The sequence below is a fragment of the Salvelinus alpinus genome, chromosome 14, assembly GCF_045679555.1.
Source record: "Salvelinus alpinus chromosome 14, SLU_Salpinus.1, whole genome shotgun sequence".
NCBI lineage: Eukaryota > Metazoa > Chordata > Actinopteri > Salmoniformes > Salmonidae > Salvelinus > Salvelinus alpinus.
The window spans coordinates 10,387,020-10,531,198 of record NC_092099.1 but is presented as its reverse complement, the minus strand read 5'-3'; the positions used below and the strand labels follow the sequence as shown (position 1 = coordinate 10,531,198).

Sequence of the window (144,179 nt, the reverse complement as noted above, 5' to 3'; positions counted from 1 at the left end):
TCACCTCTGCCATGACCAGAGGGTCCCAGAGTGATTTTACAAATTCTCTTCCAGGGACTCCAGTCCCCAATGAGTGGCCTGATGAAAGCTATTGTCCTATCATTAGGAGTTCGGTCATTGATATGAGTGACTCCTCAACTCATTCACAAGGGTCAACAAATTACACAAGGCAAACCATCTCTGCCATAGTTGACACTGTTATGGAGGTCATTCCAAGAGAAGATACGGAACACATAGCCACTGCAGATGATGTCACTTCTTTTACAAGAAGACTTGCGAGACTCAGCCCCAGGGACGGTCTTCAGAACTTCTCACATGAGCTCACTGACAAAGTTTATGAGCTCATAAAAAGTCACAACACCCCCCAGGCTCTTTTTGTGCCAGCTGGCAAGAGCGTGTCTGACTCTATTCTTTTGAAGCTGAAGACAGGATTGAATGCTTCTGAAGAATCCAGGGAGTTTCCATCTGACCTTGTGTACTCCTTTGCTGAGGAGTCAATAAAACGTCTGCTACAGCAGATTGTCTTCTGGCTTCCTCCACCATCACAAAGATCTGATTTCTGCCAAACTATCGTCTCTGATGGTTCTCTGCAGGACACAAGCCGGCTTATCCCGAGCTCTTCTGCCATCTCCATTAGTTCCTCACCGGTTTACTGTGACACAAAGAGCCTTTTCACCAATATAATGGTCAATCAGGTCATGGATACCTGTTCTGTGGCCTCCAATTCATCAGAAGAATTATCAGAGTTGATGAACATAATCAATGGGTTGTCCCCAACTGATGCTGGAACACTTGACTCTGACAGACCGGCTCTCATGACCCCTAGCCGTCAGTCTAGTTTCAAATCATTGCCTAGACCCTCTCTGTCTGGCAGCAGCACACACAACGGTGGAACTGTGGATATTCAAGTTTTAGGAGAGGTGGAATCCAAGATGGACAACAAAGATATGGAGATGTCTAGTGTCTCTGTGCATCCATCAACTCCATCAGCTATGGACTCTGATACACATGCATCATTTGACTCCACTAGCAATGACTACACCTCTTTGGTACTTTTACTGATTGTTAGATTGCTGTCAATGATCACCCCTATCACATTACGGGAATCCTCTGACATTGGTGAAACATCAAGAGTTCTCACAAAGAGGATTCTGTCTGAGTTCTGTGGCACCTCAGGCCTTGAACCAACTCAAGCCTACCCCCAGAATCTGAAAATCAAAAAGATTTTCAAGGCTGTCTACAAGGGGCTTCTTCAAGAATTCGGGTCAGAGAAGATGCTCCAGGTTGCAATGAAGTCAACGGATTATGCATTTGACGATGCCCTGGTCAAATCATTAACTAGGGAACTACAAGCTAAATGCAATGAGGCTAGCTCTTCACCTCCCTCCATGACCCAGTTGTCATCACACAATGCACTTGGCAGTGACGAGGTAGGTAATTCTGGGCTTCCAACAACTGGTAGAAAGGACAAGAAGAGAGGAAGATTCAGCGCTCTTTGTGGACTCAACCCAAAGGTACATATGTCATCAAAATACAAATTATAAAGATAATTTTTATTCATTACGTACAGTATGATGGTAAACACTGATACCTTTTGTGTGCAATTTCTCCTACTGTACAAATGACTGTTTGTTACCCAGTGTACAAAGAAGGTCAACAAGAAGAACCACTGCACTCCAACACTTTCCCAGAACCAGACCCCTGCCGTCAGTGAAACAGGTAAGTCAATACACTCAAATGTGTACTGAACAAAAATATAAACGCAACATGCAACAATTTCAAAGATTTTATTGAGTTACAGTTCATAGAAGGAAATCAGTCAATTGAAATACGTTCATTAGGCCCTTATCTATGGATTTCACATGACTGGGAACACAGATATGCATCTGTTCATCACAGATACCTTAAAAAAAGCTAGGGGCGTGGATCAGAAAACCAGTCAGTATCTGGTGTGATCACCATTTGCCTCATGCAGCGTGACACTTCTGCTTCGCATATAGTTGATCAGGCTGTTGATTGTGGCCTATGGAATGTTGTCCCACTCCTCTTCAATAGCTGTGTGAAGTTGTTGAATATTGGTGGGAACTGGAACACGCTGTTGTACACGTCAATCCAGAGCATCACAAACATGCTAAATGGGTGACATGTCTGGTGAGTATGCAGGCCTTGCGACATGGGGCCATGCATTATCATGCTGAAACATGAGGTGATGGCGGCGGACGAATGGCACGACAGTGGGCCTAAGGATCTCGTGACGGTATCTCTGTGCATTCAAATTGCCATTGATAAAATGCAATTGTGTTCGTTGTCCATAGCGTATGCCTGCCCACACTATAACCCTACAGCACGACGCCATATACGTGGTCTGTGGTTGTGAGGCCGGTTGGACATACTGCCAAATTCTCTAAAACGACATTGAAGGTGGCTTATGGTAAAGAAATAAACATTCAATTCTCTGGCCACAGTTCTGGTGGACATTCCTGCAGTCAGCATGCCAATTGCACGCTCCCTCAAAACTAGACAACCAGCATTTTTCCTTGCTCCTATTTTTCCCAGCCTCTGTCTCTGAGACATCTGTGGCATTGTGTTGTGTGACAAAACTGCACATTTTAGCGTGGCCTTTTATTGTCTCCAGCACGAGTTGCACCTTTGTAATGATCATGCTTTTAACCCACAAGAGTCTAAGCCCTGTGTAGACCGAGGGGTTTGTATCGGCCTTACTGCTATTAGCCCATACAAACGCATTGAATAACAGATTCACTACATGGAACTGAAATGTCTGTCCTAAATCTGAGAGATATAAGAAAGTTGACGAATATATATATATATTTATATGTATATCTATTTTTTGCATGTTTTTAACCCCTTCTTTTTGGCACTAAACAGTCTAAGCCCTGGGGGGGCCTATGTAACACTTCTGTGTTAAATAGGCGGATTGGGACTGCTAGGCTACCTGCCGCCCTACATTTCTAAATTATGTAGAATATTACAATTTAAATAATAATAATGCAATACTAATTCTTCACACTAACTAGGGTCAGTTAAAGAAAATGTTATGTTTACATTATGTTTTTCAGCAATTGTCAATGATCAAGAATCCTGCCGAACAGAGAGTGTATGCTCCACCAAGAAGAAACCAAGGAAGCGTTCGCTCATTTCCAGGATGTTTTCAGCTATAGGCAAAGCCTTGTCCAGTCCCTTTACTTCCTGCTATAAAAGGAAGACCACATAATCTATATTTCATAATAAATATTTGAAATAAACATAATTGCATTAATTCTTCATGTTGAGTGTTTTTCATTATATATTATTGGATAATATAAAGTGTAGTAGTAGTAGTAGTAGAAGTTGTATAGTTGACTATATTACTTTTACTTTTAAGATACATAAAAAAAATAAGAATAGTGTGCACTTCTAGGTACAGTTGAAGTCTGATGTTTACATACACCTTAGCCAAATACATTTAAACTCAGTTTTTAACAATTCCTGACATTTAATACTAGTAAAAATTCCCTGTCTTAGGTAGGTTAGGATCACCACTTTATTTTAAGAATGTGAAATGTTAGAATAATAGTAGAGAGAATGATTTATTTCAGCTTTTATTTCTTTCATCACGTTCCCAGTGGGTTTACATACACTCAATTAGTATTTGGTAGCATTGCCTTTAAATTGGTTAACCTCTAATTCCTCCCAAACCCGGATCCGGGAGCACCCCCCACAGTAAAAAAGCTGACTAGCATAGCCTAGCATAGCGTCACAAGTAAATACTAGCATCTAAATATCATTAAATCACAAGTCCAAGACACCAGATGAAAGATACAGATCTTGTGAATCCAGCCATCATTTCTGATTTTTAAAATGTTCTACAGGGAAGACACAATATGTAAATCTATTAGCTAACCACGTTAGCAAAAGACACCACTTTTTTTACTCCACCAGTTTTTTACTCCATCAGTAGCTATCACTAATTCGACTAAATAAAGATATATATAGCCACTAACCAAGAAACAACTTCATAAGATGACAGTCTGATAACATATTTATGGTATAGCATATGTTTTTTTAGAAAAATGTGCATATTTCAGGTATAAATCACAGTTCTACATTGCAGCTGCAATCTGAAATAGCGTTGGAAGCAGCCGGAATAATTACAGAGACCGACGTCAATTACCAAAATACTCATCCTATAACATTTCTGAAAAATACACAGCATACAGCAAATGAAAGACCAACATCTTGTGAATCCAGCCAATATTTCAGATTTTTCAAGTGTTTTACAGCGAAAACACAATATAGCATTATATTAGCTTACCACCATAGCCAGAAACACAAGCAATTTACCAGCAGCACAGGTTAGCGATCGTAACAATACAGCAAAATATATATAATTTTTTACTAACCTTGATATACTTCATCAGATGACAGTCCTGTAACATCATATTACACAATGCATATAGGTTTTGTTCGAAAATGTGCATATTTAGCAGTACAAATCGTTGTTATTCAATGTGATCAGTGGCAACAGGTCATGCATTCTGGCCGGCGCCATCTTGGAAAGGCACCTAAGTTTACGATTATTTATCGATTAGATTGACTAAAAACATACAGGTTGGACAGCTAATGAAAGATGCATTAGTTATTAATGCAACCGCTGAGTTAGATTTTTAAAATTAACGTTACTAGACATACAGTGTGCGTTACAGCCAGACTAGTGCCGCAATAATGGCCGACAAATGCGTTTACATTTTTCCACATAAATACGGAATAAAATCATAAATAGCTCTTACTTTTGGACGAGCTTCCATCAGAATCTTGGGCAAGGTGTCCTTTGTCCAAAAGAATCGTTGCTTTGTTGTAAAACGTCCTCTTCAACTTCGGAACTAGCAGCTAACAATAGCTACGTGGCACACACATGTCCAAATCCTCAAAGCGCAATACTACGAAAATTCCGAAAATAGCAATATACTCGCATAAACTGATATAAATCGGTTTAAAATAACTTCGTTATGATGTTTCTAACACCTATATCGAATTAAATCACAGACGGATATATCTTAGGCCGATAACAGGAGCTTTTGAGCATGCCATTCTGATGTCCTTGCGTCTTGACGAGCGTCCAAAAGAACAGACCTGTCACTCCATGGCCTTTTATAAAGTTTGAGAAACACGTAGAGACTCCATTCCACTTCTCATTGGTTACTGACATCCAGGGGAAGGCGGGTGCAGTTCATTTCGACCCATAGGGCACATACAGAGCTTTAAACTGATCTGAGAACAGAGCCTAGTTTTCAGACCTTCGCATGTCCTGTCATGATTTTCGCTGTAGAAAGAGTTCTGGTTCACCCACAGACATAATTCAAACGGTTTTAGAAACTAGAGATTGTTTTCTATCCAATAGTAATAATAATATGCATATTGTACGAGCAAGAATTGAGTACGAGGCAGTTTAATTTGGGAACGCAAAATGTCGAAGTTGAAACAGCACCCCCTGTATTCTCAAGAGGTTTTAACTTGGGTCAAAAGTTTCGGGTGGCCTTCCTCAAGCTTCCCACAATAAGTTGACTGAATTTTGGCCCATTCCTCCTGACAGAGCTGGTGTAAATGAGTCAGGTTTGTAGGCCTCCTTGCTCGCACACGCTTTTCAGTTCTGCCCACAAATTTTCTATAGGATTGAGATCAGGGCTTTGTGATGGCCAATCCAATACCTTGACTTTGTTGTCTTTAAGTCATTTTGCCACAACTTTGGAAGTATGCTTGGGGTTATTGTCCATTTGGAATACCCAATTGCAACCAAGCTTTAACTTCCTGACTGATGTCTTGAGATGTTTCTTCAATATATCCACATAATTTCCCCCCCTCATGATGCCATCTATTTTGTGAAGTGCACGTGAAAAACGAGTTTTAATGACTCCAACTTATGTTAAGCGGAGCGACACAGGGGAACCCAGGAGCAGACTCAGATGAGGAAACAGAGATGAATGAAACAAAATATTTATTGTCACACGGAGATATGGAGTGCAGATCCGGGGAAGCTCGGATGAGTTGCAAAAAAAACAGATGTGGAGACAGGTTGGAGTTGGCTGAGTAGAACAGGGTAAACAGGTCCTGAGGGGAATCCAAGGTAGTGGTGGTGAGTAAAATCCAGAGCAAGGTAGTTGGGTGGTGAGATGTGGAACAGGAGACAGGAGCCAGAGACAGAGCAGTAACTGCAATGAGAGGATAAATGGTGTCAGGCAGGGAAACAGGCACAGCAGAGTAACAGGATCTTGAATAATCATAAATGGCTAGACTATATATAGAATACATATATGGCAGCTCTGCTTCTAGCTCCTAAGCAACTTTGCAGTATTTGTAGTGTGTTATTCCTTACATTACTAGGTCATCATTTTTTGTGTGTTATTACATACAGCCGGAAATAACTTTTGGATGTCAGAGTGGCGGTAACTCAACAGCATTACGACCAGGAATTTTATTTATTCCCGAGGCTGCTCCAAAACACAGCTGGCGGGGAAGAGGTATTCGGAGTGGACTTCTAGTCCGAGTCAGGAGGCGTGCACACCATCCACCGCTTCCAAGTATATTATTTGCAAATGTTCAGTGTCTGGATAATAAAGTAGACGAGCTCAGGGCGAGGATCTCCTTCTAGAGAGACATCAGGGATTGTAACATACTCTGTTTCACGGAAACATGGCTCTCTCGGGATATACTGTCCCCGTCCATACAGCCAGCTGGGTTCTCACTACCAGGGTTGGGTAGGTTACTTTCTAAATGTAATCCGTTAGTTACTAGTTACCTGTCCAAATTTCCAATCTCAGCAAGTCTCCCCAGTGAAAAATGTCCATATCCACCACTCCATCTCTCATGTACAGACCTTTCAAGTAGCTGCACTTAACACTTCACTGATACTGATTGTGTAAGCTACAAACCCAAATTGTCTAAGGAAATGTAGCTAACAGTAATAACATTGCAGACATATTCAGAAATCTGGGCTGATGGAATCATTGTTATGCATATCTACTGGCCATAATTTCTGCTTGAGGTCCTGCCCCTCCCCCACTGCAAAGTGCACAAAAGTATCAAACTATCTGTCACGTTCCTGACCTGTTTTCTGTTAGTTTTGTATGTGTTAGTTGGTCAGGACGTGAGTTTGGGTGGGCAGTCTATGTTTTCTGTTTCTATGTTGGTGAATGGGTACCTAATATGGTTCTCAATTAGAGGCAGGTGGTTTTCATCTCCTCTGATTGAGAATCATATTAAGGTAGGTAGTTTCACAGTGTTTGTTTGTGGGTGGTTGTCTCCTGTGTCTGTGTCTATGTTGCACCATACGGGACTGTTTTCGGTTTGTTTGTTCGTTTCGTTTTATGTAGTCATTTTTCCTGTTCGTGCGTTCTTCGAGTTACATGTAAGTTCTGACGTTCAGGTTTGTCTACATCGTTTTGTTATTTGTTAGTTTATTCAAGTATAGTTTGTTTTCGTCTTGTGTAAATAAATATCATGTCATATCACAACGCTGCGCCTTGGTCGAATCACTACTCCTCCTCTTCGTATGAAGAGGAGGAGGAACACCGTTACACTATCAAATGTTTCATAGGTCAACACAGTCCCCCCCGTCCTTTGTATATTATTTATATATACTTGTGTTCCCACATGTACTTCCTGTATTGATTTGTTGTTAATAAAAAAAAACATATATAATAATAATAAAAGATACAGTTCCCCCCTCCCCCATGTTGCAGCATAAATCTCTGCCCAAGGTTGCCATGTACACTATTTTGTGGTTTATTTATGTACTTTGAAAACTTTGCCGCAGGTGAAAGGTTTTGGTCGCTAGGTGGAAGTTGTTATACTACTTCTATATTGCAACGCTACCAACATGGCATTTTAAAAAATTCATTCATTTCCATGTATTCTGCTAAAATTGTGCTAGTGAAGGTGGGTTTTGAGCAGACTCCTAGAAATTTGAAATTGACCTAGCAAGCCTGTCCCTGCCTGAGCGTGATCACCACTGAAGTAGCTGTGCAGCACGTTTTTAAGGAAGAGGAGGATCGTTGCAGATGTTTGCATTCATGCAAGAAGGTAAGCTATTAACTAAACTGTTAACCAATATTTTTGCTAAAATTGTATTTGATGTATTGACAAGCAATGCATGTTCCCGTTGTCTTTATTTTTAATGAATTAATGTCAGTCATGTATGTCTTTCGGTGGAATCCAACATTTTACATTTTACATTTTAGTCATTTAGCAGACGCTCTTATCCAGAGCGACTTACAGTAGAGTGCATACATTTTATTACATTTTTTACATACTGAGACAAGGATATCCCTACCGGCCAAGAGCAGACGCTCTTATCCAGAGCGACTTACAGTAGAGTGCATACATTTTATAACATTATTTTTTTTTTTTTTTTTTTTTTTACATACTGAGACAAGGATATCCCTACCGGCCAAACCCTCCCTACCGGCCAAACCCTCCCTAACCCGGACGACGCTATGCCAATTGTGCGTCGCCCCACGGATCTCCCGGTTGCGGCTGGCTGCGACAGAGCCTGGGCGCGAACCCAGCCCAGCCTGGGCGCGAACCCAGAGACTCTGGTGGCGCAGCTAGCACTGCGATGCAGTGCCCTAGACCACTGCGCCACCCGGGAGATGTACATGCATTGACGATGTCAGTAAGCCGCATTGTGTCAGATATACTGCGTCATGACAGATTGAAATTGGTAGGTTTATCCAAACAATTCATCAATGTGCAATTGTTACTTTGCATGTTTCTACCTTATAGTTATTTGCGGCTTGCTAACGGTTAGTGTGCTAGCTAACGGTTAGCATGCTACCCATGCTAGTTTAAAAAAAAATTATGCTAGCTATGGTGGCAAGCTAGCTAATAAGTTTAGCATAATTGGTAAACGTGTCTTTGATTCAGAATACATGATTGTGGTTAACACAATGTTACATGCATTGGAAAATAATATTGCTATAGTGTAACAAGCTAACGTAAACTCACCCCATTCCGTACAAATGTGCGCAACCGCAACATTCAAACGAGGCTACAAAGAAAACTAATGGGAATGTAGCGACTGTGTTGACTTCAAAATCGGGAGTGTGAACTAGCTTTCTATTCAAGCGTTGATCGACATGGTAATGGCTCTATAGTATTGGAGAAAAGTAGAAAAAACGTAATGTCGTAACGTACAGCACGCATAAAGCAACTATTTCTGTCTTACAATCTCTCTCCACCAGGTGTAGCACTTCTCTCATCGTTTAAAAACAAGAAATGGACAGTGACGGGGGTAAGGGGGGATACCTAGTCATTTTTTTGCGTCATCATTGCATGAGATCATCATTCTCAAAGCCGCTGTTTACTTCTAAGATCACTTTAGCACCGCCCTAAAAACCAGATTCAAATTCGACACAAACCTTCAAATAGGTATGTAATGACACATTATATAAACTCTTTATAGTGTTTCATTTACATTTTAGAGGCGATAAGGTGATAAGTTGGACAGATCGAGTGAAAAAAGCAATTTTCCCACAACTTCTCACTATCACGCATTAGTTTCGCTTCCCAACACGCCATTTTTAAATGGCGGGTTGCTTGAATTATGCAGAAACGGGCAGCGTTTAGGTCATGTAATTGATTCTGTTGGAAAGGGGAGAAATTGTGCTTTACAATGGTATTGACATTACAGTTGATCTGGAAGTATGAGGTTTTTTTGGGGCGGTAAAATAAGGGCAATTGTACGGACCAAGGCGATGTACGAATTTACGTGAGTTTACGTTAGCAAGAAAAGCCAGTTCCTTTTCATCTGTTTTGTCAAGTCATAAGCCTGCATGTGTGTTAAAATATTTAAATCCCCATTAAGTTGCGGCCGTTTTTTTTATAGCCCTTTCTTACCCAAATACCGTTTTTTACATTGAAATAATTCAGATGAAAATAAGAAATATGTTAAACTAATTAAGAAATAAGTGACCAGATTTTTTTATTGAAAACCATGGACATTAGTTTTGGGTGGGGGGAAGGGCGTGGTGCGGTTCCTAGTTCTTTTTTTTTTGCACATAAAAGAGTGAAACACCACAACAGGAATAAGGGTTGTGGAAAGTGTGAAATTTGGTAGGACTGTGACAATTTACTGTCTTGAAAAGATATATACAAATACAAATGTGACAATTTACTGTCTTGAAAAAAGATATACGTATACAAATACAAATACCTAGGTGTCTGGTTAGACTGTAAAGTCTCCTTCCAGACTCACATCAAACATTTCCAATCCAAAGTTAAATCTAGAATTGGCTTCCTATTTCGCAACAAAGCATCCTTCACTCATGCTGCCAAACATACCCTCGTAAAACTGACCATCCTACCGATCCTCGACTTCGGCGATGTCATTTACAAAATAGCCTCCAAAACCCTACTTAATAAATTGGATGCAGTCTATCACAGTGCCATCCATTTTGTCACCAAAGCCCCATATACTACCCACCACTGCGACCTGTACGCTCTCGTTGGCTGGCCCTCGCTTCATACTCATCGCCAAACCCACTGGCTCCAGGTCATCTACAAGACCCTGCTAGGTAAAGTCCCCCCTTATCTCAGCTCGCTGGTCACCATAGCAGCACCCACCTGTAGCACGCGCTCCAGCAGGTATATCTCTCTGGTCACCTATAAGGGATTTGCGTCAATTCAAATCTGGTATCAGGACAAAATGTGATTCAGAGTCACAGAATATACTTTAAGTATTTTTATTAAACTCAAGCGATAAATGGTAAATGCAATTTTCGTATATACGGGTTCAATGTATCATCACGCAGGATAAGACAGAGAACTGGCAGGATGTAAGCAAACAGCTGTTCTTATACTGTGACAGACTAGTTCCAACCCGTCTGTTGGCCTATCACAGTAGAGGCTGAGCGTGGTTTAAACTCTGGTCAGCCTATCGCCGGCGCTCAGGCTAGTCCTAGCCTCTTTGCGCTCTTTGGTGTCCCGGGGCTGTTGCTGTGTAGATTACGCTCCCTCACCCCAGAGACTGAGGTCAGACAGCTCTGCAACATTGTCTGCGCTATTTGCACTTGTATACAAAAGCACACTGTTCTCGCTCAAGGCTAACCACAGCTTCCTAGCACACTTATCTGGGGCTAACTGTTACTTCCAGCACACACACACAGACACCCAGGCCAACAGTTGCTAATATTCAATCACATGTGATATAGCATTGGGTTATAGTGCAATAAACACAAATCCTAACACACCCCCAAAACCAATTCCTCCTTTGGCCGCCTCTCCTTCCAGTTCTCTGCTGCCAATGACTGGAACGAACTTCAAAAATCTCTGAAACTGGAAACACTTATCTCCCTCACTAGCTTTAAGCACCAGCTGTCAGAGCAGCTCACAGATTACTGCATCTGTACATAGCCCATCTATAATTTAGCCCAAACAACTACCTCTTCCCCTACTGTATTTATTTATTTGGCCCCTTTGCACCCCATTATTTCTATTTCTATTTTGCACATTCTTCCACTGCAAATCTACCATTCCAGTGTTTTACTTGCTATATTGTACTTACTTCGCCACAATGGCCTTTTTTTGCCTTTACCTCCCTTATCTCACCTCATTTGCTCACATTGTATATAGACTTATTTTTCTACTGTATTATTGACTGTATATTTGTTTTACTCCATGTGTAACTCTGTTTTGTTGTATGTGTTAAACTGTTTTGCTTTATCTTGGCCAGGTTGCAAAACAGCCAATGACCAAGGGAAAGCTGGGACAAGAGAGAGGCTCACACGTTAGCATGTTTCCTGCTGCCTTCAGTCAGTGCATTTTCTTTCTGTAGTGTCAACGTATGGTACTGTGCTGGTCCAGATCAATCCTGTCTTCATCAGTTAGTGTATTTCCAACCATGCCAGCACAGAACGGTTCAGTTTGGATTGTACACAAGTCAAGACATTAGATCTGGAACTAGTGTGTCAGGATAGATGATAACACAGAAGGATTACCACGCTTTACATTGTTTTACCTGGAGGGAGGGAACTAGTGTGTCAGGATAGATGATAACACAGAAGGATTACCACGCTTTACATTGTTTTACCTGGGGGAGGGAACTTAATTTAATAAGTATTGCTTTTATTAGAAGGTTTACATTGCAAACAATTTAATGGGCTTAGATTCCATACAGATTGAGTCTGCCTTGATGTCAGCATTGCACATTCTTCTCTCACATCCTTATCTATGTAGTTATTTAGTTGGAATTGTTAGTTTAATCTCAACACACTCTCTGCAGATACAGCTGCAACCTTGTAGAGTTAATACAGAGATGTTCAAGTACTGTATTGTACTCAACCTTTATTTCATGTAGTCATTCATAATGTCATCTCTTTCCAAAGGGGCCAAAGGAACAAAAAGGTATTGGTCGACAATAGAGGTGGATGCAGTTGAAGATTCCTTGATGAATTTTATCCGAATGGGAAAATTGCCTGGAAAACAAGACTGTGGGAAATGCATTACTGCTTCTGGCCAAGCGCTAGTAAACAGGGACTGGAGAGCAGTAAAGTTCTATGTACACAACAGAATAGTTGCAGATCAGAGAAAATAAGTGTATGAGATGCTTCTGGCTATCTTGGTGTACCTCTGACAATTTAATGGGATTTACTTGACTTAAGCTCATAGGCAGTTGATCAATGTCCTCCATCTCACTCTGTTCGGGGGACGTTTTTCCAGGTGGGTTGTTCACTTTTGGAGTAACTAAGGTCTCAAGAATACAAAGCCTGCTGACTTTTGTGGGGTTTTTATAAGGTTTTTTGACATGCTTAACTAACTATAAGCTAGTAGGGCTTCTTATGCATTAAAGTTTGAATTACTGACTCATGTGAACCTGCATTTTCCATTAGTCTCTACTCTTACCAGTGCTCTGTCTAACCATGAGGCCACAGCCTGAAATTGCAACAAATGTATCTGAGCATAAGATATGAACAGCAGTCTGAAATGTGTGTGTGTTAAAAAGGACGCTGTGGGCGCTGTACTGTGTGACCGAGACTGTGCTAATCTTAGAGAGACACAGGAGGGGGGTGAATCAGGGGACTGCTGACTGTGGTGTACAATAGACAATAACAGATAAACTATACACACGAAGAACATCTGAGGTTCTGAGTTATGCACTATAACCCAATACTATAACAAACGTGATTAGCAACTGTATTACATGTGATTGAATACTATAACAAACGTGATTAGCAACTGTATTAAATGTGATTGGATATTGACAAACTGTTGGCCTGGGAGCCTGGGTGTCTGTGTGTGTGTGCTGGAAGTAACAGTTAGCCCCAGATAAGAGTGCTGGGAAGCTGTGGTTAGCCTTGAGCGAGAACAGTGGCCATTGTATACAGGTGCGAATAGCTTAGACAATGTTGCAGAGCTGTCTGACCTCAGTCTTTGGGGTGAAGGAGCGTAATCTACACAGCAACAGTGTCGGGACATCACATGCGCTAAGGGGCCAGGACTGGCTTAAGGCGCCAACATCAACGATAGGCTGGGTGAGTCTAAACCACGCCCAGTCTCTACTCTGACAGGCCGGCTCGGAAGCGGGAACTATCTCCGTCATGAGTATATATTATAATATCTTTGTCAGTAACAAGTGTCTTCTCTGTTTTCATCCTGCGTGATGTTACAGTGAACCCGTATATACGGAAATTGCATTTGCCCTTAATTACTTAGTTAATAAAAAGTACATAGCATACAATTAGTGACTCATTGTCATACTTGTCCTTATACCAGATTGAATTGACGCAACCCTAACAATTGGTGACCCCGACGTGATCTGGCAGGACTTCGCTGGACATTGACGCGCCAGCCAATTGGCCATTGCTGTCATCGGATGGTGTTTTCTCACAAAAAGACCGGTCTATTAAAAAGGTAAGCAGAATACCTATTGTTATAACTAAAATTCTGCACATTGGCGTTATCCAAATTCATTTTGTGAGATCACCTGTCTGATGTAGGTTACCAAATTTTAATAGAATAGAGTACAATTATTAAAATAAAGATTATTGTGAATATAGTTGATGGGAAATGCAATTTCAAGTTGATCAACGTAATTTAAAAATACCGGTGTGTAAATAAATGATATTGTATGTGTATGACGTGAAATTAAAAGCCTGATTGTGTGTGTGTATGAATGTACGCTAGGGACATTTAAAAATTCTGAAAGAATTTAGGGAAGTGAGTGAGGACAATGGCAACATAACCACCGTGAAGGGCGGGATATTGGACATAAGACAAGTTGTAAGGCCTGGGTGTCGGAGTGTGGAGTCAACACGCAGGAAACAGCAGGTGCCAAATACAAAATGTTCTTTAATGAACACGGACCATCTAGTCCACCCTATTAACACACTGGGTGTACTATCTAACCAACCCCAGACATGGGGAAAAGGAACACAGTCCAGAAAACACGTAGCACAGAATCAACACCACTACTTACAAGCAAACACTCCTGCACAAAGAAACGTGCGGGCCGGCTGACTAATAAGCCCAACTAATTAACCCTAATACACCACAGGTGCACCCAATAACCACATAGGGAGGGGGAGAAAAAGATCAGTGGCAGCTAATAGGCCGGTGACGACGACCGCCGAACGCCACCCGCACGGGAAGGAGAGCCTGCCTCGGTCGAAGTCGTGACACAAGTTCTAATATTGAACGGCAATATACCGGTCACATGGATTTTTATGTATTTACATGGTATGTTGGATATAAGACAAATTGTTGATTAATAAGTCTAGGTGGACCCTCGACTAAAGTGGACGGCAACATAGTCCAGGGAAAGGCAGAAGTATTGGAAATAAGACAAGTCTAGGTGGTCCCTCGACGGCAATACACTGAGTAAGACAAGTTCCCTGTAACAAGTGAACGGCAAGATATTGGATATAAGACAAGTTGGGTTTATATGCGCATATTACCGAACGGCAATATTTTGGAAATAAGACAAGTTTACTGATTGAATAAGACGTGTTGGATATAAGACAAGTCACACTGTATGTCTGTTGCTATATGATTGTGGATGTATTAAGTCAGGCTTGTATGTGAAAGGGAGTAAGGACATATAAATAACGTAACCAGATATACTTAAGTAAGGCCATAATTGCGTAACACATTCACATATTATTAATCATAGTCTCATTAGGAAATTACATATAAATATAACAGCGAAAAGTAAATAACTAACTACTATGGCTCTAATTGATAAGGTGGTGAGTACAGAAAATGGACAGAAGAGGGCAGTATTGCCGCGCTCAACGGGCTCCCAATTCTGAGTAGAGAGAATACAGATAATCCTCGCTGGGGGAAAGCTTGGACCTTTGAATTGTAATATTTTCTGGGAATTGTTTCGGTGCTGGAGTTTGCGAATACAGACAATTATAATAGTAAGCTTCTTGGTGGGGAAACTCAATTATTGAGTGTAAAGTATTTTGGGGAGACAATTTGGAGAAAGACTGAATGAGTTACATGAAACATAGAGGAAATTTAAAACGAATGATTTGAGGGTATTATCATAATTATTAGGTTTTGTTTTAGTAGTAAACGTTTGTGTTAATGGGATTTCCATGTTCCCAGAGACAAGATATCTTAAAGGGGTACACTCGCATATATGGAATATTTTGAGTTTTATTTTCTGAGTTTTAATTAGACAAGGGAATTTTTAAATTTTTTATTTTTAAAGATAAGGGGTTCTTTAATAGGTCTAGATATGGTATGGAACACGAATGTAAGGGGGTGGTGTAACCTTTGACCAGTTTTCATTGCATTCCCAGGTGGTCTGATCACCCACAGGGGGGGGCATGAAGATAATAAATTTGTGGTCATCTGGGATACTAGTTTTGAGGTAAATTAATTATAATGGAGTTTATAGCTCTTGACCATAATTGTAGAATGAAAGGGACGCTCCTACATGATAATGTCAGAACATAAGGATATTTTACTAATCTTACCTAAGTCATTATTTAGAGTAGGTAAGGTTGTTACCTGGCCTGAGCCAGGTATCAACAGGGGGATGGGTACATTGTGGTCTAGGATAGGATGGGGCCTATTGGATAATAAACTAATTAAAAAAAACTAACAAATAGGCATAGAAGTTAAATATATAATCAGATAGAACAAATGAGAAACTGTTTGTTAACCAAACCTGTATGTCCAAGATTTTATGCATTACAGGTGAATTAAAGGAGGGTAGGATTCACTCGACCTGGGGGCATATCGCACTTGGAGGGTGAGACACACTGACACTGCCGAATGATCACAGAGTTAAGGAGAAGAACTGCTGCTAATAAAGCTCGGGGGTCAACTCCTTAATGAAGAATCCCTGACCCCGCCCTCTCATCACTGTGTACGTTCATAGAAGTGAAAGTGTTGCTTGATCTCTGGCTGATGATGTGTTCTCTGGGAGAGGGTGGGACTTTACAGGACTGCTTGTAGTACTGAGCTATCTAATTGGGATACGATGGGGATGGTTGCCATCACAGTACTGCCAGGGCCACCACCAGTTCCAACGGGCCAGGTTCAGCCGGCCTCCTCCACCACTTCAAGACCAAGTCCCACGCCATCGCCTGAGCTCTCCAATCCGGTACAGGTAATAAATGTAAAAGACATCTCAGATAGTGACCAATTGGGGACTGAAACTGGTTATGAGGGAAGGGAGAATATGTGGTTGGCCTATATGAAATACACAGCCAAAACACTTAATAGAAAGGACTGTGTCGTATGTGGACATGCCAGACCTATTCTGGCTACTCACCCATTTGCCCTAAGTAATGGGGAAGGTTAGATGTGCATATTGGAAAGTTTCTATTATAATAAGCCAAATTCAACCCTGTGTAAAACTCTGAGTCTTGTGTTCCCAGAAGTCCCTCCCCAGAAGGCACCATGGGGGGTTAAGGCGTATGGGGGAAATTACAGCTGTAACACTGGTACAGGTAGGGGTATAGACTATGGGAGGCTCCCTACTACTGACTGCATCACTAATGTCACTATTAATGCCACCTTGCCCGTTGAAGGGCTGAACCAAACTAGAGGTGTTGCTGATGTATGGTGGATGTGTGGACCTGCCAGGCGGTTGACCCCCATTTAGAAAGGAGACTGGCAGGGCACATGTGCTTTGGCCAGTCTGATAACACCATTGACTATTATTGAGGTTACAGCTAACCAACTCCTGGGAGCTGCACATGACACAGAGGCTCGGGACCAACCCAGGAGACGGCAGAAACGTGACGCTCCTTGGTCCGAGGGTACAGATAACATCCACACCAACCTGTTGGGGTCCCAATAGGGGTCCCCCACGAATTCCAGACACTAAACAGGAATGATGGCCTGTGGCATTTATTGCCCATTATTGGCCCAGCTATTGTTGATGCTAAGCAAACTGCCTGGATCAATTATATCTACTATAATCAACAACGATTTGTTAACTACACCCACACAGCACTTAAGGGGATGGCTGAACAATTGGATGCCACCTCTCGAACCGCTAGACAAAATAGGCTAGCACTAGACATGATTCTGGCCAACCAGGGAGGTGTATGTAAAATGTTTGGAGAACAATGTTACACGTTATCCCTAACAATACCAGTCCGGATGGGAGCATTTCAAAAGCTCTGAGCGGGTTGGAAAAGTTATCTGTGGAGATGAAGGGTCTTGCAGGTGTGGAGGAGAGTGGACTGTTCTCCTGGCTGGGTGGTTGGTTTGGTGAGTACACTGCATTGATGGTTACTGGATGCTGTGCTGCATGTATTATCCCGTGTTTGAGGAAATCTTTTACAGATGTTGCGCACGCTGCAGTCATGATGCCCCTGCTAGCGGGGGGGATGCTGAGACTGCCTTGACAGAGGATGATCCATGGTTTGCTATAAAAGAATATAAATAAAAATTTGCTTATTTTTAGTTTTAATTCATTATTTTTTGCTTCACAATATATCTTTGTAGTCTTTTACCCTGTATGTTGTCCTACCTTATGTCAAGGTTTAAATTTCCTGGGTGGGAGGTAGCCAACCTAGTACCTGTTAGGGGTAGCAGGGTGGACTAGATGGTTTGTATTTTCTATACAATAAAGGTGTGTTTCTTTTAATCTTTGTATTCTAAGATCAAAAGGAGGAGTCGAAATGCAACTTAGCCTATATCATTTGTTGATTTTTCTTTGTTGATTAAAAAATCTAATTAATTAATTAATTAATAATAAACTTTTTATTATTTTCATGAAATGCTATTAACATATTACTATAATGAGTGACACCCTTGTGGGTGTCAAAAGGGGGAATCAAAATTTCTATGTAAAGAGATCTATGAATAAAACTGTTCTCCCTAAGAAGGTTTTAAGTTCCTGGGTGGTAACGAGCCCACCTAGTATATGGAAAAAGGGATGAAATGTTTATTGTATGTGACACCTTTTAGGTGTCAAACGGGGGATTGTGGGGTTTTTATAAGGTTTTTTGACATGCTTAACTAACTATAAGCTAGTAGGGCTTCTTATGCATTAAAGTTTGAATTACTGACTCATGTGAACCTGCATTTTCCATTAGTCTCTACTCTTACCAGTGCTCTGTCTAACCATGAGGCCACAGCCTGAAATTGCAACAAATGTATCTGAGCATAAGATATGAACAGCAGTCTGAAATGTGTGTGTGTTAAAAAGGACGCTGTGGGCGCTGTACTGTGTGACCGAGACTGTGCTAATCTTAGAGAGACACAGGAGGGGGGTGAATCAGGGGACTGCTGACTGTGGTGTACAATAGACAATAACAGATAAACTATACACACGAAGAACATCTGTGAGGTTCTGAGTTATGCACTATAACCCAATACTATAACAAACGTGATTAGCAACTGTATTACATGTGATTGAATACTATAACAAACGTGATTAGCAACTGTATTAAATGTGATTGGATATTGACAAACTGTTGGCCTGGGAGCCTGGGTGTCTGTGTGTGTGTGCTGGAAGTAACAGTTAGCCCCAGATAAGAGTGCTGGGAAGCTGTGGTTAGCCTTGAGCGAGAACAGTGGCCATTGTATACAGGTGCGAATAGCTTAGACAATGTTGCAGAGCTGTCTGACCTCAGTCTTTGGGGTGAAGGAGCGTAATCTACACAGCAACAGTGTCGGGACATCACATGCGCTAAGGGGCCAGGACTGGCTTAAGGCGCCAACATCAACGATAGGCTGGGTGAGTCTAAACCACGCCCAGTCTCTACTCTGACAGGCCGGCTCGGAAGCGGGAACTATCTCCGTCATGAGTATATATTATAATATCTTTGTCAGTAACAAGTGTCTTCTCTGTTTTCATCCTGCGTGATGTTACAGTGAACCCGTATATACGGAAATTGCATTTGCCATTTATTACTTAGTTAATAAAAAGTACATAGCATACAATTAGTGACTCATTGTCATACTTGTCCTTATACCAGATTGAATTGACGCAACCCTAACACTTTGAATGATACAGAAAAATAAAAAATATTTTTCTAAACTATTAATCTGTTACTTGGATATAATGACTCCATTACTGAAATGGTTGTTCCAGTTTAAATACTTTATAGAAGAACTACACTACAGCCGTTGAGTTGCCAACCGTGTTGCATCATTGTGGCATCTACATTTACATTGTGGCATCTACATACGAGAATTTAAACTTGTTAATTATTTTACGCTTCCATTAGGTACAACGTAGGAAGTTGGATAGCTTTTATAGATTTTATAGGAGGCATTCTCTCGATGGCTGAGTGGCTGCTGCCAACATACAGACTCTAGCAACTTTATCTCTAATCTCTAGCGACTCTAATCTCTAGCGACTTTAATAATTAATACTTCGATGTAATAAATGTATCACTAGTCACTTAAACAATGCCACTTTATATAATGTTTACATACCCTACATTACTCATCTCATATGTATATACTGTACTCTATACCATCTACTGCATCTTGCCAATGCCGTTCGGGCCATCGCTCATCCATATATTTATATGCACATATTCGTATTCATTCCTTTACACTTGTGTCTATAAGGTAGTTGTTGTGAAATTGTTACATTACTTGTTAGATATCACTGCACGGTCGGAACTAGAAGCACAAGCATTTCGCTGCACTCGCAGTAACATCTGCTAACCATGTGTATGTGACCAATACAATTTGATTTGATTTGATTTGCAATGTGCGGTCTCAAGTAGTTGGTAAAATTACAATTGAACTTTTTTCAAGAAGTCAGCAACTTTAGGTGATTTCCTCATAATAGATTTTTTTCCTAACTCATGAGTGTAATTTCTGTGCTTCTATGATGTCTGGAAAGCATGGTCCTCAAAAGGTATGTATTTGTGAGGAGTCCTAAATTGGTTAAAAATACAAGACTGTGTGTGTGTGTGTGTGTGTTAATATTTGGTGTATTTGAGTGTTCCATGCACGTGTGTGTACAGTATTGATCTGAGCTGTGATGCAGGCTGAGGGGACATTGACCCTGGCTGTGAAAGACAGACCACACAAACCTTTAGTTTTCATGACATAGCCAGTAGAATTCCACTGGATCTGTTCAATAGGCAGTTACAGTATGTTTATGTCAGATTGCATATCATGGTTATAAAGGTCATATGTATATTAATTGTGCAATATATAGTACATGAGGTCACAAGTCAGTATACCATTGAGATAGTGTTATCACACATTGTTACCAATTCTTTCAATTCAATTAATTCATTTTATTAGTGAATTTCGCTCTGCTACTCTTACAGTCAAAGGGTAAACCAGTTCTCTTATTTATAGCTTAAGAATGCATCATATTTATTTCCATATGTACTGCATAGACTGTGCCGTAGACTGTATTGTTTGCCTGACACGCTGTGTGTGCACGTGCATGTTTGTGTGTGTGTTGGGGGGGATTCGGGATTGTTGTCTTGCAGTAAGCTACACTTAACAGCAGCTCAGAACGACTAGGGAATCTAATTATTTCACAAATGTTCCATTTTGTCTCCTAAAACGTCATCAGGCCACATCAATTGGCCACATTTGCATATGTATGTCAGCCAAGGCCTTTGGTGTCCTGCTGCTCTACTTTTGGGGCTGTTGTTTTTCTTTCAATGTTTTCACTCAAACATGCTTGAAACTGAACTGTTGAATGGGTATCAGCAGTAGTAGCCCTGTGTTACCTATGACTTTTTAATAAATGTGCCTTTCCTCTCGTGGGTCCATATCAGTCAATGTGTGGGTCCCATACCAGGGTTGGGGTCAATTTGAATTGAAGTAAATTCAGGAAGTGATTAGAATTTACATTCAAAAAGCTTTTCTGTTTCATTTTGTTGACACGTAATTGAACATAGATGCCTTTTTCAATTATTGAATTGGAATGTGTTCATTTATTTGGAATTCCTGAATTGACTGTCCCATGTATTTTTATTTTGTTATTAGCTTCTTTTAGCATCAGCTGTTACTTCAAATATCTATTGTATGTTGTTTTGTCATGTCTATATGCTTGGACTTCAGTTGAAGTCTATAACTACTATTTCGCTGAGGATGTTTTTAAGTGTAGGCCTATGAGATGTTGTCAGTTAATGTGCAGTGCAAAGCATTCACAAGCCTCTGTCACTATGGAGGGAAGCTAGCTGTGGCTAGCCTAGCAGCTAACATTAACCTGCTTGCTAGGCTTGGGCGGTATATCGTATACCGGGGTATTTGTAAATAGTCACGGGATGGTTTTTCAATACCGTTGAAACTATTTATTTGAAGTGTTTTAATTCATTTTAATATTTGTAGGTACTTTTTAAGTAAATACTTACAGTTAGCTTGTGCAATACGTTAGGAGATAAAGCAGATTGCGTTCTTCATTTCACCTGTCACGTTATTTTTCATTATGAAGCTTACCGGTAGTCCCCAGTCACATGGTGTTTGTTTACAAACACACAACGACAAGTGACAGGAGCCTTGTGAGTCACTCACTGTTGTGCAGCACGCGCCAGGTGAACTAGTTACAGTATGGAATTCACAACTAAATGTTTGCCAGCTAGATCTCTTATAACTATTAAGTTAACTGTCAAAATGTGCTAAATGCTCTGCAGTTGGGCATTTGGTTTGCTAATTTAGTAGCTAGTTTCTAGCTAAGTGGGTATTACATTCTTGCAAAATAAAGCTTCTCTTGGTAACAGCAGATAATCCCTTCCTGGATCTAGAGCCTTGCTGTCGAATATTTGTTTTGTGCATGCAGAAAACAGAGTAGAATTTCTGAGTTACTTGTATAACTTTGTGAGCTGGGATATCTATCCTGCAAATAGTTTGTCAGAGACTGGATAAAATGTTCGCAATGCACTTGTTAGCATTTCGCTTGCATTCGCTATGGAATTTTAAATGTACTTGTTAACATTGCTAACTTTTGGATTACAGAGAATCAGTAGGGTTGGAAAACAGCACCCCCTGTGTTCAGTGCCTGTATTACCGAATATCCTGGGGTGTCACGAGGTCGGTATGACAATCTGGAGACTGCCCAAGCCTACTTGATTGCTAATGCTAATTGACCTAATCATCAGTCCTGCTCAATCGATCCTATTTCTTTGTACTGGAATTTGATCTTTTTGTCTTCTCTGCTGCTACTCGTGTTTTACAGAAACACGTTTGAGTGGGTTTTCTACAGTCTGGCCCATGTTGACACAATATGGAGAATGCATAGGCTGCAAACCAGCACGACTATCACGCATCAAGTATAGACGAGTTTCACTCACTATTGCAGTTTGGAGTTAGGTTGATGTTAGAGGCTACTGGAGGAAGTTATGGGGCTTACTTGAACTCTTTAACCCTCCCGTTGTCCTCCTATTATGCCTAGCACACAGTGTCCCCCCGGGTCACCCTGTCCCGTCTTGGCTAAAGGCCCAGTGGGCACAAGTGTGACAGTATGCGTGTGAACAGCCTTTGCAGATGTATTTCTTACACCTGCAGCACGCGGTGTGTGTCTTGGCGTCCTTCTTGGGTGGGCAGAGCTGACACCTCTTCCTCTTCCTCGCCCCCAGCGGGGCGGCTGGGGCGTCGGCGGCGGCCAGGCCAGTGGCTTGCTCCCAGGCTTGCGGACGAGCCTCGGCGGTGGCACCCTGTAGGACTTTGACAAGTGCGGACGCGGCTTGGATGCGGGGGAGACGCTGCCTTCTTTGGATCAAGGGCTTCACGAGTGCCTTTCCGAGCTGCTCCAGGAACACCCTCCTCTTGTTCCGCTTCCCATGCATCCAGTCGGGCTTGATCTCTCGCCATATGACAAAGGCGTTGTAGGAGGACATGTCGAGGATGTTGTGGAAGATGACCAGGGGCCAGCGGGCGGTCATCCGTCTGCAGCTGTAGGTCCCGACCACCTTGTCTAGGTTGTCCACGCCGCCCTTGTTGCAGTTGTAGTCTAGGATGAGGGCCGGCTTCCGGTTGCGGCGATCGCTAACGTTGGGCTCCGCGTGCAGCGTGCTCAGAAGTAGCACGTTCTTATTTCTCTTTGCCAGGTAGGACACTAGAGTGGCGGTGGGCGTGACTGCGAACCTGGAGGACGAGACCTGTCTGCCCTTTGACTGGAGCAGCGCGGGAGGGAGCTCGGGCTTGTTCTTTCGCACCGTGCCGACCATGGTGAGGTTCCTCTCGAGGAGCCGCTGCCCGAGTTCGTAGGAGGTGAAGAAATTGTCACACGTGACGTTGTGACCGCCCGGCAGTCCCTCGGTCAGATCGAGGACGACGCGCGCGCCCTGGTTCTTCTCGGGGCCTCCGCCGGCCGCCTTGCCGGTGTACACTTGCATCTTCCAAGCGTAGCTGGACTTGGCGTCGCAGGCCACCAATGACTTGATGCCGTATTTGGCCGGCTTGCTGGGAATGTACTGTCGGAAAGGACAGCGTCCTTTCGGTGGGGAGAGGGGAGGGAGAGGAGATTAGCAGCGTCATCGTTACTGGCTCACCATCGGGGCACACTGCGTTTATGTTACACGCAGCCGCCGCCGCTACTGCCGATTGCTACTACTGCCGATTGCTACTACTGCCCATGCTACTACTGCTACTGCTCTCTATGCTACACGTACATACACAGATACATAGACGGTACCTCGGGACCAGTTGTTCGTCCACCGTCACGTCGGGCCCCGGGTTGTAGAGGGCCGGCAGCCACTCCTCCCACAGGTCCCACACCTCTCTTATGGCCGCCAGTCTGTCGGTGGCGAGTCTCGCGGGTCTCAACTGGCGGTCGTCGAATCGCAGCAGCCTCGAGTACTTGTGAAACACCTTGAGCGGCATGGTGGCGCGGAACACGGTCTTGTTTAAATGCGTTCAAAACGCGCACAGAGCAGTCTCTCAACCTCTGTTAGCGCCACTGCAACCTCTTTGTTAAGTGGGGATTTGTCCCTGGAGTGAAATGTTGCCACAGACATCTTTGACACCTCTCCCTCTCTTTTCCTGTTGAAGATAATCATCTGAGCCAGTATCACTTTTGCTGAATTGCTCCATTTTCTTGAGGTTTTCTCATCGCACAGTTGGTTGTAGTATTGTTTCTGCTTTTCATCTAAGTACATGTGTATATTTTTAACGTCATCTGCTAATGGAATAAGCTGCGGTGCGTTCAATTTCTTATGTTCAAGTGTACGACATGCAGCAGAAGAGATCATTTCATTCCAGCGAAGACGGTAGATGCCTTGGAAGTCTCGGACAAGCTTCAACCTTTCTTCATTCTGGGTAATAAGAGCTTCACCCTCCATGACGTCTGCAATTTTCTGGATGCTTTTCCCAAGCTTTGTCACCAGGGTTGCTTTTTCGAATTTGTTTTTGCTTTTCATCATCATAGCCAGTCACTTCTTTGACAGCTTTTATGATGTGTTGGAAGTGTTTTGGGTTGATATAATCCTTCATCTTTTTCAGTGGTGTCACCTTTCTACCTTTAATCACAAGTCTCCCTAGTTCTCGCAAAGTTTGACGAATGTGCTGGTGTTGTGAGGGGTTCTCCCCTTTCTTGTTGTACATTTTTTCACCCAATGCCAAGATGTATCTGTCTTGTTTTACTGCATGGGCTACATCATCTTGAGCCATGTTACTCACAAGTTTCCATACCTTTTCGCTCACTCCTTTAGCAACCGGTTGAGCATTAGCACAGAGTGCCTGTATTCTGGTTTTTCCAGGCATCTCCTTTCGAACGTGTTGTGCTAGTGTGCACCTTGCCACATGCTTCCACATAGATTTGCGTTTAAAGAGCCCATGGCAGGCAAAACAATGCTGATAGTCCTGGTGATTGGTCTTGTCATCACTTATTGTTTGTTTACATCGTACCAAAACCCCCTTTCCTTCTTTAAGTGCCTGAATGTTGTGTGCCCTTGCGAAGGAGATTCAGCTGAAGTCTCCTAGCTTTTGATCTGTTTGCAAACCGAAGTGCAGTAGCTACTTCTATTTCATCCCCATGTTTACGTTATAAATGACGGGCAATTTTGGATTGCGGTTGCTCGCAAAACAGACAGAAGTGCTTTTTTTGGTGGTACTTTTTGGATCCATCTACTTCTGAGACATTCATTACAAGCAATGATTCACTGCTAGTGTTTGACATTGGGGAACTAGTACATCTCTTATAAGTATTTGCATATTGCTTCTTTCTCTTGAGTTCTGATTCTCCATTTGAGCTGTTTTCTTCTGAGGAATTTCTGCATCTCTTGTTAGTCTTCTTTCTCTTGACTCCTGCTATTTTATCTGAACTGTCTCCCTCTGAGACTAAATCAACGTGTTTACTGCTGTCCACCCTTGTCTTTGGTTCTGAAAAATCATCGAAATTGTCTTCCTCTGACGATTCTGATGGCACTGGGACATAATCATCTTCACTGTTGTCAATGCTGGTTATTGAGTCATCAGTCTTGTATCCAAGCATAGCTTTGGTCAACTGTATTGAAGAAAAAAATTATATTGGATAACTAGACAGATGACAAAGTATTTGGACACCGGCACATTTTGATTAGTTACGACTCTGTGCTCCTCTACTTGATTTTGTTATAATACTATGAATATGGGATGAAAGTGCAGACTTGCCCATCTTTCATTTACAAAGCTGATTCACAAGGACTTACAGTATGTGCTGGTGTTGAATGACACTTTAACTTACGTATATGCTGTCTGTTCTGATCAACGGTGGTGCATCATCCATCACATGGACTATCGACCCAGAAGTACTGTCAGCCTCAGAGGTACTGGCAGCCTCGGTGTCAGACATCTAAGGATACAATAAAATGATATTAGTCATGTGCAAATTAGGCAATAGGATATGATAACGATTCAACCATCCACAGTATCCTCATTCTAAACAACTGACAAACCTGAGCTTCGGGATTTATCATTTCCTTTTCAAATCTGGCCTCAAAAGTTGAATGATGCTTCTATAGAGTTTCCATGCGCCTTCTTAGCCTCTGCAGTGCCTTTGTAAAGGAAGACAAAAATAAATGTTTGAGACTTAATAGAATGACAAGATTGCTCGGCACACAACAGGGGATGGGCTGGGGGACACCAATGACTGTTATCATTGACTAATAGAGGTCCAACAAACATCTATTACAATATCAGTTTTTTTAAAACTACTTTCAAGGTTTAAAAAAAGCAAGTATAAGCATAACATAAGCACATTATGTAAGTTTCTGGATGCAACTAAAGCTGAATCTGCTTTTATGGATGGACTAAAAGAGAATCAGTATGAGTGGTTTGGCTAAAGCAAGGTGTCACACCCTGGCCTTAGTTATCTTTGTTTTCTTTATTATTTTAGTTAGGTCAGGGTGTGACATGGGGGATGTATGTGTTTTGTATTGTCTAGGGTTTTCTGTATGTTTATGGGGCAGTGTTCAGTCTAGGTGTTTGTATGTCTATGGTTGCCTGGATTGGTTCTCAATTAGAGACAGCTGTCTATCGTTGTCTCTGATTGGGAGCCATATTTAGGCAGCCATAGTCATTAGGTAGGTTGTGGGTGATTGTCTATGTCTTTACGTTAGTTGCTTGTGTCTGCACTTTTGTTTTATAGCTTCACGGTCGTTTGTTGTTTTTGTATAGTTTGTCAGTGTTCGTTTCGTCTTCGTCTTCGGGTAAATAAAGAAGATGTACTGTTATCACGCTGCGCCTTGGTCCTCCTCTCTTCATTGTTACGACGATCGTGACACTAGGCAAGCATACTCTAAATACTAGGCGAAGCAGAAAATACTAGGCTACGCCTTAAAACATACCGCATTGGTTACTTTGTAGGTTCCTGGACTCTTATCTTCCATTTTGTTTTCGATCTTAAAAAAAGTGTGTAAGAAATAGGGATTTGGTTAAAGAATCTGCCAATATATATATATTTTTATTTAACCTTTATTTAACCAGGTAGGCAAGTTGAGAACAAGTTCTCATTTACAATTGCGACCTGGCCAAGATAAAGCAAAGCAGTTCAACACATATAACAACACAGAGTTACACATGGAGTAAAACAAACATACAGTCAATAATACAGTAGAAAAATAAGTCTATATACAATGTGAGCAAATGAGGTGAGATAAGGGAGGTAAAGGCAAAAAAAGGCCATTGTGGCGAAGTAAATACAATATAGCAAGTAAAACACTGGAATGGTAGATTTGCAGTGGAAGAACGTGCAAAGTAGAAATAGAAATAATGGGGTGCAAAGGGGCCAAATAAATAAATACAGTAGGGGAAGAGGTAGTTGTTTGGGCTAAATTATAGATGGGTTATGTACAGATGCAGTAATCTGTGAGCTGCTCTGACAGCTGGTGCTTAAAGCTAGTGAGGGAGATAAGTGTTTCCAGTTTCAGAGATTTTTGAAGTTCGTTCCAGTCATTGGCAGCAGAGAACTGGAAGGAGAGGCGGCCAAAGGAGGAATTGGTTTTGGGGGTGACCAGAGAGATATACCTGCTGGAGCGCGTGCTACAGGTGGGTGCTGCTATGGTGACCAGTGAGCTGAGATAAGGGGGGACTTTACCTAGCAGGGTCTTGTAGATGACCTGGAGCCAGTGGGTTTGGCGACGAGTATGAAGCGAGGGCCAGCCAACGAGAGCGTACAGGTCGCAGTGGTGGGTAGTATATGGGGCTTTGGTGACAAAACGGATGACACTGTGATAGACTGCATCCAATTTATTGAGTAGGGTATTTGAGGCTATTTTGTAAATGACATCGCCGAAGTCGAGGATCGGTAGGATGGTCAGTTTTAGGAGGGTATGTTTGGCAGCACGACCGAAGGATTCTTTGTTGCGAAATAGGAAGCCAATTCTAGATTTAATTTTGGATTGGAGATGTTTGTATAATTCATCTGAATTATTTCAATGTAAAAAACGGTATTTGGGTAAGAAAGGGCTATAAGAAAATGGGCGCAACTTAAATACATTAAGGGTGTCACGTTCCTGACCTTATTTCCTTTGTTCAGTCTTTGTTTAGTTGGTCAGGACGTGAGCTGGGTGGGCATTCTATGTTATGTGTTTCTATGTTGGGTTTATTGTTTGGCCTAATATGGTTCTTAATCAGAGGCAGGTGTTTGTCATTGTCTCTGATTGGGAACCATATTAAGGTTGCCTGTTTTCACTGTTTGTTTGTGGGTGATTGTTGCCGTGTCTGTGTTTGTTCGCCACACGGTACTGTTTTCATTCGTTTGTTCACGTCGTTTATTGTTTTGTATTTTGTCAAGTGTTTTTCGTCTTCGTTTAAATAATTAAAGTATGTATTCAAACCACGCTGCGCTTTGGTCCGATCCTTGCTCCTCCTCAGACGAGGAGGATTACGACGAGCGTTACAGAATCACCCACCAAAACCGGACCAAGCAGCGTGGTAAAAGGCAGCAGCAGCGACCGCAGGGCTATTCAACCTGGGAGGAAATAGAGCACTGGTCGATCGATCCAGAGAGAGTGCCGGAGCCCGCCTGGGATTCAATGGAACAGTGCGAGGAGGGATACAGGAGAATGGAGGAACGGAGACGTTATCAAGGTACGCGGCTAGCACGGAAGCCTGAGAAGCAGCCCCAAAAATTTCTTGGGGGGGGGGGTGGCTAAAGGGGAGTGTGGCGAAGTCAGGTAGGAGACCTGCGCCAACTCCTCGAGCTTACCGTGGAGAGCGAGAGTACGGGCAGACCCCGTGTTATGCGGAAAAGCGCACGGTGTCTCCTGTACGTGTGCTTAGCCCGGTGCGGTACATTCCAGCTCCACGTATCGGCCGGGCTAGAGTGGGCATCAAGCCAGGTGCCATGAAGCCGGCTCAACGTATCTGGTCTCCAGTACGTCTCCTCGGGCCGGTGTACATGGCACCAGCCTTACGCATGGTGTCCCCGGTTCGCCAGCACAGCCCAGTGCGGGCTATTCCACCTCGCCACACTGGCCTGGCTACGGGGAGCATTAAACCAGGTAAGGTGGGGCAGGCTCAGTGCTTAAGAGCTCCTGTACGCCTTCACGGTCCGGTATATCCGGCGCCACCTCCTCGCCCCAGCCCAGTACCACCAGTGCCAACACCACGCACCAGGCTTCCTGCGCGTCTCCAGAGCCCTGTTCCTCCTCCACGCACTCGCCCCGTGGTGCGTGTCTCCAGCCCGGTACCACCAGTTCCGGCACCACGCACCAGGCCTACTGTGTGCCTCAGCCGGCCAGAGTCTGCCGTCTGCCCAGCGCCGTCTGCCCTATCCGTCTGCCCAGCTCCGACTGAGCTACCCGTCTGCCCAGCGCCGCCTGCGCTGCCCGTCTGCCCAGCGCCATCTGAGCTGCCCGTCAGGCAGCCAGGACCTGCCAGAGCCGTCAGTCAGCCAGGACCTGCCAGAGCCGTCATTCAGCCAGGACCTGCCAGAGCCGTCAGTCAGCCAGGACCTGCCAGAGTCTTCAGTCAGCCAGGAGCTGCCTGTCACGCCGGCGATGCCGGTATTGCCCCTCAGTTCGGAGCTGCCCCTCCGTCCGGAGCTGCCCCTCTGTCCAGAGGCGCCCATCAGTACAGTGGGGTTATGTTGGTGGGTCGTCAATAGGAGGAGGCCACGGAAACGGGGATTAACTATGGTGGGGTGGGGGCCACGTCCAGCGCCAGAGCCGCCACCGTGGACAGATGCCCACCCAGACCCTCCCCTATAGGTTCAGGTTTTGCGGCCGGAGTCCACACCTTGGGGGGGGTACTGTCACGTTACTGAACTTATTTCCTTTGTTTAGTCTTTGTTTAGTTGGTCAGGATGTGAGCTGGGTGGGTATATTCTATGTTTTGTGTCTCATTGGTTTAGGTGTGTCTGATTGGCCTGATATGGTTCTCAATCAGAGGCAGGTGTTTTACGTTGTCTCTGATTGGGAACCATATTTAGGTAGGCTGTGTTCACTGTTTGTTTGTGGGTGATTCTCCCTGTTCATTGCGTTCTTTGTTTTCACTAGGTTCACATGTTCAGGTCTGTAGCGTCGTTGGTTTCATTTCTGTTTATTGTTTTGTTCGTGTTTAATAAGTGTTCCAATAAATATGGAAACGTACCACGCTGCGATTTGGTCCTCCTTACAAAGGGGATTTAAATATTTTAACACACATGCAGGCTTATGACTTGACAAAACAGATGAAAAGGAACTGGCTTTTCTTGCTAACGTAAACTCACGTAAACTCGTACATCGCCTTGGTCCGTACAATTGCCCTTATTTAAAAAAAAAAAAACGTAATAGTTCCAGATCAACTGTAATGTCAATACCATTGTAAAGCACAATTTCTCCCCTTTCCAACAGAATCAATTACATGACCTAAACGCTGCCCGTTTCTGCATAATTCAAGCAGGCAATGAGCCCCGTCGGGTCTTTTTAAAAATGGCGGGTGGGGAAGCGAAACTAATGCGTGATAGTGAGAAGGAGAGATGTTGTGTGGGAAAATTGCTTTTTTTCACTCGATCTGTCCAACCTATCACCTTATCGCCTCTAAAATTTAAATAAAACACTATAAAGAGTTTATATAATGTGTCATTACATGCCTATTTGAAGGTTTGTGTCGAATTTGAATCAGGTTTTTAGGGCGGTGCTAAAGTGATCTTAGACGTAAACAGCGGCTTTGAGAATGATGATCGTATGCAATGATGACGCAAAAAATGACTAGGTAGCCCCCCTTTACCCCCGTCACTGTCCATTTCTTGTTTTTAAACGATGAGAGAAGTGCTACACCTGGTGAAGAGAGATTGTAAGACAGAAATAGTTGCTTTATGCGTGCTGTACGTTACGACATGACACGTCACGATGTAACGGAGGGTCCGTTTTTTTCTACTTTTCTCCAATACTATAGAGCCATTACCATGTCGATCAAGGCTTGAATAGAAACCTAGTTCACACTCCCGATTTTGAAGTCAACACAGTCGCTACAGTCCCATTAGTTTTCTTTGTAGCCTCGTTTGAATGTTGCGGTTGCGCACATTTGTACGGAATGGGGTGAGTTTACGTTAGCTTGTTACTATAGCAATATTATTTTCAAATGCATGTAACATTGTGTTAACCACAATCATGTATTCTGAATCAAAGACACGTTTACCAATTATGCTAAACTTATTAGCTAGCTTGCCACCATAGCTAGCATATTTTTTTTTTATTTTTTTTAAACTAGCATGCTAACCGTTAGCTAGCACACTAACCGTTAGCAAGCCGCAAATAACTATTAAGGTAGAAACATGCAAAGTAACAATTGCACATTAATGAATTGTTTGGATAAACCTACCAATTTCAATCTGTCATGACGCAGTATATCTGACACAATGCGGCTTTCAGACATCGTCAATGCATGTTGGATTCCACCGAAAGACATACATGACTGACATTAATTCATTAAAAATAAAGACAACGGGAACATGCATTGCTTGTCAATACACCAAATACAATTTTAGCAAAAATATTGGTTAACAGTTTAGTTAATAGCTTACCTTCTTGCATGAATGCAAACATCTGCAACGATCCTCCTCTTCCTTAAAAACGTGCTGCACGGCAACTTCAGTGGTGATCACGCTCAGGCAGGGACAGGCTTGCTAGGTCAATTTCAAATTTCTAGGAGTCTGCTCAAAACCAGCCTTCAAAACCCACCTTCACTAGCACAATTTTAGCAGAATACATGGAAATGAATGAATTTTTTTAAATGCCATGTTGGTAACGTTGCAAAATAGAAGTAGTATAACAACTCCCACCTAGCGACCAAAACCTTTCACCTGCGGCAAAGTTTTCAAAGTACATAAATAAACCACAAAATAGTGTACATGGCAACCTTGGGCAGAGATTTATGCTGAAACATGGGGGAGGGGGGAACTGTATCTTTTATTATTTTATTTATATTTTTTATTAACAACAAATCAATACAGGAAGTACATGTGGGAACACACGTATATATAAATAATATACAAAGGACGGGGGGGGACTGTGTTGACCTATGAAACGTTTGATAGTTTGGTACTTTTGTGCACTTTGCAGTGGGGGAGGGGCAGGACCTCAAGCAGAAATTATGGCCAGTAGATATGCATAACAATGATTCCATCAGCGTAGATTTCTGAATATGTCTGCAATGTTATTACTGTTAGCTACATTTCCTTAGACAATTTGGGTTTGTAGCTTACACAATCAGTATCAGTGAGGTGTTAAGTGCAGCTACTTGAAAGGTCTGTACATGAGAGATGGAGTGGTGGATATGGACATTTTTCACTGGGGAGACTTGCTGACACAAAAGTAGCTTATGGCAGGTTAAGATTGGAAATTTGGGCAGGTAACTAGTAACTAACGGAATACATTTAGAAAGTAACCTTCCCAACCCTGGTAGTGAGAACCCAGCTGGCTGTATGGACGGGGACAGTATATCCCGAGAGAGCCATGTTTCCGTGAAACAGAGTATGTTACAATCCCTGATGTCTCTCTAGAAGGAGATCCTCGCCCTGAGCTCGTCTACTTTATTATCCAGACACTGAACATTTGCAAATAATATACTTGGAAGCGGTGGATGGTGTGCACGCCTCCTGACTCGGACTAGAAGTCCACTCCGAATACCTCTTCCCCGCCAGCTGTGTTTTGGAGCAGCCTCGGGAATAAATAAAATTCCTGGTCGTAATGCTGTTGAGTTACCGCCACTCTGACATCCAAAAGTTATTTCCGGCTGTATGTAATAACACACAAAAAATTATGACCTAATAATGTAAGGAATAACACACTGCAAATACTGCAAAGTTGCTTAGGAGCTAGAAGCAGAGCTGCCATATATGTATTCTATATATAGTCTAGCCATTTATGGTTATTCAAGATCCTGTTACTCTGCTGTGCCTGTTTCCCTGCCTGACACCATTTATCCTCTCATTGCAGTTACCGCTCTGTCTCTGGCTCCTGTCTCCTGTTCCACATCTCACCACCCAACTACCTTGCTCTGGATTTTACTCACCACCACTACCTTGGATTCCCCTCAGGACCTGTTTACCCTGTTCTACTCAGCCAACTCCAACCTGTCTCCACATCTGTTTTTTTGCAACTCATCCGAGCTTCCCCGGATCTGCACTCCATATCTCCGTGTGACAATAAATATTTTGTTTCATTCATCTCTGTTTCCTCATCTGAGTCTGCTCCTGGGTTCCCCTGTGTCGCTCCGCTTAACATAAGTTGGAGTCATTAAAACTAGTTGTTCACGTGCACTTCACAAAATAGATGGCATCATGAGGGGGGGAAATTATGTGGATATATTGAAGAAACATCTCAAGACATCAGTCAGGAAGTTAAAGCTTGGTTGCAATTGGGTATTCCAAATGGACAATAACCCCAAGCATACTTCCAAAGTTGTGGCAAAATGACTTAAAGACAACAAAGTCAAGGTATTGGATTGGCCATCACAAAGCCCTGATCTCAATCCTATAGAAAATTTGTGGGCAGAACTGAAAAGCGTGTGCGAGCAAGGAGGCCTACAAACCTGACTCATTTACACCAGCTCTGTCAGGAGGAATGGGCCAAAATTCAGTCAACTTATTGTGGGAAGCTTGAGGAAGGCCACCCGAAACTTTTGACCCAAGTTAAAACCTCTTGAGAATACAGGGGGTGCTGTTTCAACTTCGACATTTTGCGTTCCCAAATTAAACTGCCTCGTACTCAATTCTTGCTCGTACAATATGCATATTATTATTACTATTGGATAGAAAACAATCTCTAGTTTCTAAAACCGTTTGAATTATGTCTGTGGGTGAACCAGAACTCTTTCTACAGCGAAAATCATGACAGGACATGCGAAGGTCTGAAAACTAGGCTCTGTTCTCAGATCAGTTTAAAGCTCTGTATGTGCCCTATGGGTCGAAATGAACTGCACCCGCCTTCCCCTGGATGTCAGTAACCAATGAGAAGTGGAATGGAGTCTCTACGTGTTTCTCAAACTTTATAAAAGGCCATGGAGTGACAGGTCCGTTCTTTTGGACGCTCGTCAAGACGCAAGAGAGGACATCAGAATGGCATGCTCAAAAGCTCTCGTTATCGGCCTAAGATATATCCGTCTGTGATTTAATTCGATATAGGTGTTAGAAACATCATAACGAAGTTATTTTAAACCGATTTATATCAGTTTATGCGAGTATATTGCTATTTTCGGAATTTTCGTAGTATTGCGCTTTGAGGATTTGGACATGTGTGTGCCACGTAGCTATTGTTAGCTGCTAGTTCCGAAGTTGAAGAGGACGTTTTACAACAAAGCAACGATTCTTTTGGACAAAGGACACCTTGCCCAAGATTCTGATGCAAGCTCGTCCAAAAGTAAGAGCTATTTATGATTTTATTCCGTATTTATGTGGAAAAATGTAAACGCATTTGTCGGCCATTATTGCGGCACTAGTCTGGCTGTAACGCACACTGTATGTCTAGTAACGTTAATTTTAAAAGTCTAACTCAGCGGTTGCATTAATAACTAATGCATCTTTCATTAGCTGTCCAACCTGTATTTTTTTTGTCAATCTAATCGATAAATAATCGTAAACTTAGGTGCCTTTCCAAGATGGCGCCGGCCAGAATGCATGACCTGTTGCCACTGATCACATTGAATAACAACGATTTGTACTGCTAAATATGCACATTTTCGAACAAAACCTATATGCATTGTGTAATATGATGTTACAGGACTGTCATCTGATGAAGTATATCAAGGTTAGTAAAAAATTATATATCTTTTGCTGTATTGTTACGATCGCTAACCTGTGCTGCTGGTAAATTGCTTGTGTTTCTGGCTATGGTGGTAAGCTAATATAATGCTATATTGTGTTTTCGCTGTAAAACACTTGAAAAATCTGAAATATTGGCTGGATTCACAAGATGTTGGTCTTTCATTTGCTGTATGCTGTGTATTTTTCAGAAATGTTTTAGGATGAGTATTTTGGTAATTGACGTCGGTCTCTGTAATTATTCCGGCTGCTTCCAACGCTATTTCAGATTGCAGCTGCAATGTAGAACTGTGATTTATACCTGAAATATGCACATTTTTCTAAAAAAACATATGCTATACCATAAATATGTTATCAGACTGTCATATTATGAAGTTGTTTCTTGGTTAGTGGCTATATATATCTTTATTTAGTCGAATTAGTGATAGCTACTGATGGAGTAAAAAACTGGTGGAGTAAAAAAAGTGGTGTCTTTTGCTAACGTGGTTAGCTAATAGATTTACATATTGTGTCTTCCCTGTAGAACATTTTAAAAATCAGAAATGATGGCTGGATTCACAAGATCTGTATCTTTCATCTGGTGTCTTGGACTTGTGATTTAATGATATTTAGATGCTAGTATTTACTTGTGACGCTATGCTAGGCTATGCTAGTCAGCTTTTTTACTGTGGGGGGTGCTCCCGGATCCGGGTTTGGGAGGAATTAGAGGTTAACCAATTTAAAGGCAATGCTACCAAATACTAATTGAGTGTATGTAAACCCACTGGGAACGTGATGAAAGAAATAAAAGCTGAAATAAATCATTCTCTCTACTATTATTCTAACATTTCACATTCTTAAAATAAAGTGGTGATCCTAACCTACCTAAGACAGGGAATTTTTACTAGTATTAAATGTCAGGAATTGTTAAAAACTGAGTTTAAATGTATTTGGCTAAGGTGTATGTAAACATCAGACTTCAACTGTACCTAGAAGTGCACACTATTCTTATTTTTTTTATGTATCTTAAAAGTAAAAGTAATATAGTCAACTATACAACTTCTACTACTACTACTACTACACTTTATATTATCCAATAATATATAATGAAAAACACTCAACATGAAGAATTAATGCAATTATGTTTATTTCAAATATTTATTATGAAATATAGATTATGTGGTCTTCCTTTTATAGCAGGAAGTAAAGGGACTGGACAAGGCTTTGCCTATAGCTGAAAACATCCTGGAAATGAGCGAACGCTTCCTTGGTTTCTTCTTGGTGGAGCATACACTCTCTGTTCGGCAGGATTCTTGATCATTGACAATTGCTGAAAAACATAATGTAAACATAACATTTTCTTTAACTGACCCTAGTTAGTGTGAAGAATTAGTATTGCATTATTATTATTTAAATTGTAATATTCTACATAATTTAGAAATGTAGGGCGGCAGGTAGCCTAGCAGTCCCAATCCGCCTATTTAACACAGAAGTGTTACATAGGCCCCCCCAGGGCTTAGACTGTTTAGTGCCAAAAAGAAGGGGTTAAAAACATGCAAAAAATAGATATACATATAAATATATATACATATTCGTCAACTTTCTTATATCTCTCAGATTTAGGACAGACATTTCAGTTCCATGTAGTGAATCTGTTATTCAATGCGTTTGTATGGGCTAATAGCAGTAAGGCCGATACAAACCCCTCGGTCTACACAGGGCTTAGACTCTTGTGGGTTAAAAGCATGATCATTACAAAGGTGCAACTCGTGCTGGAGACAATAAAAGGCCACGCTAAAATGTGCAGTTTTGTCACACAACACAATGCCACAGATGTCTCAGAGACAGAGGCTGGGAAAAATAGGAGCAAGGAAAAATGCTGGTTGTCTAGTTTTGAGGGAGCGTGCAATTGGCATGCTGACTGCAGGAATGTCCACCAGAGCTGTGGCCAGAGAATTGAATGTTTATTTCTTTACCATAAGCCGCCTTCAATGTTGTTTTAGAGAATTTGGCAGTATGTCCAACCGGCCTCACAACCACAGACCACGTATATGGCGTCGTGCTGTAGGGTTATAGTGTGGGCAGGCATACGCTATGGACAACGAACACAATTGCATTTTATCAATGGCAATTTGAATGCACAGAGATACCGTCACGAGATCCTTAGGCCCACTGTCGTGCCATTCGTCCGCCGCCATCACCTCATGTTTCAGCATGATAATGCATGGCCCCATGTCGCAAGGCCTGCATACTCACCAGACATGTCACCCATTTAGCATGTTTGTGATGCTCTGGATTGACGTGTACAACAGCGTGTTCCAGTTCCCACCAATATTCAACAACTTCACACAGCTATTGAAGAGGAGTGGGACAACATTCCATAGGCCACAATCAACAGCCTGATCAACTATATGCGAAGCAGAAGTGTCACGCTGCATGAGGCAAATGGTGATCACACCAGATACTGACTGGTTTTCTGATCCACGCCCCTACCTTTTTTTAAGGTATCTGTGATGAACAGATGCATATCTGTGTTCCCAGTCATGTGAAATCCATAGATAAGGGCCTAATGAACGTATTTCAATTGACTGATTTCCTTATATGAACTGTAACTCAATAAAATCTTTGAAATTGTTGCATGTTGCATTTATATTTTTGTTCAGTACACATTTGAGTGTATTGACTTACCTGTTTCACTGACGGCAGGGGTCTGGTTCTGGGAAAGTGTTGGAGTGCAGTGGTTCTTCTTGTTGACCTTCTTTGTACACTGGGTAACAAACAGTCATTTGTACAGTAGGAGAAATTGCACACAAAAGGTATCAGTGTTTACCATCATACTGTACGTAATGAATAAAAATTATCTTTATAATTTGTATTTTGATGACATATGTACCTTTGGGTTGAGTCCACAGAGAGCGCTGAATCTTCCTCTCTTCTTGTCCTTTCTACCAGTTGTTGGAAGCCCAGAATTACCTACCTCGTCACTGCCAAGTGCATTGTGTGATGACAACTGGGTCATGGAGGGAGGTGAAGAGCTAGCCTCATTGCATTTAGCTTGTAGTTCCCTAGTTAATGATTTGACCAGGGCATCGTCAAATGCATAATCCGTTGACTTCATTGCAACCTGGAGCATCTTGTCTGACCCGAATTCTTGAAGAAGCCCCTTGTAGACAGCCTTGAAAATCTTTTTGATTTTCAGATTCTGGGGGTAGGCTTGAGTTGGTTCAAGGCCTGAGGTGCCACAGAACTCAGACAGAATCCTCTTTGTGAGAACTCTTGATGTTTCACCAATGTCAGAGGATTCCCGTAATGTGATAGGGGTGATCATTGACAGCAATCTAACAATCAGTAAAAGTACCAAAGAGGTGTAGTCATTGCTAGTGGAGTCAAATGATGCATGTGTATCAGAGTCCATAGCTGATGGAGTTGATGGATGCACAGAGACACTAGACATCTCCATATCTTTGTTGTCCATCTTGGATTCCACCTCTCCTAAAACTTGAATATCCACAGTTCCACCGTTGTGTGTGCTGCTGCCAGACAGAGAGGGTCTAGGCAATGATTTGAAACTAGACTGACGGCTAGGGGTCATGAGAGCCGGTCTGTCAGAGTCAAGTGTTCCAGCATCAGTTGGGGACAACCCATTGATTATGTTCATCAACTCTGATAATTCTTCTGATGAATTGGAGGCCACAGAACAGGTATCCATGACCTGATTGACCATTATATTGGTGAAAAGGCTCTTTGTGTCACAGTAGACCGGTGAGGAACTAATGGAGATGGCAGAAGAGCTCGGGATAAGCCGGCTTGTGTCCTGCAGAGAACCATCAGAGACGATAGTTTGGCAGAAATCAGATCTTTGTGATGGTGGAGGAAGCCAGAAGACAATCTGCTGTAGCAGACGTTTTATTGACTCCTCAGCAAAGGAGTACACAAGGTCAGATGGAAACTCCCTGGATTCTTCAGAAGCATTCAATCCTGTCTTCAGCTTCAAAAGAATAGAGTCAGACACGCTCTTGCCAGCTGGCACAAAAAGAGCCTGGGGGGTGTTGTGACTTTTTATGAGCTCATAAACTTTGTCAGTGAGCTCATGTGAGAAGTTCTGAAGACCGTCCCTGGGGCTGAGTCTCGCAAGTCTTCTTGTAAAAGAAGTGACATCATCTGCAGTGGCTATGTGTTCCGTATCTTCTCTTGGAATGACCTCCATAACAGTGTCAACTATGGCAGAGATGGTTTGCCTTGTGTAATTTGTTGACCCTTGTGAATGAGTTGAGGAGTCACTCATATCAATGACCGAACTCCTAATGATAGGACAATAGCTTTCATCAGGCCACTCATTGGGGACTGGAGTCCCTGGAAGAGAATTTGTAAAATCACTCTGGGACCCTCCGGTCATGGCAGAGGTGATGGACAGGGAGGACTTTGAGGAGGATGGCCGGTGTATCTCGTGTCCATCAGTTCTCACCATGTCAACATCCTCCAACATGGAGCCCACGATGGAACGAGTCAAGAGGCCTTTCTCTGAGGTGCATTCCAGGTGAAGCTGGATGAGAGAATGCCAAGAGTGTGCAAAGCTGTCATCAAGGCAAAGGATGGCTACTTTGAAGAATCTCAAATATAAAATATATTTTGATTTGTTTAACACTTTTTTGGTACCTACATGATTCCATATGTGTTATTTCATAGTTTTGATGTCTTCACTATTATTCTACAATGTAGAAAATAGTAAAAATAAAGAAAAACCCTTTTGACTGGTAATATATACACTGCTCAAAAAAATAAAGGGAACACTTAAACAACACAATGTAACTCCAAGTCAATCACACTTCTGTGAAATCAAACTGTCCACTTAGGAAGCAACACTGATTGACAATAAATTTCACATGCTGTTGTGCAAATGGAATAGACAAAAGGTGGAAATTATAGGCAATTAGCAAGACACCCCCAAAAAAGGAGTGATTCTGCAGGTGGTGACCACAGACCACTTCTCAGTTCCTATGCTTCCTGGCTGATGTTTTGGTCACTTTTGAATGCTGGCGGTGTTTTCACTCTAGCGGTAGCATGAGATGGAGTCTACAACCCACACAAGTGGCTCAGGTAGTGCAGCTCATCCAGGATGGCACATCAATGCGAGCTGTGGCAAAAAGGTTTGCTGTGTCTGTCAGCGTAGTGTCCAGAGCATGGAGGCGCTACCAGGAGACAGGCCAGTACATCAGGAGACGTGGAGGAGGCCGTAGGAGGGCAACAACCCAGCAGCAGGACCGCTACCTCCGCCTTTGTGCAAGGAGGTGCACTGCCAGAGCCCTGCAAAATGACCTCCAGCAGGCCACAAATGTGCATGTGTCAGCATATGGTCTCACAAGGGGTCTGAGGATCTCATCTTGGTACCTAATGGCAGTCAAGCTACCTCTGGCGAGCACATGGAGGGCTGTGCGGCACCCCAAAGAAATGCCACCCCACACCAATACTGACCCACCGCCAAACCGGTCATGCTGGAGGATGTTGCAGGCAGCAGAACGTTCTCCACGGCGTCTCCAGACTCTGTCACGTCTGTCACATGTGCTCAGTGTGAACCTGCTTTCATCTGTAAAGAGCACAGGGCGCCAGTGGCGAATTTGCCAATCTTGGTGTTCTCTGGCAAATGCCAAACGTCCTGCACGGTGTTGGGCTGTAAGCACAACCCCCACCTGTGGACGTCGGGCCCTCATACCACCCTCATGGAGTCTGTTTCTGACCGTTTGAGCAGACACATGCACATTTGTGGCCTGCTGGAGGTCATTTTGCAGGGCGCTGGCAGTGCACCTCCTTGCACAAAGGCGGAGGTAGCGGTCCTGCTGCTGGGTTGTTGCCCTCCTACGGCCTCCTCCACGTCTCCTGATGTACTGGCCTGTCTCCTGGTAGCGCCTCCATGCTCTGGACACTACGCTGACAGACACAGCAAACCTTTTTGCCACAGCTCGCATTGATGTGCCATCCTGGATGAACTGCACTACCTGAGCCACTTGTGTGGGTTGTAGACTCCGTCTCATGCTACCACTAGAGTGAGAGCACCGCCAGCATTCAAAAGTGACCAAAACATCAGCCAGGAAGCATAGGAACTGAGAAGTGGTCTGTGGTCACCACCTGCAGAATCACTCCTTTTTTGGGGGTGTCTTGCTAATTGCCTATAATTTCCACCTTTTGTCTATTCCATTTGCACAACAGCATGTGAAATATATTGTCAATCAGTGTTGCTTCCTAAGTGGACAGTTTGATTTCATAGAAGTGTGATTGACTTGGAGTTACATTGTGTTGTTTAAGTGTTCCCTTTATTTTTTTGAGCAGTGTATATATGGATGATTTACAAAGCCAGGCACATTTATAGGCTATTGATTATAGACCTAATTAAGTTGGATTTTCCTCTCTCCTCAATTTTCTTAGACAATTAGGCTAAGGCAAGGGCTGTTTCCCAGTCTCTGCTGCTGCTGCTGCCTCTGTAGCATTGTTCTCAATCCCAATATGCTGGTTAACTTTGCTATTATGCACATAGCAACATAGGTGAAGGGCGCCAATTCTACGGCGCACTGAAGATTATGTTTCAGAACCACAGACAGCGACCATATCCAATGCGGGAGAAAGAGCATTTGTTATAAAAAAATATTTGATTTATCAGTGTTGCACCATTATTTTTTACATAATATAACTATATACAATTTCAGTATCACGTCTTAGCGTGATGGACTGTGCCATCCCTGTGGCCTCGGCAATGGATTAGTCAACTGAGACATGCGCGAATCAGACAGGTGTCCATGTGCACCATGAAGAAAAAAAACTTTTGCGACTGCTCGACTTAAGAAATCCCAGTCAACCAACAGCCATTCGAACCAAACTATCGACCAAATGGGGTCAGCCCTAGATTTACTATTAGGAGATAAAAGGGTATTGTATGGGCTATAGACATGAAAGATATCACAAATATCCACATCTCTGCTCAATCTATTCCCTTACCTTGACTGTATTTCTCTTCACGGCATCCTGCTCCATCTGAGACAGGGGATCCTTCTTCACCTCTTCCTCATCTTCATCATTCTGATTATCAACAAAATCTCTCTCAGCTGCATCAGTATCAGTGCTCTGTTCAACTGTGGACCTGTTGGCACTCCTCTTGGTCTAAAAAGACAATACAGTCAATGACATACTGTATGTTGCCGTTGCTATACAGGCCTTTGAGAAGAGCTACAGTAAACGATTGGTGACTGAATATTAAGAGATGGAAGTCTGTTGTAAGGACAATTTACCCTTCAACCTCAAAACAACATGTTGTATGGCATATTGGACAGGTTTAGAGTGTGGACAGGTAAGACCCCAGATTTCCCTTTCTCTCCTCAATCTATTCTCTCACCTTAACTTTTCTCCTTGTCACAGCCTTCAGCTCGATCTGAGGCAGGGGATCCTTCACTTCACCATCTTCTGGATAGTTTAAACCCAGGATATCATTCTTCATTTTCTGGACTTGACCTTCCAAACTTTGATGATCATGTGGATCATCTTCGTTTAAACTCTGATTGGAACAAATTAGACCATTCTTTAAATGCTCATGGATATGGCCAATATACCACAGCTAAGAGCTGTTCTTACGCACGACACAACGCAGAGTTATTAAAACTGGTTACCAACTTAATTAGAAGAGTAAAGATAATTGTTTTGTCATACCCGTGGTATACGCTCTGATATACCACAGCTTTCAGCCAATCAGCATTCAGGGCTCGAACCACCCAGTTTATAATGGCCAATATACTATGGCTAAGCGCTGTTCTTAGGCAAAACTTTCTGGATACAGCCCTTAGCCATGGTAAATTCATTTTTTGCTAACGGTTGTATTCATTTTGGGATCTATCGCATCCCACAGCTGTCCCAGACTATGTTTGGAATATTTATATCTCACACAGAATAGGTAAATTTTTGTACTATGGGGATAGTAGATTGACATAGGCTAATGCTTTTGCTGTTCATTAGGCCTACTCATTTTGTTGGCTGATGAAAAGTAAATGTGTTCTTCCAATATCTTCAATACGCGCCTTGGAATTGGATAAGGACGCACGCAATTGAGTCTCCAATGTGTCTGTCTTCACTTGTAGCCTGTGAGAAAGACCCGATCACTTGATGGGCATTGGCTAATGAGAATTGAGCTATCTGAGAGAGCCATGTGAGTGAGAGGTGCTTCAGAGCCAGGAGAAGGGAATTATAATTATTATATTCAGCCAAGGACACAATGGACACTGGCCGCAAAAGGCATGGATTTTTTTAGGGGGCATTACGGTCACACAAAGGGGATGTCGCCGGGTAATTTGAGGTATTATTAAGTGCTTGTCAAATTGTGAATAACAGTGTGCAGCCTGAGCAAAAACACAATGCAGAGCTCATGCCTTTCATACGACTTTTTTCAAATCATCATTAGAGTCACATCATACAGCGTTAGAATGTATTAAAAATGAAAACGGATAACCCAACATTTGTATCACAACTAAAGTTACATAAATAACTCTAAATTATGTCACGCCCTGACCTTAGAGATCCTTATTTATTCTCTATGTTTGGTTAGGTCAGGGTGTGACTCGGGTGGGAAAATCTATGTTTTCTATTTCTTTGTTGTTTTGCCGTGTGTGGTTCCCAATCAGAGGCAGCTGTCTATCGTTGTCTCTGATTGGGGATCATATATAAGTTGTCATTTTCCGTTTGGGTTTTGTGGGGTGTTGTTTTCTGTTTAGGTTGTTTCCCTGACAGAACTGTGGGCTTTCGTTTTCTAATTTTGTCATTTTGTTTGAGTCGTTTTTGTGAACATTAAATCATGAACACTTTCCACGCTGCGCTTTGGTCTCATTGCGACGACGAACATTACAAAAAAAGCATCTAGCAGTACCTATTTCTTTGTTACCTGCTAAACACAGAATAGCCACATGTGCGCACTCCCTCAAATCGTTTGCAGAAAATATTTTGTTCAATTGTATTCTTCATACTATAAAATAATGCCATGGAATTCTAACCAAATCTTGTCTGCTAAATGAACTAGTGTAGCCATATGGCATAGCCAGATCAGGGTCTAACATAAGGACAAGTGTAACAGATGTGAAATGGCTAGCTAGTTAGCGGGTACGCGCTAATAGCGTTTCAATCAGTTACATCACTTGCTCTGAAACCTAGAAGTAGTGTTTCCCCTTGCTCTGCAAGGGCCGTGGCTTTTGTGGAGCGATGGGTAACGACGCTTCGTGGGTGACTGTTGTTGATGTGTGCAGAGGGTCCCTGGTTCGCGCCCGGGTCGGGGCGAGGGGACGTACTAAAGTTATACTGTTACACAAGTCAGAGTATTTTATTCTGTTCTTCTGAAATAGACTACATTTTAGACTGGATTTATTGTGATGGTGTAGGCTATATTACATGGATTTATTAGACTTTTTAATACGTGGATGTTGCAATGGTCTGCATCAGTGGTTTGTAGGCTATGCGTGGAAGCCAGGAGATGCTAAATGTGTTTATGTTAATTAAAGGTCAATTACTGTGAGACCAGCAGTTATTTGCTTGACAATCACCAGCTGACACAATTTCATGACCGCCACAGCCCTAGGCATGGGTCCTCAAATCCTCAAAAAGTTTTACAGCTGTACAATTAGGAGCATCTTGACTGGCTGCATCACTGCTTTGACTGGCTGCATCAGCCTAGTAAATCAGCCCAACCAACGCATCACCGGGGGCAAGCTACCTGCCCTCCAGGACACCTACAGCACCCGATGTCACAAGAAAGCCAAAAAGATCATCAAGGGCAACAACCACCCGAGCCACTGCCTGTTCACCCCGCTATCATCCAGAAGAGAGATGGAAAAACAGCTTCTATCTCATGGCCATCAGACTGTTAAATTGCCATCACTAGCACATTAGAGGCTGCTGCCCTATATACAGAGACTTGAAATCACTGGCCACTTTAACAATGGAACACTATTCACTTTAATAATGTTTACATATTGTAACGACCCTGGGTTTATAAGCGCAGATATCGACTCTGCCACTCGAGCACGCTTTTGGGGCACAGTCGATAGCAAGCTGGACTTCGGGCTAGAAGGTTGAGTGTTCGAGACCTGCTCCCTGCCTGTTTCATTACATATTTTGCATTACTCATCTCATATGTATATACTGTATCCTTCCAATTCTACTGTATCTTAGTCTATGCTGCTCTGACATTGCTCATCCAAATATTTATATATTATTAATTCCATTCCTTTACTTTAGATTGTGTGTATTGTTAGATATTACTTGTTAGATATTTCTGCACTGTTTGAGCTAGAAACACAAGCATTTCGCTACACCTGCAATAACATCAGCTAAACATGTGTATGTGCCAAATACAATTTGATCACCAGGGCTGTGCTCCCTGTCATCCGGGACCTCTATATCAGGGTTGGGAAAGGAAGGCCCGGAAATCGTTAAAAACTCCTGCCACCCAAGCCATAGACTGTTCTCTCTGCTTCGGCACAGCAAGCGGTACCGTGCATCAAGTCTGACACCAACAGGCTCCTGAACAGCTTCAATCGCCAAGCCATAAGACTGCTAAATAACTAACAAAATGGCTACACGGACGGAGTTGACAGTTGTATTTTTTTACAGTACAGGTTTTCGCTATAAATACACATAGATCCTATTGCCTGATATCAAGATTCGTAATGAATGCGTTATGGAGTCACCTATTATTATTATAATTTAGGTAAAATTATGATAAATAGCCTACTGCTGTTATCTTTGCAAGGATCATATTTGATGTATAACAAGTCCCATAGGTTATTATAATGCATTAAAAAAAGTACAATATTAAAAAGTATAATATTAGCGGCACATTAACGTTAGCCCACACCGCCACCCAGCTGCCACTACTTGCGGCACCCCTATCGGCATGTCTTGTATACCCTGTGGTTCCTGCCGCAGCATAAAAAAAAGACGGTGCAGCGGTTCCAGCACCACTGCATAGGGCTTCTCTGTTAGCAATTCATAGGCTTACCTTATTATCCTCCATGGTTAAAGTCTATGGCTGGAGCCTATGTTCCCATCATGTAAAACTTTACCAAGTGATTACCAAAGAGATAAGCTAGCGCATTTTATACGGTAACTCAGCCAACGTCATAATGTGAAAGAACTTTTACGTAATAAAACAACTTCAGGGATGATCTGTCAATCAATGCGATCAGCGACGCAATACTGGATCCCCATACCACTAAAAATACCACTCGAAACAATAAATACCGGTGTATTAGCTACGTTTCCGTTTTTTTGTACAATAATGTGATGAGACAACAAATAAATAAGTAATCAACAGCCGACAACAATGATGAGCAATACATAACATTGTAAATGGCATGGATGCAAACTGTAGCCCTGGCTAGCTACTGTGGCTAGCTAGCTAGCACGTTAGCTAACGTGTTACTGTATAGCTACTGTATAACACAAGTATTCTAATCTTGAGAGAAACTTAACGTTGGCTATTTTTGTCTGTGGTCCTGTAGCTCAGTTGGTACAGAATGGCGCTTGCAACGCAAGAATTATGGGTTCGATTCCCGGGAGCACACATACGTAAAATGTATACGTGCATGGCCATTGTTTATACAGACGACTCGTTGCAAAAGCTTCCGTACGTAGTCGTGCGTCCTTGATGAACCAACTGAAAATAACGTTTCCACTTAACAGCGCCATATTCAGTATCTCTAGGGACGATACTTTGCATGCTCGTAGCTAAGTCGCTTTGGGTAAAAGTTCTTGCTAAATGGCTTATACACAGAACCAGTGCAGTGGTGGAAAAAGTACCCAATTGTCATACATGACTGAGTCATTTTCTATTAAGGTATCTTTACTTTTACTCAAGTTAAAGTCACACAGTAAAATACTAGGGTAATAGTCTAAAAGTATTTGGATTTAAATATACTTAAGTATCAAAAATGTAATTGGATAAAATATACTTATAATATAAACCTATAAATAATTTCAAATTCCTTATATTAAGCAAACCAGACGGCACCATATTCTAGTTTTTTAAATGTATGGATAGCAATGGGCTCCAACAGCCTGACAGGAGTAAAACTTGAGTAAAAGTAAAGATACCTTAATAGAAAATGACTCAGTCATGTATGACAATTGGGTACTTTTTCCACCACTGCACTGGTTCTGTGTATAAGCCATTTAGCAATAACTTTTACCCAAATACTAGAGTAATAGTCTAAAAGTATTTGGTTTTAAATATACTTAAGTATCAAAAATGTAATTGGATAAAATATACTTATAATATAAACCTATAAATAACTTCAAATTCCTTATATTAAGCAAACCAGACGGCACCATATTCTAGTTTTTTAAATGTATGGATAGCAATGGGCTCCAACAGCCTGACAGGAGTAAAACTTGAGTAAAAGTAAAGATACCTTAATAGAAAATGACTCAGTCATGTATGACAATTGGGTACTTTTTCCACCACTGCACTGGTTCTGTGTATAAGCCATTTAGCACTAACTTTTACCCAAATACTAGAGTAATAGTCTAAAAGTATTTGGTTTTAAATATACTTAAGTATCAAAAATGTAATTGGATTAATTATACTTATAATATAAACCTATAAATAATTTCAAATTCCTTATATGGTGGTTATAGTGTGGTAACTAAATAACCTCACGCTCAACGTCAACAAAACAAAGGAGATGATCGTGGATGATCGTGGACAGCTTCAATCTAAAGGCCATCAGACTGTTAAACAACCATCACTAACAGTGAGTGGCTGCTGCCAACATACCTACTCAATCTCTAGCCACTTTAATACTTAAGAATTGGATGTAATAAATGCATCACTAGTCACTTTAAACAATGCCACTTTATATAATGTTTACATACACTACATTACTCATCTCATATGTATATACTGTACTCTATACCATCTACTGCATCTTGCCTATGCCGTTTGGCCATCGCTCATCCATATATTTATATGTACATATTCTTATTCATTCCTTTACACTTGTGTGTATAAGGTAGTTGTTGTGAAATTGTTAGCTTACTTGTTAGATATTACTGCACGGTCGGAACTAGAGGCACAAGCATTTCGCTACACTCGCATTAACATCTGCTAACCATGTGTATGTGATTTGATTGAATGTTTCCCCCATAAAACCTACCACTGATTTGATTTCTAATTTCATAAGTATTGGTTTATGCTGTGTTAAAATGTGTGTTTAAGCAATAAACAAATGAAAAAAGAAAAACTCTGGTTGTAAACTGACTGCAGTAGCCATGTTTTTGGTATCGCTCATGTCATACTGCGTGTCATTCCTCAACTGTCTGGATTTTACATTCATATTGGACCTCCACAAAACTGACACACTAAATCAACAAACTGTTTTTGTACATATTCAAGTAGCGATTCATAACATACAAATACAATCAGTACATGGCTTTCCATTAATTTCTTAAACTCATTGGAAATTAAATGGAATTCAACTGTGCTATAATCCCACTGAATCATGAATAACCCTCATTCAGATGATTTTATATGGTCCTTTACACACACCAGCTCCGTGGGACAATTGGATCCTGGCCAAAGGCACAAGTCCATTCAAAAAGTGTGAGACATCTAGGATGAGTTTTTGACAATATTAATGTCAACTGCCATATGTTTATGTACATGTCCAACTGGTTTCCTCCTATTTTCAGAGTACTGATGCCAGACTAGTGTTTTATCATGTGGCCACAGATACTCCCCTATTCTGTCAGTGGTTCCAGATCTACAACAGACAACTGTGTGCACATAGCATACAGTATTGAGCAAGAGAGAAGTAAAATTCAATTTTGTAAAATTAATACAAAAAAAGAACACTAGACCAATAAAATGAAATTGAAATTAAAGCTAAAGGGCATATGCAGTAGGGTTGATAAAGGTCAAGATAAGTTTGACTGGGACTAGTGGAAGCGTAGGATGTTTGGTAACATTTGGCATCCTAAACTTGTTTACATGTGACAAAGTAGGCTTCAGGACCATATAGTGCTTCTACCCAAGTGGTGGCCCATCATGTCTTTAGGAGCTACAGTCTTTTTCATTTTTTCCAACCAGGCATTAACCAAGACATATAGCTAGAATGTTATGGAGTGATATTAGTGCCAACATAAACTGAATTTCAGATTCAACATCATATCGCTCCATAGACTCTAATGTGCCTGGTTTGGCCAAAGATTACTACACATTGTGGCCTTCCAGGAAAAATACCAAACTGCTAAACTATTACATTGAATTATATTAAGTATTGGTACTTGATATCATGAAATATATTTACTTTATACAGTACATAAATATACAATTTACATGTAGCAGCATATGTATAATGATATCACTTTATATTGCACACCAATGTCACAAAGATTCAATCAGATTCTGCACATCGATTTGGGACTCTCACCACACACACACACACACACACACACACACACACACACACACACACACACACACACACACACACACACACACACTTGGTGAGCGAAAGGATAGAGGACGAAAGAGAAAAGATACAGCAAAAATAAGCAACACCGTCACCAAATCACACAACAAAAGGTAAAGCAAAACACTTACAGTAAAACAAAGGAGTATAAAAAATGTGAAGCACATTTAATCAAACACACAGTTCAGAAATAAAGTCATCATACAAAGTCGACAAAAGTCACTCCAAAAAGTGTTTATCCCACCAAAGAAACAGCAGTCTAGTAGAGAGGATACAAAAGCAGCGTGGCGCCATCAACTGGCTTGGATGTCTACACTACACCAGGTTGTTCTCTGCTGTCTCCTTGTCCTTCTTGTGGGCCTCTTGTGGGTTGTACTTGTTTTGATAGTCCTGGAGGATGGTGACCATGTCGTGATGGCCAAAATGCAAGACCTCTTCCATTGGGGTCTTATCCCACCTACCGGAAAGATAATGAGCAGTGTGACTGACTGGGGTTGGACTGGCCTACAAAGGTATTCGTTTTGGGAACTAACACGACTCTTCAGGTGTGAAAATGCTATAGGGTACAGTTCAAATAAATCCCTCATGGTTGACCATAAGTGTTCTTTTGAGTGGGAGTACATTGTACTCTCACACAAGTATATGATACAGTCTCTCATCCACCCACACCTACCTACCCACCCAAAACACACACACACACAGATAAGACAGACAGGCAGACAGACAAAGTGGTCATACCTATCAATGGGAACAGGGTTCACTTTGCACGCCTCCAAGAGGAAGGGCACCACCTCTGCATGTCCTGAAAGTAGAGCAGATGACAGGGTTATTTAAGAAACAAACACACACTCCTACGCACTTTCTCTCTCACACACCGCAGCAAAGACGTCAAACACTACACAGTGCAGTTACCGAGGGACAACAAATTAACCCTACGACACAGAGGGGGTCTGCCAAACACTCCCAGAGGACCCTGACACACACACAATCTGTCCCTGTGTGTGACAGGAAAAGGAGGCTGTGAGAAGTACCTTCTGCTGCAGCCACATGTAAAGCCGTCCTGGAGTCATAGTCCCTCTGCTCCATGTCCATGGAGGACAGAGCAAATCTGCAGACATACAGAAACAGGTCAGCAGTGTCAAGAGATGGACGATAACGGCCAAAGAAAGAAGACGGAAGTAAATCAGAGAAGCAAAAGATGATTTATCACTATGAATGAAGATCTAGTCATTCCATTGTCATGAAATTAACATGATTAAACATTTTCATAATTTGCATATCATGGACAGCAGGACTTTAGTGCCGTTGTACACACTGAAGGACAGTCATTATGTTTGGTGTGTTTCTGTGAATGTGTGTGTGCGTGTGTGTTAAAGAAGAGAGTGTGTAAGAGAGTTGCATACTTGACTTCCTTAGTGCTGAGACGTCTTTGGTAGAGGCAGCAAACAGGAGGTTGATGACAGACTTGACCTGGAGCGAAAAAAAGAAAGCAGTTTGTGGAACTAGGCAACACACACAGGCAGCCAGGGGGTGTGTGGGGGACATGTGCCAGCTAAAGGAGAAGCAGAGTCAAACCCATCAAATCAGGACTTCTGGATACCAATAAACTCCTAACAAAACCCCAAGGCAATGGCAGTATTACTTTAATTATGTGAATCAGAAAAATATACGGCAGATTGAGAGCTTTCTCGTTTACTGTAATTACCTGAAGTAAAATGCTACTGCGAGCCACTCATGACGTCAGCAATAACTAGGAAACTAAATGAGAAAAAGTAAGAAAACTATAATTAAAAAATATTGGCATCACTAAGTAGAGCCGAAAGGAATAATGCTAAGAATACAGTTGTATTGCATTGTAAGACTTGCCAGAAGTTCTTATTACCCCTTTATAATGTCTAAGCAGGGGATATTGACAGCTTCCTTAGCCCATGTTTTCTATTTTAAGGAGCACCCAGTCATGTTTGAGGAGCTACCAGTATCGATTACAGACCAAATACTATGGTTGGATTCTGGCAGTGGGTTTTTAAAGAGTTGATTGGAGAAATAAAGGTAGAGATTAACTAATTGGGTGTAACACTGTGGCACTAGCATAGAATCTTGCGGTCGGATGCCAAGCAGTTGCCATACCAAGCGGTGATGCAGCCAGTCAAGATGCTCTCAATGGTGCAGCAGTAAATCTTTTTGAGGATCTGAGAGCCGATGCTAAATCTTTTCAGCCTCCTGAGGGGGAAGAGGCGTTGTCATGCCATCTTCACGGCTGATATGTGGACACCAAGGTGATGTGGACACCAATGAACTTGAAGCTCTCGACCCGCTCCACTATAGCCCCGTCGATGTGAATGGAGGTGTGCGTGGCTCCCCATTTCCTGTAGTCCACGATCAGCTCCTTTGTCTTGCTGACATTGAGGGAGAGGTTGTTGCTCTGGCATCACACTGCCAGGTCTCTGACTTCCTCCCTATAGACTGTCTCATTGTCATCAGTGATCAGGCCCTACCACAGTCGTGTCATTGGCAAACTTAATGATTGTGTTGGAGCCCAGGTGAACAGGGAGTACAGGAAGGGACTAAGCAGGCACCCCAGAGCGGTCCTTGTGTTGCGGGTCAGCATGGCAGATATGATGTTGCCTACCCTCACCACCTGGGACGGCCCGTCAGGAAGTCCAGGATCCAGTTATCAATTGTTGCCTACCCTCACCACCTGGGGGCGGCCCGTTAGGAAGTTACAGGATCCAGACGCAACTGGTTTCAAGTGGCAAAGAGAACTCATGTGATCTCCTACTGCTAACTAGTGGACGAACTGGGAATCAGACAGGGGTTATATTAACATCAATGGATAGGTAGAGACTTCAGCTTTCTTCTCATGTGTATATCCTGTAAAACGAAAAACGTTGCACAAGCTCCGCGCTTTTAAAATGGCTATGTTGCTATGGAAATGTGCACATGTTTAGAGCGAGTAATTGGTTACATATTTTATGTCGAACATAGACTTTCAAATCTCTTATTTCCCAACAACTGACAATTGGGACCTCCCCCGTATCTCGGGCTCTGTAATAGTCACATTGTTTCTGACGCTTATCAGAATCCCACAGTTCTTAGCTTTCTAACAGTACTTAACTGTTGTTCTGCCCCTGAGCAAGGGAGTTAACCCACTGTTCCCCGGGCGCCGATGACGTGAATGTCGATTAAGGCAGACCCCGCACATCTCTGATTCAGAGGGGTTGGGTTAAATGCGTAAGACACATTTTAGTTGGTTTGAAGCATGATACTGCAACTCTCAGCTCCTGCTCAATGTTTAGCTGGGACCTGTACCTGGTCTTCAGTGCAGCAACAGCAGAGAAGCCAGTCTCACAAAGATAAGATGTTGCAAAAGGAAGAAGAATGCCCATGGCCCTCTGCCCTAAGAGTGGATACTGCCTCTCTACACTCAGCCAGAATTCACTCAGTGTCTGTGATGTGAACCTCAGTCTCAATGTGGAGTCAGACGTCATATCAATGAACTGGTCCTCCTCTCCTCTGAACCTCAGTTGGAGCTGGTGCATTGAAAGGATCTCTCACCCACTCATATTGGGAACTGTTTTCAGGGAAGTACTTTTTAAAGAATCCCATCAGTGATGAAATATGCTCCTTAATATATGGAATCACTGAGGTGGCATCATAGTCAGTAGTGTCAACAAATTTATGCAGGTTCTCGAATGAATCAGTATTTCCTTCATCAAGTCACCTGCCCCACATTGCAAGCTTTCGAGTGAAAGAGCTGATCTTGTCTGTGACCTGAGGGAGGTGTTTATCTTTCCCTTGAAGCTGTAGATTTAGTTCATTTAGCTTTCCAAATATGTCACTCAGGTAGGCCAGTTTTGCCAGGAAGTTCTCATCACTAAAATTTTCTGAGAGGTCATACTTGTGCTCCTGCTCCGAAAACATTCTTATCTGCTCTCTGAGCTCAAAAACTCGGGACAAGACTTTTCCTCGTGACAGCCACCTTGCTTCACTGTGAAACAGCACAGCTTGATGTTCAGCTCCCATCTCCTCACAGATAGCAGAGAAGACTCTTGTTTTTAGTGGTCTGGTCTTTATAAAATTGACTACACCTACAATGTCAGTCATAACCTCACTTAATTCAGAGGAAAGGTGCCTTGATGCCAGTGCTTCTCTGTGTATAACACAGTGTGTCCACTCAGCATTAGGTGAGGCCTTCTTGATGAGTGCCCGAAGTCCTTTTCTCATCCCTGCCATGGTCTGTGCACCATCACTGCAAACACCAATGCAGTTCTCCCACTTTAGCCCATTCTCAGTCAGGAAGCAGTCCAGCATTTTGAATAGCTCTTCAGCTGTGGCTCTGTCTCTGACATATTTACAAAAAAGTAGATCCTCACACAGGGAGTTTGTCATGTCAAAACGTACATAAGCGATTAACCTTTTCTCAATATAGGGGGTGCTGTTTCAACGTTACCATTTATCGTTCCCAAATTAAACTGCCTCGTACTCAATTCTTGCTCGTACAATATGCATATTATTATTACTATTGGATAGAAAACAATCTCTAGTTTCTAAAACCGTTTGAATTATGTCTGTGGGTGAAACAGAACTCTTTCTGCAGCGAAATTCATGACAGGAACGAGGCTCTGTTCTCAGATCAGTTTAAAGCTCTGTATGTATCCTATGGGTCGACATGAACTGCACCCGCCTTCCCCTGGATGTCAGTAACCAATGAGAATTGGAATGGAGTTTCTACGTAGATCTCAGACCTTATAAAAGGACATGGCATGGGGGGAGCGCTCCTTTCGACGTTCGTCAAGACGCAATGGAGGACCTCAGGATGGCATGCTCAAAAGCTCTCGTTATAGTCCTAAGTTATATCCGTCTGTGATTTAATTCGATATAGGTGTTAGAAACATCATAACGAAGTTATTTTAAACCAAGTTATATCAGTTTATGCGAGTATATTGCTATTTTCGGAATTTCCTTAGTATTGCGTTTTGAGGATTTGGGCATGTCTGCGCCACATAGCTATTGTTAGCTGCTAGTTCCAAAGTTGAAGACGACGTTTTACAACCGAGCAACGATTCTTTTGGACAAAGGACAAAGGACAACTTGCCCAAGATTCTGATGGAAGCTTGTCCAAAAGTAAGAGCTATTTATGATGTTATTCCGTATTTATGTGGAAAAATGTAAATGGATTTGTCCGCCATTAATTGCGGCACTAGTCTGGTTGTAACGCACACTGTATGTCTAGTAACGTTAATTTTAAAAATCTATACTGGGTAGTATATGGGGCTTTGGTGACAAAACGGATGGCACTGTGATAGACTGCATCCAATTTATTGAGTAGGGTATTGGAGGCTATTTTGTAAATGACATCGCCGAAGTCGAGGATCGGTAGGATGGTCAGTTTTACGAGGGTATGTTTGGCAGCATGAGTGAAGGATGCTTTGTTGCGAAATAGGAAGCCAATTCTAGATTTAACTTTGGATTGGAAATGTTTGATGTGAGTCTGGAAGGAGACTTTACAGTCTAACCAGACACCTAGGTATTTGTATTTGTATACGTATATCTTTTTTCAAGACAGTAAATTGTCACATTTGTATTTGTATATATTTTTTCAAGACAGTAAATTGTCACAGTCCTACCAAATTTGACACTTTCCACAACCCTTATTCCTGTTGTGGTGTTTCACTCTTTTATGTGCAAAAAAAGAAAGAACTAGGAACCGCACCACGCCCTTCCCCCCACCCAAAACTAATGTCCATGGTTTTCAATAAAAAAATCTGGTCACTTATTTCTTAATTAGTTTAACATATTTCTTATTTTCATCTGAATTATTTCAATGTAAAAAACGGTATTTGGGTAAGAAAGGGCTATAAAAAAAACAGGCGCAACTTAATGGGGATTTAAATATTTTAACATACATGCAGGCTTATGACTTGACAAAACAGATGAAAAGGAACTGGCTTTTCTTGCTAACGTAAACTCACGTAAACTCGTACATCGCCTTGGTCCGTACAATTGCCCTTATTTTACCGCCCCCAAAAAAACTCATACTTCCAGATCAACTGTAATGTCAATACCATTGTAAAGCACAATTTCTCCCCTTTCCAACAGAATCAATTACATGACCTAAACGCTGCCCGTTTCTGCATAATTCAAGCAGGCAATGAGCCCCGTCGGGTCTTTTTAAAAATGGCGGGTTGGGAAGCGAAACTAATGCGTGATAGTGAGAAGTTGTGTGGGAAAATTGCTTTTTTCACTCGATCTGTCCAACTTATCACCTTATCGCCTCTAAAATGTAAATAAAACACTATAAAGAGTTTATATAATGTGTCATTACATACCTATTTGAGGGTTTGTGTCGAATTTGAATCTGGTTTTTAGGGCGGTGCTAAAGTGATCTTAGAAGTAAACAGCGGCTTTGAGAATGATGATCTCATGCAATGATGACGCAAAAAAATGACTAGGTATCCCCCCCTTACCCCCGTCACTGTCCATTTCTTGTTTTTAAACGATGAGAGAAGTGCTACACCTGGTGGAGAGAGATTGTAAGACAGAAATAGTTGCTTTATGCGTGCTGTACGTTACGACATGACGTTTTTTCTACTTTTCTCCAATACTATAGAGCCATTACCATGTCGATCAACGCTTGAATAGAAAGCTAGTTCACACTCCCGATTTTGAAGTCAACACAGTCGCTACATTCCCATTAGTTTTCTTTGTAGCCTCGTTTGAATGTTGCGGTTGCGCACATTTGTACGGAATGGGGTGAGTTTACGTTAGCTTGTTACACTATAGCAATATTATTTTCCAATGCATGTAACATTGTGTTAACCACAATCATGTATTCTGAATCAAAGACACGTTTACCAATTATGCTAAACTTATTAGCTAGCTTGCCACCATAGCTAGCATAATTTTTTTTTTTAACTAGCATGGGTAGCATGCTAACCGTTAGCTAGCACACTAACCGTTAGCAAGCCGCAAATAACTATAAGGTAGAAACATGCAAAGTAACAATTGCACATTGATGAATTGTTTGGATAAACCTACCAATTTCAATCTGTCATGACGCAGTATATCTGACACAATGCGGCTTACAGACATCGTCAATGCATGTTGGATTCCACCGAAAGACATACATGACTGACATTAATTCATAAAAAATAAAGACAACGGGAACATGCATTGCTTGTCAATACATCAAATACAATTTTAGCAAAAATATTGGTTAACAGTTTAGTTAATAGCTTACCTTCTTGCATGAATGCAAACATCTGCAACGATCCTCCTCTTCCTTAAAAACGTGCTGCACAGCTACTTCAGTGGTGATCACGCTCAGGCAGGGACAGGCTTGCTAGGTCAATTTCAAATTTCTAGGAGTCTGCTCAAAACCAGCCTTCAAAACCCACCTTCACTAGCACAATTTTAGCAGAATACATGGAAATGAATGAATTTTTTAAAATGCCATGTTGGTAGCGTTGCAATATAGAAGTAGTATAACAACTTCCACCTAGCGACCAAAACCTTTCACCTGCGGCAAAGTTTTCAAAGTACATAAATAAACCACAAAATAGTGTACATGGCAACCTTGGGCAGAGATTTATGCTGCAACATGGGGGAGGGGGGAACTGTATCTTTTATTATTATTATATATATAAAAAAAAATATTAACAACAAATCAATACAGGAAGTACATGTGGGAACACAAGTATATATAAATAATATACAAAGGACGGGGGGGGACTGTGTTGACCTATGAAACATTTGATAGTTTGATACTTTTGTGCACTTTGCAGTGGGGGAGGGGCAGGACCTCAAGCAGAAATTATGGCCAGTAGATATGCATAACAATGATTCCATCAGCCCAGATTTCTGAATATGTCTGCAATGTTATTACTGTTAGCTACATTTCCTTAGACAATTTGGGTTTGTAGCTTACACAATCAGTATCAGTGAGGTGTTAAGTGCAGCTACTTGAAAGGTCTGTACATGAGAGATGGAGTGGTGGATATGGACATTCTTCACTGGGGAGACTTGCTGACACAAAAGTAGCTTATGGCAGGTTAAGATTGGAAATTTGGACAGGTAACTAGTAACTAACGGATTACATTTAGAAAGTAACCTACCCAACCCTGGTAGTGAGAACCCAGCTGGCTGTATGGACGGGGACAGTATATCCCGAGAGAGCCATGTTTCCGTGAAACAGAGTATGTTACAATCCCTGATGTCTCTCTAGAAGGAGATCCTCGCCCTGAGCTCGTCTACTTTATTATCCAGACACTGAACATTTGCAAATAATATACTTGGAAGCGGTGGATGGTGTGCACGCCTCCTGACTCGGACTAGAAGTCCACTCCGAATACCTCTTCCCCGCCAGCTGTGTTTTGGAGCAGCCTCGGGAATAAATAAAATTCCTGGTTGTAATGCTGTTGAGTTACCGCCACTCTGACATCCAAAAGTTATTTCCGGCTGTATGTAATAACACACAAAAAATTATGACCTAATAATGTAAGGAATAACACACTGCAAATACTGCAAAGTTGCTTAGGAGCTAGAAGCAGAGCTGCCATATATGTATTCTATATATAGTCTAGCCATTTATGATTATTCAAGATCCTGTTACTCTGCTGTGCCTGTTTCCCTGCCTGACACCATTTATCCTCTCATTGCAGTTACCGCTCTGTCTCTGGCTCCTGTCTCCTGTTCCACATCTCACCACCCAACTACCTTGCTCTGGATTTTACTCACCACCACTACCTTGGATTCCCCTCAGGACCTGTTTACCCTGTTCTACTCAGCCAACTCCAACCTGTCTCCACATCTGTTTTTTTTGCAACTCATCCGAGCTTCCCCGGATCTGCACTCCATATCTCCGTGTGACAATAAATATTTTGTTTCATTCATCTCTGTTTCCTCATCTGAGTCTGCTCCTGGGTTCCCCTGTGTCGCTCCGCTTAACATAAGTTGGAGTCATTAAAACTCGTTTTTCACGTGCACTTCACAAAATAGATGGCATCATGAGGGGGGGAAATTATGTGGATATATTGAAGAAACATCTCAAGACATCAGTCAGGAAGTTAAAGCTTGGTCGCAATTGGGTATTCCAAATGGACAATAACCCCAAGCATACTTCCAAAGTTGTAGCAAAATGACTTAAAGACAACAAAGTCAAGGTATTGGATTGGCCATCACAAAGCCCTGATCTCAATCCTATAGAAAATTTGTGGGCAGAACTGAAAAGCGTGTGCGAGCAAGGAGGCCTACAAACCTGTGTCACACCCTGGCCTTAGTTATCTTTGTTTTCATTAGTATTTTAGTTAGGTCAGGGTGTGACATGGGTTAGTATGTGTTTTTGTATTGTCTAGTGTGGTTTGTATGGTTGAGGGGGTTTCATAGAGTAGATGGGGTTGTGTTCAGTGTAGGTGTTTAGAATTGTCTATGGTTGAGTGTAGTTGTTTAGGAAAGTGTATGGTTGCCTGATTTGGTTCTCAATCAGAGACAGCTGGTTATTGTTGTCTCTGATTGGGAGCCATATTTAAGGTAGCCATAGGCTTTAGGTGTTTGTGGGTAATTGTCTATGTAGAACGTTTGTTGCTTGTCTGTGCACTTACGTTATTTAGCTTCACGGTCGTTTGTTAAAGTGTGTCGTGTTCATTCATCTTCATTAATAAAGAGAAGATGTATCAATATCACGCTGCGCCTTGGTCCGTCTCTCCACACGATCGTGACAACCTGACTCATTTACACCAGCTCTGTCAGGAGGAATGGGCCAAAATTCAGTCAACTTATTGTGGGAAGCTTGAGGAAGGCCACCCGAAACTTTTGACCCAAGTTAACCAATTTAAAGGCAATGCTACCAAATACTAATTGAGTGTATGTAAACCCACTGGGAACGTGATGAAAGAAATAAAAGCTGAAATAAATCATTCTCTCTACTATTATTCTAACATTTCACATTCTTAAAATAAAATGGTGATCCTAACTTACCTAAGACAGGGAATTTTTACTAGGATTAAATGTCAGGAATTGTTAAAAACTGAGTTTAAATGTATTTGGCTAAGGTGTATGTAAACATCAGACTTCAACTGTACCTAGAAGTGCACACTATTCTTATTTTTTTTATGTATCTTAAGAGTAAAAGTAATATAGTCAACTATACAACTTCTACTACTACTACTACTACACTTTATATTATCCAATAATATATAATGAAAAACACTCAACATGAAGAATTAATGCAATTATGTTTATTTCAAATATTTATTATGAAAGATAGATTATGTGGTCTTCCTTTTATAGCAGGAAGTAAAGGGACTGGACAAGGCTTTGCCTATAGCTGAAAACATCCTGGAAATGAGCGAATGCTTCCTTGGTTTCTTCTTGGTGGAGCATACACTCTCTGTTCGGCAGGATTCTTGATCATTGACAATTGCTGAAAAACATAATGTAAACATAACATTTTCTTTAACTGACCCTAGTTAGTGTGAAGAATTAGTATTGCATTATTATTATTTAAATTGTAATATTCTACATAATTTAGAAATGTAGGGCGGCAGGTAGCCTAGCAGTCTCAATCCGCCTATTTAACCCAGGGCTTAGACTGTTTAGTGCCAAAAAGAAGGGGTTAAAAACATGCAAAAAATAGATATACATATAAATATATATATATATTCGTCAACTTTCTTATATCTCTCAGATTTAGGACAGACACTTCAGTTCCATGTAGTGAATCTGTTATTCAATGCGTTTGTATGGGCTAATAGCAGTAAGTCCGATATAAAACCCTCGGTCTAGACAGGGCTTAGACTCTTGTGGGTTAAAAGCATGATCATTACAAAGGTGCAACTCGTGCTGGAGACAATAAAAGGCCACGCTAAAATGTGCAGTTTTGTCACACAACACAATGCCACAGATGTCTCAGAGACAGAGGCTGGGGAAAATAGGAGCAAGGAAAAACGCTGGTTGTCTAGTTTTGAGGGAGCGTGCAATTGGCATGCTGACTGCAGGAATGTCCACCAGAGCTGTGGCCAGAGAATTGAATGTTTATTTCTTTACCATAAGCCACCTTCAATGTCGTTTTAGAGAATTTGGCAGTATGTCCAACCGGCCTCACAACCACAGACCACGTATATGGCGTCGTGTTGGCTGTAGGGTTATGGTGTGGCCAGGCATAAGCTACGGACAACGAACACAATTGCATTTTATCAATGGCAATTTGAATGCACAGAGATACCGTCACGAGATCCTTAGGCCCACTGTCGTGCCATTCGTCCGCCGCCATCACCTCATGTTTCAGCATGATAATGCATGGCCCCATGTCGCAAGGCCTGCATACTCACCAGACATGTCACCCATTTAGCATGTTTGTGATGCTCTGGATTGACGTGTACAACAGCGTGTTCCAGTTCCCATCAATATTCAACAACTTCACACAGCTATTGAAGAGGAGTGGGACAACATTCCACAATCAACAGTCAACAGCCTGATCAACTATATGCGAAGGAGAAGTGTCACGCTGCATGAGGCAAATGGTGATCACACCAGATACTGACTGGTTTTCTGATCCACGCCCCTACCTTTTTTAAGGTATCTGTGATGAACAGATGCATATCTGTGTTCCCAGTCATGTGAAATCCATAGATAAGGGCCTAATGAACGTATTTCAATTGACTGATTTCCTTATATGAACTGTAACTCAATAAAATCTTTGAAATTGTTGCATGTTGCGTTTATATTTTTGTTCAGTACACATTTGAGTGTATTGACTTACCTGTTTCACTGACGGCAGGGGTCTGGTTCTGGGAAGGTGTTGGAGTGCAGTGGTTCTTCTTGTTGACCTTCTTTGTACACTGGGTAACAAACAGTCATTTGTACAGTAGGAGAAATTGCACACAAAAGGTATCAGTGTTTACCATCATACTGTACGTAATGAATAAAAATCATCTTTATAATTTGTATTTTGATGACATATGTACCTTTGGGTTGAGTCCACAGAGAGCGCTGAATCTTCCTCTCTTCTTGTCCTTTCTACCAGTTGTTGGAAGCCCAGAATTACCTACCTCGTCACTGCCAAGTGCATTGTGTGATGACAACTGGGTCATGGAGGGAGGTGAAGAGCTAGCCTCATTGCATTTAGTTAGTAGTTCCCTAGTTAATGATTTGACCAGGGCATCGTCAAATGCATAATCCGTTGACTTCATTGCAAGCTGGAGCATCTTCTCTGACCCGAATTCTTGAAGAAGCCCCTTGTAGACAGCCTTGAAAATCTTTTTGATTTTCAGATTCTGGGGGTAGGCTTGAGTTGGTTCAAGGCCTGAGGTGCCACAGAACTCAGACAGAATCCTCTTTGTGAGAACTCTTGATGTTTCACCAATGTCAGAGGATTCCCGTAATGTGATAGGGGTGATCATTGTCAGCAATCTAACAATCAGTAAAAGTACCAAAGAGGTGTAGTCATTGCTAGTGGAGTCAAATGATGCATGTGTATCAGAGTCCATGGCTGATGGAGTTGATGGATGCACAGAGACACTAGACATCTCCATATCTTTGTTGTCCATCTTGGATTCCACCTCTCCTAAAACTTGAATATCCACAGTTCCACCATTGTGTGTGCTGCTGCCAGACAGAGAGGGTCTAGGCAATGATTTGGCACTAGACTGACGGCTAGGGGTCATGAGAGCCGGTCTGTCAGAGTCAAGTGTTCCAGCATCAGTTGGGGACAACCCATTGATTATGTTCATCAACTCTGATAATTCTTCTGATGAATTGGAGGCCACAGAACAGGTATCCATGACCTGATTGACCATTATATTGGTGAAAAGGCTCTTTGTGTCACAGTAAACCGGTGAGGAACTAATGGAGATGGCAGAAGAGCTCGGGATAAGCCGGCTTGTGTCCTGCAGAGAACCATCAGAGACGATAGTTTGGCAGAAATCAGATCCTTGTGATGGTGGAGGAAGCCAGAAGACAATCTGCTGTAGCAGACGTTTTATTGACTCCTCAGCAAAGGAGTACACAAGGTCAGATGGAAACTCCCTGGATTCCTCAGAAGCATTCAATCCTGTCTTCAGCTTCAAAAGAATAGAGTCAGACACGCTCTTGCCAGCTGGCACAAAAAGAGCCTGGGGGGTGTTGTGACTTTTTATGAGCTCATAAACTTTGTCAGTGAGCTCATGTGAGAAGTTCTGAAGACCGTCCCTGGGGCTGAGTCTCGCAAGTCTTCTTGTAAAAGAAGTGACATCATCTGCAGTGGCTATGTGTTCCGTATCTTCTCTTGGAATGACCTCCATAACAGTGTCAACTATGGCAGAGATGGTTTGCCTTGTGTAATTTGTTGACCCTTGTGAATGAGTTGAGGAGTCACTCATATCAATGACCGAACTCCTAATGATAGGACAATAGCTTTCAACAGGCCACTCATTGGGGACTGGAGTCCCTGGAAGAGAATTTGTAAAATCACTCTGGGACCCTCTGGTCATAGCAGAGGTGATGGACAGGGAGGACTTTGAGGAGGATGGCCGGTGTATCTCGTGTCCATCAGTTCTCACCATGTCAACATCCTTCAACATGGAGCCCACGATGGAACGAGTCAAGAGGCCTTTCTCTGAGGTGCTCATCCTCTCTGACATAGACACTCTCCTCTGGATTGTCATCAGAGTCTGACTAATTAAGGCTTTGGAATAATTTACCATGCTGGTCTGGCTGCCTTCATGTTCACTGTAAGTCATTTGTGTAGAACTAGCTGTTCTGCATATGGATTCGGCATGTTTGGGGGCCTCAACCATATTGTCTAGGAGGACCGGTTGTTGTTGGACAAAAAAGTCCTTGACCTTGGTGAACACATTGTTGAACAGGTTAACAGTGCCTGGCCAAATTATCTTTCCTTTCACATCGGCCCCGTTGTGAACACTGACAGGAAGGGTTGAAGCTGACAGGGATCTCTCTAATTGGCCAGACACTGAAGCATCAGACATTTTAGTCATCTGGGTGAAGCTATTAAGGTCTTTAGTGATGCTTATGACGATGTTGGATGCTGCAGAATTGGTGTGCAGAGAAGAGGTGAATAAAGATGGAGTTCCACTCTTCTGAAGGATTGTGAGATCTCTATCATCACCATCATTACTGGACTCTGCACAAATGTCTGCACTTCTACCATCAAGGCTGATATTTACAATGCCAATCAACCCTGATCGAAGGATCCCACCAGCTATATGTGAGGCTTTAGTTTGAAACTCCTCAGTACATAGTTTGTCAAAGGCTGTGGATTTAAGACTTCTAGAAGATGCTTCCTCTTCATCATTGTTGATCTTACCATGCAAATTGTCCTGTGTATTGACAGCATAGTTATCAACAGATAAATATGATTTGGAGGCGGCAATGACGTCAATCTGAGAAACAACGGCATCCAAACACTTGGACAGGTCTTCTGTATCTCCTTTTAGGCTAGAGAGGCATTTCTCCATGGATTCCTCAGAGTGATACACAGTGAGGATCTGACTAATGACCTCCTTGGTACAGGTTTGAAGGTCCACTTGGATTTCAAGAGAATCACTATTACAAGTCACCTGAGAATCTAAACTTTCACTGGGAGCCTGTTTGAGAGTCTCATCATGTATTGGTGTAACACCATCGATGACCTTTACAGAGTCTTGGCAGGGAGTGAGAAACCGCCTCAGCATTTCTCGAAATCTATGATATATAATACGAGCAGCAGAAAGGGTGCTCACTTTTGAAATTCTGACATTTTCAGAGTCATGTGCCTGCATGGACTGAACAATAGTCTCCACATCTGTTACAAAAGTGTCCAGCAATTTAGATGTTTCAGAGTCTCCCAGTAAGCTGGTTGTAAAGGGGTTGACAGATCTTAGAGCTTCACTTACTGCCTTTCTAGCCTTTGTCTGGAAAGACACACTGGAGAGTTTCGTCATATTTATAACTGGAAGACTCTGGGTAGATTCACTGTTGGTGGTGCTGTCCTGCAGACCAAGAGGAAAAGTGAGATCGGAGAGACATTGTTCACTGTCTAACAACTCAGATGGTGAGGCGGAACAAGAACTGGTGAAATCATTCAAGTCAGACATGATGCCATCCACAAATAGAATGGCCTCCAGAGACTCTTCAGAATCACACTCTCCAACAGAAGATGAGAACTTCTCCATCACCTCAGTCTTATACAAGACTAGAACCTGGCTGGCAATCTCTTTTGTGGTGTCAAGGAGGACTTGGTCTTGCAAATACTTATTGAGAGCCAAGAGAGGTTTTGGGGTCTCACTTTGTCCTTTTTGTTCATTCATGGATGAGGGGGTTATTAAAAGTGGTTTACAAGAAATGGAGTCCGATGTGTCAGCCTCACCATTACTGGAATGACTGACGTCCAGCCACAAAGTTGGAACCATTGTGAAAGAATATTTTGTGCTCTCCACAAATGTACTTAAGAGATCACCTTTTTCTGGACAGGTAAGAAGTCTCTTCAGCGTATTTTTCATGTCGTAGTAGCAACCAACAGTGTAAGACCAGATCTTACTCTGATGGTTTTCAAGAAGGATCTGCTCACTCTGTGCAGGAGAGCAGGATGCCCTGATAGACTGGGTAAGATTGTCCATGTCTGAAACAAATGTACTTACCAACTCAGAGGCCTCAGGGTCAACCATAAGGTCTCCGATCTCACCTATCCTAGGAGTTGGACTAGATGATGTAGTGCCAGAACAACATGATGTACAACCCCTGAATCTTTTAACGATCTCCCGGATCGATTCAGTGGCCTTGGTCTGAAACTCCTCAGTGAGTAGTCTGTCCATACTTAGTGTTGACAGACGAAGACTAGATTTGGCACCTTTGATATTGAGGTTGCTCTCTCCTTGTTTTAGCATCTCCTCAAAACTTTTACAAGATTCAAGCATCTTCATATGGTCAGCAACAACACAAAGCAGTTCCCTCTTGTCGGGATCATTTTCCTCCTTATTGCTGAATTTCAAAACAGTGCCACTGAGGGCTGTCATGACCTGTCCTGTTAAATGTGTCATATCCACCTCAACACCATCCTCTCTGAGAACAACACTCTGCTCAACACTCTTCCCATTAATGTACATCTGAAGTATGTTGGAAACGCCAGACACCATCTCCTCAACCACCTTGGTGCTGGAGACACCACCACTGGCAAAAATGACAGGGGACATTCGCCCAGAGATGGGAGTTTGGATGGCCATAGAGATTATGGAATTGACCTTCTTTGACACTTCTCCAACAATAACCCGGGATAGACTTTGAGTGTCTACCTGGCCCTCTCTTTGGATACAGAGGACATTGTTCAGCGACTCTTTGAAGGAATCCTGGACATTAGTGAGGAGACTGTCCTCAGTGATCCCAAAAAAGTCACTGAGTGGCTCAGATGATATAGACTCACCATCTCCCTGAGTCTTTGGCAACACTGTCTGAGACCTTTGAGAATACAAAGCAAACAATACAGCATTCCATATTCGATAATAGACACTGTAGTCACATTAATGCATAATTCAGTAATCAGTTAAACTGGTCATTAAGAGTAAACTGTTATACAGATAACAAAACATATTTTCACAAAATGGGTTATGAATAGTTAGGTGAAACCGGTTTCTTTAGGAAGACTGAACATACCCATTACGAGAGGAGCTTGATTTGGCCGTGCAGGACCTTGAGGATTTGCTGCTGCCTCTCTTGTGAACCTTCAGGTTTGTGCTAGAAGATCTCTCTGATTCTGTCAGAGACTTGCCGGATACTGGAGACACATGGCTGTATTTCCGTACAAAACGGAAAATTGCAGGGATGATGACCTCTAGGATGGCCTCAGATACAAACCGCACAATCTCCAGGCACATCTCTGCAAGCAGTGCCCTCATCACCTGTAGGACCGAAACAGTGTAGGTAGATTACTCATATCCGGGCTCTGAAACCAAGCTCCTCGAAGAGATACCAACAATCTCACATATTTTCATGAGAATCATGAAAGTGGCATACATTGGAAAGCATGAAAAACAGTAGGCTACTAAAAAGCTCTTTGAATGTAACTGTTTGTGATAATGTGGATGATACTGTAGATAGATAAAAGGCTTGTATCTAATTTTCTTGAAACATCTATTAATATATCTATGAATAATTGTCAAGGTTAAGGGACTTACAGGGTCCATCCTGCCAATGCTTAACTGCCTCCATTGCCTATAGGAGATAATTAGATGTTTTTAGCACCAAAAAGCACACCAACACACATACAATTTATAAAATCCTCCAGATGACATTGCATTCAAATACTACAATAGAAGTTTGGACATACTCCTCCGTAAGTTTTTCCAGAAACCGGATGATAATCGTGTTGAAAGCATCCGGATTGATTGGCGGGAGGTCAAGAGCCATGGTCTGACAGGCCCTGGAGACACACTCACTTAGGATCTTTTCATTAGATTGTCCCTGGTGAGATGTCCCCTGAACTGCCATCCCAGAGAATTCCATAGATGTAGAGGGACCTGTGTCCAAAGCAGCATTCCCCAAGGTAAAGAAGTCAGAAAACATGTAACCTTCTGAGGCAAGTATGTGTTAGCCAACTTTGTGTACTTTGTGAAGTTAAGTACCCAAGAAAGGATAACATGTGCGCTCTGCTATTAGTCCTCTGCTCAATAGATGTCCATACTAAATCACATTTACATGCAAAAGGATTACATTCAGTGAAATTAGAGTTTAATTTATGACCTGCATCTGTATCAGTGATCTGCTCCACTTTGTTTCTCTTGGTCTTCTTGGTCTAAAAAGACAATACAGTCAATGATATACACGTAGATACTGTATGAAGCCATTCCAATACAGCCCTTTGAGTAGAGCAAGGGTAAGATTGATTGTAGGGCTGTCCCCGACAAAAAAAAATCTTTGTCGACCGAGAGTCATCCTGTTCTAATGTTAAAATGTATTTTTCCATATCAGAAACACCCTATGTGTTTGAATACAATCACCTACATAGGCACTGAGCTTGTCTGATGCTTTAAGCACACTGTTTAATTAAATAATTAAGACACACAAATGACTCAAAAAAGAGCCCGATGGTGATACTGTATTAAAAAGAAATGACAGCGAGTGCCTGTGTGACAGGCGCACGTTGTCTCGCTCTCCTCCCTACTGCAGTGAAAAGGCACCACATAACAAGCGGTGTTTATTGTGCTGTCCATGCTGAAGATGCAACATAATTTCAGCCATTTAGTTTCTTCCTCGTTTCTGACTGAAAAGTTCTGTTACCGAAATCCCTAACTTGTTTACAAAAAGCATGACCTATTTCCTCAGCCTTGCTCTCTTTAAGTGAAACATGTAAGCATCGCATGTGTAACGGATGTGAAATGGCTAGCTAGTTAGCGGGTACGCGCTACTAGCATTTCAATCAGTTACGTCGCTTGCTCTGAGACTTAAGTAGGGTTTCCCCTTGCTCTGCAAGGGCCGCGGCTTTTGTGGAGCGATGGGTAACGACGCTTCGTGGGTGTCAGTTGTTGATGTGTGCAGAGGGTCCCTGGTTCGCGCCCGAGGTCGGGGCGAGGGGACGGTTTAAAGTTATACTGTTACACATGCATGTGACAAATAGGGCCTGACCTATAGCCTATCATAATCAAGTCAATAAATTGGTTATAACAAACTCCGAACACAGTAATATCAACAGCAAAATGGATGCGGAGGATGTGAAAAATAAACGCCAAACGGGCGAATGTTTACTGGTTGCTTAGAAGGGAAAGGGGAAGTAAGATCTGTGGAAGACATTTGACTTAGTTGTGGAAACTACTGGTGATCAACAAAAAGGAGGGTATAGGACCAAGCGCTGCGTGAGTGTTATGTGTGCCAAACAGTTGCTGTTAGATTACAATATTGTTTTTTCTGACCATTTGGAACAGTGTAAACAACACTAAATAAATTCTAAGCAATACCAGTCTGTTCTAACGACAAAAAATTGCAAACGCCTTTATTACAGCATAGCAAAGATTAAAAACAGCCGAATCAGTGAAATTGCTTAATTCAACATTTTGCCGGTGCATGAGGCTTGGTGCTCACAGAATCAGTAGGCTATTAAACAAATACTCAAACAGGCAACAGAAGCTATATCTGTCTTATTTCTATATATATATATAAATATATACACAGTACCAGTCAAAAGTTTGGGCACATGTACTCATTCAAGGGTTTTTCTTTATTTGTACTATTTTCTACATTGTAGAATAGTAGTGAAGACATCAAAACTATGAAATGGAACTACATATGGAATCATGTAGGTACCAAAAAAGTGTTAAACAAATCAAAATATATTTTAAATTTGAGATTCTTCAAAGTAGCCATCCTTTGCCTTGATGGCAGCATTGCACACTCTTGGCATTCTCTCAACCAGCTTCATGAGGTAGTCACCTGGAATGCATTTAATTAATTAACAGGTGTGCCTTGTTAAAAGTTAAGTAAAGGAATTTCTTTCCTTCTTAATGCTATACAGGCCTTTGAGAAGAGCTACAGTAAACGATTGGTGATTGAATATTAAGAGATGGAAGTCTGTTGTAAGGACGATTTACCCTCCAACCTCACAACAACATGTTGTATGGCATATTGGACAGGTTTAGAGTGTGGACAGGTAAGACCCCCGATTTCCCTTTCTCTCCTCAATCTATTCTCTCACCTTCACTTTTCTCCTTGTCACAGCCTTCAGATCGATCTGAGGCAGGGGATCCTTCACTTCAATATCTTCTGGATAGTTTAAACCCAGGATATCATTCTTCATTTTCTGGACTTGACCTTCCAAACTTTGGTGATCATGTGGATCATCTTCGTTTAAACTCTGATTGGAACAAATTAGACCATTCTTTAAATGCTCATGGATATGTGCAATATACCACAGCTAAGAGCTGTTCTTACGCACGACACAACGCAGAGTTATTAAAACTGGTTACCAACTTAATTAGAAGAGTAAAAATAAATGTTTTGTCATACCCGTGGTATACGCTCTGATATACCACAGCTTTCAGCCAATCAGCATTCAGGGCTCGAATCACCCAGTTTATAATGGCCAATATACTATGGCTAAGCGCTGTTCTTAGGCAAAACTGCTTGGATACAGCTCTTAGCCGTGGTATATTGGCCATATACCACAAACACTGAGGTGCCATATTGCTAATAAAAACTGGTTACCAACATCAATAAGAACAGTAACAAGTATATTTGCATCAAACCCGTGGTATATTGTCGTATATACACATGGCTGAAATGCTGTTTCAGCCAATAAGCATCCAGGACCAAACTGCCTGGTTTATAATTACGCAATAAGGCACAGGGGGGGGGGGGGGGGGGGTGCTATATGGCCATTTTACCACGGCTAAGGGCTGTTCTGAAGCAAGCCGAAACGCGAAGTGCCTGGATACAGCCCTTAGCCATTATTATATTCAGCCCAGGGAGACAATGGACACTGGCCGCAAAAGGCATGGATTTTTTTAGGGGGCATTACGGTCACACAAAGGGGATGTCGCCGGGTAATTTGAGGTATTATTAAGTGCTTGTCAAATTGTGAATAACAGTGTGCAGCCTGAGCAAAAAAACTAAGCAGAGCTCATGCCTTTCATGCGACTTTTTTCAAATCATCATTAGAGGCAAATCATACAGCCTTAGAATGTATTCAAAATCAAAACGGATAACCCAACGTTTGTATCACAACTAAAGTTACATAAATAACTCTAAATTAAGCATATAGGAGTACCTATTTCTTTGTTAACGGCTAAACACAGAATAGCCACATGTGCGCACTCCCTAAAATCGCTTGGAGAAAACATTTTATTTTATTCAGCTATGTTCAATTGTATTCTTCATACTATAAAATAATATAAAATAATGCCATGGAATTCTAACCAAATCTTGTCTGCTAAATGAACCAGTGTAGCCATATGGCATAGCCAGATCAGGGTCTAACATAAGGGCAAGTCAGAGTATGCTATTCTGTTCTTCTGAAATAGACTACATTTTAGACTGGATTTATTGTGATGGTGTAGGCTACATTACATGGATTTATTAGACTTTTTAATATGTAGATGTCGCAATGGTCTGCATCAGTGGTTTGTAGGCTATGCGTGGAAGCCAGGAGATGCTAAATGTGTTTATGTTAATTAAAGGTCAATTACTGTGAGACCAGCAGTTATTTGCTTGACAATCACCAGCTGACACAATTTCATGACCGCCACAGCCCTAGGCATGGGTCCTCAAATCCTCAAAAAGTTTTACAGCTGTACAATTAGGAGCATCTTGACTGGCTGCATCACTGCTTGGTATGGTAATAGCACCGCCCACGATTGCATGGCGCGACAGAGGGTGGTGCGGACAGCCTAGTAAATCAGCCCAACCAACGCATCACCAGGGGCAAGCTACCTGCACTCCAGGACACCTACAGCACCCGATGTCACAAGAAAGCCAAAAAGATCATCAAGGGCAACAACCACCCGAGCCACTGCCTGTTCACCCCGCTATCATCCAGAAGAGAGATGGAAAAACAGCTTCTATCTCATGGCCATCAGACTGTTAAATTGCCATCACTAGCACATTAGAGGCTGCTGCCCTATATACAGAGACTTGAAATCACTGGCCACTTTAACAATGGAACACTATTCACTTTAATAATGTTTACATATTGTAACGACCCTGGGTTTATAAGCGCAGATATCGACTCTGCCACTCGAGCACGCTTTTGGGGCACAGTCGATAGCAAGCTGGACTTCGGGCTAGAAGGTTGAGGGTTCGAGACCTGCTCCCTGCCTGTTTCATTACATATTTTGCATTACTCATCTCATATGTATATACTGTATCCTTCCAATTCTACTGTATCTTAGTCTATGCTGCTCTGACATTGCTCATCCAAATATTTATATATTATTAATTCCATTCCTTTACTTTAGATTGTGTGTATTGTTAGATATTACTTGTTAGATATTTCTGCACTGTTTGAGCTAGAAACACAAGCATTTCGCTACACCTGCAATAACATCAGCTAAACATGTGTATGTGCCAAATACAATTTGATCACCAGGGCTGTGCTCCCTGTCATCCAGGACCTGTATATCAGGCGTTGTGAAAGGAAGGCCCGGAAATCGTTAAAAACTCCTGCCACCCAAGCCATAGACTGTTCTCTCTGCTTCGGCACAGCAAGCGGTACCGTGCATCAAGTCTGACACCAACAGGCTCCTGAACAGCTTCAATCGCCAAGCCATAAGACTGCTAAATAACTAACAAAATGGCTACACGGACGGAGTTGACAGTTGTATTTTTTTACAGTACAGGTTTTCGCTATAAATACACATAGATCCTATTGCCTGATATCAAGATTCGTAATGAATGCGTTATGGAGTCACCTATTATTATTATAATTTAGGTAAAATTATGATAAATAGCCTACTGCTGTTATCTTTGCAAGGATCATATTTTATGTATAACAAGTCCCATAGGTTATTATAATGCATTAAAAAAATTACAATATTAAAAAGTATAATATTAGCGGCACATTAACGTTAGCCCACACCGCCACCCAGCTGCCACTACTTGCGGCACCCCTATCGGCATGTCTTGTATACCCTGTGGTTCCTGCCGCAGCATAAAAAAAAGACGGTGCAGCGTTTCCTGCACCACTGAATAGGGCTTCTCTGTTAGCAATTCATAGGCTTACCTTATTATCCTCCATGGTTAAAGTCTATGGCTGGAGCCTATGTTCCCATCATGTAAAACTTTACCAAGTGATTACCAAAGAGGTAAGCTATCGCATTTTATACGGTAACTCAGCCAACGTCATAATGTGAAAGAACTTTTACGTAATAAAACAACTTCAGGGATGATCTGTCAATCAATGCGATCAGCGACGCAATACTGGATCCCCATACCACTAAAAAGACCACTCGAAACAATAAATACTGGTGTATTAGCTACGTTTCCGTTTTTTTGTACAATAATGTGATGACAACAAATAAATAAGTAAACAACAGCCGACAACAATGATGAGCAATACATAACATTGTAAATAAGAATGTGTTCTTAACTGACTTGCCTAGTTAAATAAGGTGAAATAATAATTTAAAAAAATCAAATGCAGTAATTGGAGAAGAACGCTTGAGGGCGACTACGAACCAGTTTTGAATAAACAAGGACAGAAGCAAGCCAAGTGTTGTTGGGTCAGAGGCGAAGGTTCATAGTTGAAATTCGAAAAGATGGTGGCGCACGCAGAAATACGCGTGGTTCACCGTGGTGGCAGCAAAATAAACTTCAGAGAGCCAGTTATTACAAATGATTCCAGGTACGTGTGTGTACTTTGCAGCTGACATGAGCTAAACCTGAATTAACTGTATGTCACAAGTATGGCATGGATGCAAACTGTAGCCCTGGCTAGCTACTGTGGCTAGTTAGCTAGCACGTTAGCTAACGTGTTACTGTATAGCTACAACACAAGTATTCTAATCTTGAGAGAAACGTAACGTTGGCTATTGTTGTCTGTGGTCCTGTAGCTCAGTTGGTACAGCATGGCGCTTGCAACGCAAGAATTATGGGTTCGATTCCCGGGAGCACCCATACGTAAAATGTATACGTGCAAGGCCATTGCTTCGTCCCGCAACGAACCATTGTTTATACAGACGACTCGTTGAGGAAGCTTCCGTACGTAGTCAGGCGTCCACTTAACAGCGGCATATTCCGTATCTCTAGGGACGATATACTGCATGATCGTAGCTAAATCGCTTTGGGTAAAAGTTCTTGCTAAATGGCTTATACACAGAACCAAGTGCAGTGGTGGAAATAGTACCCAATTGTCATACATGACAGTCATTTTCTATTAAGGTATCTTTACTTTTACTCAAGTTAAAGTCACCCAGCAAAATAATAGTCTAAAAGTATTTGGTTTTAAATATACTTAAGTATTAAAAATGTAATTGGATAAAATATACTTATAAACTTATAAATAATTGCTTATATTAAGTAAACCAGACGGCACCATATTCTTGTTTTTTTTAATTTATGGATAGCCAGGGGCTCCAACACTGACATAATTTACAAATTAAGGATGTGTGTTTATTGAGTCACCAGATCAGTGGCAGTAGGGGTGACCATTTTCCTGTCCTGCTAAGCATTCAAAAGGTCAGAAATTGTATTCAGTAAAAAGTACATTATTTTGGATTCCAAAAGAAAATACTTTTTTAAGTACATTACACCACTGCACAGAACAAAAATAAAAATGCAACAGGCAACAATTTCAAAGATTTTCCTTAGTTACTATTTATAAGAAAATCTGTCATTTTAAATTAATTCATTAGGCCCTAATCTATTGATTTCACATGACTGGGAATACAGATATACATCTGTTGGTCATAGATACCTTACCTGGTAGGGGCATGGATCACAAAACCAGTCAGTTTCTGGTGTGACCACTATTTGCCTTATGCAGCACCCCACATCGCCTTTGCATAGAGTTGATCAGGCTCTTGGTTGTGGCCTGTGGATTGTTGTCCCCTTCTTCAATGGCTGTGCGAAGTTGCTGAATATTGTCAGGAACTGGAACATGCTGTCATACACATTGATCCAGAGCATCCCAATTGTGCTCAGTGGGTGACATGTCTGGTAAGTTTCAGGCCATGGAAGAACTGGGACATTTTTAGCTTCCAGGAATTGTGTACAGATACTTGCGACATGGGGCAGTGCATTATCATGCTAAAACATGAGGTGATGGTGGGGGATGAGTGGCACAACAGTGGGCCTCAGGATCTCGTCACGTTATTTCTGCATTCAAATTGCCATCGATAAAATGCAATAGTGTCCGTTGTCCGTAGCTTATGCCTGCCCATACCATAAGCCCACCGCCCACATTGAGCGAACCACTCGCCCACACGATTCCATACATGCTGTCTGCCATTTTCCCGGTACGGTTGAAACTGGGAATCATCTTTGAAGAGCACACTTCTCCAGCATGCCAGTGGCCATCGAAGGTAAGCATTTGCCCACTGAAGTCGGTTAGGATGCCGAACTGCAGTCAGGTCAATGCCCTGGTGAGGACGACGAGCACGCAGAGAAGCTTCCTTGAGACGGTTTCTGACAGTTTCTGCAGAAATTATTCGGTTGTGCAAACCCACAGTTTCATCAGCTGTTTGGATGGCTGGTAACAAATGATCCCGCAGGTGAAGAAGCCGGATGTGGAGTTCCTGGGCTGGCGTGGTTACACTTGGTCTGCGGTTGTGAGACTGGTTGGACGTACTGCCAAATTCTCTAAAACAACGTTGGAGGCAGCTTATGGTAGAGAAAGGAACATTCAGTTCTCTGGCAAAAGCTCTGGTGGACATTCCTGCAGTCAGCATGCCAATTACACACTCCCTCAACTTCAGAAATGTGTGTCATTGTGTTGTGACAACTGCAAATTTGAGTGGCCTTTTATTGTCCCCAGCACAAGGTGCACCTGTGTAATGAATTATTATGCTGTTTAATCCGCTTTTTGATATGCCACACCTGTCCGGTGGATGGATTATCTTGGCAAAGGAGAAATTATCACTAAAAGGGATGTAAGCAAATTTGTGCACAAAATGAGGGAAGCTTTTTGTGCGTATGGAAAATTGCTGGGTTCTTTTATTTCAGCTCATGAAACATGGGACTGACACTTTACATGGTGCGTTCTTATATTTTTGGTGCCACGTTTGATAACACTTAAGGGACCCACTTCCTCTCTGCTTACCTCATGTCAAAATAAGTCCCCCAGAAGTTATTCCTTTTTATCTACATATTGCACACGTGCAGGACTTTTATTTGAGGTAAGCAGAGAGGAAGTGGGTCTACAACAGACCCACGTTTGGAAAGTCTGTTAAATAATACAATCTTTTAGATAATGTGTCTCAAATTCCCTCCCGTCATAATGACCAACCCGCCATGGCCACCGGCACAGTAAGTTGAAATGGAATTGTTTTTAACTTCTGGCTTCCCAGAATTTTATTTCTGTTTTTGTGCAACCCAATACGCTAGCGTTTCTTCTATTGTATGTAAATACACCTGAGTTGCTAAAAGCACCTAACCGCTATCGTAAGCTAGCTAGACCTGTTTTTGGTATTTAGCTAGCTAGTTAGCTAATCATAATAAACAGTCGGGTGTCTATGTTGAATCGGGAATAATCATAGTCTGTAAACTGATTTCTTTCCGGTCCTTTTCACCAGGTTCCTTTTGTGTGCCTCGGGGGAGTCAGTGAAAGTGTACAGTTCCAGCTCTGAGGAATGCGTCCATGATTTGCAGGGACACACAGACCTGGTGTCAGGCATTGTCCGCAACCCTTCAAACCACCTGCAGGTTTGTAAATACAGTAGCTACCAGTTTGTGTGCCCGATATGTGTAAACTTTCCATACTGGGCATTACAGGAAAGCACTATACAAAACAGCGCCATAGACTTTAACTAACCGTCCTTGGCGACACTTTCTTCGTTCTTGAGTCAGTGAAAAAAGTATCTTTAAATGTCTGTGTCCAGTTGCAGGTGGTTCTACAAAAAAAAACTGCAAAAACGCTTGGCAAAACAGTGCTACTATTCTTGCCATGTAATCTTGTTTTTTTACCAAGTGAGAAATCCCTCTTGCATGTGTGTAGATCTTTGTTTTGGTTGCGCAATCTGTCATCTACTTCTACAGTTCCTGCAAAGATGTTGTAAAATGCAAGATGTCTGGCAGCTAAAATGGCGAGGGAACACCTCACTTGGTGCAAAACGTAGATTTAATATCTTTTTTTGTTTTTGTAGAATGACCTGCAACTAACACATTTCTAAGATACTTTTTTGACCGAATCGAGAACAAAGAAAGTATAACCAAGAAAAGTTAAGTTGAAAAATCTAAGGTGACATCTTGTATAAGGCTTTTCTGTAACGCCCAGTATGGAGACATAGTTATCACATATCTGGTAGCTATAAATACAGTAGCTACATACGTGTCTGCAATCAGCATGTTTGTCGAATGAATGGTTTGTTGTTGCTCTTATGGTTTGGTGTTTCTGAGGAATGTTTGTTCATTGCAATGTTTTGAGTGTAGACGTGACATTGTTGCACTCTCCTGCAGGTATACTCGTGCTCAGCAGATGGCACTGTCCGATTGTGGGACTTCACAGATGGCATCCTCATCAAGGTACAGCCGCACCCTTTGCCAAAATCATTTGCGATCGCTGCTTCCTTTTTGCTTTATGTACAGTACTAGTCAAAGCTTGGACACCTACTCATTCAAGGGTTTTTCTTTATTTTTACTACTTTCTACATTTTAAAATAATAGTAAAGACATCAAAACTATGAAATAACACACCTGGAATCATGTAATAACCAATAAGCTGCCTTGGTGACAGCTTTGCACAGACTTGGCATTCTCTCAACCAGCTTCTCCTGGAAAGGTGTAATTCATCGCAAAACATCTCAATTGGGTTGAGCTCGGGTGATTGTGGAGGTCAGGTCATCTGATGCAGCACTCCATCACTCTCCTTCTTGGTCAAATAGCCCTTACACAGCCTGGAGGTGTGTTGGGTCATTGTCCTGTTGAAAAACAAAAGATAGTCCCACTAAGCGCAAACCAGATGGGATGGTGTTTCGTTGCAGAATGCTGTGGTAGCCATGCTGGTTAAGTATGCCTTGAATTCTAAATAAATCGCAGACCGTGTCATCAGGAAAGCACCTCCACACATCACACCTCCTCCATGATTCACGATGAGAACCACACATGCGGAGATCATCCGTTCACGTACTCTGCGTCTCACAAAGACAAAGCGGTTGGAACCAAAAATCTCCTATTTGGACTCCAGACCAAAGGACAGATTTCCACCAGTCTAATGTGCATTGCTCGTGTTTCTTTGCCCAAGCAAGTCTCTTCTTATTGGTGTTCTTTAGTAGTGGTTTCTTTGCAGCAATTTGACCATGAAGGTCTGATGTTGATGTGTCTGTGAAGTATTTATTTGGACTGTGATTTCTGAGGCTGGTAACTAATGAGCTTATCCTCTGCAGCAGAGGTAACTCTGGGTCATCCTTTCCTGTGGCGGTCCTCATGAGAGCCAGTTTCATCATGGCGCTTGATGGTTTTTGCGACTGCACTTGAAGAAAAGTTCAACGTTCTTGATTCCGGATTGACTGACCTTCATGTCTTTAAAGTAATGACGGACTGTCGTTTCTTTGCTTATTTGAGCTGTTCTTGCCATAATATGGACTTGGTCTTTTACCAAATAGGGCCAATATCTGTATACCACCCCTAGAATGTCACAACACAACTGATTGGGTCAAACAAATTAAGGAAAGAAATTCCACAAATCAACTTTTAACATGGCACACCTGTAATTTTAAATGCATTCCAGTTGACTAGAATGGTTGTGAGAATGCCAAGAGTGTGCAAAGCTGTCATCTAGGCAAAGGGTGGCTACTTTGAAGAATCAAATATAAAAAAATATATTTTAATTTAACACTTTTGTTTACTACATGATTCCGTGTGTTTATTTCCTAGTTTTGATATCTTCACCATTATTCTACAATGTAGAAAATAGTACAAATAAAGAAACCCTGGAATGAGTAGGTTTGTCAACTTTTGACTGGTTCTGTATTTATAAATCACTTCACTATAATACTTTTCAGACCTTCATTATTGGGTACCCCATCTACTCCATATACGTCTCTGAAAATCATGGAGGAGTTGTGTTTGTCGTCGTCCCAATGGCAAATGACAAAAGCTCTGGTAAGTACAAATCAGAGGTTTGCATTTGCACATCAATTGTCCTTAAATGCCTATATAGGGTCTTTTTGCAGTCAGTCAGTGTTCTTTCAAGTCACAAGTGATTTATTTTGTAATTGGTCAACATAATAGTGCAGAATGTGGAGGAGGGTGATCTCTGACATGGTTGTGTGTGTCTTCAGAGCTGTTCCAGCTGGTAGCTGTTCATCTGCCCCGAAGTGAGGACCAGGAAGTGGAGGCGCGAGAGCTCTCGGCCGTCCTCTGTGATGTCAGCCCCTCTGGGGCTGCCTCCTTTGGCAGAGAGGTACGTGTAGTAGGCCTACCTGGAACTTCAGTAGTAAACAAGTCTCTGGCAGCAAACAATTTACGCTTGGATCACTTGTCATAGTTTGCCATTGTATTGTTAAGCGAAAGGTTTGAGTTTTTTTTTATTACCACCTCCAATATGGACGCCAGCTCTTTGTGAAAAGCTTGTTTATTCCTCCAATCTAACAGGGTGAATACATTGCTGCCGCCAAAGGTTTACAGCTTGAGGTGTTTTTCTTCAAGAAGCAGAAGTCCTACAGGTAAACAACATTCTGCCCTGTCAGGAGGCTGTCCCCTTCAAGGACTCTAAGCATGAATGTTAATGTCTTTCTGGCTAGTGTTTGTGCAATACAAGTCCAAACACGCTGAACGGCAGTCCTGTCTGTTGGATGAGTGGCCTTTCTGCTTGTCTGTGGTCAGGAGTGGGGGAGTTCAGCCAGCCCTCTCGATTGTTTTGAGCAACCCCCTCGTCTGGAAACGGGATTGATTACATTACAGTATGTTATGGGGATTTGACATTGCCCGACTAAACATTGGTCATCACTAGTCATAGCACTCATTCAACTGTATTGTCTGTTTCTGTGCCCCACAGGTTTTTCCTCAAGCCGGGGAATAAGAAATGGGCCAAGAATGCCTTCACCTGTGTCTCGTGCCACCCTAAAGAGGACTGTATCGCCACAGGTCACGAGGACGGCAAAATTCGCCTGTGGTGAGTGATGCCGGAGGAACATTGCGGCCATGACCATACATGGTCTCACTTAAGACCACATTTAGGGGGAACACTGGATTGGCATCACTCACAATCAATGTTCTTTCTCTGTCTTCATAGGAGAAACTTCAACCAGAAGAAGGAGTACACATACTCCACCCTACACTGGCACCACGGGGCAGTCAACACACTGCAATTCACCCCTGAAGGTAACCTATAACCCCTGACCCTATAACTGTTGAATTATACCTGTACAAATCATCATCTTTGATCACACTACAGGGGTCTCATGTCTGTTATATGAGATATATTCCCAAATATTAAATTTTCTCTGTTAATTAAGCTGTGTGCAAAGAACTGACATGCATGATTGTTGCTGACACTCTGATTGTCCAGATGAAGGGAATTAAATAGTCTATAATGCGCACTACTGTGGCACTCAACTCAAGCAGTGGTACTGCTGACAAAGTAATTCAAAGCCTCTACTTTGTCACTCGGGTCGGCTTGCAACTTTCCAGTGCTACTATTTTTGCCATGTAATCTTATTAAAACAAAATCAGAATACTTTACCTATTTACCTCGTCGACTTGCCATGTGTTCTGTAAGATAAATATTCCTCTTGAGGCGCATTCAAGTTGCGAGAGCCATGGGGAGGGAAACATGTATTCTGACAAGCAATCAGTTCACATAAATTGTTAATGCAAAGCCGTTTTAGTAAATGTATTATGAAAGCATTTTTGACCTTTGTTTAAAAAAAAAAGTTACAGCTGAAGTTTTCAGTCATGGTCTAGGAGCAGCTGCGCAACAGCTCAAAGTGGACAATGGCATCTTAATTAAAGGGCAGTGATGTACTTTGTAATAGAAATGCCTGAAAGTGAACAATTAATTATAATAAAATATTAATTATGAATAACAACAACAATCAGGATGTTGTGTCCAATGGGGTAAATGCAGATGGACAAACCCCATGCTTCAGCATATGTAAATGTTATAGCCACTATGCTGCATCAATTGGGCTACAGGTGATAATGCTTAGTGCTAATGGTACATCTGATAGACCATGCATGGTCCAATATGTCAAAATTATTCAAATATTTTTACCAATATGTTATTGGGCTCATTTCTGAAGGTGGAAATGATATTTTAGATGTTGTCAGCATACTTATTTTCTTTCATTTTGGAGTAAAATGTCCTTTTATAAAAGTCAGCAGAACTGAGCTTCTCAGTCCTTCAATATAAAAAGGATCCTCGATGAACTGCAAGGAAAACATTAGGACATTTAGCTGGCTACATTCTTTCTATGATAAACATGAGAAATCTGATGGCAATGCGTGTTTTTTTGGGAAAAAACACCTTGCACTTCTGTTATCTGATGAAAACCCAGCTATTTTTTGCAGAATGTGTTGCATTAATGTGAAGAAAAACTATAGTTGCACGCCGCTGATCATTCTATTTAGGCAAATAAACACAGTTGACTTTCAATATAAAATGCAGGTGAAATGGTTTGAAACTCAGATTTTCTGATTGTCTGCGTTTTGAAAATGCACATTTCTAAAAGCTAATGCGACCCCTGCTCTATGCCAACTGTTTTCCTGGTTCATGATGGAAGCATTCTGACCAGTGGCGTGATGGCCTTTGTCTCCGCTTCTTTTCTGTAGGCACCAACCTGCTAAGTGGGGGGATAGAATCGGTGCTGGTCCAGTGGTGTTACACACAAGAGACCCAGATGGACTTCCTGCCGCGCCTGGCCGGCGCAATCACACACATTGCCGTGTCACCTGACGGTTCATTGTTCTGCACCTCCCACTCTGACAACAGTAAGGACTGTTGCACCCTGTTACAATAATTTCATGGTTCATTCCTCCATCTTGCCTCCCTCCCTTGAAGTAATCACTGATCTGACATGACTGGAATGGTAACTGCTATGTAGTGGATTTCAGTGATTACTTTAAGGAAAGATGCTTAAAACTGTTCAGGGTCCTCCGTCTCACTCTTGAAAGGGAAGATTCCCAAGTAGCATATACTATTTTATCTTAGCAATGGCTGGTGCTGACATCACCATGTACAGTGGGGTCCAACATTTGATTAAAGATGAGCAAAAAATACTGTGTATATAAACAAATAAATCAAATCGAATTTTATTGCTGACACAAACTTATCTGATGTTATTGCGGGTGTAGCGAAATGCTTGTGTTCCTAAGTAATTCTGAGATATATTGTATGCACCATTGTTTTTATTATTTTATACTAACACAATTGCTCAGAGAAAGATTGTGTTTAACAAGTAATAAATAAATACATCTCAAAGATAGGGGTCAAAATATTTGGATCCCCCGTTCAATATTGCCCTTGCAAGGATAACGACCCAGACTTTTTCTAAAAACATTTTATGAGAAGAACACATTGTAAATGCCTGGAGTTTGCTAAACGGCATTGGCACTTGGATTGGAACCAGTGCTATGGTCAGATGACATGAAAATAGAGCTCTTTGGCCACGCCAAAGATGCATAATCAGAAAAGAACCACATACCTACTGTAAAATATGGTGGTGAATCATCAGAATTTCATCTTTTTCACCTGGGGATTTCCTGGTATCAAATGAGTTAAGGTCAAACAGCATCATGAACTTTACCATGTACCAGAACATTTTGTCCAGAAGGCTGAAACTTGGCAACACGTGGATCTTTCAGCAGGACAATAACCACAAGAGCACATCCAAAATCCACAAAGAAATGGTTCATTGACCACAAAATCGACATTTTGCAATGGCCATCTCAGTCTCCAGACCGAGATGGCCATTGACAGACAGAACCTCATTGAAAACCTGTGGTTTGAATTCACAAGGGAAGTCCATAAGAGCAGATTAAACATATCAAGGGTCTGGAAGGATTCTGAATGGCGGATTGGTCTAAAATCCCTCCCAATGTGTTCTTCAATCTCAAAACATTTTCGAAAAAATCTGTCTCGTTATCTTCGCCAGGGGAGAGTGCTAGAGTAAAGAGATTTTGATCTCTGACTTGTTAAACAAAATCTAGTTCTCTGAGCAATTGTGGTAGTATTAAATAATATAATTTCAAAAATAAATTGCGCATACAATATAACTCATTATTTTTATTATTTCTTTTAGTCTTTTTTTTGCTTATCTTTATCAAGGGATCCAATAATTTTGGACCCCACTATATGTTGTGTCAAACAACTGTAAGGGCTTTTGGATGTTGTCACAGAGTTTAATCTGTAGACCTGATCCATCTTTTTTTCTCCCTATTTTCCCTGTCAAGAAATCACTATCATCCAGAGCTGTGTTAAAGTGTCGGCCGTCATCCAGGGGCTGGTCAAGAGTGAGGGTGTGCGGACAGACCTGATGATCGACCCGCGTAGTAAAGCCTTGGTGCTCAACGGGAAACCAGGCCACTTGCAGTTCTACTCTCTCCATCGCGACAAGCTGCTCTACAATGTAAGCACAGCTTTTATTGCCTGGAGCTGTCAATGAAAAACACCAAACACTGTCCTTGTTAACTTGGCCCAGGGGAGCTACCTAGGAAGGTTCTTGAACGTTGATGTCATGTGACTATTAGACATAGAATGACTAGAATGGATGGCCTGAGTCTTTGGGGTCTGGCTTCGCTCTTTTGTCATGAACTCAAAATTAACTCTTATTGACCAATCAAGCTGATGAAAATCCTTTGACTATTTCTCTTCTACCTTCAGTTGGACATAGTACAGCAGGAGTACATCCACGAAGAAGGTCTGCACCAGTTTGAGGTGGTCAGGGCGGCGTTCGACACCCGCGGCGACTGGCTTGCTACGGTGGAGGAGAGGACGCAAAAAGGCTCTGAGCTAGAGATCAATTTGAAGCTGTGGGCGTACGATGAGAAAACTCAGAGGTACTATTTGTTTGCACACCATAGTAACCACTACTGGTTACATGTTGTACATGTCTTCATATCAACGTGCCATTTTTCATGCTCGTCATTAACAAGCCCCTTAGTTAATGCTGTTCACACGTTTGGCCGTATCCATGTGATACTTTTTGTCTTGTAGTGTATGTGGCCGCCTGCTCGTCGAACATCGCATTCCAAAATCATGGCCATTAATATGGAGTTGGTCCCCCCCCTTTGTTGCTATAACAGCCTCCATTCTTCTGTGGAGGCTTTCCACTTGATGTTGGAACATTGCTTCCATTCAGCCACAAGAGCATTAGTGACGTCGGGCACTAATGTTGGGCGATTAGGCTTGGCTCGTAGTCGGCATTCCAATTCATCCCAAAGGTGTTTGATGGGGGTTGAGGTCGGGGCTCTGTGCAGGCCTGTCAAGTTCTTCCACACCGATCTCGACAAACCATATCTGTACGGACCTCGCTTTGTGCATGAGGGCATTGTCATGCTGAAACAGGAAAGGGCCTTTCTCCAAACTGTTGCCACAAAGTTGGAAGAACAGAATCGTCTAGAATTGTATGGTATAGCGTTAAGATTTCCCTTGGCTGGAACTAAGGGGCCTAGCCCGAACCATGAAAAACAGCCCTAGACCATTATTCCTCCTCCACCAAACTTTACAGTTGGCACTATGCAATCGGGCAGGTAGCGTTCTCCTGGCATCCGCCAAACCCAGATTAGTCCGTTGGACTGCCAGATGATAAGGCTTGATTCATCACTCCAGAGAACGATTTTCCACTGCTACAGAGTCTAATGGCGGCAAGTTTTACACCACTCCAGCCGACACTTGGCATTGTGCATGGTGATCTTAGGCTTGTGTGCAGCTGCTCTACCATGGAAAACCATTTCATGTAGCTCCCTACTAACAGTTATTGTGCTGACATTGCTTCCAGAGGCAGTTTGGAACTCGGTAGTGAGTGTTGCAACTGAGGACAGACAATTTTTACGTGCTTCAGCACTCGCCGGTCCCGTTCTGTGAGCTTGTGTGGCCTACCACTTCGCGGCTGAGCCGTTGTTGCTCCTAGACGTTTCCACTTCACAATAACAGCACTTACAGTTGACGGGCAGCTCTAGCAGGGCAGAAATTTGATGACCTAGTGGCATCCTATGACGGTGTCACGTTGAAAGTCACTGAGCTCTTCACTAAGGCCATTCTACTGCCAATGTTTGTCTATGGAGATTGTATGGCCGTGTGCTCGATTTTATACACCTGTCAGCAACGGGTGTGGCTGAAATGGCCGAATCCACTAATTTGAAGGGGTGTCCACATACTTAAACATACACTATATATACACAAAAATGTGGTTTCCATCTTTCGTCCACTCTCTACCCTTCCTCCTCCCCCCTCTGTAGTTTTGTGCTGAACACTACAGTCACAGCCCCCCACGAGGACCAGATTACAGCCATGTGCTTCAGCCCCTCACCAGAGACCACCATGCTGGTGACCATCAGCTTCGACGGCTACTTCAAAGCCTGGCTGCTGGCAGACAACTCGGACACCACGGGTAAATGGTTATTTTCTATCACTGAGCCTGATGGCCAGGAGTTGGCAAGACCTGCTAGTTATTGTTCGCTGACACATGATTCGGCTAATCAAGGTATTGATGATGAGCTAAACCACATTGACGCTCTAATATTCACCCTGGCTTTTCATTTCTCTCTATGCCGCTGACTACCAGCAGAGGGCGCCTCCTGGTCATGTGACTTTGTGGGCGGGTACCACCTCCTTAAGCCTGGCTGCTGCTGCTTCTCGGCCGACGGCTCCCTATTGGCTGTCGGTTTCCAGGAAGTGGTGACTGTATGGAGCCCCTCCTGGGAGCTGCTTACCACCCTGTCCCAGCCCCCAGGGGCCATCAGGTCAGAGCTCACTCGCACACACCTATAAACAGACAGACGCACTTAGCAACAACTTCACACACTTATACAAGTATACACAAACATGCATGAAATGTCTGCAGACACTTATACACAATGTGAGCAGACATTTCAACAAAAATGTGTACGTTAGCAGATATGGCTGTCTATCAACAAACAAGATGGCTTTTTAATCTAGCAGCTGTGACTCGTGATATGAACTTAGATTCACATTTTACATTGTTTACTTGTGTAAAAACCCTCCGTGGTAGATAAGTCTGTAATATTTGACTTCACTGGCACAAAACGAGTGTACTTTATGGCAACAGATCGGGAACATACAAAAAAAACAAGTGATATTGGCCAGCCATGTTAACTTGGGAGACAGAACCTGCTCCGTAACATTGAGGGAGCCTCTACAACAATATTTGCCAAGTCAACTCCCCCTTCCTTAGGTCAGCGAGTGCAGAAAACTAGTATTTGGTGTTGAGTCTTACTCAATTGCATGCCAGAGCTGCCTAGCTGCTGCCTATAAACTCGTGATCAATGTTAACTGTTGCAGTGCTGTGTCATTTACGTGTCCCAATTTGAATGTGTTCTTTTTACTTCCATTTGCATGCCCTGGTTTTAGTGCTGTTATTCACAATGGTCCCAAGAGTCAACTATACATCACTCTTCATCCTTTTACTTCCCCCACCTAAATGAGGATGTAATGTATAGGGCTAGCTCTGCCTCATATGTGCTCTGAGTAATGTAGGCACTTGCTGGTACAGAAATGGCTTTGGAAGGCGAGCACTGGGCCTCCGCACTGTTATTCCAGCTGCCCACAGCCCCTTGTATAACCGCCTCCTATTGATTTTCTGTTTGGCGTCTGCTTGTGCTCTGAACAGAAATGATTTCAGATGACTGTATTTGTTGTTGTAGCTCTGGTGTGGAAAAGGTCCTTGCCACTAATCCTGTGAGTGGTATGGTCATGGGTACTTTGAAAGTATGGTAAGAGACTGGTGAATGGGTTTGAAAGATGAGACTTTTTTGATCCACCAGGGACCTTTGTTTTGGAAGGTTAAGCTGTTCCAAGTACCTGTTGGGGACCAGCACCAAGAACCAACTCTGTTGCTGGAACCTCCTCACCTGCTCACGTAAGACAGACCCTCTGACGTGTGTGTGCCTATGTGCAATTGTCCTATAAGCAACATAACCACAACCTAAAATAAAATCTGTTCAATCCATAGACCTGACGTTTGTTTTCCTACTTTCGTTTCTCTCTCTTCCCTTCTCTCAATCAGTGGAGTGGAGTACCCCCGTGGATGTGAGCCTGCTCCAGGCCGACCCACTGTCTGAGAACATGGCTGCCTTCTGCAGTCAGTCTGGCTGCTCCAACTGTGAGTGCTTCCTGGTTGTAGCTCCAACAGGACTCTTTCTCTTTGCTTATTTAGATTTAGACTTGGCTGGGTCTACCAAGACCAAAGTACATATTATGGAATACCTAGGGGAACCTGCCATGTTACATGTGTGCAACTAGCTAAACTTTGGGTCTTTGGGTTGTGTGGTATGGCAACATCACCTAGGTTATATGGGCTTCACTCATCAATGACCTCTCCTCCCACCAGTGTTTGTGTTCAAGCCCAGCGAGCCGCTGCCCCTCTACTCCCAGAGGGCCTTGTGCACGGGCAAGGTACAGCATGCCATCTTCGCCCCGCGCGACCAGATGCTGGAGAGCTGCGAGGAGCACGCTCAATGGCTCAACAGATCCCAGCTCTACTTCCTCACCCAACACATGGTGAATATATAATACACAGACTGTCTCCAGACTCATGGCTTCCTCGTCTCCTTTCCTTTGTCACCCCTAATACATTAAATGACTGGACACACCACATGTTCTGTTCCAATTCAAACCTTGAATACAAGATCCCCCAAACTACTAAATGACATTGAACGTAAAGAACCCGTTCATCTGAGGGGATGGCGCATGTGTGGCTTTTACTTCTTATTCCACTGGCAGGTAACTAACCACAGAGTTCTGTCTGACATCCTCTCCATTGTAGGATTTGATGACGTTTAGCACTAAGACTGAGGAGGACAGACTGTTGGCGTCCAGTAAACGGGTACAATCCCACTTTGTTACAAAGCAGTTGCGAAACATATTGCCAAAGTAATCTATTCCTGTAACACATGTATAGCATTCTCTATTGAAGTCCTGACTGTATTTGTTTTTGGGGTGTTTTTCAGCTCATGGTGGACGACAGTGTTGCCGTGACGCCGTTCTATCTGTTGCTAGGGAAACACAGGCAGCAGCAAGAAGCGCTGACCAATCCCATGGCAGAAAGGATTCAGTTACCACAGGGTTCCATTGCCATCAAGGAGGTGTGTATGTGCGCACGCGCATTCATGCAAGGGCCACTGGCCATTTATTTGCGTACTTGTAAATAAGCTAGTGTTTCTACGTTGTGTAGTGTTGGCCCTCAAAGTTCATGTTTAGTTTTGCTTAAATAGTGCACGTGCCAAGTACTTGTATACTTCCATGTAGTGAACTACTAAATATACTGAGTTCACTTTAGATGCTAGCTAAAACAAGTTGGTCTACAAATATTTCTAGATTGTATTAGAAAGTTAGACCAGGTTCTGGGGGGGGGGGGGGGATAAGCATCAGGAGCTCCTCATAACTCACTCCTCTCTCCCCCTCAGCTGCTATACACCCCAGCCCACGTCCTGCCTTCAGCCTCGTTCCTCTGCTCTATGTTCGTCCGCTCCCTGCTCATCTCCAGCTCTCCTGCCAGGTGAGTCCAGTAACTAGTAGTTACTTTATTGTTCCAGACAAGAAAATGAAAAATAGACATTGTGCCATTCTGGTGTAGCGGTCGAGGCTTCCGACTCAGGACCGCATATACATTTTGGCCACCCTCTGTCTATGCCTCTACTATTGAGGTCTGAATTCTGTTTTTTTTTTTTATTATACATTACAATTGACATAGAATCACAATAAATAGGTTAAGCTATATTGGCCTGAAAACTATTAAGGTCAAAGCAGTATTGTGATGATGGCCTTGCACCCTAGCGGACTCTTTCACCAGTCTTGCTCGGACACATCAGTGCAGATGGAGACACGGCGAGGAAGCCACATCAAATGAAATTTGACCACCTGGTTTGTCTTAATCCCAACTACAAGGCAAGAATTGTAACCAGCGCATCCGGTTCAAGAACTGGAGTTGTGCAGGCCACCACACACTGGCCGTGTCCGAATACCCATACTAGTGTACTACAGACTGCATACTATTTACTCTTCGCCACATACTATTTAGCACGTACCGGTTAGTAAAAAGTATGCCCCGGGTGCAACGCAGTAGCGGCTCCTGATTGGCTGAGTAGGTGGGGTGGGACAGACATGCATCGCATTAACCAGCCTGAAAATAGCTAATTTTCAACTTGATTAATTTCTCTAAACTCTGAATAGAATAGGAATTGCGTTATTGGCCTACTCAAGCTGCTTATAATCAGCCTATCACATTCAACCTATACTGTAGTAGACCATATAGCCCATCTATGCTAGGACTGAAGACAGAAAAATATTATTTTGATTCCATTTCAACATATTTATTAGCGAAACCAAAGTGCTGTAACATACACTACCGTTCAAAAGTTTGGGGTTACTTAGAAATGTCCTTGTTTTCCATGAAAACATACATGAAATGAGTTGCAAAATGAATAGGAAATATAAATAATGATTTTTAATTAAATTATTGTGTCCTTCAAACTTTGTTTTCGTCAAAGAATCCTCCATTTGCAGCAATTACAGCCTTGCAGACCTATGTCATTCTAGTTGTCAATTTGTTGAGGTAATCTGAAGAGATTTCACCCCATGCTTCCTGAAGCACCTCCCACAAGTTAGATTGGCTTGATGGGCACTTCTTGCATACCATAGGGTCAAGCTGCTCCCAAAACAGCTCAATAGGGTTGAGATCCGGTGACTGTGCTGGCCACTCCAAAATGGAGTGATAGCCTTTAAGATACCTTTTACCCTGTACAAATCTCCCACTTTACCACCCCCAAAGCATCCCCAGACATCCCATTGCCTCCACCATGCTTGACAGATGGCGTCAAGAACTGCTCCAGCATCGTCATTTTTTTCTTCATCTCACGAGTATTCTTCTTTGTGATCAGAACATCTCAAACTTAGATTTGTCTGTCCATAACACTTTTTTTTTTTTTTACAATCTTCCTCTGTCCAGTGTCTGTTCTTTTGCCCATTTTAATATTTTCTTTGTATTGGCCAGTCTGAGATATGGCTTTTTCTTTGCAACTCTGCCTAGAAGGCCAGCATCCCAGAGTCGCCTCTTCACTTTTGACGTTGAGACTGGTGTTTTGCGTGTACTATTTAATGAAGCTGCCAGTTGAGGACTTGTGAGCCATCTGTTTCTCAAACTAGACACTCTAATGTACTTGTCCTCTTGCTCAGTTGTGCACCAGGGCCTCCCACTCTTTCTATTCTGGTTAGAGCCCGTTTGTGCTGTTCTGTGAAGGGAGCAGTACACAGCGTTGTATGAGATCTTCAGTTTCTTGGCAATTTCTCACATGGAATAGCCTTCATTTCTCAGAACAAGAATAGACTGACGAGTTTCAGAAGAAAGTCCTTTGTTTCTGGCCTGTAATCGAACCCACAAATGCTGATGCTCCAGATACTCAACTACTCTAAAGAAGGGCAGTTTTATTGCTTCTTTAATCAGAACAACAGTTTTCATCTGTGCTTACATAATTTCAAAATGGTTTTATGATGATCAATTAGCCTTTTTAAAATGATTAGCTAACACAACGTGTCATTGGAACACAGGAGTGATTGTTGCTGATAATGGGCCTACGTAGATATTCCATTAAAAAAAATCAGCTTTTCTTTCAAAAACAAGGACATTTCTAAGTGACTCCAAACTTTTGAACGGTAGTTTAATATAAATGCAATCAAATAGCCTAGTACACACACACTTTTCAGATGTTCAAATCAAAATGCTATTGCACAGAAAAACATGGACAGTCAGGTGCATCGCAAATTCAGAACTGCTGGACAGCAACATAATAAACTAAACCACTGATCATTGGGAACGAGATCAGAATGACTGCTCAGGCTTGATCCATTAATTAAATAGGTAGCCTACAAAACTTAAACAATACATATGTTCAAATCAAAAGGCCTGAGTAACATGCCATCAATAACGCAGTACCGACACATTCAGAAATCAAGATGGTTTAGTATTTAGTTTAAAAGCTCTGACGAAGGCCAAGAGAACAGACTTTTCAGTGAGAAAATAGATTCACTATGGGTAAAATAAAAATACTTCTGTTTTCAAATATGATGCAATACTAATTTTAAAGGAGAACAAAAACTACTTAGCCTACTTCTTTTTTTTTTCACTGCAGAAGCTTTTGGCATCTTCCCATTTTTAAGTAGCCTAGTTTTGTTGCTTGGCTACTTGAAGAAACCTAGGGCCTATCACTCGCAGCCCACCTCTTCCAATGCATTGTGGAAAAGTGTGCATCAAATTTGACTAGATCTGAAATTAGTATAACATCCTAGCATTTAGACCATACTTGATTTTTGTTGTTTCCCGCTATTTGTTCACTTCTGTAGCGCATCCCCATATCTAATTGATCAGCTGTTGTCAAAGCTGAAATGAGTATGCCATCCGGGCGTTTAAAGTATACTTGATTTTAGAAATGTCACATACTATTAAACTTAAATTTAAAACTGCCTATTTAGAAAGCAAGTATGGGTATTCGGACACTGCCATTGACTTCCTTTGGAAGGTTGTGAAGTGTTAACTGTCCGCTTTCATTGAGAGGTTGATGTGGACTGAAAAATGACATTAAGAGGCATGTGCATACTGCACAGTTATTATTTGGATGGTTGTTGTCTGCAGCACTCCGACTTGGCATGATGTCTGTGTTGACATTGCTCAGGGTCACTCTGCCAAAGGCCTCCTGGGAGATCAGAGATGGCTCCAGTCTTGGCAGCGAGGCTGAAAACATTATCAGCCTCTCGTTAATCATAGATTTTTTTCCAAACCAACAATATGCCGTCAGAACTTTTCAAATGCTGACTGAAAAGATCCAAAATAATGTCCCATGATTTGTATTCAGGCTTGTTCTTGGATTCCCCCAGGTGGTTGTTTTAAATGATCGTAAACATAAGGTTACATGGGTACAAAACCAAACCGTATGGTTGGACTACTTGACATGAAAACAGGCTGATCCACCTCGGTTCAGCAGATAAATTGACAATGCTATGGAAAATGTCATTTTATGCTGACTGTTAGGAATAGTTGCTTAGTTGGCCTCACGACCGGGACTTTCACCTCCCTTATACAAGTGTTTTGTTGTTTTATAATTGCTGAAGAGAGGAAAAGGAACCTGTAGAAGAGGAAATGGAGAGTGAGGAAGAGGACTCTGAAGGGGAAGCAGAGCTCCGAGACGCCAGGCAGGATCTGGGGGGGTCGGCAGCATGGGGCCCAGGTGAGGAGTTGGGGGCACCAGCTCTCACGAAAGCCCAGGAGCGGGAACTGAGGAGAGTGAAACATTTTGACCACAGCTGGCTCAGTAGCCTCCTGGAATGTTAACCTTTACCAAGCCAAAACACACACACACTTTACCCAGTCATAGTTTTCCTATGGCTGTATTTTGATGTAATAAAATATTTCAATTTTCAAATGTGCCGTATCATGCTTATCATTTTTGGCATCACCCTCCCAAGATCATTTTAGTTTTGCTGTACTTAAAAAAAAATTGTTTGTGTGTGTCTATATATACACAATCTCACTATGTAGTATGTCTGTCTCTATGCAGTAAGGTTGGGCAGTATCGTCATACCGTTTCTCATCCCGAGATTTACTTATTATCGGCTTAGTACACAAGAGGGCGCCAAAAAAGCCAATTGGGTGTCTATTACCAGAATGGTAACAAAATTAGCACAAGTAATAGCGCATTTCCATAGCTAGATATGCTAACAAGCGCAAACAAAAATAAATGAAATGCCAAAGACAGGCAATCCAGCTCATAAAGTTATACGTGTATAGGTAGGACTTACCAAATGTCCTTTTGTGAGTTTGGACTTTTACAAGCGAATGTAAACGAAAGACATTGCTCAAATGAACAAAGTTTTGAGGCATGCTTGTATGAAGCAAGAACAGTACTGGTCGCTACGGCAACGAGCCTGCCTGCTCTGCTTGAAAAAGAGTGGGGGAGGAGCAGCAGACAGGCCGAGAACTGAGAGGAGAAAAACACAAGGAAATTGAGACACCACTGGCTCTAGCCTACAGATAACTCATCCAAAGGGCTTTGACTTCTCAAACACTGCAGAAAGCTAACACTATGATTCACCCTCACATTATTAATTCAGCCACTTACTTAGATAACTAGCAAATTAAATTTAGGGGTTGCGAGATTCTGCGTTTTTCACACAGGAAAAAGTCATAGATCTTTCAGTGTTTTCTAAAGTCAGATCTAAAATGCTTCTTATTGTCATTTCTGCTCGGTGTCAGACATTTTGTGCTTCAGTTGCACTTCTCCATTCAGAATGCCGTTCATGAATTCTCATCTATCACTGATAGTCAATGCTCTGACGGTGTAGCTACTTTTCTCTGGTACTTTTCTCAGTGTAACCAGCCTACTTTTCTCTGGTAAAATGAAAGATTAACTTTAAGCAAAACATTCGGAAATGTAGATGGCTACATTCTTTCTATGATAAACATTTAGAAATTTGACGGCCATGCATTGTTTTTTTTTACAAAAATACCTTGCTTTTTCATTGTAAGCTCATTTACTTGTATGTCTGCCTGCCAAATAGCGTTGCGCTTCTGTTGTCATCTGAAAGTTCATTTATTTTCAGACATGTGGCACTAATGTATTTTCTGTGAAGCAAAAAAACTCTTGACTTTCAATATAAAATGCAATCCTTGTCAATACCACAGCTGGACTCACCTGCTCCCATTTTCTACGGTTGCGCTATTTACAAACAAACAAACAGGTGACTGGCTCAACTGTTCTGGGGAACTACTGTATGCTTCATAATGTCACAGGTGAAATAAAGAACGCGATCTGCTTTATCTCCTAACGTATTGCACAAGTTGACTGCAGCTATTTACCTAAAGTAGCTACAAAAATAAAAATGTAGCGAAAAACTTCAAATAAATTATTTTAAAGGGTATTGGAAAAACCATCCCCTGGCTATTTCCAAATACCCCAGTATACTGCCCAAGCCTACCATGCAGTATTGTTTATTATGCAGATTGCACTAGCTGGACTTTGATAAGTGAGTCAATCAATGTTATTCATAGTGTCATTGTGATTCATTGTGTCAAGATTGCTGGCATACACATTCATGGATGTAATTGTAGTTCCTAGAGGTAGAATGAGCTCCAAGCCCTGACAAGGAACTTAAAACTGACCAAGTCACATTTTTCTGTTCCTCAAGTTGACAAAGCGTACGTAGGTCTGCCTCAGCAGAAACTGGGTCACCCTCAGTTGGTTTCCCTATTGGCCCAAAATGATATGTTTAGTCAGTGAGGTATGTTTAGCGTGTTAGTGACCCAATATCACCTGGGACTGTAAACCTGATTCCATTTAACCAGAATAGAAACCACTGAGGGTAGAAAGCCTGTTGTGTTTTTAAGGTGCTATCGGCAATGTCGGGCCATAGGTCACTGTGCTCCTAATTTTAAAAAAGGGGTTAATTTAGAAAGAATTATGAAAGAAATCGGAACTATTAAGATTTTTTTTTTTTATGTTCATGTTTCTTAAGATCAGCGTGACATTATCTGAGGAAACAAACTCAAATCTTCTGCATGTCTGTTTTATCTGGAGTCTTAGTTAATTTAAGTAGACATTGGACTTCTTAAAGTGCACTTTTCCCCTTAAACCCTCAAGGCAAGGAGGAGCGTTTGTAACTGTTGGGTAGAGTGTGTCAATATAATGCACTAGGCCTCTTAGAGAGCTTGTGAGCAATTGGGGGACAGGCGGCGCTGATGCAAATCCAGAAAAGCCAGTCGATCTACTGGCCACACGGGTCTGTTCTGCCCAATCTGTCACTCATGTTGTGGGAAACCAGGTCACTCTTTGTCTTTCGCCTGCAAGCACACAGGTCTAGATCATACAGTTCAGCTTAGCCAGTCAGTCCATTTAACACTGGCTGTCAAAGGAGCTTCTGGGGCAGATTAGGGACAAACCCCAGTGGAATGTGAACCTGCACAGTGGCGGCCTGGCCAGAGCTAGAGAACTGGGACTAGGAACTGACTGAGGGGGCCTCTTAAAATGGCTGCAGTCTTCTTATACAGTACAATGAATTGGTTCCTGTGATAACATAAAACACTAACGAGACAGAGTGTAAAGACTTTTTTTATTTATTTCAGAACTCATGCAATACAAGCTGTATAACCGTCCTCCACTTCAATGGAGTGTGATGTAATTATTGCATACAAACATCTCAATTTACTCCTCGAATGTTGAAAGCTGTGATTACATAATGATTTCACAATGATTCAATATTTTGTTTTAAACAGATTATCTAACGATGCTTTTTCTGTATTTAACAATGATGGGAGATTATGGACAGTACATATTATGGTCCATTGGAACAGTGTACTCATGATTTTCTTGGTTTATGCATTAGGGCTGGGAATTGCTAGGAACCTTATGATATCACGATACTTCAGTGCCGATACGATATGTATTGCGATTCTCATGATTCTATATGTATTGAGATTTGATGTTCCAAACAAATGGCTCACTATGTCTGCTGCAGAGAGACGAGAGCATGAGAAAACAACTCGTTTTGATCTGTCAGGGAAATAAGTCCTGAAAACATGTTGGCTCGCTGTTTTAAAAAGATGCTATAGAATGAAAAATATCGGGGTTTTGGTGCAGGTACAGCCGACCAGCGCTAGTGTACACTACAAACGGTAGCAAAAAAAAATTATACTGTGATCTGTAACTATCAACAAAAAAATCCCATTACTATTATGCATGAGAGCATTGCTTGTAAACACGAGGCAGAGAAATTTCACAAATCGTTCAGAAAACATATATTTGCTAATTGAGAAGTTAACACTTATATAAAAACATTTAAAAACCAGACCAACATTTAAAGACAACAATCTGACAATGTTCAACTACAAAAAATGTACATCCAGTACAGTGTATCAAATAGTATATATCAATTGACGGCGATTGTTATATGAAAAATATAAAATTGCCTTGTCTGAAGTATTCCTGAATAAATGTTAAACACATTTTCTGGAGAATGTGCTTACTTTCCATTTGAGGGGTAACCCATGCCAAACATCAACATAGAGCTCAGTTCCTGGCATTTCTCTACAGAACACCAGCTGCAGTTCCACAAACCCGCAGTTCTGTCCGACTCTAGCTCTGGGCGGTGTATTAAAAGGCTCTTGTAGGCAGATGTAAAGAAAGGCCTCACTGTTCTCTTATAGTGCCATGGCTATACTCTGCACCAATCCTAATATTTTCATTACAAAATCTCAGCCATGGTTTTCATGGGCAGAGGTAATAACCATAGTCTATTGTGAACATGTGAGTATTAGTGAGTCAAACCACATTTAAAAAAAAAAGGCTTCTGCAAACCTTTTAGTGGTGTTGGAGAGCTCCAAGAGCTCCAAACCTACAGTTCTGCCTGGCAACCACCTGGTTGGTGTAATGGCAGTCCTTGGCCAGCTGAGACAACCTGAAGATGCTGACTTTCTACTCTGGCAAGTGAACACGGGGTGGGGAGGTCTGCTAGACTAAGGGGGGAAGAGGGGAAAATCACAGGTAAACTTGGGAGGGATTTTGAAATCCGCCCACAGGAAAAAGGTGGTACGGTTTTTCATGCTCACCCAGTGTCTGGGTTTACAATTGCGCTGTGTGTGTGCGTTTTGTGGCAGAGCTTAGCGTAATGATGGCTCGGTATCATGGTCCTGCCAGGAAACTAAAAGTCCTTCAGTTAACCTCAAAGTGGGGAGGCAGGAGCTCAGCCATTATTATGGACATAGTACAATCACTTAAAGTATTCATACCCCTTGACTTATTCTACATTGTTACAGCCTGAATTCAAAATGTATTACTTTTTTTCTCTCCGCCATCTACACAATACCACACAATGACAAAATTAAAAGTATATATATAGATATCTAGTTTCCATAAGTATTCATACCCCTGTGTCAATACTTTGTAGAAGCACCTTTGGCAGCGATTACAGCTGTGAGTTTTTCTGGGTAAGTCTAAGCTTTCCACACCTGGATTGTGCAACATTTGCCCATTTTTATTATTTTCAAAATTCTTCAAGCTTTGTCAAATTGGTTGTTGATCATTGCAAGACAACCATTTTCAGGTCTTGCCATTTTGATTTTCAATTAGATATGTCAACTGTAACTCGGCCACATTCACTGTCTTCTTGGTAAGCAATTCCATTGTAGATTTGGCCTTGTGTTTTCGGTTATTGTTCTGCTGAAAGGTGAATTCATCTCCCAGTGTATGTTGGAAAGCGGACAACCAGGTTTTCCACTGATTTTGCCTGTGTTTGGCTCCATTCCGTTTCTTTTTTGTACTATCCAGTTCTTAACTATTACAAGCATACCCATAACATGATGCAGCCACTACTATGCTTGAAAATATGGAGAGTGGTACTTTAATGTGTTGTATTGGATTTACCCCCAAACAACTTTTTGTATTCAGGACAAAAAGGGAATTGCTTTGGCACATTTTCTGGCAGTATCTTGTTTGAAACGGGATGCATGTTTAGGAATATATTTTATTCAGTACAGGCTTCCTTTTCACTGTCAATTTTGTTCGTATTGCTGTTGATCCATCCTCAGTTTTGTCCTATCACAGCCATTTAAACTAGTAGTTTTAAAGTCACCATTGGCCTCATGCTGAAATCCCCGATCGGTTTCCTTCCACTCCGGCAACTGAGTTATGAAGGACGCCTGTATCTTTGTAGTGACTGCGTGTATTGATACACCATCCAAAGTGTAATTAATAACTTCACCATGCTCAAAGGGATATTCAACGTCTGCTTTTCTTTACATTTTTGCCAATAGGTGCCCTTCTTTGAGGCATTGGAAAACCTTGCTGGTCTTTGTGGTTGAATCTGTTTGATATTCACTGCTCGACTGAGGGACCTTAAAATTATCTGTATGTGTGGGGTACAGAGGTGAGTTAGTCATTTAAAAAAATCATGTTAAACTCATTGTACACAGTGAGTCCATGTGACTTGTTAAGCACATTTTTACTCCTGAACTTATCTAGGTGTGCCATAACAAAGGGGTTGAATTCTTATTGACTCAAGACATTTCAGCTTTTCATTTTTAATTTGTAAAAATGTGAAACAATTCCACTGACGATATGGGGTATTGTGTGTAGGCTAGGAACACAATCTCAGTTTAAAATCAGGCTGTAACACATAATGTGGAAAAAGACAAGGTGTGTGAATACTTTCTGAAGGTGCTGTAGAAATCAATCATGACAAATAACTAGTAGTTTACATTGTTATGCTATAGTTAAGAGAATTGCGGCGGGGGGGAGGGGGGTCGAGATCGTAAGTGTACACAATAGCGTTAATGAGCTTATACAAGTTTCACTGTCACTTCACATCAAATAATTATTTGGAATGCTCAAACAAATGTAACAAATCGGTTTTCCCCTCATTTCCTTTAAGCTATATAAGAAGGTCCACTTTGGTAATTGAGAGCGTTGTTAATGTGAATGCACAGTTTTCCAGCTGTTGCTAGAGCTAGTACATTAGCACCACCATGGGTGAGAAAGACAATAGTGATGATACATTGAGAATATACACCTGAGTGTACAAAACATTAGCAATACCTACCTAATATTGAGTTGCACCCCTTTTTGCCCTCAGAACAGCCTCAATTAGTTGGTGCATGGACTATACAATGTGTCAAGCGTTCCCCAGGGATGCTGGCCCATGTTGACTCCAGTGCTTCCCACAGTTGTCAAGTTGGCTGGCTGTCCTTTGGGTGGTGGACCATTCTTGATACACACGGGAAATTGTTGAGCGTGAAAAACCCAGCAGCGTTGCAGTTCTTGACACACTCAAACCGGTGCACCTGGCATCTACTACAATACCCCGTTCAAAGGAACTTAAATATTTTGTCTTGCCTATTCACCATCCATGGCACACACACAATCCATGTCTCTATCTCATGGCTTAAAATCCTTCTTTAACCTGTCTTCGAAGTGGATTTAACAGTTGTCACCAATAAGGATCGTAATGTTCACCTGGTCAGTCCGTCATAGAAAGAGCAGGTGTTCCTAATGTATTGTACACTCCATGTATAGATAAACATAAGTATTTGCGCTCCTTGAATAAATATATTTGCATAACCCTTATAACCATGTATTAAAGAGAAATGAGCAAGAACCGATCTAAAGAATTAATTACTAAAGCTGAAATAACTGAAATGCTAGCATGAATGATTTATAGCACCAATAAACTACTGAGAAACAAATGGCTTGAAAGCGGATATAAGAATCCCACGGCTGATGCAGAGCTGTAATGAGATGCAAACAGCACTAGCACATACTTGAGCAGTACCCAGCTGTAACCGTAGTAACTGCAAGTGGCAATACCTGCAATTTTCCACCTTAGTTTAGCTTTTAAGCTGAATGCATGACAAGACGGCTACATTTAAATATTGGAAGTAGGGAAGTGGTTTTTTGTGACACTTATGATCTGGGTTGTTTGTCTGAGACTCCTTCTCTATGTCTGCGGCCGCACTACCCTTCTCCCTCAGCGAACGGCAAATGCTATCTACAATGACAAAGGACAGCACCTGCTAGGGTAAGGCGCAGAAGTAAATACATTAGTCCTGCCGGGGCCACAAGCATGTTTAGGTTGATGGCTAGGGGGCTGGAGGAGAAGGGAGTATTTGTGTACTGCAGGCGGAGCTGTAAGCAGGGAAAGAGTCTCTTTAATGGGTTACACCGTGGTGGGAAGCGAGGAGGGAGAGTCGGGGAGGGCCTGAGTCTGCTGCTCTGGAGAGAAGCAGAGGAAGAGGCGCCGCCCGAGGCTCTTAAAGGCAAACCTGAAGTACATTATGTGGCCCATGGCCACGAATGAGACGGAGAGGATGACGAGCAGGCCGAAGGCCTCTGGGTTGGGCGCCAGAATCACCATAATGAAATGCAGAAGGTCTAGGAGGTAGTTCATGGAGTTCTGGACGCCGTTGATCAGTCCCCTCTCCGACTCGATCACATTCTCTTGGATGAGCTGGGTCACGGTTAAGTCAAAGGACCATAGACCTGCAGAGGGGATGACGGCACAGCAGTCATTCAGAATGGCATTTTTACGGCCACATAAAAGCAATAGAAAAAAAGAATCAGAATGATTTACTAATTATCAGACTATATTGGCATCAAAGGCTGGCAATATTTCTCTATGGTGACATTAACACCGGATCTGGAGCCGACTTCCCGCCAAGTGGTGGCTGCTGCCTTATACCAGTGGTTCCTAAGCTGGAGAGGTCTGATCTCAATTTCTTATTTTTCATTTTTAAATACATAAATATTTCTAGCAAAAACAGAATAACCAAATGTGGGGTCTGTGGAAGAAGTTTATAGGGTGCAATACAATGTAATATTAATCTACAATTTACCCTTAGAAGGATGGCCTGGGAGGCTCACAGGGATCCACAGTTACTCCATTTTCAACTCAGTACTTCTTGTATTTCCTTTTTTTTGTTTTGAACATGTATGCACTGTAATTTTAAGCTTTAAAACTGCAAAACGTTCTTTCTACCCCATGGCAAAATGTGTAGAGTTGCAGGAAATTAGCTGCAAAATTGCACCATTTTCTCCGCTGGGAAGAGGGGGTCTTTCAAATTTTATTTCCCAGGGCCCGAGACTTGGTTAGTCCAGCCATGCATGCACTGCAGCAGTCATAGTAAAACTCTTTGTATGCTATTTTTATCGCACTCTAAAGATGGGAGTTGTGTTCTGATTTTGAGGGGGTCCCTGATGAATTTGCTATCACAAAAGGGGTCCCCGCCTCAAAGTTTGGGAACCCCTGCCTTATACAACAAAGTTAATGCGCTACGCAATGATGCATTGTTTTAGACTTCCTCAAACAATGAACTTCTGTGCCAGCGTAACTTAACATAGTAGCACTCATTGAGCGCTTTTCCCAATGTGGACTTTCGAGTAACTCACCAATTCTAGCAGCAATGACCCCAGAAAACAGCAGGCTGACTGACATGTAGGACTGCAGAGGCGGTAGTTCCTCGGTGGGCGGCACGGTCGAACTGTTAACCAGCATACCCTGACCATCGATGGTTAGCACGCTAGCCGGGTAGGCGGCCTCCGGGAGGGCGCTGCTCTTCCCAGTCAGGTGGCTATAGATGTCCTGGAATGGCGAGACACTGAGGTCAAAGGGGCTGCCCGGTGCGAAGACCGACGCCACGCACAGCATTAGGCAGGAGAGCTGCACCACACCCGAGATGAAGCCTGTGCGGATCAGGCCACAGCTCTTGCGAACCCAGGTAAAGGCCACCGTGCCACAGATGCCCGACACGGCTGAGGCGCCCATCAGCAGGCTGAGCACAGAGCCATTGAGGCCCTGCATGTAGGCGTAGCCTGTTGTAATGCAGTCAAAGCCCAGCACTGTCATGTAGAGGAAAGCTAGTGACATGCCAGCGAAGAAGATGGACTGGTTGTAGTAGGCCACCCAGCCATCGCGGATGGTGCGTAGGGGCTCCGCCATCTGGTAGCAGCAGCCAGTCTTCCTGGGAGAGTCAGCCTTGACGACAGCAGTCTCGTTCATGAGCTGGGAGCCCTCCACTGGGCCCTGGCCGTTCTCTAGCTCTGCAGACCACAGGAAGAAGAGCAGATAGACATGAGTTTTTGGGCCACACAACTGTACACAGATCAGGGCCCGTATCCACAGTGTCTCAGCAGGAGTGCTGACCTAGGATCTGTCCATTTGAATCTTAAGCAACCTGCATACGCATTATTTGAAGTACAATAGAGCAACATAGCTACTGTAATAGGTCAAAGCTGCGGGCTGGAAAACCTTGGTAGAGCATGGGTGGAGTAGGCATTGTGCTGCTCATGAATTTCTTTAAGACCAATCCCTACTTCTCTCACGGTGATTATACAACATTTCTACAACATTTCCACATGCAAAAGGTCTTTCAAAAATGTAATTTGCACTTAAAATGTAAAATGAAATGTGTCTCAATTTAGGGCCCGGTTTCCAAAAAGCATCTTAAGGCTAAGTTCATCATCAGAACCTTTGTAGGCGCATCGTTAAATCTCCGATCGTTACTGAAATTGCACTTAAACGCTTATTTACAGATGGCCTCTGACCACTCATTGAACAGCTAACTGGGTTGTTGGATGCTTTTTTTTGCCCTTGTGTCACTTTATACACACAAGATTCTCAGCTAAACATAGAATCAAGGTGTTTATCTATCTCTATGACCACCGATAACTTCAGAACGAAGCTTACTACAGTACAAAGTTGCCAATGTCTTTGCAATTGTTATAAACCAGCAAAGGGTAAAAAGAAAAAAAACATGACTGCCTTAAAATGAGCAATAAATGAGTACATAGGCCTATATATATATATATATATATATATATTGAAATCAATTTCATGTTCAATTGAGTTATATTTTGCTAATTGTAAGCCATCTAATTTGTCTTAATTTCATGGATTTGTAGGCTTAACATTCACAATGTGTCATTCGTGTGCATAGCCTAAATATTCAGTGCATAGCCTAAGCATTGGAATAAGCCGCCTAATTATTTGCAGCCATAGGTGATCATTTTTCTCCAGGAGCTGATCCGTTTGAATGGAGAACGCTGATCTGAGAGCAGCACAGCCTTTCTTTCGATCCTATTAGGATATTGACATGCTCTTACACACTTGTTGAAAGTTCTCCCTACGTGGTGTTTTGGGAAATGCATGCAAGTTCTTTGGCCGTTTATAGAAACGATGGATTGTTAAACGCTCTTAAGCTTAAGTTCCATCGCTATCGGGAAACCGGGCCCTGGCTATTGTCTATTTGCATTTATGCTAAACGTATGGATTCTCCCTTTAAAAGGGGAGTGGGGGTGAATATCGACAGCTGCTTTACATTATAAGCACATACCAGTTCCTGTAAGTGACTCTCAAAGTACTGAATAAATTGGATGACTGAGGGAGAGCCTTCCAGACCCCACTCCAGTTTTTTACTTGTTTTTTACTTCCCACAAAGGGAACCTACGACATCTTTTTTTGGTGCGGTCTGCACTGGCCTTGATTTCATTGTCCACGGACAGGACTCCCTAAAACCACCGCACTTCGATACAAGTTACTTTTTATAGCAGGTTAGGAGAGCATTTTCCGCTAACCCTTAGCCTAATTATCCTAACCTACTGCTACGAAAAACCATTACACTATGAACCCTAGTCTTAACATATTGACTTCGACAGACCATTTAAAAAATGGACAGTCGAATCGTTTGTTCCAAAATTATTTTGTTCATTCACTCAGTACTGATTGAAAGTTTCTCTTGCTTTGTAAAAAGACAGTTTAAAACAGTTGATTTGTTGAAAACACTCAATTTAATGACATAGCTAACCAAGTTAGCAAGCATTTCATTGTCTTTTGACTGCACGCAGCAGGACACAAGCAAGAAATTATTCTGATGTAGTTTTACCTGGGTGCACCGGGTACAGCACTTGCACCCCCTGACTACTTTTTACCTGTGGATAGTGACTTTTCTGGGAACACACTGAAAAGTAACTTGACACTGTTGATCAGTCAGCACAAATGTGGATTATAATAATGGCAAGAGAGGGAGTGTATGCCGGAGCTGGAATTTATTTGACATGTGTGAAACAGCGATGCGGTCAGTCGAGTCTGATAAGTTGTCTGATGCAAGCATGCATTTCCACACGTGTAGTGCACAACTGAACGGAGGTTCTGTTTACATGTGCGTCTGGGGTTCAACCATCAACTATATGCGGTTCAACATAGCTAGCTTACTGTTTACAAAGCTATTTGTTTTCTTGCCTATGGTTTGTGTAGTGTTCTTGGTTGTTCTTAGTCGAGGAAAAGTAGCATAGCTAACTGAAGTGTTTGTCCTGTCTGAAATCTGTCTACCTCGTCTTACCATAACTTGGTCTATGGAGTAGCCTTAGCTAGTTTTGCAATGCCCTTTGCATGCATTGTTGGGTAGCTAGCTTCCCCAAGTTTGGCATTGGCTTTGAACCTACTTAGCTAGCTTGCTAAGTTTTGTGAAGAATGTTGCTTGGATATATTATCAACAGAGTTGTGGTACAGTCTGGATGATGTAACGTTGGCTACCTAACTAGCTAGTTCGGTAGTAAACATAAGTGATGCATCTCATTGACTAGCTAGCACTAACAATGCAAATTACCGTGAGCAGCGAGTCCGATTTCCCAGTTACGAGTTTCCAGTTGTTTTGAGCGCGGCAGAAATCATGCTGGATTGACATCATGGCCAATGTTGAATGTTTATCCTTTTAAGCTTGGAAAAGAGATTCATAAACCCAGACTTGGACCACACACCCACTCCACTGAATAGCAGGCTAGTGATTACTTTGCAATGCTTGAAGTTAGCCACTGATTCCTTCCAAACCTCTCATTGTTTCACTCATTTGCGATTTCCAACTTGTGTAATGTTTATGTCCAATGGCCGATGAGCACTGATACGTTTTACCTATAATTTCTCTCCACATGACAAGGATTGAAAACGATTTGCCAGGAGATTGTCGACTTCATTCATGATGATTACTGCTAGCTAAGATTTTGAAAGTATGATGTTGACATTGTCAAACCAATCAAAGCTACTGTAGATATGTGATTTGACGTAATTGTATCTATGGCCAATGACCTTGAGCCTTCTTGGGTGGGCACTTCTAATGTAACTCTATATCAGCACCCAAGGGGCTTGAATTTAAGCTCTACCCATAGATTTTGAGGTGATGTGGTGTCCCCGTGACTGACAGAACACTGAGCCAATCACGGCGCAACTAGAGAACATTACCAACCCCTATGCTCCGTATTTTCTGCTGGCTGCCCCACCATCACAGACAGCACTGTGCTACGCTGAAACGCATGCATTTTGGAGCTACCTTAAGAAAGCAAAAAAGGGACCTTAGTTGTATGCGGCTTTATTAACTCAATGATTTTTTTACGTTGTTTGCAAACTGATGTGACACGTATTAATGCCAAAATAACACGCAAAACATGCAAAAAAAAGATATACAGTGCCTTCGGAAAGTATTCAGACCCCTTCACTTATTCCACATTTTGTTGCAGCCCTTAATCTAAAGTGGATAAAAATAAAAATAAATGTATCAATTACTAACAATACCCCATGATGACGAAGCGAAAACAGGTTTAGATATTTTTGCAAATTTATAAAAAATAACTGATAAAGTATTCAGACTCTTTAATTGTGCTCAGGTGCATCCTGTTTCCATTGATCATCCTTGATGTTTCTACAACTGGATTGGAGTCCGCCTGTGGTAAATTCAATTGATTGGATAAGGTTTGGAAAGGCACACATGTCTATATAAGGTCCCACAGTTGACAGTGCATGTCAGAGCAAAAACTAAGCAATGAGGTCGAAGGAATTGTCCAAAACATTTCTGCAGCATTGAAGGTCCCCAAGAACATAGTGGCCTCCATTCTTAAATGGAAGAATTTTAGGAACCACCAAGACTCTTCCTAAAGCTGTCCGCCTGGCCAAACTGTGCGATCGGGAGAGAAGGGCCTTGGTCAGGGAGGTGACCGAGAAACCAATGGTCACTTTGACAGAGCTCCAGAGTTCCTCTGTGGAGATGATTGTCATTCTGGAATGTTCTTCCATCTCTGCAGCACTCCACCAATCAGGCCTTTATGGTAGAGTGGCCAGATGGAAGCCACTCCTCAGTAAAAGCCACATAACAGCCCGCTTGGACAATGAGAAACAAGATTATCTGGTCTGATGAAACCAATATTTAATTATTTGGCCTGGTGCCAAACCTGGCACCATCCCTACTGCGAAGCATGGTGATGGTGGCAGCATCAGGCTGTGGAGATGTTTTTCAGTGGCAGGGACTGGGAGACTAGTCAGGATCTAGGGAAAGATGAACGGAGCAAAGTACAGGGAGATCCTTGATGAAAACCTGCTCAGGACCTCAGACTGTGGCGAAGGGTCACCTCCAACATGACAACGACCCTAAGCACACAGCCAAGACAACGCAGGAGTGGCTGCGGGCATTGTCTCTGAATGTCCTTGAGTGGCACAGCCAGAGCCCGGACTTGAACCTGATCAAACATCTCTGGAGAGACCTGAAAATAGCTGTGCAGCGATACACCCCTTCCAACCTGAGAGTTTGAGAAGACCTACAGCTGGCTAGATAACTATGTTAGCTAGCTACAAAAAAAATTGGCTAGCTACCTTTCTTTGCCTGTTCATTGTCTAGCTAGCGTTCAGCTGACTGGTGTTTGCTAGCTGTAGAGGCTAGATGCTGGACTTTGGACAAGCAACCTAATCTTAGCTAGCTAAAAAAATCTGTTTACATTTACAAAAATGCAAAAGTATTCATCCCCCTTGCCGTTTTTCCTATTTTGTTGCATTACAACCTATAATTTAAATTGGTTTTTATTTGGATTTCATGTAATGGATATACACAAAATAGTCCAAATAGGTGAAGATATATATATTTTTTAATAACTTATGGCTGCAGGGGCAGTATTGAGTAGCTTGGATGAAAGGTGCCCAGAGTAAACGGCCTGCTCCTCAGTCCCAGTTACTAATATATGCATATTATTATTAGTATTGGATAGAAAACACTCTGAAATTTCTAAAACTGTTTGAATTATGTCTGTGAGTATAACAGAACTCATATGGCAGGCAAAAACCTGAGAAAAAATCCAAACAGGAAGTGGAAATTCTGAGGCTGGTCGATGCTAAACTCATCGCCTATTCAATTCCCTGTAATATATGGATCTGTTTGCACTTCCTACCCCTTCCACTAGATGTCAACAGTTGGTAGAACGTTGAATGAAGTTTATACTGTGTTGTGGGGCCGGATGAGAGGGGAATGAGTCAGTGGTCTGGCAGATTGCCAGTTCCTGGTCACGCACAATCCTCATGATATCGCCTTGCGTTCCATAACTTCTACAGACAGAAGGAATGTTCCGGTTGGAACGTTATTGGATATATATGATAACAACATCCTGAAGATTGATTATCTACTTAGTTTGACCAGTTTATTCGACTTGTAATAACTTTTTTAAGTTTTCGTCCGACGTTTGCCTGCATCTGCGCGAGCGTTTGGAAACGTGTACTACACATGCAAGCAAAAGTAGCTACTTGGACATAAGTAATGGACATTATCGAACAAATCAACGATTTATTGTGGAACTAGGATTCCTGGGAGTGCATTCTGATAAAGATCGTCAAAGGTAAGGGAATATTTATCATGTAATATCTGGTTTCTGTTGACTCCAACATGGCGGCTAATTTGGCTATTGTTCTGAGCTCCGTCTCAGATTATTGCATGGTTTGCTTTTTCCGTAAAGTTTTTGAAATCTGACACAGCGGTTGCATTAAGGAGAGGTATATCTATAATTCCATGTGTATAACTTGTATTATCATCTACATTTATGATGAGTATTTCTGTTGAAACGATGTGGCTATGCAAAATCACTTGATGTTTTTGGAACTAGTGAATGTAACGCGCCAATGTAAACTCAGATTTTTTTTATATAAATATGAACTTTATCAAACAAAACATACATGTATTGTGTAACATGAAGTCCTATGAGTGTCATCTGATGAAGATCATCAAAGGTTAGTGATCAAAGGTTAGTATTAATTTTATCTCTATTTCTGCTTTTTGTGAGTGCTATCTTTCGCTGGAAAAATGGCTGTGCTTATTGTGGTTTGGTGTGACCTAACATAATCGTTTGTAGTGCTTTCACTGAAAAGCATATTTGAAATCGGACACTTTGGTGGGATTAACAAGATTACCTTTTAAAATGGTATAAGACACATGTATGTCTGAGGAATTTTAATTATGAGATTTCTGGTTTTTGAATTTGGCGCCCTGCACTTCCACTGGCTGTTGTCATATCATCCCGTTACCGGGATTGCAGCCATAAGAAGTTATAACAATATTCTACAGACAAGTGGTGCGTGCATATGTATTCACCCCCTTTGCTATGAAGCCCCTAAATAAGATCTGGTGTAACCAATTACCTTCAGAAGTCCCATAATTAGTTAGATTACACATAGGTGGACTTTATTTAAGTGTCACATGATCTCAGTGTATGTATATATGTATATGTATGTATGTGTGTGTGTGTGTGTGTATATATACACTGCTCAAAAAAATAAAGGGAACACTTAAACAACACAATGTAACTCCAAGTCAATCACACTTCTGTGAAATCAAACTGTCCACTTAGGAAGCAACACTGATTGACAATACATTTCACATGCTGTTGTGCAAATGGAATAGACAACAGGTGGAAATTATAGGCAATTAGCAAGACACCCCCAATAAAGGAGTGGTTCTGCAGGTGGTGACCACAGACCACTTCTCAGTTCCTATGCTTCCTGGCTGATGTTTTGGTCACTTTTGAATGCTGGCGGTGCTTTCACTCTAGTGGTAGCATGAGACGGAGTCTACAACCCACACAAGTGGCTCAGGTAGTGCAGCTCATCCAGGATGGCACATCAATGTGAGCTGTGGCAAGAAGGTTTGCTGTGTCTGTCAGCGTAGTGTCCAGAGCATGGAGGCGCTACCAGGAGACAGGCCAGTACATCAGGAGACGTGGAGGAGGCCGTAGGAGGGCAACAACCCAGCAGCAGGACCGCTACCTCTGCCTTTGTGCAAGAAGGAGCAGGAGGAGCACTGCCAGAGCCCTGCAAAATGACCTCCAGCAGGCCACAAATGTGCATGTGTCTGCTCAAACGGTCAGAAACAGACTCCATGAGGGTGGTATGAGGGCCCGACGTCCACAGGTGGGGGTTGTGCTTACAGCCCAACACCGTGCAGGACGTTTGGCATTTGCCAGAGAACACCAAGATTGGCAAATTCGCCACTGGCGCCCTGTGCTCTTCACAGATGAAAGCAGGTTCACACTGAGCACATGTGACAGTCTGGAGACGCCGTGGAGAACGTTCTGCTGCCTGCATCATCCTCCAGCATGACCGGTTTGGCGGTGGGTCAGTCATGGTGTGGGGTGGCATTTCTTTAGCTGGCCGCACAGCCCTCCATGGGCTCGCCAGAGGTAGCCTGACTGCCATTAGGTACCGAGATGAGATCCTCAGACCCCTTGTGAGACCATATGCTGGTGCGGTTGGCCCTGGGTTCCTCCTAATGCAAGACAATGCTAGACCTCATGTGGCTGGAGTGTGTCAGCAGTTCCTGCAAGAGGAAGGCATTGATGCTATGGACTGGCCCGCCCGTTCCCCAGACCTGAATCCAATTGAGCACATCTGGGACATCATGTCTCGCTCCATCCACCAACGCCACGTTGCACCACAGACTGTCCAGGAGTTGGCGGATGCTTTAGTCCAGGTCTGGGAGGAGATCCCTCAGGAGACCATCCGCCACCTCATCAGGAGCATGCCACACACACTACTGAGCCTCATTTTGACTTGTTTTAAGGACATTACATCAAAGTTGGATCAGCCTGTAGTGTGGTTTTCCACTTTAATTTTGAGTGTGACTCCAAATCCAGACCCCCATGGGTTGATAAATTTGATTTCCATTGATAATCTTTGTGTGATTTTGTTGTCAGCACATTCAACTATGTAAAGAAAAGTATTTAATAAGAATATTTCATTCATTCAGATCTAGGATGTGTTATTTTAGTGTTCCCTTTATTTTTTTGAGCAGTATATATATATATATATACACACACACAAACTTGTTCTGAAAGACCGCGATGTCTGCAACACCACTAAGCATGGGGCACCACCAAGCAATCGGCACCATGAAGACCAAGGAGCTCTCCAAACAGGTCAGGGACAAAGTTGTGGAGAAGTACAGATCAGGGTTGGGTTATTAAAAAAATATCTGAAACTTTGAACATCCCACAGAGCACCGTTAAATCCATTATTAAAAAATGGAAAGAATATGACACCAGAACAAACCTGCCAAGAGAGGGCCACCCACCAAAACTCACGGACCAGGCAAGGAGGGCATTAATCAGAGAGGCAACAAAGAGACCAAAGATAGAGCTGAAGGAGCGGCAAAGCGGAGATTGGAGTATCTGTCCATAGGACCACTTTAAGCCGTACATTCCACAGAGCTGGACTTTATGGAAGAGTGGCCAGAAGAAAAGCCATTGCTTAAAGAAAGAAATAAGCAAACACGTTTGGTGTTCGCCAAAAGGCATGTGGGACTTTTTGGCAATCAAGGAAAACGCTATGTCTGGTGCAAACCCAACACCTCTCATCCCCCCGAGAACCTCATCCCCACAGTGAAGCATGGTGGTGGCAGCATCATGCTCTGGGGATGGTTTTCCATCGGCAGGGACTGGGAAACAGGTCAGAATTGAAGGAATGATGGATGGTGTTAAATACAGGGAAATTCTTGAGGGAAACCTGTTTCAGTCTTCCAGAGATTTGAGACTGGGACGGAGGTTCACCTTCCAGCAGGACAATGACCCGACGCATACTGCTAAAGCAACAGTCAAGTGGTTTAAGGGGAAACATTTAAATGTCTTGGAATGGCCTAGTCAAAGCCCAGACCTCAATCCAATGGAGAATCTGTGGTATGACTTAAAGATTGCTGTACACCAGCGGAACCCATCCAACTTGCAGCTGGAGCAGTTTTGCCTTGAAGAATGGGGGGAAAATTCCAGTGGCTAGATGTGCCAAGCTTATAGAGACATACCCCAAGAGACTTGCAGCTGTAATTGCTGAAAAAGGTGTCTCTACAAAGTATTGACTTTGGGGTGGTGAATAGTTATGCACGCTCAAGTTTTTTTTGTCTTATTTCTTGTTTGTTTCACAAGAAAAAATATTTTGCATCTTCAGAGTGGTAGACATGTTGTGTAAATCAAATGATACAAACCCCCCAAAAATCAATTTTAATTACAGGCTGTAAGGCAACAAAATAGGAAAAATGCCAAGGGGTGGTGAATACTTTCGCAAGCCACTGTATTGATTAACCTCCACTTGAATGCCAACATTAGGCTAGCCATCTACAGTAGCCTTGGTTTGTTCAAATACTTATGATTGGCACCCTGGTGCAAGCAGCTGTGTTGTTGCCGAGCAACAGACCAGGTGTTAGAACACTGAGCGTCGACTAAAAAAGATGTTGGCATTGTCAGAAATGCTACAAAAGGGTAGGGCATTGTTGGTTCTTAATGGACAGAAATGAGCACGTGAGCTATTTATTTATTTATTATATATATTTTTAAATTATAAATGTAATCAAAACTGTTGCCCCTACAAACATATTCAGTCCGAAAGGTGATGATCAAGTCTAATGATCACTTTATGGACACTGTAGTCTCGTTCTTATCTGACGCCTAGATAGATATTGAGCTAGGTCGGGGCAAGAAATGTTATTTTTTTCCCTAATGTTAAGGACCCTGTTATATCCGGTATGTGATTCTCGGTAACGACCGGACTGCTTATGATGAGAGGTGGGGGTTGTGTTTTGTATCGCCAAGTTGATTTGCAAAGTTTCATAGACATTGGTGTCACATTGGCTTAGATATGATGGTAGGGAGATTTTAATTGAATATTGAGCTTCAATCAAGACATTCATTGTGATCTATAAGGCAAAACTGATCCTAGCTCAGCACTCCTACACTGAGACGCTTTGTTGATACGGGCCCACATCTCAGCATTTAGTCTTTCTTTCAAAAACATATCTATTTTGGTGACTTTTTTTTTTTTTTTTTGCAATATTTCCCAAGAACACTGATGTTAAGACATGATATCTATCAGTGATGTTCATTGATGTTTCAGAGAACTGGAGGACTAGAACATACCTTTTGGGGAGTTCAGTCGTTTCAGTTCCTGGTAGTCTTCTTTCTTGCCAGCCTTCATGGCCAGTGCTGGACATTTCTGGTAGACTTTCCACAGCAGACAGTACTCCAAGCACATAGAGCACAGGTTCCAGCCGGCGATGAAGCCGCAGCCAATAAAGTTGGAGCAGAAAGCCATGATCTGGCCCACCAACATAGGCGCCAGGATGTTTGTTAGCTGGTCGATGATCCGTACTGTGGCATTCATGTCTATTGAAGAAGCGCAGAATAATTTTATTGTCCATTGTCCACAGGAAAAGCAAATTCATATGACAGGGATTTTTATAGATTTCCTGAAGGTTAAATTACTTCAATGGTGCTGATAAGCAAACTGTAGCACCCAGCTCTGGTTATTTGTGAACTGTGGGTCTTTATGGCTTGTGAAAAAAATAATTTGAGATTAGATGTTCGGAAGTGTTGCATTTTTACTGTGTTAATCTGTTTGATAGCGTTTGTAAACCAAGGTGAAACTGGGGAAGTTCTAAAATAACAATTAGTGATTTGCTTTGGTTGGGTTCAAAGTCACGCCACTGCAAGGAGATAAATGCCAGGTCATGAGGCCAATCGATTTGGGATGGTTTCCCATGGAGACTGACCTGCCAGCTTGCTGCTGTCCTGTCCAGCCACAACCACCACCCAGTCTCTCTGGATGGTAATGGACATGGCAGTACTGGCCAAGTTAGCAATGTTGGCTATGGAGATGACCAAGATATAGCAGCATGTCTGAAAACCAAAAAAACAATACATTATTGATCGCTTAGGTAAAAATCAAAACATACAAGTTTACTTTATAAATTTACTTTTGAAAAATCGAAACAGGGACAAAGTTTCCAGTGTGATATTTTTGGCCTCAACATGTGATCTTACTTTCTTTTTTAAAATGTGTTCATCTTTATTTTAACAGGGTGTCATGGAGACAAAGTCTCTTTCAAATGAGCCCTGCACAATACAAAACACACACTTGAATGCAAAATATGATCATTAAAAAAAATATATATCTTCACTTAGAACATCCCCCACTATTGCTCTAAAGTCTCTTAAGGGCATTCAAGCCTCCCTTGCAACATATTCCACATCTGTGGAGCATAAAAACTATAAGCATCTCTACCTAAATCAGAAGCCACCTTTGGACCCTCTAGCACTATGCAATCCTGTGCTCTTGTCAAGGTCAAAACAATAAAATGCAGTACGAGTGTCAGAAACATCGGAAGTTTCTACAGGAGCGCTTTGCAAATAAACAAAGGGAATGCTGCTCTCTTACATACAGAGACCCAACCCACCTTTTGATAAATCTAAGGGTACAATAGAAAACAGCATCTAGAGGTTTAAGTGTGGAAGCTGCTGCGTGCATGTAGATTATGTCCCCATAATCTAAAACAAACATACAGTAAATGGCCTAGACAACTTCCTTCCTATTATCAAAAGATTACACATGCTCTTTCTCTTTTATTTAACCTTTTTATTTAACTAGGCAAGTCGGTTAAGAACAAATTCTTATTTACAATGACGGCCTACCCCGGCCAAACCCGGCCAACGCTGAGCCAATTGTGCGCCGCCCTATGGGACTCCCAATCATGGCAGGATGTGGTACAGCCTGGATTCGAACCAGGGTGTCTGTAGTGCAGCCTGAAGCACAGATGCAGTGCCTTAGACCGCTGCGCCACTCTGGAGCCCGGAGTGAAAATAATCACATTTTGATCTTCAACTTCTTTACCAGCTCAGTAACGTGTTTTAAAAATGCCAACTTATCATCTAGGCAGATACCAAGATATTTATAAGAGGGAACTCATTCAATTTGTGTTCTGTTCAGGCTAGTACTTTCAAGGCCACTTAAGTCCAAGTTATGGGACCTAGAAAATGGCATGTATTTTGTTTTGTTTGCATTGAGTACTAATTTAAGATCCAGGAGTGATTGCTGTAGTGCTTGGAAATCAGATTGCAAATGTGAAAAGGCTTGATTTACAGATTGTGCAATAGAGTACAATACTGTATCAACATAAAAATGTATTACTATTTTTCACAGTATTTTCAATGTAATTTACATACAGCGTAAACAATAGTGTCTCCAAAATCAAACCCTGGGGTACCCCTTCATGCACTTAAAGTAATCCAGATTTGAAACTTGGTCACAATAGCCTTAGTTCTATTACTGAGAGAGTTCTGAAACCACATGCAGGCTTCAGTGCCCAGGACTTGTTCAATAAAATAGAATGATCAACTATGTTAAAAGCCTTTTGACAAGTCCACAAACAGGGCAGCACAATTAATTTGGGCATCTAAAACATTGACAATATAATTTACAACTAATGTGGTTGCAGTAATAGTACTGTGGCCTGATTTGATGTACATTCAGAATACAATTCTCAGATAAAAGGAACAAAGTTGTACACTTACCAAAGATTAAAGAATCGTAGCCAAAGCCTAGATATGGGACGATAATTATCAAGAACACCAGTGTCCCCACCCTTTGGAGCGGCAGCACATAAGCAGCCTTCCATACTTTTGGAACATTTCCCGAAATCAATATAACAATTTCAAATATGGGTTATTGAGCCAGCGATGAGGGGAGCTGCGCTGGTAAGCAGAGCCAGCTCCAGTTTGTCGGCCCCTGTGGACTTCTTCGTGTCTAGCTAGCACTTACACGACAACAACGAGAAAAAACGACTATTGTTCAGCTTAGCACATTTAATCTAGAAACCGCTAACACTACAATGCTTAACAGCCATCAGCCAGTGTAAGAGTGAAACAAACAGGCCTGCTGTTTTTTGTTGTGTATATTATGTTTGCAGCTGTTCTGGCCAGAGGAATACAGATGGATTGGCTCAACTGGTTAGGCAGCATTTCGAGACCTCACATGACAGCCCTAGAGGAAATCTGCTGACTACACAGTCATGAACAAGACACTCAATCTTCTGTTTCTCCCCCATCTCCAGAAACACACATACCAGAGAACTTACAGCAACCACCTCTCTCAAAAACCAAGGGCCCCTTCACAAAAACACGACTTGTCCCACAATACACCACGTTAGAGACACTTTCATGATCCTGATAGTGTAGTAGCCAGCAGATTGTAACACTCGCTATTGCAACAGTCTTATTTTATTAACAAAAAACAAGGCACAGCATTTCTTCCATGGGACAAAGTCTTGCTGTACAATGTAATTTAAATCTGCTCATTTGGACCCGATCTACACATTCAACCAAAAGAACGAGCCCCTTCAAGAAGCCAAACATGTTTCCTGGCAAATCTTTGTGTAATCTTAAGAATTAAACAATTTTCCCTTGATCGCTACTCAGGCAAGACCCTGTCCAAAGTTTTTTCTGTTTCAAATGTGAGGTAATTGAGTGAACTTGAGGTCTGAGTGTAAAATACTGATGTAGCTCATTTCAAAGCCACAGTGAAGAAAGCTTTCAGACATTATTCAATGTGTAGCCTAGGCTGCTGTCCAGAGGCTGAACTGATATGTAAAGGTTGTTTTAAATTATAGATCATATTAGACGAAGGTCACGTTGTACTTATCAAATGGGTAAATGCATAACCATTCAATTCTAAGTTTAAAATGACAGTATGAGAGAGTTGAGGCAATGGAATCTTACCAGAACCCATCCATTATATAACTCTGCGAGCTGTTCTTTGAACTGGAAAACCACCATCAAGAGGATCCCACACAGAATGACGGCACAGTTCTGGACAACCAGTGAAGTCTGGGCCACTATCAAATTAGAGGACAAGCATTGTTGGTCATAAACAATTGATTTCTGAGTAAATCACCAAGACCAAAAGTTCTAATCCCAAACAAAATTAACGATTTACTAATGTTTTGAGACTGTATATTGCTTATTCATGTTCTGTGTATTCAGTTCTGTTCAGAAACACTGACTGTAGAGTAGGCCTACTTATGGCTACATACCTTTGAGTCTGGGGTTTTTATCCACCCAGTCACCGATAATGGCTCCGAGCAGCAGGACTGACCCTGCCACCACCAGTCCGTACACAGCCGTGAGCAGGAGGCTGTTGCCATACAGCACCACCAGAAATACAGCTACAGCGAAATTCCACATACGATCTCCCTACAAATACATGCATGTTACATTGTTGTTTCAACCAGCAACCTGGTTTCATAGCTTAGACGTAACATAGAAAATGTCAATCTGGCACACTAAAGTTATTATGATATGTTACGTTTGGTATGGTTACATCAGACAGCTGGTTACTTAGGCACCCAAAAAAGTAGGATGGGTGGGTGTATAATGTGAATGTCTAGCAACCCAAAGGTTGTGAGTTAGAATCTCATCACAGGCAACTTTTCAACTACTTACTACTTTTTTTGTTACTTTGTAACTACTTAGCATGTTAGCTAACCCTAACCCTTTTAGATAACCCTTCCCCTAACCTTAACCCTTTAAACCCTTTCACCTAACTCCTAAACTTAACTCTAACCTTAACCACTAACCTAGCTAACGTTAGCCAGCTAGCTAACGTTAGCCATCTATCTAGAATTCGTAACATATCATACGTTTTCCAAATTAATACCATATAGTATGTTTGGCAAATTTGTAACATTGTACATTTTTCTAATCCGTAACATATAATATGAATTGTAATTTGCAACATATCATATGAAATGGGTGCTGGACTACCACAAATGAATACACACCATACGAAACGTAACATATTATACTAAATGGAGTGTCTTGGATTTATGTACAGAATAAAAAGAAATGCTCTGAGACCAGGTTGCAACCAGCTGTTAAAATGTACTGCACAGTAGGGCTACAGTATATGGATAATGCTTGCAGAAACATGATCCTAGCCTACTATCGAGCCTATATAAAGCTATCCTATATAAATGTATAATGGTCTACTGTCAAGAACTGTACACAAAAGAAACATGACCTTAATAATGCAATTACCTGATTTAGAAATACCCTGACATAATAAATATTGTATAGACCATCGCACATTATATGGAACCATCCATGTGTCCACTGATGTGCCATTGGACTTGATCAAAAAAAATAAAAATCCCCAAGCAAAATGTACCCAAAGAGATGGGAAATAGCCTATATATATTCCCTACGTGTGTACCTATTCTAAAACACAAATAAGCTATAAGATTTTGTCAAATGACCCTCCACCTATGATGAGTAATTAGGGTGATAGCCTCCCTAAACATTATTTTAAATTAATGGTTTACAATGGTTGTGACATTTTGTATTGGCTACTTTTGATTCACATACCCATGTGGAGAGGGCATGTCCAAGGTAAATAAGGAACGTTGGTGATGTGAAGAACGATTGGACAGATTCTGCAAGGGAAATGATGTTTGAGATTCTTGTTGATATCAGAACAACTATGGTCAATAGATCGGCAGTTATCAATACTTAATCAAATATTCCATTTGAATGAGTCCTTTTAAAAGCACTGAAAATATAAAATTGACCTACCACAATAACGTTTCTTAGGTCCCGCGTTATCCATTTGTAATATTTTTTCTCAAAATAATTTAGTCAATATTTATTTCCCTTTGTACAGGCTTTCGATGCAGGCGATACTCGGTGCATTGAATTTTCGATAAACGCACTCCAAAACTCCCCTTTCTCCTTTCCAAACTTAGCTATCACTGTAGCTGAAGTTGGAAAGATATATGTTTGCCGAAAAGCCTTGTTAGTTAAAATGCAAAACAATAAAATCTTCTGGACGGCTCCAGCAGCCTTCTCTCGTCCTTTCTGCACTGCCTACAGTGTTTTTGTCCCCGCGGTCTCCTGTCAATATATCTACAGCAGAGATATTACAGAAAGGTGGAGATAGGAATACCATTTGGCATTGAATGGACACCCAGCAGACTGCCGACCAATCGTGTTCACGTTGTCATGTTGCGTCACATGGTTGCTAAACTAATCGTCACAAAATTCCTTCTCAAAGTCAGGGTATGAGTCGAGAAACGTGCCTATTTTCCGCGAAAGTACGCAATGTCACGATTCCAAAGCTATACAATATTACAGATAGCAAGTAACGTATCTACCGTCTTGGAAAATACTTGAAATGTTGTGATTCTTGTTGACGAAATTCATGCAAATGTTAGATTTTTTTTGAGATAGCGTCCAGAATGCATCGCGCATTGCCATAGTTGGGCAACGTACACAATAGGCGGTAATACGATTCCAATGGAGTTTACCATCTCCTCAAAAGTATCTCTGCATACAGTGAGCAGCCAGAAGCACACGGCACAGTCCAGTCGACGACTCGAGCACAGCGTGATGATGCATATATAAATCATTGATGTAAATGCATTCAAAACAAAGCCCTTGTGGACAATTATTGATACATTGTTGCAAAAGATCTGACAGGATCCATGATTTAGGTGGTTGTTACAACAATATTAATTATATAATTAAGCAATAAGGCCAGAGGAGGTTTGGTATATGGCCAATATACCACGGCTAAGCGCTGTTCATAACACGCAACGCGGAGTGCCTGGACATAGCCCTTAGCCGTGGTATATTGGCCATATATCACAAACCCCCGAGGAGCCTTATTGCTATTATAAACTGGTTACCAATGTAATTAGAGCAGTACAACTAAATATTTTGTCATACCCAGTGGTATACGTCTGATATACCATGGCTTTCAGCCAATCAGAATTCAGGGCTCAAACCACCCAGCTTATAATAACTGCATATATTGGGAGAGGGATACAAATGTTTATAGTTGCAGATAGTTAGATACACATACATAGTGACTGTTTTTTATTGCTTTTATGTATCCCAGGACTCACGCGAAACCAGTGGCAAATGTTACAGATGTGGACTACCCCAGATAAATAAATGCACAGGAGCCTATCTATTTGCTTACCTGTCAGGAAGAAAAGTGAAAAATACATATAAAAACACTAAGATAATAAATGATGGATAATCCATTGCTTGTGGCATAACTTACACAAATGGTCATTTTGTGTAGCATATGCAAGTAGGCTATATGGAGGGCAATGCTTGAAGCAGCACTGCCTGTTTATTTTCTATGCATGTGTGCATAAAGTTGGTCAATCTTTATTTGGGGCTAAAACCTATAAATGGATATGCACAAGGAAGGGTGATAGGAGATAATAATATTACTGTCTCTGTTACATAATCTAATATCAGTCATTAAACCAGCTTCCCATATCAGTTGGCTATATCGCAGGGGTCGTATTTTCAAAACACTGATCATCAAAAAATCTGCGTTTAAAACCATTTCACCTGTGTTTTATATAGAATGTCAACAGTATTTTTTTTTTGCTTAACTAGAGTGATCCTTCACAGAAAATACATTAGTGCAACACATTCGTAAGAAAATAGCTTCATTTTCATCAGCTGACAACAGAAGTGCAACACAAGTAAATTCTTACAGTGGCAAGGCCTTTTTTGCAAAAACTATGCATGGCCAACATATGTTTATGATAGAAAGAATGGTGCTAGCTACATTTCCCAATGTTTTGCTTGAAGTTAATCTTGCATTTCACCAGAGAAAAGTAGCTACACATCAGTCAGAGCGCTGACTGTTGATAGAATGCCTGTTTATGAATTCTCATCCGAGTGGAGAAGTGCAACTGAAGCACAAAATTAGTCTGATGCCGAGCAGAAATTACATTAAGAAGCATTATACAGCGCATTCGGAAAGTATTCAGACCCCTTCACTTTTCCCACATTTTGTTTAGTTACAGCCTTATTATAAAATGTATTAAATTAATTGTTTTCCTCATCAATCTACACACAATACCCCATATTGAGAAAGCGAAAACAGGTTTTTAGAAAAAATAACAAATACCTTATTTACATAAGTATTCAGACCCTTTGCTATGAGACTCGAAATTGAGCTCAGGTGCATTCTTTTTCCATTGGTCATCCTTGAGATGTTTCTACAACTTGATTGGAGTCCACCTGTGGTAAATTAAATTAATTGGACATGATTTGGAAAGGCACACACGTCTAAATAAAGTCCCATAGTTGACCGTGCATGTCAGAGAAAAAACCAAGCCATGAGGTCGAATGAATTGTCTGTAGAGGTCCAAGACAGGATTGTGTCGAGGTGCAAATCTGGAGAAGGGCACAAAAAAAAATTATGCAGCATTGAAGGTCCCCAAGAACACAATGGCCTCTAACATTCTTAAATGGAAGAAGTTTGGAACCACCATGACTCTAGAGCTCCTAGAGCTTGCCACCCGGCCAAACTGAGCAATTGGGGAAGAAGGGCCTTTGTCAGGGAGGTGACCAAGAGCCTAATGGTCACTCTGACAGAGCTCCAGAGTTCCTCTGTGGAAATGGGACAACCATCTCTGCAGCACTCCACCAATCAGGCCTTTATGGTAGAGTGGCCAGACGGAAGCCACTCCTCAGTAAAAGGCACATGACAGCCCACTTGGAGTCTGCCTTTTGGCAACTAAAGGAATCTCAGACCATAAGAAGCAAGATTCTCTGGTCTGATGAAACCAAGATTTAACTCTTTGGTCTGAATGAAAAGTGTCACGTCTGGAGGTAACCTGGCACCATCCCTATGGTGAAGCTGGTGGTGGCAGCATTATGTTGTGGGGATGTTTTTCAGCGGCAGGGATCGAGGGAAAGATGAACAGAGCAACGTACAGAAATATCCTTGATGGAAACCTATCTCCAGGACCTCAGACTGGGGCAAAGGTTCACCTTCCACAGGACAACAAACTTAAACACACCGCCAAGACATCTTAGGAGTGTTTTCTGGACAAGTCTCTGAATGTCCTTGAGTGGCCCAGCCAGAGCCCGGACTTGAACCTGATCAAACATCTCTGGAGAGACCTGAAAATAGCTGTGCAGCGACAATCCCCATCTCACCTGACAGAGCTTGAGAAGATCTGCAGAGAAGAATGGGAGAAACTCCCCAAATACAGGTGTGCCAAGCTTGCAGTGTCATACCCAAGAAGACTTGAGGCTGCAATCACTACCAAATGTCCTTCAACAAAGTACAGAGTAAAGGGTCTGAATACTTATTGAAATGTGCTATTTCAGTATTATTATTATTTTTTGCAAAAATGTCTAACACCCTGTTTTTGCTTTGTCATTATGGGATATTATGTGTAGATTGATGAGGGGGGGAAAACAATTTAATCAATTTTAGGATAAGGCTGTAATGTAACAACATGTGGAAAAGGTCAAGGGGTCTGAATACTTTCCGAATGCACTGTAGATCTCTGTTTACAAAACGCAGCAAGATACTGTATTTCTTATGCGTTTCACCATTTGTTCTGCTGAAAAACGCCCTGAGTGGCCTAAACAGAACCCACATCAACACCAATAACACTATCACGTTTTGTTCAGGCAATCTCAGTCACAAATTGATGATTATTGTCACGTTCTGACCATAGTTCTTTTGTGTTTTCTTTGTTTTAGTGTTGGTCAGGACGTGAGCTGGGTGGGCATTCTATGTTGTGTGTCTAGTTTGTCCGTTTCTATGTATGACCTGATATGGTTCTCAATCAGAGGCAGGTGTTAGTCATTGTCTCTGATTGGGAACCATATTTAGGTAGCTTGTTTTGTGTTGGGGTTTGTGGGTCTTCTGTCTTTGTGTTCATTGCTCCAGATAGGACTGTTTCGGTTTTGCCACATTTGTTATTTTGTATTTTTGTAGTGTTCACGTTTTTGTTATTATTAAAACATGATGGACACTAACTACGCTGCGTTTTGGTCCGATCCCTGCTACACCTCCTCTTCAGACGAAGAGGAGGAAGGCTGCCGTTACAATTATAGTCAAGATTACATATTCTGTCGGGTTATTCTGCAGTCTGTGGTCAAACTAATTATATTTTCAAGATTTCATTGGTAACTGCAATCGTGATAAGCACTAACCAATCACAGTGTAGAGTTCAGAAATACGCAGACCTGTGGCAGACCTTTTGCACCGCAGACTTCTGTTTTATGATTGTTTTCCTACTTGGAAAATAATTCATCTCAAAATGGTTTATCTTCACCTGAAACTGAATACCATTATAATCTGATTGAACAGTTGTAACAGGCAAACTGTAAAACTATGTACTACTACAGTAATTACCTCACATTTCTGCATGATTGGGTGGACTGCTTCGGCATTCAACAACGCATCACTTTTAATTTGCCAAACTTTTTGTCAAGACAGCAACAAGAGAGTTGGCAAAAGCAGAAACATTGTTTCTGTCAAGCCATTGTGTAATATCACTGACATACAATGTCCAAAAATTCGGAATAATTATTGGTCATATTGTTGTTTTGGTGTGACAATGCATCACCACAAAGATATTTGGAACAAAGGCCGCTGATATGTCGTCTATGAAATACGGGTAACTGCCAAAATAATGGAAACACTTGAGTAAAGGAGGGATACAAAGTGTATTGAAAGCAGGTATCTCCACACAGGTGTAGTTCCTGATTTAATTATGCAATTAACATCCAATCATGCTTAAGATCACGTATAAAAATGCTGGATGCCCCCATCCACAGGGCACGAGTGACCTGAATGGTTTGATGAGTTTGATGAGCATGACAACGATGTAAACCATATGCCATGGCCGTCTGTCAGCTGGGGCCTCCATTTATACCCGTTGCGTAAATGTTGCAATAAATATCTGCGTGCGCACAAAAATATTAATATTTATACACTTGGCGCACGCCATATATACACATTTCTCATTATAAATCAGACCTGTCGTAAAACGGTGCGCATGTGATAACAATGCTTTTATATATGAATACGAGTGTCATTATATACAGTGAGCTCTGTACTCCAGCACTTTGGATTTGAAATGATACACTGACTGAGGTTAAAGTGCAGACTGTCAGCTTTAATTTGATGTCATTTTCATCCATATCGGGTGAACCGTTTAGAATTTAAAAAAAATTGTACATAGTCCCCCCATTTTAGGGGACCAAAAGTAATGGGACAAATTAATTGTGAATAATGAGAGCGAGAAAGTTAGAGGCATAAATTTCATACCACCCCTCCAAAAAAATGCTAATCTTCATTATTCACGATTCAATGGTGTGGCATCCACATGAATGTAGAAGTGTTTAGAGACATATTCTATACTTATTTACAATAAAAGTGACTCCAATAATAATCTGCTCTTAGTGGATTGTGAAGCATGACGCAGAATGATTGAAGACTTTTTGACAAGTCATCCTTTGTGCATGTTCTTACTAGGGGTGTAAATGTAGATGTAAACGAGATGTTGTTCCACTGCTAGCCTGAGAGAAGTGCTCTGTGAGGCATACCTCCGGGTAATGTGATCCCATAATGACACAGCATTCTATATCTTCCTCTCAACAAAAGATGACCTCTCTATATCTCTTTCCATACTATGCATAATAACATACTTGGTTTAATCAAAATGAGTAACATGAGTAACATAACACATTATTTTTTCAGCAAGCTTCTAGTATTCAATATAAGGTATTTATGGTCAAACACTTGGTTACCTCTTTGACCACAAGTAACAAGTAGGCTGCTTAGTCTCATTGTGTGGGGTATACAGGACACAAACCCCACACTCAGCAGTTACTTTTGTGTTGTGTGGTCACAGTTGGCATCCCTCATCTATTTTGATCTATTCATGGTTAAGTCAGAGGGGTAGAGAATTGACCTGGCCCTATTGAAGAGCTAAAAACAACTGACCTGATCCCATTAGTGGGTTGTTGTTGTCAGCTGGCTGAGGTGTCTATGTTCAGTAGTAAGGCTTTTGCTGTGTCATGTTGGGGTCACATGACCTGGAGGTATGCCACACTGAGCACCTCTCCCAGGCTTGAGGTGGAACAACATCTCAGTTTACATCTAAATGTACACCCCTGGCAGTGGCAGGAACACAAACAAAGGATGACTTGGCAAAAGTGTCTGCAATCGTTCTGCTTCATGCTTCACAATCCACTCAGAGCAGATTATTGTAACAAGTGAGAGGATGGTCTCTTTACATCTTATATTTGAAACAGGTTTGAACAATATATTAATTATCAAACAATGATGTGTAACCTATTTTTCCCATTTTACTTCATTTATCTTCTCATTGTAATACCACAAATGTTGGTTTAATAAATGTCCTATGAACTTACCTTTCTTAATGGCATCCTATTACCATTATTTAATTCATGTTCACATTGTTGGAAAAACACTTAATTTACCTAGTTAAATTTCAAACACAGACAGTGCCAATAGATCACTAGATCAGATCTTTCCCTAATCCATTAAAGTCCGTGTAATATGGTTAGTTATTCTTATATGCCATTCAAATGTTTCTGTGTTGGTTGGTTTTATGTTGTGGTTATGAATAGGGACCATTTAAAATATATATATATATATGTATGTGTATGTTTTACCTTTATTTACCTAGGCAAGTCAGTGAACAACAAATTCTTATTTACAATGATGGCCAAACCCAGACGACGATGGGCCAATTGTGCGCCGCCCTATGGGACTCCCAATCACGGCCGGTTGTGATACAGCCTGGAATTGAACCAGGGTGTCTGTAATGATGCCTCAAGCACTGAGATGCAGTGCCTTAGACCGCTTTGCCACATAAGTTTGAACATTTTTACACCTACTCCACCATATATTTAGGTTGAATGAGGTGATCAGACAGCTCTTAGCTGTTAGACTTAAACAGACAAGACATCCTAACCTCTAATACAGGACAACTTCCATGAAATAGAGGGGTAAACATCTGACAGGTGTTTCTGATCGATAAAAACCCCCAGAGTTAATCTGTCACGTTGCTGAGAGCGGGGTCAGAAATCTGTCACGTTAATCTGTCACGTTGCTGAGAGCGGATCAGAAACACCTGTCAGATGTTTACCCCTCTATTTCATGGAAGTTGTCCTGTATTAGAGGTTAGGATGTCTTGTCTGTTTAAGTCTAACAGCTAAGAGCTGTCTGATCACCTCATTCAACCTAAATATATGGTGGAGTAGGTGTAAAAATGTGATCTCATCATTCCATGACTTAGTTCAAAGTCAACTCATGTGCAGACAGCCCCTTCATTAGGTGGTCTGCTTTTTGCTGTGCTGCTTACTCAAAAGTGGCCGGAGATTGTGGTGGTTTGCTCTGCCATTACTTGCAAACAAATGTTGATTTTGATCCACATGCAACGGCATGAGAGGTCAAGCACACAAACCCTCGCTCTCAGCTGCCAGTGATGTGACAGATAAACTCTGTTTTTTATCGATCAGAAACACCTGTCAGATGTTACCCCTCTATTTCATGGAATATTTTCTCTATTCGAGGTTAGGATGTCTTGTCTGTTTAAGTCTAAAGTTACAACACTCATCTCCTCAGCTTTCGAGGCTCTCCATGGGGCGATCATCTTCTCCAAGTTGAACCTTCGGAACGCCTACCATCTGGTTTGGATACGGGAAGGAGATGAGTGGAAAAATGCCTTTAACACGGCTAACGGGCACTACAAGTACCTGGTGATGCCATTCGGATTGACAAACGCTCCTGCAGTGTTCCAGCCCTGGTCAATGATGTGTTCTGAGACATGTTGAACCGATTTGTGTTTGCATTTGTATTTGTATTTATTATGGATCCCCATTAGCTGCTGCCAAAGCAGCAGCTATTCTTCCTGGGGTCCAGCAAAATTAAGGCAGTTTATAAAATTTTAAAACATTACAATACATTCACAGATTTCACAACACACTGTGTGCCCTCAGGCCCCAACTCCACCACTACCACATATCTGCAGTACTAAATCCATGTGTATGTATAGTGCGTATGTTGTCGTGTGTGTGTGTGTGCATGTGTCTGTGCCAATGTTTGTGTTGCTTCACAGTCCCCGCTGTTCCATAAGGTGTTTTTTAATCTGTTTTTTAAATCTAATTTTATTGCTTGCGTCAGTTACTGTCAGGTGTGTGCGTACTGGTAGCGAAGTCAAGTGCAGTAGAGCAGAGAGTTGTGAACAGGCCCACACTTTATTGAGGCAGGAGATACCAACAGACAGACGCAACTGCGTCAAAAACCTCCAGCCCATAGGCAAAAGTGCAAAACGCGCAAAACAGTCACAATAATTTATGTTTAACAATAAACATCTTCGTGAACAACACGCTATAGGCAAACCAGTCTGGCGCGTCAACAATAAACACGTAACACAAACAATTTCACACAAAGACATGAGGGGGAACAGAGGAATAAATACATGCAGTGTGATTGGGGAATGAAAACCAGGTGTGCAGGGAACAAGACAAAACAAATGGATAAATGAAAAATGGAGCGGCGATGGCTAGAAAGCCGGTGACGTCGACCGCCGAACGCCGCCCGAACAAGGAGAGGAGCCGACTTCGGCGGAAGTCGTGACAGTTACTTGATGCGGAATAGCGTTTCATGTAGTCATGGCTCTATGTAGTACTGTGTGCATCCCATCGTCTGTTCTGGACTTGGGGACTGTGAAGAGACCTCTTGTGGCATGTCTTGTGGGGTATGCATGGCTGCCCGAGCTGTGTGCGAGTAGTTTAGACAGACAGCTCGGTGCATTCAACATGTCAATACCGCTCATAAATAAAAGTAGCGATGAAGTCAATCTCTCCTCCACTTTCAGCCAGGAGAGATTGACATGCATATTATTAATATTAGCTCTCTGTGTACATCCAAGGGCCAGCCGTGCTGCCCTGTTCTGAGCCAATTGCAATTTTCTTAAGTCCTTTTTTGTGGCACCTGACCACACGACTGAACAGTAGTCAAGGTGCGACAAAACTAGGGCCTGTAGGACCTGCCTGATGATAGGGTTGTTAAGAAGGCAGAGCATCGCTTTATTATAGACAGACTTCTCCCCATCTTAGCTACTACGGCATCAATATGTTTTGACCATGACAGTTTACAATCTAGTTTTACTCCAAGCAGTTTAGTCATCTCAACTCAATTTCCACATGATTTATTACAAGATTTAGTTGAGGTTTAGGGTATAGTGAGTGTTTTGTTCCAAATACAATGCTTTTAGTTTTAGAAATAAGGGCTAATGTAACGATCTTCGTTGGGAGAAAGAGAGGAGGACCAAAGCGCAGCGTGGTAAGTGTTCATTCTGAATATTTAATGGAACAAACTGAACACTGAAATACAAAACAATAAAGTGAACGAACGAAAACCGAAACAGTTCCGTGTGGAACACACAGACACGGAAGATAACCACCCACAAAACACAATAGAAAACAACCTCCCTAAATATGGTTCCCAATCAGAGACAATGACAAACAGCTGCCTCTGATTGAGAACCATATCAGGCCAAACGAAAAAACCCAACATAGAAAAACAAACATAGATAACCCACCCAACTCACGCCCTGACCATACTAAAACAAAGAAATAACAAAAGAACTAAGGTCAGAACGTGACAGCTGACTTATTCCTTGCCACCCACTCTGAAACTAACTGCAGCTCTTTGTTGAGTGTTGCAGTCATTTCAGTCGCTGTAGTAGCTGACGTGTATAGTGTTAGAGTATAGAGTCATCCGCATACATAGAAACTCTGGCTTTACTCAAAGTCAGTGGCATGTCGTTAGTAAAAATTGAAAAAAGCAAGGGGCCTAAACAGCTACCCTGGGGAATTCCTGATTCTAATTGGATTATATTTTATAGGCTTCCATTAATGAACACTCTCTGTGTTCTGTTAGACAAGTAATTCTTTATCCACATTATAGCAAGGGGTGTAAAGTCATAACACATACGTTTTTCCAGCAGCAGACTATGATCAATAATGTCAAAAGCTGCACTGAAGTCTAACAAGACAGCCACCACAATCATTTTATCATCAATTTCTCTCAGCCAATCATCAGTCATCAGTCATCAGTCAAGTGCTGTGCTTGTTGAGTGTCCTTCTCTATAAGCATTCTGAAATTCTGTTGTCAATTTGTTTACTGTAAAATAGCATTGTATCTGGTCAAACATATATTTTTTTCAGAAGTTTACTAAGGGTTGATTGGTCAGCTATTTGAGCCAGTAAAGGGGGCTTTACTATTCTTGGGTAGCGGAATTGACTTTAGCTTCCCTCCAGGCCTGAGGGCACATGCTCTCTAGTAGGCTTAAATTGAAGATGTGGCAAATAGGAGTGGCATTATCGTCTGCTATTATCCTCAGTAATTTTCCATCTAGATTGTCAGACCCCGGTGGCTTGTCATTGTTGATAGACAACAATATTATTTTCACCTCTTACACACTGACTTTACGGAATTCAAAAGTACAATTCTTGTCTTTCATAATTTGGTCCGATATACTTGGATGTGTAGTGTCAGCGTTTGTTGCTGGCATGTCATCGCTAAGTTTGCTTATGTTGCCAATGAAAAAGTAATTAAAGTAGTTTGCAATATGAGTGGGCTTTGTGACGAATGAGCCATCTGATTCAATGAATGAAGGAGCCGAGTTGGCTTTTTTCCCCAAAATGTCATTTAAGGTGCCCCAAAGCTTTTTACTATCATTCTTTATATAATGTATCTTTGTTTCATAGTGTAGTTTATTTTTATTTAGTTTAGTCACATTATTTCTTAATTTGCAGTACATTTGCCAATCAGTTGGGCTGCCAGACTTAATTGCCATACCTTTTGCCTCATTGCTCTCAACCATACAATTTTTCAATTCCTCATCAATCCAAGGGGATTTAACAGTTTTTACAGTAATTTTCTTAATGGGTGCGTGCTTATTAGTAACTGGAATAAGTAGTTTCATAAATGCATCAAGTGCAGCATCTGGTTGCTCCTCATTACACACCACAGACCAGCAAATATTCTTTACATCAACATAGGAATCACTACAAACTTCTTGTATGACCTCTTATACACTATATTAGGCCCAGCCTTTGGAACTTTGGTTTTTAATATGGCTATTATATTGTGATCACTACATCCTATGGATTTGGATACTGCTTTAAAGCAAACATCTGCAGCGTTAGTAAAAATGTGATCAATACATGTTGATGATTTCATTCCTGTGCTGTTTGTAACTACCCTGGTAGTTTGACTGACAACCTGATCCAGGTTGCAGGCATTGGTTACAGTTTGAAGTTTTTTCCTGAGTGGGCAGCTTGATGATAGCCAGACAATATTTAAATCACACAGAAAATATACTTCTCTGTTGATATCACATACATTATCAAGCATTTCACACATATTATCCAGATACTGACTGTTAGCACTTGGTGGTCTATAGCAGCTTCCCACAAGAATGGGCTTAAGGTGAGGTAGATGAACCTGTAGCCATATTACTTCAACAGTATTTAACATTAGATCGTCTCTAAGCTTTACAGGAATGTGGTTCTGAATATAGACCGCAACACCGCCTCCGTTGGCATTTTTGTATTTTCGGTAGATGTTATAACCATGTATTGCTACCACTGTATCATCAAATATATTATCTAAGTGAGTTTCAGAGATAGTCAGAATATGAATGTCATCTGTTACAAGCAAGTTATTGACTTCATGGACCTTGTTTCTTAGGCTACATATGTTAATATGGGCTATTTTTAGCCCTTTTCTGGGTTGCTTGATTGTTTGTAATGCTTTACTGGGAAGCTTATCAGAGGTAAACTTACTCGTGTTATTTACATTGGAACTGATAGTGCAGGGTGAGCTGCATAAAGGGGTCTTCCTACTATTGCACACCGCCTCAGTGCTAACAGTGTAACTCTGGTGTATAGGCTCATGATTCCTGCTTACAATAGCTGTAGGGTAAACAGATGTATTCGGTGCAATTAGGGGTACATAAATTAAATTACTTACATTGTGTTTACCAATGCCCTTAAGATCATGTACATTTGATGCAGCATTATGACGACTCATTGTCGCAATGGTAGGGATTAACTGAGCTGGTCTTGGATCATTTACCAGTCATTGTTTCAATGCAGCCTTGAAATGGGTGGACAGAGTCCAGGAACCAAGATGATTTTGATGGACTCCCTCATTCCTGTAGAGTATCTTCTGTTTCCAGAAGGTGTCAAAGTTATCAATAAAAGTGACTCCAGCAAAGCTACAGTAGTCTTTTAGCCAGATGTGTAATTCCAGCAGTCTGCTGAATCTTTCACACCTGCGGCCCAATGATGGTACTGGACCTGAAATTATTGGCTGTTTTTTGGAGTCTTTTAATGCTAAAATCAGTTCTTTAAAATCCATTTTCAAATGTTTCGAGCTAGCCCTCCTGATGTCATTTGACCCCACATGGACTACGATAGTGTCAGCTCCCGGCATCTGTGGTAGAACAGTCGGAAGCAGCCTTGTTATGTCCTGTACCCATGCTCCTGGGTAGCACAGAGTTTTTGCCTTGGGGACCGAGATGTTTCTCACCATAGAGCTGCCTATGATGACAGCTGATGATGTTGAATGGGCCGGTCTCTCAGGCAGCCTCACGGTCTGGTGAGGCTGGGAGCTCCGAGGATCTGCCACCGGAGAGGGAGACAGAGCTGAGGACAAAGACGCAGGTACCTCCGGATCCGATCTTGATTGGGAATCTACCCCGGATGAAGGCGCCGGAACCTCTGGATCCAGGGCGGCAAAGCAGTTTCTGGTCTGTGTCAGTTCCGGGCTCAAAATCTCCATGGAGAGCCCCATTGCCAGAGGACGCCTTCTTCGACTTCCACGGCGAGTGACGTACCTCCATGGCTGGTTGGTTGGGTTGGGTTGAGCTCCGTTCTCCAGGGAAGGGGGAGACCCCTTTGGGGATGGATCCCTGCCTCTCACCGGCCAGTTGGCTGTGGAGAGCCGACACGGCCGCGAAACTTCCATCAGACCAGAGCAGCGTTCTACTTGCTTGCTAAGAGTAGCTACTTCGCTCCTGTAGTCCTCCGCAAGCATGCAGTTGCTACATTGAAAGTCAATGCGGTCCACATTGTCCCGGACCAAAGCAAAGTAAACGCAGCTCCTGCAAGGTTGGAAACGTTCAATAGCGGCCTCCATTTGAGTCCACCGAGCCAACTAGGCTAGCTGGGCTTTCGCGTCTCTCCCCCTATACGGAATTTGGCAGGATCCCAGGACAGATAGCAGCGGTCACAGCAATTAAGCCCAACAGAGCTGCAGGATTCAAAATAAAAGTATATAAAAACACTGTCAGCTTTTAAACCAAGGTTTTTAGTTCAGGTTTCAGCGTTCGACAGGTTTCAGTTTCGGCGTTCGACAGCGTTCAACAACATCAAACATACGTTGCACTCTGACGACATCAGTTTGTCTACATCAATGACATCCAAATCTATTCCCGGTCAGCTCAAGAGCACGTCCTCCATGCCCGACAGGTCCTCCAGCGTCTCCTGGAGTACCAGCTTTTCATGAACGCGGAGAAATGTGAGTTCCATCGCTTCACCATCTCCTTCCTTGGATACGTTATCGCTGCAGGGAATATTCAGATGGACCCTGACAAGGTGAGAGTGGTGGTGGATTGGCCTCAACCCACATCTAGAGTGCAGCTGCAACGTTTCCTGGGGCTTGCCAATTTCTACCGTTGTTTCGTCCGGGCTTACAGCACACCTTGTCTTCCCAGTTCGGACCTTTCTGCCTGTCCTGACCCTGATCCTGGCTGCCGTCCTGTATCTGCCTGACTCTGATTTGGATTACAACCGTTTTCCTGCTTTGACTTACCTTTTGCTTGCCCCTTGAATTATAATAAACTCTGAGACTCTTACTTTCTGCCTCCTATGTCTGCATCTGGGTCTTAGCCGTGATAGTATTCATGGTAGAATCCACATTCATCTAGAAGTGTTTAGAAACATATTTGATTCTCAATTACAATAAAAGTGACTCCAAAATGACACAATACATTATTTATCATGTATTTCTATTGGGCACAAAATTATCTGAAACACATTCAAACAAACAGAAAATCCATCCAACAAGTTTGAACACAGTAAAATCACCAGCGTTAAATTCACTGTGTCAAAAGTGATGGACTCCCATATAGTTGTTTTAGCAACTGGCAGTGCCAAATGACCCCTAGCGTCAGTGCTGATAACTGGTGTTAATTGCTAAGGTGTAAAATGTTACTCTATTAGTGTAGACTTTTACTCAGTAAGTGTAAACATCATCACCACCCCGCCCATAAATTCAGTTTCTGTGTTCAAATTTCCTCTTTTCTCGTACACCATTGTTGGATCAACAAAATCCTAATTTGTTCCACGCAAAGGTGAGTTTTAAACAATTATTTCACTGATATTATTTAGCAATGTTAATGTAAATACTTTATACATGGTTGTCAGACTGCAGTGTAACATAAAACGTCTAGAAGTTTTGATTGTGTGTGTGTGCAGCTAATGTTAGAGTTACTTGCGTTGTTTCACTTTTTGCAAGTCTTTCCTAGATAGCTAGCATGCTAGCTAACTAGCTCGCCCCTGTCCTGTGCAGTTAGTCTGCTCTACCTGGCGGTTCCATGGGCGCGTGTCTCATTTCAGCACTGAGCTTTTTTCGCTTTATACTAGTTTGTTCTCTTTATTTCAGCTGCTTACTATATATTGAGGACTAATCTGATTAAGGTGAGTTGTTTATTTATCCAAATTATAACTGCATTTTTGACTTGTGGGTGATGCTTATAGATACATATTGTAGCCATTGCATCGGCAGCTATCTAGTCTAGCTAACTGCGTTTCGCACTCGCTTTATCACCAGTTGATTTTGGCGGGCTTGTAAGACTGCTCCTAGAACATGACAACATAATATAGTGACTAGCTGGAATTATGAGTGTATTTTACTGGACTAATTAGGCCGTCAATATTTCGGGACAGTGAATGTGAGTTCAATAGTATTGTAATGAAACAGGCAGGGAGCAGGTCTCGAACCCTCGACCTCCTAGCCCGAGGTCCGGCGCGCTATCGACTGTGCCGCAAAAGCATGCTCGAACGGCAGAGTCGATTTCCGCGCTTATAAACCCAGGGTCGTTACAGTATGTTTGCTGTAGTTTGGGACCTGCTTCAAGTAATATCAAACAAGTTGTGGTCATGATCCAATAATTTCATAATATACTTTGAAATTAGTATTGCAGGAGTATTGGTGAAAATGTTTGTAGTCATCCTTATATAATGTGTCATGATCGAAATACAAAATGTAATGCTTTTTCATCCGTTTTGGCCTTATTTCGTACCATTAACTGCTTTCAGACCTAGTCATGCTGATCAGGGTGAAATTCAATGGCGAACAAAAATATGTCAAGATCATTGACCTGACACTTGAAGACCTTTTGATTGGAGGTAAACTTTTCATTTGTGATTGGAAATAAATTTACTGTTTTCATACCAGTCAGTCTAATTATTCTTACCATTACGATTGCAATTCTAATTGTAGGTTGTTTTTTAATGTTTGTCACAGCTTTCCTGAAATTTGAGATCCCACTTACTAGTTTATCAGAGGCAAAGCTGTATGATGGGTCTGGAACTGAAGTTGATGGGGATGTGTTTGAGGAGGTGGTGACACGGCCAAATCTTGGTGTTTTCAAGCTCACACTGAACAATGATGCTAAAGGTATGTGCTGGTTTTCAAGTCTTGGTTACTTGTGGCATCACTTTCAATATAACCGTACATTTGACATGCCTGTATTGTCATCTTTGTTTATTTCAGAATCTTCCCTGATGAGTCCTGTCTTTGCCAGTTCTGTGGTGGTTGGTTCAGACCATGAGTCAGTTGATGATACAATAATTTTGAGCAAGGATGGAAGCCCTCCACAAAAGCGTCAAAGATCTGATGACGAAGCAAAGAATTTACATTTGTAATTCATTCTTCAATTCAATGGATTTTTCACTGCTGTTTTTTTTTACAGCTAATAGAGAGCATACTGAAGAAAAAGCCTGGTGGAGAGGTTATCATCAAGGAGTACTCCAAAACTAAAAGCCTGACTGACTGCACCAGACGAAAGATGGTCAACATTCTTGTTTCGGCGATGACAGTGACTCATGGGTAAGTTTAAAGGAAAGATTCATAATGAAAATTGTTGAGCATTACTTGCTCCCATATCTGCTGAATGTTAAAAATGACTTCTGTATCAGTATCTCAGTCGCATAATTGGATAGGCTACTGCTGACCATCCACTGCTATTGGTAGAAGATTTATCTTGTATCAAACTCGATGTGATTCAAAAAATCACTCCTGATATTTAGCTGACTGGGGACCAATGCTGCTTGTGGAGATTCTGATTGCCGCCTAAACATAACATTATATTCTTGTCAGGACATCACCACGGCGCAGTGTGAGAGAAACGTTTGCACAAGGCATCGTCTCCTTGTTCCCATACCTGAAGGATCCCTACACCGCAAATGGATATGTAAGTATACATTACAACTGATAAAGGGCATCTGCGTTTAATTCGTCTGGTATGGAATCTGAGCAAATGGGACTTGGTTATTTGGTCTTTCAAGATTAGTAACCATGTTCATTTTCTTAAGGAACATTATTACGACCCTAATAGTGGAGAAGGGTAGCTCTCGTATAGAATCAAAACCATTCAGAGGAATTTGGCTTCATCAGAGAAACAGCCGACTCAACTATACTCTGGAGGGCCAACTGCTGAGAGGGAGTCCAGTCCATCCACTTTGGCTACCCTGAGTTAAGACCAGTGCCGAGAGGCCATTTCTCTTATGAATATTCTTCTAATGAAGAAACAGTCAAAAAGAAGATGAAATTGACCTTTGAGTACAGGAAGAAGTTGACCCACGACCTGAGGAAATGCTCCACCATCCTAACTGAATTTCCACGCTTTCTTGATGTGAAGGGCTTGGTAAGACTTTTTTTAAACAGTTTTAAGTTGTATAAATTGTGTTTAATCTCTAGATGCCAATTCAGGTTGGCCAGTAATAGTAGTTCAATGAATGTGTAGGCTGGTGATTTACTCAAACTCTGTTTTGGAGGTTAAAGTGGAATGTTTTTGTCTTATTCTATTCAGATTGAACAGGATTTTGTGCTGCTGTTTGGAGAGGGGGCCAACTACATTCAAGCAAAAGATCATCATGCTAAGCAAGACCCTAAGCAAGGCGACTCAGGGACCTGAACTTCAGGAGCTGATCCAGATGGCAAAATGTGCAGTTGATGAGGGAGCTGACACGAATGCTGATGTTAAGATGATCATAATTTATAATTTATATTTCAAATAACTCTGAAATGTTAATGTCACTGAAGGAATTTACCATTTTAATCAGGATCTCTTTGTTTAGGATGGGACAGTGACCTATCCTCCATCCTTCTCCTGCTCCATTTGACTCCTCCTTCATCACAAGGCCGCAAAAGACCAGGCAAGATGTCTGCATCCCAAGCTGAACAGCATCTTGTGATATTCCAAAGGTTTGTATTGGCATTCTTATTCATGGACAGTGCTGCAGCCGTTATGATGAACTAATGATGGTGTTAGTTTTCGTCGTCTTGAGGCAGGAACCAGTATCCAGTAGCACCTTGATGCGATTGACCAGAGCCACCAACCATATCTTCTTGCAGTCGGGACCAGGAAGAGCAGCATCCATGCTTACTTCATCATCCTGGACAAGCGAGCCTTACTTCATCATCCTGGACAAGCGAGCCTTGCTGTGCAAGTCAATGAGAGCTCTTGGTGCCTTCGATGAGCTTTTCAAGACTCACTTTGTTTTTGGTACTGCTTACAATACAATGCTGCGCAACATGTACACCTTCATACAAACAACTGTGTACAACATAGACATTGGGAAGGTTAAGGAGACTCCAAGGGTTGCTGAGCTCAGAGCTTTTTTAAATGGTGTTAACTTTGATTTGGAAGATGGACTATATATGAAGAGACATCCTCTCTTTTCTAAATAGAAAAATGCATTGCAAATTCAACTCTTTTATGATGACTTTGAGACCGCTAATCCATTGGGATCAAAAAAGGATATTCACAAGTTGGGAGGTATATACTTTACTTTGAGAAATTTTACCCCAAAGTTTAATTCAATTTTGGTAAGTATTAACTTATGTGCACTCTTCCATACCCAGGACCTTAAACCCTATGGATTTGATTCCATTCTTGAGCCAATAGTAAGTGATTTGAAAGTGCTTGATACTGAGGGTATTGAAGTTCCCTTCTTCAGTGGTCGTATACATGGCAGTATTGTCCAAGTAACTGGAGATAATCTTGGTATACATTGCCTGTTTGGTTTTGTGGAATCATTTAGTGCTCGTTATTGTTGCCGTTATTGCCACACTGGGAAATGCACTCAGACCATTGTCAAACTATTCAGTCAAACTCAACACTACCTCATGTGTACGGTGTGAAGCATGCCTGCTTATTGAACTCTCTGCAGTACTTCAATACTACAGACACTTTTTCTGTTGATATAATGCATGACATTTTAGAAGGAGTTGCACAACTTGAGGTAAAACGTGTGTTACAGTATATACAAGCCAACTTAGTGACTGCTAAAGATGTGTACGGTAGAGTTCATTCATTTAACTATGGCTACACAGAGAGGAGGAATCATCCACCTGCACTCAAATTGGATGATGGGAGCAATGATTTGTGTCTAAATGCTATTCAGTCTTGGTGTCTTCTCTGTAATTTGACATTGATATTTGGTGATCTGGTACAGAAAGATGATAAATACTGGCAGCTGCTTTTGTTACTACTACAAATTGTAAATATTGTGTTTTCTCCTATACTAACAGAGGGCATGACTATCTATCTGACGCACTTAATTGCTGAACATCATAGGCTTTTCATGTATTTATTTCCTGATAGAAATATGTTACCGAAACACCACTTCATGATACATTATCCTCGTTCTATAAGGAATATTGGGCCAATTCTTCATTCGTGGTGTATGCGCTACGAGGCAAAACATAATTTCTTTAAAAAGCAACTGAAGAGTTTTAAGAATGTCACTATGACCTTAACCAAGAAACACCAAAATGACATGCCATATAATTGGGAAATGTTCAGCCAGGATAGACTAGCTATAGGTCCAGGAAAGATGTCAAGGCTCAATGAGCTGAAAGAAAGCCATGAGATTGCTGCCAAGCTGAATGTCTCAGTGCACACAAGTGTTTTGTCAGTTAAATGGGTAATGCACCATGGTACAGAATATCATCTTGATTTGGTCATATGTGGTGAAGTAGTCATTGAAATGCCAGTATTTTACATAATTAAGGCTATTGTTCTGAAAGAGGAAAATGTTTTTTGGGTTGGGTCAGCTCTTGAAACCTTATGTTTTGATGATCATTTGCATGCATTTAAAGTTGTTTTGAAGCGAAGTCCACCATGCAAGGTATTTCATGTAAATGATATCATGTACCACAAACCTTTTGATTTGCTCATGTCATATGGAGCAAGGGATTCTTTTGACTACATTCTACTCTTACTTGATAACAGTTTAAGCCAGGGCTGAGACTTATGGTTTGGTCATAATAAACATATTTGAATGTTGAAACAGCTTTGCTTGAGTTTATTGTGAAATTCCAAGTGCTTTTACAAAATATAATTTCTGTTTACATGGGGGAAGAGTAAATAAATTAACACTGTATAGAGTAAACACATTTTTACTCTAAAAGGAGTCACCCTAGATCAACTATAGTGAGAGTCACTATAACACTCAGTGTTGATTACCTCTGTGTTAAATTTGATCAACACTGGCCAGTGTAGTGCAGTGTTAACTTTTTGCACTCCTCAGTGTTAAATCAACACTAGAAATGTAACACTTTGATCAGTGTACTTTTTACTCTGTGTAGAGTGGGGCCATATGTACTTGCCGACAGTGTTACATTTAACACAAAGTGTTGATTTAACACTTTCAAATTTACTGTGTAGAGTCACAAGCTTGATGTAATCATTGTGTGCTAGGAATATGGGACCAAACACTAAACTTTTGACCACTTTAATACACAAGTGAATTTGTCCCAATACTTTTGGTCCCCTAAAATGTGGGGACTATGTACAAAAAGTGTTGTAATTTATAAACGGTTCACCCGATATGGATGAAAATGGAGAGTCTTAACTTTAACCTCATAGTCCTTGTATAATTTCAAATCCAAAGTGCTGGAGTACAGAGGCAAAACAACAAAAAATGTGTCACTGTCCCAATACTTTTGGAGCTCACTGTATATCTGCTCCTTTGCAAGCAGTATATTTGTTGAAGGATGAAGGTGTTATAGGGGTTAAATTAGCAGTTGGAGCTGCAGATCTCCTTTCAAAGTCCTTGAGAGTTTTTTCACAACAATCATGGCTGTGCATGCATCATTAATTAAGTATACCCAAGTGCACTTGTTGCTCTTTAAAATGGGCTTGTCATGTTTACATTGGTCAGTTATTGATGAATAATTCTGTGTATCATAACAATAATTTGTAAAGTAGGAGGTAATTGATAACCCCCTTCTCATCTTAGTGCATGGATCTAAAGGTGTGTGTGAAACTTCCCTCAAGAGGTAGCCTAGCGCATTTTAGGGGTAGATCTCCAACTTGGTACCATATAAGTGCAGCAAGTCATGTGCCAATACAGGATTAAAGGGATAGTTCACTCAAAATTGAAACATTATCAGATGTTTCCATACTTTATATTCAACCACTCATTCAAAGCAGTAAAAACATCTGACCTGGTCCCATTAGTGGGCTGTTATTGTCAGTGTCTATGTTCAGTAGTAAGGCTTTTGCTGTGTCATGTTGGGGTCACATGACCTGGAGGTATGCCTCACTGAGCACCTCTCCCAGGCTAGCGATGGAACAACATCTCAGTTTACATCTAAATATACACCCCTGGCAGGAACACAAACGAAGGATGACTTGGCAAAAAGTGTCTGTAATCGTTCTGCTTCACAATCCACTCAGAGCAGATTATTGTAACAAGTGAGAGTATGGTCTCTTTACGTCTTATATTTGAAACAGGTTTGAACAATATATTAATTATCAAACTAAGATGCGTAACCTATTTTTCCCAATTTACTTCATTTACCTTCTCATTGTAATACAATTGTGTAATACAATCGACCAGCTGGCTCTACTGGGTACGGCCATGAAGGAAATCCTCCGCGTTCTCCACCGCCTCGACACCACCAGCGAGGTTCTCCATACTAGAGGTCGACCGATTATGATTTTTCAACGCCGATTATTGGAGGACCAAAAAAAGAAAAACGATTAATCGGCCGATTTTTATATACACTGCTCAAAAAAATAAAGGGAACACTAAAATAACACATCCTAGATCTGAATGAATGAAATATTCTTATTAAATATTTTTTTCTTTACATAGTTGAATGTGCTGACAACAAAATCACACAAAAATTATCAATGGAAATCAAATTTATCAACCCATGGAGGTCTGGATTTGGAGTCACACTCAAAATTAAAGTGGAAAACCACACTACAGGCTGATCCAACTTTGATGTAATGTCCTTAAAACAAGTCAAAATGAGGCTCAGTAGTGTGTGTGTGGCCTCCACGTGCCTGTATGACCTCCCTACAACGCCTGGGCATGCTCCTGATGAGGTGGCGGATGGTCTCCTGAGGGATCTCCTCCCAGACCTGGACTAAAGCATCCGCCAACTCCTGGACAGTCTGTGGTGCAACGTGGCGTTGGCGGATGGAGCGAGACATGATGTCCCAGATGTGCTCAATTGGATTCAGGTCTGGGGAACGGGCGGGCCAGTCCATAGCATCAATGCCTTCCTCTTGCAGGAACTGCTGACACACTCCAGCCACATGAGGTCTAGCATTGTCTTGCATTAGGAGGAACCCAGGGCCAACTGCACCAGCATATGGTCTCACAAGGGGTCTGAGGATCTCATCTCGGTACCTAATGGCAGTCAGGCTACCTCTGGCGAGCACATGGAGGGCTGTGCGGGCCCCCAAAGAAATGCCACCCCACACCATGACTGACCCACCGCCAAACCGGTCATGCTGGAGGATGTTGCAGGCAGCAGAACGTTCTCCACGGCGTCTCCAGACTCTGTCACGTCTGTCACATGTGCTCATGTGCTCAGTGTGAACCTGCTTTCATCTGTGAAGAGCACAGGGCGCCAGTGGCGAATTTGCCAGTCTTGGTGTTCTCTGGCAAATGCCAAACGTCCTGCACGGTGTTGGGCTGTAAGCACAACCCCCACCTGTGGACGTCGGGCCCTCATACCACCCTCATGGAGTCTGTTTCTGACCGTTTGAGCAGACACATGCACATTTGTGGCCTGCTGGAGGTCATTTTGCAGGGCTCTGGCAGTGCTCCTCCTTGCACAAAGGCAGAGGTAGCGGTCCTGCTGCTGGGTTGTTGCCCACCTACGGCCTCCTCCACGTCTCCTGATGTACTGGCCTGTCTCCTGGTAGCGCCTCCATGCTCTGGACACTACGCTGACAGACACAGCAAACCTTCTTGCCACAGCTCACATTGATGTGCCATCCTGGATGAGCTGCACTACCTGAGCCACTTGTGTGGGTTGTAGACTCCGTCTCATGCTACCACTAGAGTGAAAGCACCGCCAGCATTCAAAAGTGACCAAAACATCAGCCAGGAAGCATAGGAACTGAGAAGTGGTCTGTGGTCACCACCTGCAGAACCACTCCTTTATTGGGGGTGTCTTGCTAATTGCCTATAATTTCCACCTGTTGTCTATTCTATTTGCACAACAGCATGTGAAATTTATTGTCAATCAGTGTTGCTTCCTAAGTGGACAGTTTGATTTCACAGAAGTGTGATTGACTTGGAGTTACATTGTGTTGTTTAAGTGTTCCCTTTATTTTTTTGAGCAGTGTATATATATATATTTGTTATAATGACAATTACAACAATACTGAATGAACAATGAACACTTATTTTAACTTAATATAATACATCAATAAAATTGTAACGATTCTCGTCTGAGGAGTAGGAAGGATCGGACCAATATGCAGCATGGTAAGTGTTCGTCATATTTTAATAATAAACTGAACACTACAAAATACAAAAATAACAAAGTGAACGAAAACCGAAACAGTCCTGAATGGTGACACAAACACAAACCCAGGAAACAACCACCCACAACCAAAATGGGGAAAACAGGCTACCTAAATCTGATTCTCAATCAGAGACAACGATCGACAGCTGCCTCTGATTGAGAACCATATCAGGCCAGACATAGAAATACAACAACATAGAAAACAGAACATAGACTACCCAAAAGTGGAATATGTGCCATGTAAAAAAGCTAATGTTTCAGTTCCTTGCTCAGAACATGAGAACATATGAAAGCTGGTGGTTCCTTTTAAAATGAGTCTTCAATATTCCCAGGTAAGAAGTTTTAGGTTGTAGTTGTATAGGACTATTTCTCTCTATACCATTTGTATTTCATATACCTTTGACTATTGGATGTCTAATAGGTACTTTAGTATTGCCAGCCTAATCTCGGGAGTTGATAGGCTTGAAGTCATAAACAGCGCAATGCTTGAAGCATTGCAAAGAGCTGCTGGCAAACGCAGTAAAGTGCTGTTTGAATGAATGCTTATGAGCATGCTGCTGCCTACCACTGCTCAGTCAGACTGCTCTATCAAATCATAGTGTAACGATTGTTCTCCTCCTCGTCTCCTCATGGATCGGACCAAAACGCAGCTTGTGTGGAATACATGATGAATTTATTTAAACAAGACGAACACGAAGCACACTTGAGAAATTACAAAACAATAAACGACGTAGACCGACCTGAACATGAGAACTTACAGAACACGAAGAACGCACGAACAGGAACAGACTAAACAAACGAAACAGTCCCGTGTGGTACTGACACGGAAGACAATCACCCACAAACAAACGGTGTGAACAGCCTACCTTAATATGGTTCTCAATCAGAGGAAACGTCAAACACCTGCCCCTGATTGAGAACCATATAAGGCTAATTAACAATGACCCTAAACATAGAAACAAATAACAGACTGCCCACCAAGCTCACGTCCTGACCAACTAAACAACGCTAAACAAAGTAAAATAAGGTCAGGAACGTGACACATAGACTTAGTTATAATATAATAACACACAGAAATACGAGCCTTGGGTCATTAATATGGTCAAATCCAGAAACTATCATTTCGAAAACAAAACGTTTATTCTTTCAGGGAAATACAGAACCGTTCCGTATTTTATCTAATGGGTGGCATCCATAAGTCTAAATATTGCTGTTACATTGCACAACCTTCAATGTTATGTCATAATTACGTAAAGTTCTGGCAAATTAGTTCGCAACGAGCCAGGCAGCCCAAACTGCTGCATATACCCTGACTGTTGCACAGAACGCAAGAGAAGTGACACAATTTCCCGAGTTAAAAGAAATTCATGTTAGTAGGCAATATCAACTAAATATGCAGGTTTAAAAATATATACTTGTGTATTGATTTTAAGAAAGGCGTTGATGTTTATGGTTAGGTACACATTGGTGCAACGACAGTGCTTTTATCGCGAATGCGCTTGTTAAATCACCCGTTTGGCGATGTAGGCTGTGATTCAATGATAAATTAACAGGCACCGCATCGATTATATGCAACGCAGGACAAGCTAGATAAACTAGTAATATCATCAACCATGTGTAGTTAACTAGTGATTATGTTAAGATTGATTGTTTTTTATAAGATACGTTTAATGCTAGCTAGCACCTTACCTTGGCTCCTTGCTGCACTCGCATAAGAGGTAGTCAGCCTGCCACGCAGTCTCCTCGTGGAGTGCAATATAATCGGCCATGATCGGTGTCCAAAAATGCCGATTACCGATTATTATGAAAACTTGAAATCGGCCCTAATTAATCAGCCATTCCGATTAATCAGTCGACCTCTACTCCATACCTCTGATGGAGGGCCTCCTACCACAGGTCGTCACAGTGAGCCAGTCCCCCAGCCTACCCAGCCGTCCGCCCAGGTCAGCGATGCCCGACTGTCCCTTCCAGAGAAGTATAACGGCACTCCATTGAAATGCCGTTGCTTCCTACTCCAGTGCTCCCTCTATTTCGCCTATCAGATGGGAGTCCCCACCACCGAGAGGTCCAAGGTTGCCACGGTCATTTTTCTGCTGACCGGACCAGTGTTGGAGTGGGCTACGGCATCTGGGAGAGAGGAGAGGAGGAGCTGGGTTCCTATGAGAGGTTCATGGCTCCGTTCAGGTGGTCTTCAACCATCCTCCAGAGGGCAGAGAGGGAGGTGAGTGACTTTCCCAGCCCCAGCAGGATGCCCAGAACACTGCGGGGTACCGCCTCAACTTTTGGACTGTGGCGGCCTCCAGCTGATGGAAGGAGCTGACGCTCTGTACTCTATTCTGTAGTGGACAGCACAAAGAGGTCCAGATGGAGTTGGCATGTCAGAAAGACAATATATCCTTGGACGCTCTCATTGTGATGGCCATCCGTCTGGATAACCTTCTTCGGGAGCGCCGGTGTCCACCTCGCCACTCACCTCCCTCCTTTGGCTGTCCTGAGGCAGAGCCTGAAATCATGGAGGTAGGGGCCACACACTTCTCCACGTCAAAGCGGCGTCGCCTTAGACAGCTGAGACTCTGTCCCTATTGCGGCCAGGAGGTGTCCGGTGCATTCCAACCTGGGGTCCACGCCTACCCTGTGACCTTCCGTCTCTCAGGGTAGGTGTGAATATTCTATTATCATTTTCCGCCAAACCCTTTCTGGTTCCCATTTCACTGGCTGGCTGTCCCTCAAGTGTTGTCTCTACAGCTCTAGCGGGGAACTTTAACGACCAGGCCCTTGCCTCCTCCCTGAACTTAACTTCATACCCGCTCCCCTCTCCTTTTCCTGTCCAAGCCCTGAATATGCAACCATTGGGATCCTGCACAATTATGCATGTCACAGCACCACTCACCCTCACCGTGGGACCCAAGAACCAGATAAGCCTTCCCTTACTCAACATCACAGCACCCGTACACAAAGTCATGCTCTGTCTCCCGTGGCTCCAACTTAATAACCCCACCATCTCCTGGTCAAAGGTGAGAATCACTGCCTGGGGGCCAGGATGCTGGAGGACATTCTTTCCCGCACCCTGTGGTTCCACGTCGGTGGAGGGTCCTGTGAGTGTCCTCCAGCCCATCAATCGGTACTATCGTTGGCCCATGTTTTGGGACGTAGATGTGGACATCCACCAGGCTCTGGAGAGGGAACCCGCTCCTTCTACCTGCCCTCCAGAGTGCAGCTACGTCCCCGCGGGGGTGAGAGAATGGCTGTAGACTTGGGCACACACATCCCTCGCCGCTGGACACCCAGGTATCACCTGCACCATCCAATCCCTCTCTGATATATACTGGTGGCCCACCTTGGCTCAGGACGTCACCCACTATGTCAACTCATGTTCGGTATGTACTCAATCCAAATCTCCCCTGCACGCTCCAGCAGGGAAGCTACTTCCCCTTCCCATGCCTCAGCGGCCTTGGTCACATCTGTCCATAGACTTTGTAATGGATCTCCCCCTTTCTGATGGTTTTACAACTATTCTGGTTGTTGTTGACAGATTCTCTAAATCTTGCCGTTTTATCCCTCTCTCTGGTCTATCTACCGCTCTCCAGGTCACTAAAACACTATTCCAGCAGGTCTCCAGGCACTATGGCCTTCCGGAGTACATCGTTTCCGAACCATGGGCTCCAATTCACATTGCCGGTCTGGAAAGCCTTTATGGAGAAGCTGGGAGCCACGGTCAGCCTCACATACGGGTACCAACCTCAGTCTAACGGACAGGTGGAGAGGACCAACCAGGAGCTGGGGAGGTTCCTAAGCAGTCACTGTCAGGACCGACAGGGGGAGTGGGCCCTGGGCGGATCACGCCTAGAACTCACTTCGTCACTCCTCCACCAGGCTGACACCCTTCCAGTGCATCCGCGCCTATTCTGTTAAGTCCTTCCTGGACTACTGATGTCGTGGGGTCAGCTCCAGTACCTGGTTGATTGGGAGGGGTACGGTCCTGAGGAGCACTCTTGGGTCCCGGTGGCAGACATCCTGGACCCAAACATCACCTGGGATTTCCACTAGTGGATATGCATTGTGCATGGTTCAGGTTAAATTTGTAACAAAAATTGCATTTTCATAGACAGACTTGAAAGCCAGATCAGTGATCATTGCCCATAAGTTTAAAAAAAGCTGCAGTCTGATTTTTAGGCCATATCGCCCAGCCCTACATACATAAACAAAAGACAAACAGACACACAAATTTCAA

At 42.0% G+C, this 144,179-nt stretch overlaps 6 protein-coding genes and 2 long non-coding RNA genes across 11 annotated transcripts in view; 4 read left to right on the top strand and 4 right to left on the bottom strand.

Moving 5' to 3' along the window:
- Nucleotides 1-3,277, top strand: part of LOC139538396 (uncharacterized) — a 4,887-nt gene extending 1,610 nt beyond the window's left edge. Inside the window, exons 2-3 of the mRNA XM_071340382.1 lie at nt 1-1,719; nt 3,078-3,277. The exon at nt 1-1,719 is cut by the window's left edge and continues 1,178 nt beyond it. Coding sequence (XP_071196483.1) covers nt 1-1,544 — 1,544 coding nt within the window. The 3' untranslated portion in view covers nt 1,545-1,719; nt 3,078-3,277. The remainder of the gene's footprint in view (nt 1,720-3,077) is intronic.
- Nucleotides 3,278-36,213: 32,936 nt separating this feature from the next.
- On the bottom strand, nt 36,214-46,696 carry LOC139538395 (uncharacterized). The gene is made up of 5 exons (XM_071340381.1): nt 42,465-46,696; nt 42,071-42,232; nt 37,977-39,626; nt 37,772-37,850; nt 36,214-36,413 (listed from the first exon to the last, which is right to left on the bottom strand). Exons 1-5 carry the CDS (start codon nt 42,564-42,566, stop codon nt 36,259-36,261), a joined length of 2,148 nt encoding a protein of 715 aa, XP_071196482.1. The 5' UTR covers nt 42,567-46,696; the 3' UTR covers nt 36,214-36,258.
- A 3,028-nt stretch (nt 46,697-49,724) lies between these two features.
- On the bottom strand, nt 49,725-50,788 carry LOC139538394 (glutaminase kidney isoform, mitochondrial-like). The gene is made up of 3 exons (XM_071340380.1): nt 50,610-50,788; nt 50,317-50,380; nt 49,725-50,035 (listed from the first exon to the last, which is right to left on the bottom strand). Exons 1-3 carry the CDS (start codon nt 50,668-50,670, stop codon nt 49,894-49,896), a joined length of 267 nt encoding a protein of 88 aa, XP_071196481.1. The 5' UTR covers nt 50,671-50,788; the 3' UTR covers nt 49,725-49,893.
- A 3,423-nt stretch (nt 50,789-54,211) lies between these two features.
- On the top strand, nt 54,212-59,258 carry LOC139538393 (uncharacterized). Its single transcript, XR_011667728.1, has 2 exons — nt 54,212-54,702; nt 58,239-59,258. It is a non-coding gene; the product is annotated as an uncharacterized lncRNA (long non-coding RNA).
- Nucleotides 59,259-59,798: 540 nt separating this feature from the next.
- On the bottom strand, nt 59,799-72,616 carry LOC139538390 (uncharacterized). The gene is made up of 9 exons (XM_071340376.1): nt 72,251-72,616; nt 69,230-69,388; nt 67,285-67,336; nt 66,872-67,061; nt 66,720-66,756; nt 66,199-66,443; nt 61,542-66,003; nt 61,337-61,415; nt 59,799-59,998 (listed from the first exon to the last, which is right to left on the bottom strand). The coding sequence occupies exons 1-9, from the start codon at nt 72,263-72,265 to the stop codon at nt 59,844-59,846; spliced, it is 5,394 nt and encodes a 1,797-aa protein (XP_071196477.1). The 5' UTR covers nt 72,266-72,616; the 3' UTR covers nt 59,799-59,843.
- Nucleotides 72,617-72,724: 108 nt separating this feature from the next.
- Nucleotides 72,725-91,776, top strand: wdr75 (WD repeat domain 75). Of its 2 annotated transcripts, none has more exons than XM_071340378.1 (20): nt 72,725-72,871; nt 75,759-75,888; nt 76,642-76,707; nt 78,186-78,285; nt 78,465-78,586; nt 78,778-78,848; nt 79,181-79,297; nt 79,418-79,506; nt 80,956-81,114; nt 82,576-82,751; nt 83,006-83,181; nt 84,583-84,734; nt 84,912-85,086; nt 86,128-86,222; nt 86,370-86,465; nt 86,694-86,863; nt 87,129-87,188; nt 87,313-87,447; nt 87,769-87,860; nt 91,466-91,776. In XM_071340378.1, exons 1-20 carry the CDS (start codon nt 72,786-72,788, stop codon nt 91,683-91,685), a joined length of 2,487 nt encoding a protein of 828 aa, XP_071196479.1. In that variant the 5' UTR covers nt 72,725-72,785; the 3' UTR covers nt 91,686-91,776. The 2 variants fall into 2 exon arrangements, with proteins under 2 accessions (XP_071196479.1, XP_071196478.1); XM_071340377.1 differs by having other exon boundaries at nt 84,909-85,086.
- A 2,669-nt stretch (nt 91,777-94,445) lies between these two features.
- slc40a1 (solute carrier family 40 member 1) lies at nt 94,446-116,894 on the bottom strand. The gene is made up of 8 exons (XM_071340379.1): nt 116,578-116,894; nt 116,371-116,438; nt 115,041-115,200; nt 114,727-114,842; nt 111,726-111,852; nt 111,094-111,339; nt 100,285-100,935; nt 94,446-99,378 (listed from the first exon to the last, which is right to left on the bottom strand). The coding sequence occupies exons 1-8, from the start codon at nt 116,609-116,611 to the stop codon at nt 99,056-99,058; spliced, it is 1,725 nt and encodes a 574-aa protein (XP_071196480.1). The 5' UTR covers nt 116,612-116,894; the 3' UTR covers nt 94,446-99,055.
- Nucleotides 116,895-124,343: 7,449 nt separating this feature from the next.
- LOC139538397 (uncharacterized) lies at nt 124,344-136,441 on the top strand. Of its 3 annotated transcripts, none has more exons than XR_011667731.1 (8): nt 124,344-131,583; nt 132,205-132,294; nt 132,413-132,565; nt 132,662-132,997; nt 133,268-133,361; nt 133,483-133,814; nt 133,980-134,148; nt 134,248-136,441. It is a non-coding gene; the product is annotated as an uncharacterized lncRNA (long non-coding RNA). The 3 variants fall into 3 exon arrangements; XR_011667732.1 differs by having other exon boundaries at nt 124,344-132,294; nt 134,248-134,374; nt 134,442-136,441; XR_011667730.1 differs by having other exon boundaries at nt 124,345-132,294.
- The last annotated feature ends 7,738 nt before the right edge of the window (nt 136,442-144,179 follow it).

Bases quoted from the DNA above. Each gene is read 5' to 3' on its own strand.
- LOC139538390 (XM_071340376.1), bottom strand. The intron at 66,757-66,871 runs GTATGTCCAAAC...TATCTCCTATAG, and splicing joins CTGGAAAAACTTACGGAGGA to GCAATGGAGGCAGTTAAGCA. The intron at 59,999-61,336 runs GTAAGTCAATAC...TATGTTTTTCAG, and splicing joins CCCTGCCGTCAGTGAAACAG to CAATTGTCAATGATCAAGAA.
- LOC139538395 (XM_071340381.1), bottom strand. From the start codon at position 42,566: ATGAAGAATGATATCCTGGGTTTAAACTATCCAGAAGATGGTGAAGTG. The intron at 42,233-42,464 runs GTGAGAGAATAG...TTGTCTTTTTAG, and splicing joins TGACAAGGAGAAAAGTTAAG to ACCAAGAGGAGTGCCAACAG. The intron at 37,851-37,976 runs GTACATATGTCA...TTTGTTACCCAG, and splicing joins TCTGTGGACTCAACCCAAAG to TGTACAAAGAAGGTCAACAA.
- LOC139538394 (XM_071340380.1), bottom strand. From the start codon at position 50,670: ATGGACATGGAGCAGAGGGACTATGACTCCAGGACGGCTTTACATGTG. The intron at 50,381-50,609 runs GTACTTCTCACA...CTCTACTTTCAG, and splicing joins ACATGTGGCTGCAGCAGAAG to GACATGCAGAGGTGGTGCCC. The intron at 50,036-50,316 runs GTATGACCACTT...TCTTTCCGGTAG, and splicing joins AACCCTGTTCCCATTGATAG to GTGGGATAAGACCCCAATGG.
- slc40a1 (XM_071340379.1), bottom strand. From the start codon at position 116,611: ATGGATAACGCGGGACCTAAGAAACGTTATTGTG. The intron at 111,853-114,726 runs GTAAGATTCCAT...TTTGGTTTTCAG, and splicing joins TATATAATGGATGGGTTCTG to ACATGCTGCTATATCTTGGT. The intron at 100,936-111,093 runs GTATGTTCTAGT...TGTGGTCTGCAG, and splicing joins ACGACTGAACTCCCCAAAAG to AGCTAGAGAACGGCCAGGGC.
- wdr75 (XM_071340377.1), top strand. From the start codon at position 72,786: ATGGTGGCGCACGCAGAAATACGCGTGGTTCACCGTGGTGGCAGCAAA. The intron at 86,223-86,369 runs GTAAGACAGACC...TCTCTCAATCAG, and splicing joins GAACCTCCTCACCTGCTCAC to TGGAGTGGAGTACCCCCGTG. The intron at 86,466-86,693 runs GTGAGTGCTTCC...TCCTCCCACCAG, and splicing joins TCAGTCTGGCTGCTCCAACT to TGTTTGTGTTCAAGCCCAGC.